General features: G+C 31.9%; 4 protein-coding genes across 9 annotated transcripts; 3 read left to right on the top strand and 1 right to left on the bottom strand.

Annotated features, from left to right (window-relative positions):
• Window positions 1-303: 303 nt before the first annotated feature.
• Window positions 304-7677, top strand: LOC134682966 (uncharacterized). The gene is made up of 5 exons (XM_063541928.1): window positions 304-610; window positions 1374-1459; window positions 2198-2289; window positions 4033-4142; window positions 4926-7677. The coding sequence occupies exons 1-5, from the start codon at window positions 446-448 to the stop codon at window positions 5238-5240; spliced, it is 768 nt and encodes a 255-aa protein (XP_063397998.1). The 5' UTR covers window positions 304-445; the 3' UTR covers window positions 5241-7677.
• A 69559-nt stretch (window positions 7678-77236) lies between these two features.
• LOC134684648 (uncharacterized) lies at window positions 77237-78118 on the top strand. The gene is made up of 2 exons (XM_063543952.1): window positions 77237-77390; window positions 77874-78118. Exons 1-2 carry the CDS (start codon window positions 77243-77245, stop codon window positions 78116-78118), a joined length of 393 nt encoding a protein of 130 aa, XP_063400022.1. The 5' UTR covers window positions 77237-77242.
• A 17605-nt stretch (window positions 78119-95723) lies between these two features.
• Window positions 95724-119314, top strand: LOC134682965 (peroxidase-like protein). The gene is made up of 13 exons (XM_063541927.1): window positions 95724-95842; window positions 96443-96603; window positions 96839-97058; window positions 97631-97848; window positions 100977-101192; window positions 102119-102173; window positions 105292-105392; window positions 106416-106514; window positions 109402-109491; window positions 115107-115830; window positions 116807-116979; window positions 118095-118197; window positions 119233-119314. Exons 2-13 carry the CDS (start codon window positions 96444-96446, stop codon window positions 119312-119314), a joined length of 2241 nt encoding a protein of 746 aa, XP_063397997.1. The 5' UTR covers window positions 95724-95842; window position 96443.
• Window positions 119315-122266: 2952 nt separating this feature from the next.
• Window positions 122267-143865, bottom strand: LOC134682964 (DNA damage-regulated autophagy modulator protein 2-like). Of its 6 annotated transcripts, none has more exons than XM_063541926.1 (9): window positions 143728-143865; window positions 131524-131649; window positions 128298-128351; window positions 127392-127459; window positions 126331-126488; window positions 125635-125815; window positions 123974-124035; window positions 123212-123373; window positions 122267-122729 (listed from the first exon to the last, which is right to left on the bottom strand). In XM_063541926.1, exons 2-9 carry the CDS (start codon window positions 131613-131615, stop codon window positions 122694-122696), a joined length of 813 nt encoding a protein of 270 aa, XP_063397996.1. In that variant the 5' UTR covers window positions 131616-131649; window positions 143728-143865; the 3' UTR covers window positions 122267-122693. The 6 variants fall into 6 exon arrangements, with proteins under 6 accessions (XP_063397996.1, XP_063397990.1, XP_063397992.1 ...); XM_063541920.1 differs by lacking the exon at window positions 143728-143865 and adding an exon at window positions 143531-143673; XM_063541922.1 differs by lacking the exon at window positions 143728-143865 and adding an exon at window positions 138964-139153.
• Window positions 143866-144179: the final 314 nt, after the last annotated feature.

The following is a 144179-nucleotide window of genomic DNA, read 5'->3' as shown; positions in this document are numbered from 1 at the left end:
AACAATTAGCTAGTCTACCATGTCTACAGTACATTGCATTATTGAGTATAAACTTAAAGACTTTAAAGTCTGGAAGTGTATGCAGATGCTGATATTAAAATATTAGCCACTTTAGCACTCTGTCAAATTGGCACTCAAAATTAATGCTCACAAACATGTTTTTTGATAATATTTTGCCAGTGCCTGCAACATTGTCACTGCGTCTGCATTTCAATTAATTACAATGTATTCTGTAAGAATATGTCCCAAGTTTAGAACATGCAGCTCAGTACAAATGTAGTTGTACATTTGTACTACCATACATTTTGCCATACATATACATTTTGTATATTAACAGTAAATCAAAGTTAAAAAGGTATTGATTTGACAGAATTTTAGACTACTATATACATGTAATGTATATTTACAATCTCTCAAAAAGATATATTTATTTATAATTTAGCTAATGAAGAGAATGATGGATGCTCAAACTGAGATTTTGATGAAGACATTGACAGATCAAGGGGAAAAAATTGAAGAATTACAACACTTGTTACAGAGGATAGATTTACATGCAGGAGCTCAGAAAAAAGGAAAAATAAGAGCTGTCCATGTTCCTGCTCATATTAAGGTACAGTGCAATGTATATATACAGCTATACATGTGTATCATGTGTATACACTTATATATTTATTAAAATAAATATCTTGTCTACATTTTCTGATTTCATAATTAGAAAATCTATCAAATGATATCACTGTGAATGATATACTTTACATGTAAGTCATGCAATTCACTTAGAGAGTGAGACATGCCATTGATAGAACATTGATTTAGGAACATACATGACATATATATATATATATATATATATAAAATGTATGTCTTTTTGTTTTATCAGCTTATAATATAATAATAATACTTGCTTATAAAAAAGAATATTACCAACGAGACAACTCTCCGAAAGAGACCAAATGACACAGAAATTAACTATAAGTAACTGTTTTTACATCTAGTAAAGCCCATACCCCATAGTCAGCCTGCTTTAATAAAATCTGCAAATATACCATGTATACCTTATACATATTATATGTAAGTTCAAGTGTCAGGGTAAATTTATACATGCAATCATAAAGTTTCAAATAGCCAAGCAGTGAACTGTGCAAAGTATATATTTCAAGTATTAGGAATCATGGACCCCCTGTCCAATCTTCCCTTTGCATAGACCCAATTTTACAAATATATGTGCAATGTTCCTGGTGTAGATCAGTTTGAAAACATATAAATTCCTCATACATGTATATGATCTCCTGTCAGTACACATTTATTCAATCAAAACAGTTGTGATAGTTAATAAATGATAGTTGATAAACCTTTTTTGTTTTATTTTGCAGCAAGCTGTTCGTGATGCTTACAGGCATAGCACTACAGAAAACAATTTAATCTGGACATGTAAAACAGCAGCTGGTTCTATTTTGAAGTAAGTAATAGTAATTACATGAATTTGACATGACTGGGCTGAGTCTTAGGATAATGATACTGGATGAAATATCTTTGTATTTTAATTTTATGGAAAATAATGTAATTATAAGTTGACCCCTGTCAAAATGTAATATTTAAGGAGATGCAGTGTGATTGGTAATGAGAAAACTAAAAAATAGAGTTCTCATGAAGTGAATTTTACTATCAATAGGTTACCATTCATCACATCTTAAACCTTGAGCAAAACCCATGCCATATAGTAAGCTACTTTTTATCAAAATGTGAAGCAGTGTACTGATTTATATGAGAAAGAAATTAACGAAAACAAAGGAGTAGGTCCGGTAAGGCTTGTTTCCCTTTAAAAACCATTTATTGGTTTAAACTTGTATTTCCTCACACTATTAGTTTTAGTTTAAACATATACATGATATATATTCATCATCAATACAAATATATCATCATACACAATACACAATAATAATAGGATTCAGAAACAAGCTACATGTGTATATAGCTGATATTAATCCCTTTCCTTGAAATACCAACTCCAGGTAACTAAATTACATAGATATAGCATGCAGTGTTACAATGATATGGAACAAGAATGAATAAGTAACTATTTAACTGAAAAAGAAAGAAGGAAAAAAAAACTTAATTTTAAAATATTCAAACCATTAGTGTTTTCTTAATATGCAATTACTTGGCCAATATATATTAACTTTTTAGCTTCTTCTAGGTATTCTGCAGAGGTAAATAAAGAGATGTCTGAGGCTATATGTCTTTATGTCAAAGGACAATTTTCAACAACAGAAGAAGGTGTTATTAAGAGTAAGTACATGTTTTTTTTTACAATAGTAATGCAAATTTACTATGATATCTACATGTATATGGTACATTTAAAATAATTTATGCCCTTGCTGCTTGTTGAGAAGCATAAAAGTATAACCCTGTCACTAAGCTACAATAGAATTTAGTTTTAATCAAATGGTATGAAGATTTACACAAAAATTGTTACTACAAAACAGTTCAGGTTCTAATTTAAATGGAATTCCTTTCTATTTTCTCCAGGTATTCCCTCTTTACATATATGCAAGTGGAAAGGGGAGCATCTTTGTCACATTCTTTTTGTCGAGCCTTTGACTTTAGTCGAAAAAGCAAGACTAAGCGATCCTACATTCTGACGGCGGCGTCCACAAATATTCACTCTGTCATGTCTGTGGTTAAAGTTTTTGAAATTTTAATCACTTTCTTAAACTATACTGGATTTCTACCAACATGACCAAACTTGGACAGAAGCTTGTTTATGATCATAAGATAGTATCCAGAACTAAATTTTGTAAAAATACCTTTTATCTGTATTTTACTTATAAATGGACTTTTTTTTCTGCTGGAAATATTAAATTCACTCTGTGGTTTAAAGTTCATGAAGTTTTTAAAATTTTAATAACTTTCTTATGCTATCAAGAATTTGTTCCAAACAGAAGCTTGTATCTAGAAGGAAATTTACCAACATTTTGTATCTAAAAACAGTGTTTATTTGTATTTTACTTATAAATGGACTTAATTTTATTTAAGTTAACATTACATACAGTCTGTAGTTGAAGTTTTTAAAACATTAATCACATTCATAAACTATCCTATATTTTTACCAAACTTGGACAGAACTTTTTACAATCAAAAGATAGTATCAAGAGGAATATTTAGGAGCCTGTGGTTTACAGCAAAAGTAGGCCAAACACTGGGTTTTGCGGAACCCTTACGATTTTTTTATTTGGAATTTGAATATGTTAATCATTCAAGCACTTTAATTTTTATATGAGATCCATTCTTTGACATCTGGTAATTTTAATGCACTTTAGTCAAACGATTGAAAACTTCATTGATGTTATAGAGACCAAAGATAATTGCAGGAAAAAACAACAGAAAAATAATTCAAAACAATTTTATATTTGAATGAACTAGACAATCAAACAATGAATGACCTATTTTCTGTTTGAAAATTTGCACATTGAATTTATATTGATTTGCTATTGATTAATAGATTAATTACTAAATAGATAGATAAAATTAGATTAAAAGGGCAGTAATTCAGTTTCAGTTAAACAGCTGATTGGGCTAATTACAAATACATCTTATAAGTCAAAAGAAAACAAAATGGGAGTACTTAATATTGTCATTAATATTGAAATTGAATAAGACAAAAAAAAAACTCAATAATAAGCCATGGAGGAAAATGGTGATGCTGCCTAATTTTTATACCCCTCCTATAGGAAAATTTTGAAAATATATGTCCCATCAAGTAAATGTCTTTTCTTCCAAGACACGCCACCTAGAGGAAAGGTTCTGTAGTAATACCTGTCACTGAAATGGCTGTCATTTAATGTAATTTACACCGGCATCAAACACCAAAATAAACTGAGTGTGACTAGTCCCACAATCTTTAATTTCACATTCAAATTTTAAAACCCCTCCCCCAACAGAATAAAAAAAAATGGTAGCCTTCCACCCTCAGGTGGGAAATTTAAATGGAATAGTCCTATTACTGACTTGTACATTATATTCACTTTCCAGCTGGTATTGAGACATATTTCAATACCATAAAACAAAGGAGACAAATGGAGGAGGATGGAAAAAAGGCCTCACACAACAGAAAAATGGTTTTGTATGGGAGAAAGAACAGGGTAAGTACAAAACATAGTAACAATTGAGGAAAAAAAACTGTAGAATGATAAACAAGCTTATCTATCCTGTCCTATCAGTCTATTGTGTTGACTTCACAATGCATTTTATTCAAACCATCTTATTTTAAAAAATTGCACTTTCTTTATTAGATTTGACAGATGTTTAAGTCAACATGTTGAAGTTACCATTGAAATGAAATGCTTTTTTTCATAATGATATATAATGGAATATTTATGCTCAGCATGCTTTGACACTTTTGTTTCAAGTGTTTCCATTCATGAAGCTCCAAAGCTTATGTGATTTGTAAAATAAGTAGAAACAAGAGTTTTTATTGTTTTTTTCCCGTGAAAAGATCTTTTTATTTTGCGTTTTTATCCTTTCATCTGTTTCACTTCAGGTAAAAGTTTTGGTTCAAGTTGTTGGCCAAGATAGTTTTTAATAAAGTCCAATCAACTTTAAAATTAATACACATGTGGTCTATGTTATTATATTATATTAAATTTAATGCCAAATTTCATGGTCCACTGAAAAAAGAAAATCATTATGGGAGCAGAGTATAAATGTACTATGAACGTGCAGCTTAATTTCATGTTTAGTCACAAATCCTTTTTTTTTTAAAAATATTAATTATTCCACAGGATATTTATTGGTCATTCTATAGAATATCTTGTTTTCAACTTATGATTATGACTTAAGTGCGAATTACTGCATGTAGAAAAGATCCCTTTTGTCTAATAGATATAACTAGTCAATTTAAATCAAATTAAACATTTTCATTACAGAAGCTTCAAAATAGAGTTAAGGCCCTTCAAGCAAAGAAACTACCAGTGCCGGAAGAGGAAAAACTAATGAAGGCCATAAAAATTGATTTCATGTCGAGTGAGGACAGTGATTCTGAAGATGAAACGCGCCTTATTACAAGACCTCTGCCATGGCTGTCGAAAGATTTTAAATCTTACATGGATAAACTTGACAGTAAATACCAGAGACAGCTCAATGCACAAGGCAAAAAGTTGAGATCTAAGAGAGTTGTTGACAGGCCATCAGAGAGGCCTTGTCCCAATAAATCCCAAGACCTGTCATGGGTTTTTGCTTAAGGGCATAACCTACATATTTTTTTGATTATTTTTCTTTTGTTTTTTCTGTTTAATTAAATGCTGAATGATAATTTGAGTGTCTCTGGTATTTGCTGTCTTAGATTTTCCATCTAAGATTTCACCACATTATTTATATATTTTGGTCAATGGGAGATAACTTTGTATATTTAACAGTTTACCAATTGTTATCTCTTTTTAACATGTTTGAAAATTAATGAACAATTAATCTTAAAAGAAACATTATTTTCACTCAATTGTCCAAGTACATTTAATATTTGATAGTCATGTGCATGAAATTTCATAATTTAGTTGATAAAAAATATTTGTGTGCTCTTTAATTCAATTATATCATAAAATGTCTTTTTTTACTTTTATCATATGTATTCATTTGGGGTGAGATCCTATAAAATCTAAATTAATGTCTGAGCAGCACATTGGTTTGAAATTAGCAGCTATGTTATGTTTGCTGTTTTATTTTTTGCTATTTGATGTGTTTGGTTTATTTTAAGATTGAAAATATTGCAAGCAAGGGAGGTTATTCATTAATATTCTTATGATACCAAACTTTGAAAATGCTTATGTTTGCTGTTTGTTATAACCCTTTTGCAATGATTTTTAAACAAGTAATCATGTTAATTTGCCACATACCATTATTTTGTTGACTAGTTTGAATTTGATGTATATCTTTACTTATTTCAAAAAAGTGTTTTTTGTATTTGTTTACATAGTAAAATTATAGTTATTGATATTACGAAAATTTTGACAGTTGGATGTTTTTTCTTGGATATTAATGACATTTGCCTTGTTACAAAACCTCTGACTAGGCTGTCGAAAGATTCTAAATCTTGCATGGATAAACTTGGCAGTAAATACCAGGGACAGCTAAATGCACAGTGCAAAAAGTTGAGGTCTAAGAAAGCCTTGTCTAAATAAATCTCCAGAACTTGCATTTAATTGAGTTTGCTTAAGGGCATATGACAAAAAAAGAATCCTTCAATTTTGAATAGGGCCAAATAAAAAGTACACTTTTGGAATTAGCAAAGAAGAAAATGACTTCATGATTTACTTTTGAATTATAGTTTATAAAGATTACCAGTAGATCAGCCTAAGGAAAACCTTTGAAAATAAGTCGGACAGAATATTTTGATTTCTTGAACTTAACTTGAAGATTTTTTTAACTATACAAGATAAATAATTGCTTTCTGATTTCAACATTTGATTTTTACTATAAAAATCATTTACAGGTGCAACATATATTTGTCATTAGATAATGTTATTGTGTTTGTTTGACCTACATATTTTTTATGCCTTATTTATGGTCATTATGTTTTTCTTGTCTTGGCATCAGTCTGTCCCTTTGTTTTTATCTGTTTGTCCTGTTTCAGGTAAAAGTTTTTGGTCAAGGTAGTTTTCAATGAAGTTGGAAGTTCAATGAGCTTGAAACTTAGTACACATGTTCCCTGTGATCTATGATATAATCTTTCTAATTTTAATGCTACATGAGAGAATTTCACCAATTTTCAGTCCACTGAACATAGAAAATGATAGTATGAAGAAGGCATCCATGTACTGGGGACACATTCTTGTTTTAATTTAAAAAAAAATGCCTTTTTTAATTGATTAAAAGCTGAATAATAATTTGGGTGCGATTCATTTAAGTGTCTGGTATTTGCTGTCTTAGATTTTCCATCTAAGATTTCACCACATTATTTATATATATTTGGTCAATGGGAGATAACTTTGCGTATTTAACAGTTTACAAAAATGTTACGTCTATTTTGAATGTTTAAGTATTAATAAACAATTAATCTTAAAACATATTATTTTTGTTCAATTTTCCTATGTCCTAGTACATTTAATATTTGATAATTTTGTGCTTGAAATTTTTTATTTTTTTAATAAAAGTTTATTTGTGTGCTATTTTAATCAATTGTATATATTTGAAATTTACTTTTCCTTCAATTATTTTTTACCTGTATCTTGTGTATATAGCATTCAGGGTGAGGTTTGATAAAATTTGAATTAATGTCTGAGCAGCACATTGGTTGTTCATTTAGCAACTATGTTATGTTTGTTGTTTTATTTTTTGTTTTTGATGTATTTGGTTGTTCCTTTGATTGACTAATAATGCTAGCAAGGGAGATTATTCATTAATATTTTTATGATACCAAACTTGAAAAAAAGCTGGGTATGTTTGCTAATTGTGATAACTCCAATGTTATGATATTTAAACAAGCAAACTCAAATAGTAAGCATGTTTCTTTGTCACATACCATTATGTTATTGACTAGTTTGAATTTGATGTAGAACTGAACTTTTATTTGTTTACACAGTAAAATTGTAGTTCCTTGATGTAACCAACATTTTGACAGTATATTTTATTGATAATCAAAATAACTTTGATTTGTCAGTATCTGAATAAAATTAATTTGATAAAGACTTTGTTTCTTTTATTAAAGTATATACAAAGGGAGACAATTCAATTTAAAAAAAATATTATTCAATCTGTATAAATATGCCCAAGACAGGATGGCAATAAGATAAAACAGGAAATTGTTGTTTATATGATTATGCTTTGTCCAAGGGTTTTTGTTATCTCCTGTATTATATATTGTTGCAATTATCACACAAAGAGATAGATAGCCTTGCCCTGAAGTCTATATCTTAATTTTGTGTTATGTGCAAATCTTAAAATTTAAACATTTTAAGTTCTCATATAAAATCAGAGGCATTGGCATTATTTACTTACAGATAAAGGCATACTTACAAACTGGTATTAACCTTTGCAAATAAATGACTTATAAACTTTGGATTATAGTTGTAGTTTCATCTTTACAGACTTTAATGATACTGACAAACCATACATTTGCAATTGGAACCCAAAATCTTATTCTACTGTTATTAAACTGAGGAGCAATCCCTGCCTTCAAGTCTCAAACTTTGTATATATTGATAAGAAAAGTTGAAGGATCCATCATTTGTTTCAATAGCTTCAATATTTTAATCATTGAATTTTCCTATTTTTTTATTTCATTTTCTTCTTTAATTAGATATTTCCAAACAAGATATTTGAGTTGAAGTTGAAAAAAAAATCACCCACATCCTTCCTCCAGTTTAAAAATCAGAAAACTTTTCTCAATTTTTATTTCCATGATTGTAATTCCTCAGCAAATTTAACTAGAAATTAAATTCTATATTTATTCAAATATAATTTATATTAAAAATTCTTTAAATTTGAAATTTATTAAAATTTAATTTAAATTAAGATTTCTTGAAATTTGAAATTAATTATAGTTTAATTTAAATAAAGATTTCTTTAAATTTGAAATTTTTTTAAATTTAATATATTTTAAAAATTCTTTAAATTTGAAATTTAATTTAAATTTCGATATCTATAAATTTGAAAATTATTTAAATTTAATTTAAATTAAGATTTCTATAAATTTGAAATTTATTGAAATTTAATTCAAATTAAGATTTCTTTAAATTTGAAATTTATTGCAATTTAATTTATATTAAAGTCTTTAAATTTAAAATTTATTCAAATTTAATTTATACTAAAAATTCTTTAAATTTGAAATTTTTTCAAGTTTAATTTATATTTAAATTGTTTAAACTTGAAATTTATTCAGATATAAAAATATCTTTAAACTAGGTTGAAATTTGGGAATTTATTTGCTTTATTAAATTAAGTTTAAACTTATGTTAAATTAGAAATTTTCCAATAAAGTAAATGCATATATTTTTTTATAATTTAAAATTTAATATGCATAAAATATGCATTTAATTTTATATTAAATGCATCATTTCGTGCAGTGATACACGTTGTCAATTGTTAGCTAACGACAAACTTTCAATTATCTGTGGCTTTGACTTATCTTTAACATTTAAGAAAAGTTCTTGAATCTTTTTAAAAATGTTTTTATTTCTCTAATAAAGGGAAGAGAATTTCTGAATGGACATATTTCAGGCATAAAAATCGGGCTATCGGGATTTTGAGCAATATTGTCACTGATCAGGCACATAGTTTCAGGGGAAGCTTAATGTGGGTTCCAAAGAAACCGACAGAATAAATGGGATAACCACAAAGTATATAATTTTAAACAAGTCAACAGACAATGTTAAATTCATCAAATTCTTAAATATTTTCTAATCAAATTCTGATGCGAAAAAAAGTCTACTGATTACGTAATTACGCATAGGTATTGTAACATTAATTTATGGTAATAATGATTTTTGTAATGCAACATATTAAGGATGTATTCTTCTGATGTTTCAGTGTCATTGAAATCTCGCTCTGTAATTATTTCCAAAACATGGGTAACAAGTGGAAAAAAAGCAATGAATTTAATAAATAGTATAATCAAACTTAACTCTGTAAAAAATGGGTATTTCCAATGAGTATCTTTTGAGTAATCAACATTTTAAAATGTATTACCTGTCCAATCAAGTAAATTTTTTTATCCAAAATCTTGAGAAAATGAGCGAGGGATATAAAAAATGATTTTACCAGAAACATGTACATCCAACATCCCTTTTTTACTAAAAATTCAAATTGTTTAGATATGTATTTTTTTTCAATTATTTATAACAAAGAAGTTGGAAAAATATGCAATTTGTAATTAAAACTGAGAAAAAACAAAAAATTACAAAATTAACTACAAGGTAAATTTGACACAAAAAAGCATCAAAATACGGAAGCCGATAAGGGCCATTCAAAAAAAATATTTTATGTCGTAATTACGACATAGCATGTCGTAATTTCGACATAACATGTCGTTATTACGACATCGCTATGTCGTAATTTCGACATAACATGTCGTTATAACGACATCGCTATGTCGTCATTTCGACATATCATGTCGTAATAACGACATAACTATGTCGTTTTAACGACATAGCTATGTCGTAATAACGACATATCTATACTAAAAGAATATGTATTATGATTTGCAAGAGACTAAATGACACAGAAATTAACAACTATAGGTCATCATAATACCCCCAATAATTAGATTAGCCCCCGAATTGTCAGCTATAAAAGAGGGAGGAAAGATACTAGAGGGATAAATAATTTACATGAAGCTTATGAAGTATATATATGTTAATTGCATATCTTTTGCTATTTGAATTTATTGGTTAAAGATTTCTATTTATATTGTAAAGTTTGATATTTGCATTGTCGCAAAATCCTAGGCTACCTTCTTTGGATACGTAAAGTAAGAAATTTATATATAGATCTCATCTCTGAGTGACAGATACCAATGGTCAAAAAGCTGTAAAATAAACCACGTTTCATTTGTCCTACCAAGGCAAGCAATTCTTTCTATCTCCTTATAAATAGCGCATACTATATGAATGTATGTAACAATGGTAACTTGTAGTATTGTTTGCTCTATTTCAACTTTCAAACGTTGGGCACGATGTTCCTACAACCCCTAGGATTTAAAACAGAATATTCGCAATTTCGTCCGCAAAACAAGACTTAATACCAGTTCACGGAATGTTTTACTTCTCGATTTGTCCTGCTATTCATGTTATAACTGTCGTGATAAAAATTAATTCCTGTACTAGCGAAGCCGGAACTTTTCGTCGATATAAACTTGTGCATGAAATGGAGGTAATTGAAAGACGAATCCCAAACAGCGACGAAAACCGTTTCATCGAAGTAATTAAAACCCGGGATTATATTTGCCTTTTTCGCGGACGATCCAGGAGTAGATTACTATATTTTAAAATGTATATATTTGAAGATGACTTGGGGAAATAATTCTCAAACTTAGGTTCAAGTAATTGAAGGGGTGTATTTCGAAAACATATGTGCCAGAGAAAATACAATTCTATTCAAATTTAACCAAGGGTAAACATGTTCGATTTCCTTGTAGAGTGTCAGATATATTTGTATTGGGGTTGAATTAAGATATAGAAAGTTTACAATGACGTATGATATCACAGTGGATGATATGCACCTTGAGAGTTAAACATCCTATCCTATGATAATTTTTTTTTATAGAAAATCGTATACATGTACTTCCGTCCTGTCTTTCCTTCCTACATTACTTGCGACTGTACTGCATTTTTAATTGAAATAACTTAAAGGGTAAACATTATTAAATCGATTTCCACAACTCGATGTAATTTTTGATAAAATGACATCACAAAACGAACAGAACCAGAATCAGCCAACACTATAAAAAAAACGAATAAACTTGCAAAAATGAATCGAAGTCCAAATCCCTCTTTGACACTGCATTTTAGGTGTAACGGAAAATCGTGCCCAACGTTTGAAAGTAGAAATAGAGCTATCAATACTTCAATTCACCCTTAATACAAGATGCCATGTAGTTTGCGCTTATGTAAAGGGAGATGGGATGCTTGGCTTGCAAAATCAGTCCCCATATCAATCCAATAAATAATCTTCCAACTAATAAAAATCTGATACACCCTTGTCTGGCTGTATAGCCCTTTGATAAACGATATTTAAGTCCAGTACATTATTTATTTGTTTGATCTTTATTCAATTCTTCATCATTTATATACAACAGATATATTACATATTACACAAATTTAACACAAAGCATTATTCTAATTCTTATTTATAATTATTGGAAATGGAATCTCAAAAATATATAAGTTTCTCACTGAAGGTATTCAAAGAAGGTAACCTAGGATTTTGCGACGATGCAAATATTTAACTTTACAATATAAATAGAAATCTTTAACCAATGAATTCAAATAGCAAAAGCTATGCAATTAACAAATATATACTTTATAAGCTTCTTGTAAATTATTTAACAATAAAATACATTAAATATGAAATTTTGAGTTTTACCAAGGGAGCTAATAATTAAATAATAACACTGTCTGCCACACAGCATTTCGGGGACTCTCCGTATGGTATCTTTTTTCCCTCTGTTATATATATGGGGCCTTTTCTAATTATAGGGGGCATTATGATGACCTATAGTTGTTAATTTCTGTGTCATTTGTTAGTATCTTGTCAATCATAATACATATTCTTTAAGTATAGATATGTCGTTATTACGACATAGCGATGTCGTAATAACGACATGTTATGTCGAAATTACGACATAACGATGTCGTTATAACGACATGTTATGTCGAAATTACGACATAGCGATGTCGTAATAACGACATGTTATGTCGAAATTATTGATCTAATCCGACGTTAAATTTGAATGTTGTCTTAAATAAAACTATTTGATTATTATTGGTCTATTTCAGCACATGAAAAGGGCTACAGACAGGATCTGTATGTCTTGTATAAAGTATGGAAGGTATAAAAATACTAAACTCCGTGGAAAATTCAAAACGGAAAGTTCCTAATCCAATGGCTTTAATGTTATAGACCGAGTGGCCATGTTTTCTATAAGCTAAGCTTCCCTCAAATATGTTAAGTAAATAAATGTTTACGCTTTTTACTTTAAAATCTTTGAATTATATACAAATATCTAATATGTGATTTCCATACACTCACAACGAAATTTATTTGTGATTGACATACAGTTTTTCAATATTTTTAAAACTAGTGACACTGTTTGTGTGGTTCTCGCTAATCTTTTACATTTAGCCGGGAAGCGTTCCAGAATCATTTTCACACGTCTTTATTTCTTTGATGACAAGAAGAGAATTTTCTCGTGGAAATATTGTGAACATAACTGTCAGGCTATTTGTACTCGGGTCTTCTTTGAACAATATTTTTCTGGTCACCAAAGGAGCTGACGGAACCAATGTTATAACCCCAAGTATATCATTTTGAACAACAGCAGGCACACTGAAGTTCACCAAACTGTAAACATTTCCCTTATACTATGTTAATCATTAAAGAATTGAATATGTAAATAACTTGATGTGTAAAAGCGTTGACGAGGAATATTATGTATTTAAAAAAAAACAAAAAACACGTGCGCGAGGTCAACGACGTCCCAATAATGACGATGTACATTATGTATGAAGCACTTCATTCTAAAATTGTGTGCACATTCAACGCTTTTACAACCGAATAGACATACTAGAAAAAGCATTCAATACTTATATATTTATATCTGTTGCTAGGATCATGAACAGATGATTTTTATCAAGTTTTTTCTGTTAATTACCTGTGCACTTTATTGTGGGAGCTAGTGTCTTCATGACTAACATTTCATTTTGAAATGAATTTTAAATTGAGAATGACATGATATTGTTGTGAGCTAATCAAAATTTTGTTTTATTATGCAACCTAAATATATCAAAATATTCTGATCCCAAATTTGATGAAAAAAATGATGGTAAACTTGAGCTTCAGTATACCGTTGATTAACGCTTGCTAATTGGAACACATTTTTAACAGATGAAATACTAAGAGTATATGACTTACATTTTTTTCCAGGCTTAATGGTATTGAACTAAGAGAAGCTCTAATGTAGGGTGAATAATGTTTCATATGAAGTCAGAAATACGAAAAATGATGTGGAATGACTGCATACTGCGGTTTTAAAAGCTCTTCAGAGCTTATGGTTGTAATTGATTGCTTATATATATCGACTTGAAATAATGTCTTTGTTGTATGACTACAAGTGAGACAACTTTACATGCATATGAGACTAAAGAACAAGGAACATGCAATCACATTATAGGTATCCGTACTGCATTTTACATTGAGCAAACCTTTACTTTATAATTAGATATAAAAGATTTCGAGATGACAAAATGTTAAGGTTCATACAATTCAAAAGGGGAAAACGACAGCCTGGTTGGTGATGAACACAATAAACGATAACTATTTGATATAACACATATTATAAAGAAGACGATAATAAGACAACCCTCCATCGAAGTCACAATGTGTGAAAAGTAAACAATTATAGGTCAAAGTATTACTTCACATAATAACCAATTATAATTGATTGCAACAATTAAGTTCAACAGCTCAATTGTATATATTAAAAAAATCCAATCTGGATAAAACACACCTTCGTTGAAATATATAATATGATAAACTTTTATATATTTGCTGAGGTAAATAATTCCTAATTATACAGTTTGTATTTACGTACACCTTTTAAAAAGAAACGATGTTTACTTCGTCTTCCGAATTAATGGAATAAGGTACTTTATTCGATCAGTACAGTCCGTGTTGACATTTCATTGTTTTGAAACAGCATGTCATTAAACAAAATCATCGACTACTCTATGTGTTTTATTTATTCACTGGCACTTTTAATATTTTTATAACATTATTAAATACTAGGTTGCCTCGATTTTTTTTACCAAAACCTTACTCGAAGGTGAGAAAAAGGACATAGATTCGTGACTTCTATGACGTATAAGAAACAGCTCTGAGCAAAGGACACAAATTTGATACTAGACATATATTTCAGGCTTACATATATTTCTTTTTATTACATGTATATTTGTTTGACAGAAGATGATAACATACCAATGGCTTATGCTAACAATGATTGTTTCTCTGGGGAAAGCATCTAATGGTAAGTTAACAAATGATTAGTTTTCATTTCATATTAGAAATACTTACAAAGGAAATCAACTATACCTTTGCATACTGTCGTGTAAACCATATATTTGTCAAAAGTCTTTTCGCATGCATTCGAATCATGTTGTAAGCTTTAACATGTTTAATATCAAGCAAAAAGTCGTTTCAAAATAGAAAACATACTGAATTTATAGAAAACTTATAAAGGTTGAAAATCGTTTCTCTTCATTCATCTAACGATATTGAAAAGGGGAACTTTTTATTTTCAATGTATTTTGAAATATAAATGTATGGTACTGATTTCATAGCTACAGATTTATTTTTGAGATGCATCGATGGCTTGTAAGGGTAAGAAGTCGAACTACTGTATTAAAAGCCTGTCAACGCTGATATTGTGAGTTCGAATACCGCCTGCACTCGACTAGGTTTGTCAGTTTTCCTACTAAAGACCGATGGTTCTGTCTGGCCACTCCGACTTCCTTCACCAATAGAAATAGATATGGAAATGGTGTTTAACACCAATCATTCAATCAATCAATCTATCAATTATTTTCTGGAATCGAAAGTCCGAGGATATGTTTTGAACATAGGTGTATATTAATAGTAGTCAAGATGCAATATTATCTATTTTTGAGAAAATCTATGATATTAAGACTCGTTAAAGAGTTCGAAATTGGAGGAGAATTAATCTTTTAAATTTTGAAATCATCGAACCTTAATTATTTGCAAGTCTTAAGGCAGGAGAAATGACTCCTTCTACAGTGCAAGTAGAGTACAGCTCTTTTATTACCACCAATTAAGTAAGAGTTATGCAATAGCAATCTCAATACGAGATAGCATAAAACAAGACACTTTATGAGTATTTGTTATGTCAAACCTAACTCAGCATTACATCACTTTTTACTATATCGTGACGACTAAATTGTATTGAAAATAATAATTTTATCAAAAATAATTCAACGATATTTATTTCATATTGACCCTCTAATAGAATTAATGTCCAGAAGAACACATATGGGCGGGTTGAAAATGATCTCAAAATTATCGAAATTATTAAAAATGTAAATGGTTTTAAAAAAGAATCTTTAAGAAAGGAATTCTATTGGCAAGTGTGTAAGAGTAGAATTCAACTGATAATTAAAAAAAATTAATGACACACTTACTGCCTTAGTATATATACTAAAACTATTTTGATTTATTTTTTCTTTCATTTTATTCCTGTTGAAAATGCTCTTAATTTTAAAAATAGAACTACATTTAGAGAAAAGTAAAATATTTATCTCACTATAAAGTACAGTTGAAACAGTACAAATTGCAAATAATACCATACTACAAGCTATTTGTTTGTACTAGACCAAGATAAAGGATCTTGAGCAGACAGTGACATTCTTTTTGTTGTCGAGTGGTACTTTTATAGATTTGTTTTACAGACACATAAATAAACACAGACTGTTAATTATTTTAAACACGGTATTTTCTATCAAGCAAAATGCCTTTTGAATTTCATTAAAAAAATGGTGGGTATGAAAAAGAAAAAGAAAAAACATTATTATACAATCATTTTACAAAATGCTTTACAGTGACAACTTTATAATAAAAATCATTAATGTATATTCAACGTATATCTATAATGATCATTTCATGTTACGAAACTTTTTTTTTTATCCTTTACGTTAATATATATGGTTCAATCTCTAGCAACACCCCTCATAGTTGAAATGGTGGCTTTGATCCCGAAGGACGCCATATTTTGCAAATTATATCTTTGTGTTTTGAAGTTTACAAATGAAATGAATTGATAGTTAACATTTCCCAACTATATGAAGATTTCTTATATTTTTCAACTGGCTACTATTATTACAGATAGATAATTTTTATATATTATAGTGTCACATATTGATTGACATAATAAAGTACACAAAATACATATCATCACATAAAACATTCAACCAATCCCCAGCCATAAAATTGACTTATAAGACACTTTTAAAACTATAAATCTAAAATCTATAATTACACTAAATTTTATAAAAATCTGTATTACCACTAATTTACAAATACGTAATCTGTTAAGTTACAAACAATAGTTTTTCTAAACCAAATATCTTCATTGTTCTTTATTTGTTTTTATTTGTTTGCCAAGCTTGACTCGGTGCATTACGTTTGCGCGCATTACCATTACATTTGCGCGCAAAAATCATTACGTTTGCGCGCAGCTTTCCATTACATTTGCGCGCATTTTTTTGGCAAGTAAACTCAGGTAAACTCAGGAAAAATACAGGTAATAATGCTTATTTATCTATTGATTTGTTCAATTATTTATAAGTATCAGTATCCCTTCTGTTAGTCTTAGTATGTTGCCTCTTTGACACATTCCCCATTTCCATTCTTAATGTTATCATAACTTGGGCACATATTTTGAAAGTATTCAATCTGTATTGTTTTAGGGAAAAACAGGTAATAATGCTTATTAATCTATTAATTTGTTCAATTATTTACAAGTATCAGTACCCCTTCCTTTAGTATAAGTCTCATAAGGCAGGGAAAAAAGAGATAAAACCGCAGATTTTTTTCGAAACCAGACACAATTCAATAAGTCAAAGGTGTTTGCAAAATTTTAAGGAAATCCGTGACATAGCCCATTCCTATATTGTAACTTGACCTTAAGCTATAACGGAGTTTTTACTTGCTTTTAGAATTCAATATGAACAGTATATAATTTGAATATTTTTAAAATTAATAATTGATTAATATGAAAATACAAAAAAAAAAATAAGTTGTTTATAACTTAATATAATTTTTATTTATGTTTTTACCTGAGATTACCTGTAAAATAAATGCGCGCATATGTAATCAAAAGCTGCGCGCAAACGTAAAATATTTTAATCCCCAAATGCGCGCAAACGTAGTGCGCCCGCTTGCTTGTATGAAGTTAGTACCATCACTACAGTGACGTTACGCACGATATTGCGTCCCAATTGGTAACGTCAAAATTTGACGTTTTACGTCAGTAATCGAGTATACTTTGTTCGTTTTGATTGCAATCATTTTTGATCGATATGGATACTTCAAAGTCTTGAATATGTACGAAATATTTGCTACTGGTATATACGCAAGCAAATGAATTTTTCGGACTTCTGATTCGGCTTGTGTTGTATTTTTCTTTATATTTATTGTAACTTTTATTAGTTTGCTCTTTTCTTTTTAGTTTCTTTATCTCTTTACAATATTTAATTCTCCCTGTCTCGGATATGAAATTCTTTTGTTCTGTAATTAATATTTTACCTATTTATTGACAAATTACCATATGTTGTTTTTTTCATTTTAGATAATTATTCATTTTCTATTTGATTATAACTACTTTTATATATTGCAGTTCTTATCGTGGTTTCTATGATTCTATCTATTTTCGAAATTTGTAATTTGGTTATTTTGTTTTGTCCTCTGATCTTAAAACATAATATCGAACCGTACTTGTTATTTAAAAACAATGAAATATCGTTCACATATAATATCATATGATAATACGAACTGCTTTCAAATTCGATGGCCTAGGAGGATGATTGGCCTAATGAGTTCATATAAAGTGATAAAAAGCATGGTAATTTTAAGATACGCTCGTGGCGAGATTTGTTCGACTCCGATGCTAATCCCAGTTATTGCAACTATTTTAACTTAAGGTCGCCTGATGTCCGGCTTCTCCTACCTTTGATGACAGGTCAATAAATACAACAAATGTCGCTTTAACACCAAAACAAAGAACAAACTTTTAGAAATAATTTGAAAATGCATATATGTATAGCGTCCCGAATCGAAAACGTTCAAAACGTAAGAAAATTGCTCAGTGGACAAACTTGCAAGACATTTGATTTGTTAAAAAACGAAGTCATTTCGACTTAACAGCTTATCAAAAAGTATGTTATCTTATTGTGGGGTGAAAGCACAATTACGAAAAAGCACTGTTTTATATGCTACAAATTGAATATTTAATAAAATGACGTTGAAACTGACATTTTTTTTATAAAAAGCGGCAAAATTCGACATTGGACAATCTTGCAAGACATTTTCCCGAGGCCAATGCGTTTTTATTTGTGGTGCGAGTGCTGTAAAATTCCGGATTTGAAATGGTCTATCTAAGCACATTTGTAGGAATAATTTATAAAAACAAAATTTTATATCATCTGATATTTTAAAAAGCGACAAATTTTGATAACTTACCATTTTCAGAAACCTGACCATGGCGAGTATTATTCATTTTTGAAAAAATAAATTTTTACCGTTCGATCAACACAAAAAACAGCAATGGCGTCATAAATAATATTAGACTTTTATAATTCATGCGAATTTTCGGGGATTTTAAACTTTTTATTAGACCACAAAAATTCCCGCAAAAGTTATTTTGCGAATAATTTGTTACGTCTGACACGCATATTTTTGACGTTTTGGTAATATTTGTATCATTATTTGAAATTATTTTGAAAAATTAAAGAATATTTTTAATATTTTTGGAAACAGTAATACCTGCCTAATCTATGGATATATATTTCATAAAGCTGAACTATTTACTTTTCATAGAAGAGCTATTTATCAAATTGCTCTGTCGCATTTCACGGCATTGACGCAATAACGTGCTTAACGTCTAATCACTCATATTTATTAAAGATCTGACGACCTTATAATCAACATGATAATTAATATTCATTATAATCATCGGTCATGCCTGATATATTTTATAAAAACGGCGCGTACCGATGAAAATTTCAATAACTTCTAAAATGTTAAATTGATTTTATCAAAACAAACATTATCAGATGAAGAATTGAATTATCTATCGGATGCATACATTCACAACTTACTGAAGTATAAAGTTCATGTCCTGATTGCACCCAGGAGGTCCTGAGCTGTTTTATACGTACTGATTAGCTATAATTTAATACCATTTTTGGATGAACTGCTATGCAAGCATTAGTTTTAAAGTAGCTTTTAGTTGGAATGATTAAACTGGAAGTTGCTGAGCTCATACATAGCTCAGTCCCGTGTTATAAAAAGATAGACTTTAAATTATTGATCATCTTAAAAATGGCATTCCCAGATTGGCTAAGTTTATACATTACTCTATATAAGCACTGCTTTCTTTGTGTTGATTGACACCGCGTTTGTGCCAACAAAAAAAAATACAATTTTTAAAAATAAACAGCTACTTTAATTGGACTTCTGCCAAGTTCACCATTAGACATGAAGTTAGGCGTAGTTGTTCTTAACTTAAGTATGTTTCTACAAAATTATAAGTGATTTTTTTACCATCTGACTGTTTTGGGACTCCCAAACCTCACAAAGAATGAAGTGTGGGTAAACTGTGTTTGTACAGTATATACATGACTGAACATTTACTTTGTGGAAACTACCTACATGTAATTGTAACATTTCAAAAGATTATCAGAAAGAAGATGTGGTATGATCGCCAATGAGACAACTCTCCACAAGAGACCAAAATGACACAAACATTAACAACTATAGGTGACCGTACGGCCATCAACAATAAGCAAAGCCCATACCGCATAGTCAGCTATAAAAGGCTCTGATATGACAATGTAAAACAATTCAAACAAGAAAATTAACGGCCTTATTCATATAAAAAAACCGAACCAAAAACAAATATGTAACACATAAACAAACGACAACCACTGAATTACGGGCTCCTGACCTAGGACAGACACAAAAATAAATAATGTGGCGGGGTAAATCATGTTAGCGGGATCCAAACCATCCCCCTAACCTTGGACAGTGGTATAACAGTGCAACATAAGAACGAACTATAAAAATCAGTTGAAAAAGGCTTAACTCATCAGATGGACAAAAATACAATTGGACGTGGCCAGGTTTAGCATTTCTGCACGACGATTTCAATTGTTAGTACAATACTGTCAAACTATTAGTATACTTTGACCCTTTCTCCTTTATCAGATGATAACGAAACCTTGAAGCAGAGCTTTAAAAGACCACATGATTCTGGAATCATAATGAAGAAAAAAGAAGCATTAGGTTTCCTACATCACAGGGTAAAGAGAGGACTGGGTGAGGAGTGTCGTGAGGGATGTTCTTGGGAGGAAATAGTGGAGATCTATGAACCAAACACAGCCAGATCCGTACGTATAATGAATCTATAATGGATAAGTCTTTTATTTTGTATTCTTTTAAAGATTTTTTTTTTTTTTTAACAACATAAATAAATATTTATTTCAAATATTGGCTTGTTACAATATCATTCAGAAGTCCAAGCTCCTACTGATGTTCCCTGTTACAATCCACTAATCACTCAGGGTAGTGATTAGTTGCAAAATACATATTACATTTTTTACATCATATATAGATATATTAGATAATATCACTTAATCACGTAATATGTTTTCTAATAGTTTCTAAAACATTACTTTTAATTTTCAAACATACTCTTCTATTGAACTCATTGCGAAAAATTGAGTAAACATTGACATTTTTTGTCTTTTGATCAGATATGTAGTAGGCTTTATAAATTGAAAAGCCCACAATTGTTAAAAAATAGTTTAGGTCAAAATATTCTTCTTCAGAAGTTTTATACCCAAATACTAAGTGTCTTAGTTTTACCTTAAAAGTTATTTTACTGTTATTTAAAACTTCATTTATTTTATTCCAAAAAAGTTTTAAATACGGACACAGTATAAAGAAGTGATCATAATCTTCTTCTTGTGTACAAAAATTACAAGAACTATTGTTTACAATTTTCCACCTGCATAAAAGTTTCTTTGTAGGTAGAATATTTTGTAGTAATTTCCATCTAAAAATTCTAAGTTTATTTTCTTTTAAATATTTGAATAAAAATTTATATAGATAGTTTTGATATAACACATCATCTATATCAAATATACGCAGCCATTTTTTGGGTCCAATAGCTGGTTCAATTTTTTTTATTTATCAGAGACTTATATAAAAGTTTATTTGTTAATGCTTCTAATTTTATAGGTAAACCATCCAATATAAATTGGTTTCTTTTTATATTAACAATACTTTTTATAGAATTTTCCGATTTTAAAATTGCTGCCCATTCTTTTGGTATAGATTTCTTAACTAAATTGATTTCAGCCATCCAGTTTGATTTATTATTTCGTTTATTTAAAATTATGTCTTGAGAAATACAACCTTTTTCATCTATGATATCATTTACATAAATAAGATCGCTTTTAATCCAATATTTTAAAAATATAGCTTTATTTTCAAATTTAATAAATTTATTATTCCATAATATTTGTTTTCTTATATCTGTTAATGTTTCTGGTTTTTTTGTTAGACCTCCACCAGTTAATTTCCAACATTTAATAATATCTTTATAAAATTCTGGGATGTTTTCAATACTTTTGTCTGTCTTACCCCCACTGTTTGTTTGAAACACTAGCCAGTTTGACCCAAAATTATAAAAATAGTGTTGAGGTATAATTGTCCAACTTCCTTCATAATCATTTACTAATCTTTTTACCCACATAGCTTTTAGAGCGGTGAAATAACTTCTGATATCTATCATATTCAAACCCCCCTTTTCATATGGACCAATAATTGAATTTCTTTTTACTTTATCTGGTTTATTATCCCAAATAAATTTTAAACAACTTTTTTCTATTTCTTTTAAAAATTTCTCTGGAACTCTGCAAGCAGATCCCACAAAAGTAAAAATGGGCACAATTAATGTTTTAATTATCAAAATTTTTCCAAAAATAGTAAGATTTCTTTTTTGCCAAGAATAAAATAATTTATTCATCTTTTCAATCTTATTTTCCCAATTTAGTTTATCACATTCCTCCGTACAATGCCCAAAGTAAATGCCAAGAGTTTTAACTGGTCCATTGCTCCAGTTGATTCCCTCAATTTTGTCTTTACAAGATTTAAGTTTTCCTACCCATAACCCCTCTGTTTTGCTTCTGTTTAATTTCAGCCCTGAATAAGAACCAAAAATTTCAATTTCATTCATAGCTACTTGAACATCATATTTAGAACAACAAAATAAAGTAGTATCATCTGCCAGTTGCGAAATCTTTATAGTATGATTTTTGCAATCTAATTTGACTCTGATACCTTTAAAATCAGTATTGCTTCTTAATCTTGAAGCCATAATTTTCACAGATAAAACAAATAATAATGCGGATAAAGGACACCCTTGACGTATACCTCTTGTGTTTTTATAGACCTCAGATATCCAACCATTATTCATTACACATGTTTGAATATCACTATATAAAGTCTTAAACCATCTTATAAAAGATTCATTAAATCCAAAATGTTTTAAAACTGAAAACATAAAATTCCATTCTAGAGAGTCAAACGCTTTAGAAAAATCAACAAAGACTATAGCCCCCTCAATTTTGTATAAATCAGTAAAATCTATAATATCTTGTATCTGTCTAAGATTAAAACCAATAAATCTATTTTTAACATATCCAGTCTGATCTTCTTTAATCAGTTTTGGTAAGACTTTTTTCAATCGTTGTGCTAGAGCGTACGATAGAAGTTTCATGTCAATATTTAAAAGAGAAATAGGACGGTAATTATCTAGTGACAATGGATCACCTTTTTTTTTTTTTAAATAAAAGCGTTAATACACTTGTACGCTGTGAATATGTAAGTGTTTGATCTTTGTATCCAATATTAAGAATGTTTACTACTATGAACTTTAAGTTATCCCAAAATTTTCTATAAAATTCAACGGTTAAACCGTCTAATCCAGGGGATTTATTAAGTTTCAAGATTCAATATTTGTCATGTTTTCTTTTCTTATTTTTTTTGGGGCTAATTTTCGTCTAGTCTTCATATTTTAGAACCCCTTTATTCCCTATTCTAACATGACGTCCTCAAAACGCTCTGAGTACACAGCCGTGGTAAAATATGAATATTGCCTGGGCAGTCCCGATCTTACTCCCACGTCATATACTTTTTTATGGAATGAGGAGCCCGACGTCATAGAATGATAACGTAAGAATTTAAGCATTTTATGAGAAAATACACGCATGTGATACCAAAACTCATCACAAGTAAACGTGAATAAACGATGCCAAAATGTGGTATAAGCCATTTGTCTTATACATAGAAAACATATTATCATTCGAATTCATTCAAAACTATCTCAATACGTTTATGTATTCAACTTGAATGAAAAAAGGAAATTTAGAATTTTTAAAACTGTCGAAGTATAAAATACAAGACCTCAAAATTCAAAGCAGCCATCAATTACATCAAACCTGACATCATCTGCGAAACAAAATCCTGGCTCAAAGTAAACAAAACGGGGAATACGAGCAATTAAGACGCAGTCAAAACCAGCGAAGTATTCCAAGATGACTAAAACGTCTACAGCAACGACAGAGGAACACTTAGAGGGGGAGTCTTTATCCTGGTCCATATCGACACCATTTCAGATGAACAGTCCAGTCTAATCATTAATTGTGAGATCGAACGGGTAAAAATACACCTTAAAGACAAAAAAGAACTATTTTAGGGGTCATTTTACATGCACAATAGAAACATGAAATGGTAAGGTGAACTAGAAACAATCCTTACAAATATTATCAAATACGAACAAACACCAACATCATGCAAATGACAATTTTCACTACCCTGATATCAACTAGGATTCAATTTCAGTATACAATAAATCAAGTGACAAGGAGATACACAATAAACTCGTGGACATAACTGCATCCTTCAAAATCACTCAAATATATGAACAGCCTATAAAAGAAAATAGCCTCCTTGACATAACAATAGCCACAAACCCATCACTTGTCAAAAATTCAAAAACACACCTGGCATATCAGACCAGAAAATGATAGTTACAGACTGTGACACCAAACCTTATTACCAGCATAGCAAACCCAGGAAGTGCTATATTTACTCTAAAGCAAACTTCAAAGAGGTGACTTCACTAACATCAACAATAATCTGACAGATGCAGGAACGTTAAATAAACGCACAAGAAATGAGAGACACTTTCAAGAAAGAACTCTTATAAAGTGTAGCAAAACACATCCCATCTAAAGAAATCCGCTCTAAAAACAATAAACTCATCATAGATACCAGACAATCTTATATTTGCGCTAGACGCGCGTTTCGTCTAGAAAAGAATCACCAGTGATGCTCGAATTAAAAAATGTTTAAAAGGCCAAATAAAGTACGAAGTTGAAGAGTATTGAAGGCCAAACAATTCTAAAGGTTTTGCCAAACACAGCTTAGGTAATGTGAAGGACCAACGTATTACAAAAATACTTACCCTGACTAAACTACAAAATAAGGAAACTGTTCAAAAGAAAAAAAACCCCAGCTGTACTAACAAGCTAAACGAATTAAAAAGTGGACCTACTCCAGACAGTTCCAAAAGGAAGTAAAGCGGCAAGACAGAAAATTAGAATACTCCTACCAGGGTTTCCCCTGGGTCAATATATTTTTCGCCACTTTATTATTTTTTCGCCAAATATATTTTTCTAATAAAATTTTATCCCCCCCCCTTTTCCGCTAAACAAGAAGTGATTTTTACTACAAAACGAAGAATCTTATCACTTGGAATTGATCCCTCGTGTAAGATGTAGTCATTACATTGAAGGGTTATTCTCATGACAACCACTTGAATATATTTCTTCATAATTACAGTTTTCTTTTCTAGACCATCGTAAATAAGTAAAACTATATGCTTGAAACACGTGTGTTACTGAAACGACTTTGAAGTACCCACTCAATGATCTATATGAAAGTTAAATGATAAAGTTTAAAATCAGCGACCTTTCTAGCTTTTGAACATTTTTCGTCATAACAACAATTTTCTTTTCAAAAGAAGGAGAGGAAGCGTAAACTTTGCTTCAAACACGTGCGTCGCAAAGCGGTAAATAAATCCCTTTTATGACATGCGAAAGAAGTCATTTAACCATATCATTTTGTCATATCATACAATCAACACCTTTATTAATTAGTCCTTTGATGTCAATAGCTATAAATGCAATCAGCTGATTATTGATTTTCTGTCAAAGTCTTAACGAGTTCAAGGTGAATTCCGAGTATTGTCTGATCGGTAAACATGGTAAATTCAGAGAAACCCGAAAAAAGTAAATAAATTAGATGGCTGAAAATAAATCGTCATGTATATTTCTTTCGCCAAATTCTTTCGCCAATGACGAATTTTAATCGCCACAATTATTATTTTTTCGCAAATTGCGAAAATGGCGACCGACAGCGGAAACCCTGAGTCTCCTACATCAATAATACTAGCATCAAAGGCCTAGAAGCAAACAATACAAAGCTATTCTTGAAGTACATCAAATCCAGGAAAACAGATTACATTGCAGTATCACCTTTAAAACCAAAGGGTACCTGGTCAGTGACATAGGGAAGGCTGATATTTTAATTGAACAATTTAGATTCGTATACAAATGAACAAATCAACATCGATGCCTTAAACAATAACATACACCAAAGAAACAATACCAGAACTACTCATAACTACAAAAGGTCTCGACAAACTGTTCAAAGATTTAACCCATCAAAAGCATCTGGACACGATAGTATCCTTAAAAGAATACTAATAAACTCATCATAGATACCAGGATAACAAAAAAACAGTTACGCCAGACGCCCGTTTCTTCTACAAAAGACTCATCAGTGACGCTCGAATAAAAAAATGTTTAAAAAGGCCAAATAGAGTACGAAGTTGAAGAGCATAATGGACCACAAATTCCTTAAAAGTTTTGCCAAATATATGCAGCTAAGGTAATCTAAAAAAAGGTGCAACAGAAACATCACCAGCACTAACTGCCATTTTCAAAACCTCAATATACACTGGAATACTACCCGAAGACTAGCTCAACGCAACAAATTCTTGGGTTTTCAAAAAGGGAGACATACACGCTAAAGAAAACCATAGACCAGTCTTATAAACAACAGTACCTTGCAATCTACGATAACACTTTATGTTTAAGCATATACTGAAAACATCTTGAAAAGCACAGAGTCTCAACATCACTCAACCACGGATTTAGATCTGGTTATTCATGTAATATGTTACTCCTACACATCGACGCTGGGCTACAAATTGACATCGAAATTCTGGATTTTTCCAATGTTTTCGGCACTGTGCCGCATAATATGTTATTATCATGAAATGGGAGAATACAGAGACTCACAGATCTAGAGGGAGATGAAAACAGTAGTAGATGGAGAGCAGTCGAACGAAGTAAAAGTGGACTCAGTAGTGCCACAGGGGACAGTACTTAGACCGTTGCTCTTCTTATGACACATACATGACCTTCTGGACACTCTCAAATGTGTTCGCCGATGACTGATTACTAAATAAAACCATCAAAATAGAAGAAGACCACAAACTGCTGCAAGAAGACCAAGCAAACCTAGGCACTTATACCACATCTTCGTAAATCCAATTACTAACGATAGACCCAAAAGCAAAAGTAATAAATTACAAAGAAAAAACCCAGTAGTTCCTGTTTATATTTGATTGATCTATAAATAGTCAAATGACAATTATAGCTAAACCAACAATGATATACAAAGTATGTGGACTATTTTATATGATTCCTTAGATGAACGTTTTATTGTATTTACAGAAATCGTATTTATTGAACTGGAAGTGTGGTCCTTTAAGTTGTCCTGCTGGGTGTCATTCGACAAATGACGACTACTCCCACAGCAATAATCTGGCTGTTGAATGTGATCGTAAGTACCAAATAGTACAATACATCTCGACTTCTGTATAATGATACTCTGACTATGGTGCCATACAATCGTAAGTTTTAAATTGTAGAATGCAACAAGCACTAGCCATAAAAGAAAGATTTCGGATATCACAATCGAATATGATAGAAAAGACACAAACTAGTCCTGATATCTGATTCAACTTTTAAATAGATGAACCTTTATTCTCGTTAATACAGCCTTAGAATACAGTTAATTTAGTTTAATAGTTTCTGGATCAATTGCTTAAAACATACGTATAATAGTGAATCGGTTTAGAACTGTAGGTCAGTAGTTCCATTTTGACCAGATGCTTACATTTTATTGGCTTTGGGTGTTACGCCTGTGATCGATGTGTTTTGTAAATTTTAATCAGACCAGAAGTAAACCTGTGTTTTTCCAAAAGTAAAACAATTAATAAAAAAAAATCATGACAAACCTACTGAAAGTAGTTAATGTTTTGAAGCAGACATAATTTCTGTTGGCAATTAAAATCAAAGAACCGAAGACTAAACATCGGTTGACCGCAATCTATGTTGGATAATGAATATAAATGACAGGCGGTTATTTCATACCTGCCAGACAGATATGTACACCTTACATTTTTTTTTTGGTGAGAACTAATGTATTACAAAGCATGATATATGATTTATTCTTATTATAAGTTGCCGCAGAAATTTCTGCACATGTCACTAATAAGCTGGCGCTTTTGACTGATAACCGAACGTATTTCGAATAAATACGCGGATATTTTCGAGTGCAAAATAACATTCCCGATCGCGTTATGAATATTATTTCTGTAATTAATACTCATACAAATATTTTTAATGAACATATGAAAAAGTAATATGAAAATGTTTTGTTGTGAGAAACATGTCCTCTCAAGGTCACAACCGATGTAAAAAAAAACAAATATTTAGAAACTTATAGGATGCTGTATGACGTTTTACGAAAAATATTGAAAAACCTGTATGTCATTAGCATAGCTTTTTTTGGTATGTGAAGTTCTGACAAAAGAAATTGGGAAAAGAGTTTGATTACTCATCGACACCTCAATAACAAAAGTTTTTTTTCTTATGTAATCAGAACATTGCACGTCGTCTATGAAATCATTTAAAAAAACAAGGAAGCACTTTGTAAACTTGTGCAATTGACAGTTTTTACAAGGTCGGCAATAAATAGATATATACAAGTTATATGGTATGATTGCCAATAAAAAAAACTGTGTCCTTTAATGACTAAAGAAAACGACCTTACGCGACGATATATCACTGTGGGCATTTAGCTGTGACTTGTATATTGGATTAGCAATTATTGCAATTATGATCTTTTAATTGAAAAATGTTTGATAACTCATCTATGTTCTATTCTGATCAATAACCGAACCATCGCCGCCATACGTTAAAGTCATATGAAACAAGTGAGTGGTGAAAAAAATGCATATATAATTCATAAATTTAGTCCTCTGTACACGATTTTCTCATTTTTACGCAAATATATCGCATTATCGTCATTTTTTTTTCTCTCTGTCTGTGTTTATATATATATATATATATATATATATCTATATTATGTTTAGCTCACTGTGATTTAAAGGGAGACCCTGACGCATGTGATAAATTATACAATGATGATGCCCAGATCATACGAAATCTCGACAAAGTACCAACTTCAAAAACCAAAGTTGTACGACAAAGTACCGGTGAATGTAAAACTATTGACGTGTGTAGCAACTGTACCGATGGCTTCTATGGTGGAGGCAAATACTGTTATAGTAAGTACAAAAGAAATATAAAGTTATTATGACATTGCTGGTCGTCTATGAACACATTAAGAAACAAGGAAACATCGTGCAAACTTGTGCAATTGACAAAGACAAGGATGCGCATACGATAGCATATAGAAATGATACAAATATCCACTAGAGTCCAAATGAAAAACCTATAAGCGATGATAGGGCACTGTAGTCCTGCAACTACGTTTGTAGTGGCTGTACCGATGACTTCTATGGTGGAGGCAAAACTGTTAAAGTAAATACAAAAGACATGATAAGAACAAATCAAAAAACAATACCACTCTCAGTATTTGACTTATTGACAATTATTCTCATATTATTGATAAATAATAAAAACACAAAAACACATTAAGCTCACATATTCAGAATAGAATCATTTCCTAAATCCTTTTCTATGACGGTGTCACTAAAATGTGTACCTAAGGATATTGTCAATTAGACAAATAGAATATTGTAAATATATACATAGCCCTGTTCTATTGTTTCGCTGAAAAACAATTAAAAAAAAAAACCAAACTGATAATTATAATTTTTTTTTTTTTTATATTTTCTACCTTTATCTTCTATATATTACTTGTATACATAGTTAAATATGCGACTATTGGTGTAGGTAGCGACGATTTCGCATTCAATGTCAGGGACGGAGCAATCACGAAATATCAGTATGTCTTTGGAATGATATTCGGAATGAAATACGGAAACGTTATGGAAAAGGAAGGGCATAAAAACTCTCAAATCTTGAATAAAATCGATATTATCACTTTTCTTTAAAAGTTGAATAGATTATGAATCGATCAACTCCTTGACGATTTGTAAAGACTAAATACGATCGAAAGGATCGTGACCCTTGAAAACAAGAACAGACAACTGAATGAATTGATCAACTCTTAAACGATTGAAACAATTGCAAACGCTAATTACGATGGTGACCCTTGAAAACCAGATAGTTGATTTAATTTTACATCTTAAACGATCTTTATTTCAATCGACTATGAGAATAAATTTAATGAAATAGTTACATATACTAGTAAAAATCCTAAAATGATTGATTTATCTTACCAATAGGTAGTAATATATATATATATCTAAATGAAGGCAACATCAGTATTCCGGTGTTTATAAAAGTCATAAATCGAATCAAAACAAAGGGAATCACATCAGCTATAAGAGGAAAACAAAGGAACAACAGGAACACCGAAGTTCAACAAAAGTTAACGCCAACGCTCATAGAAACAAACTTTGTGATAACAACTGTCATATTTCTGACTTTAATGTCTGCAAAACTACTGCTTTAAGACAATGTAACCCAATATCATTAAACCACTACGAAATATAGCACGAACACACACACACAAGACCATCTATTAAATCGATTGTTGAATATTGTACCTACGTTCCATGCTTACTACTTTTAGTATGTGGAAAGATTGATAACTGTAATCATAGAGATTGTGGTGATAACAACGCAGATCTAATTTGTGTTTGGTGTGATGGAGAGATAGCTGAAACGCCATACTGGAAAGCATATAATGGAGCGTTAGATGGCAGAAAATCTTGTAAAAGTAAGAAATGAAATATATCTTAAATTTATATGACATGTATACCATTTATATACATGGCATTATTTTAAACTTTGGAATTTTTCAAAATACATAAGATTTCTATACCCTGGAAATTATTAACTTTTGTTATGCTCTCCTGCTTCGTTCTATATTCGGAATTTTGAACTTTTGTTATTCGAGTATTACTGGAGTGTCTTTAATTTTGAAGATTGTCTGACAAAATTGTAAGCCTGGTATCAACATCAATGATGAACAAAAAAACTAAAAAAAGAGAACGTTTAAAATGGTCTGCATCTGTTGACAATAGAACGGAGATGTGCTTGAGGAACTGCATATTCTACGATACATTTATTTGACAGAGTCCTGTTCTTGGAGAGAAGATAGTACCAGGTGTTTCCCAGGGTCATGTGCTGATGGATTATCTGCTAATTGTCAGTGTGCAGCCAATTTCTCCGGTACACATTGTGAAAAAAGTAAGTGAATATATATTACTCAAAATAGATTTTTAAAGAAGTTCTTTATGATTTTGCTCCAAGGCACAGTTTCATGAAATCTTTTAACAGACTGAAAATTCAGGTATTCTGCCATAATTTTTTTTTAACACAGGAAGCAAAATATTCAAATATAATGTAGTTGCATGTACATGAAGTTCTGGTTTCTTGGTAATGAAATAAAGTACACAAAATGTCTGACACAAAATGTTGAAAGATTTTACTTTTCATTCAGAAGTTATTGGTTATTGTTAAATTGAGAATATTTATTGCAATTTGAGGAGAAACGGCATACAGATAAATGTGTTTATGTTTCAGATATCAAAAGGCGATTTCTTGGTATTGCGATACTTACACTGTCGAATGTTTGCAATAATAAAAACCTCGCAATGATTTCTGAATTCACAGAATTTTAAACAGCAATGACAAAATTCATAAAATGGGGAATGTAGCTAACAATATCATGAATTTGCTTTATTTTGTTAAATTTAAAGATCTTAAAGCGTCTATTATTTAACATTGAAAGTATAACCCCTTTTCAAAACATATCAAGCTGATATGAATAATTTGAATTAGGGTTTTCGCTAAATCTTTACATAGAAGAGGGGCGAAAGATACCAGAGGGACAGTCAAACTCATAGCTCGAAAACAAACTGACAACGATATGGCTAAAAATTAAAAACACACTCAGACAAATAAAGTACACATGACACAGATAATGAGCCTAATTCAATCACCATGTTTAGTCAGCCCTTAACCTGGAAATTAAATGTACCAATCAATAACATAAGTTTGTTCTTGTAAATTCAAATGAGTATTGTTATCTGGTCACAAACAGCATATTTTGCAGTCCTCAATATTCAGAGGAATCATAAATTTATGTTGCAATAACATAGCGGCTACATTCGTACAAACGACCTATCTAACTGTCGTTCCAACTTTTACAGTTGATGAAGCACCCTATATATTGTTTAATCATGGTCAATTTTACGAGAGCCATCTACATTTGATAAAGATGGAAAATGACCCAAACTATATAACAGATGGACATCCGATTATCTGGACCAACGAAATCAGGTTTCGTGTGGTTGAAACTGTAATGTCAGCTAAATATTTTGGACCAAATATAACACTTGATAGTAACCATTATGTCAGGGATTTTGAAGTTGGTTTAGTAGAAATGAAGACAAAACTTATATTATATACAGGTATAGTACCTTATTTTTACTGCATTTCTCCCTCACTACAGTGTTAGAAATGTACAGTTGTTTTTTTTGCAATTAACATATTGATTTATGTTAAAAACATAAATAAACTTTTATAAATACCCCAAACTTGTTTTAAACCCTTTCATATTTTAATTAAACTACATATACTGAATGGTTTACAATTCTGCATTTAAATATTTCTTGAATTAAGAGAGTATATTGAATATTCTGATTCGTATCGATATAATGAATTATATCTTTTTGTTTTAAATGTTTTGATATTACATTATGTACGATAATAACTGGTTTAAAATCAAACGTATTAGAGTCATGCTTAGGACAAGTAAGAACTCATATTAAAATTTCCATTTTAGCTTCTGATAAAACATGCCGGAAAATGAAATACCAACCAACTTGGTCATTTAGATCTATGATATAAAAGACGTGTTTGTCTTTTTAGGTGGTTCAACTTACACGGAAGAAAAGTTATGTGAACCTATGAATGCACCCGAAGACGGCCAATTAGAATCAATTGATAAACTAGTGTGTAATCAGTCCTTTGTCATAAGTTCCTGGCCATCTTTTAAACATGATGATAAGTAAGTTATCAAAATATTAAATTAATCTATTGCTATAACTACTATGGACACATTCTTGTTTGAAGTAAATGAATAAACTCATCATATAAAGTAACACCAGGATTAAATTTTATATTAACGCCATAAAGCTTGCAAATGACAAGTTACATTCATTAACAAATTTCCAAAAGGGACAATTTGGGTAAACATGAACTTTACCATGGGGAGAATTGAGTACTGAATATGTCTCTCATTTAATGGTTTGCACAATTAAAGTAAGCAATCATAACGGTGCTAGTCTATCGCTTTTTATAAATAGTGTCGTCATTTAAAGACATTTTTAGGACTAGTATAATATAACATAGCCTTTTTTGACTCACGGGATTTAAATGTTTTTTTAAACACATACTTTAAGATGCCCTTTCAGCGCTGTAACTTTTGATTTTTTTTAATTCCAGAGTTATATACACTGTATCTGCAACAAATGGAGGGTTTGTTGAGGTACAAGATCGTGATATATTTTTCGACACAGAGGAATATAAAACAAACAAATACTATTATCAAGGAAAGACAACCACTAGAGAATTTGAGTACCATTGGGATTTAGAACTACCATACCACTGCTCTGTGACTTCGGGAGCATCATGTGCTCCCTTTGTTTCTGTACAATCAGATATAACAAATAACGTAAGTATATGATGGTTATTACCAACACTATAGGTTACTATTTATACTATCATCAATCAAAACTCTTTCAGTATGAAATTTGAAAATTTCAAAATTCCAGTACAGTATTAAAACAAGGACATGGCTAAGATGCAATTGAACATAAGACACATTGTTGCATGACATTTTCTTATTATTATACGGGGCATGAATTATACACTGTGTTTTGCTTTAACCAGACATGTGATAATAATTGAGCCGCATTAAGAATCAAACACATTTTAGATCTTTGAAATTAAGGATTTATTTTACTTAAAATTAGGACTATTGGTAGAATTTGGTCACAAAATGGATGATTTAATACTACGGCTTAACAATTTCAGCCAGTTATAACATTTTCCTGGGGCGGATGGTCTGATATTTTGTCAGGATTATCACATTTCCAATATCAGCTGTTTGACTTGGGTACAGGTCAAGGAGGATTGATGGATAATGTTAATAGTAAAGGAAGTGGTAATCTTCCAAAGGATGCAACGTCTGTAAGTATTAACTTTTGCAGTAAATGTTTCAACCCCGATCAGGAGGAGGTGAATAATCAGATATATATACATATGTCGTGTACAAGTTGCGATTTTGAACATGCTATAAATTGTACGCTGCAAACATACAAGTTATAACAGATACAAAAGTTCCAATATATAACATGTTCAACATATTGCATAAACTGTGTGCAGTTGCACTAATTATTGCAATAGCTTTTATTAATCTCAATAGGGCTTTCATTATTTATTTTTTTTCATGTTTAAAGTGTGTTTTGTCCTTTTTGATACAGTAAATAACCAGGGCCCTCTTTATCGGAACTGTCCTAAGATCGTTCCAAAGAATGTTTAAGGTCAGAAATTATAATCAAGTTAGGACCAACTTACGACATGTCTCAACATGCATATCGAAGCTATCTTATGATTATCCAGGATGTCTTCTGATGGAGTATTGGCGTATAAGAAAATAACAAGTACATTTAACATAACCTCTATGAAACATAACACAAGACAAAAAATAGTATTACGTTTTATAAACGAAGTGAATAAAATAATTGTATATATATAGTAAAAAATGAATATGTTCCGGACCACATGAGTATTTGGACCATACGCGTATGGTCATGACCATATGCGTATACTCATATGGTCCGACCATACGCGTATGGTCCGACCGTACGCGTATGGTCGGACCATATGAGTATGATAATCGTTTGGTTACTAACGGGCCGGACCATACGAGTATTTGGACCATATAGGTATTTATTTTAAAATTACATTATACACGTTTCAATAGTACAAAAACTTAATCTAAAAAAACAATTATGGTTACAAGAATTTTTTTTATAAATCAAATACTACGTAAAAAATAGATATTGATGCAATAGTTAGTTTTCATCGCATATTACATTCTTGCATGTAGGCTTGGGGTGACATTTACTTCCACACGGTATCATAGTTTTTTTGCATTTGCAAGTCTTGGTTGTGCACGATCCTTTTAATTTACACATTTTGTTTGCGAGTGAAAAGCTAACCTTTTTGTGGCTGTGTACAGTGATACCGAGGTCTTTGGCCATTCCGATATGTCTACGGTGTTTTTAAGACGGTCTATATCTCAAATATCGTACCATGACTGCAATACACAATACTCACAAAATAACTTAATAAACTATGTTACTTTCCAGTGACTTCTTGTGTAACAGTTCATTTAGAAAGTTTAGGAATTTATTTTTTAAGTCGACATATTGCCATTTTCTCGTAATAACAAATCGGAATTGACTATCGGTAATGACCATCGGTATAAAATGTGTTTATTATAGTTTTGACAAGTAGTTAAACTTAACTGTGTGAAACTTCAAATTTTTATTTGGCTAATTGTTTTATTTTAATATAATTATAAAATAACCCATATGATAGCGTCTTTTTAATGAACGATCATACCATATGACGGGTTTAGAAGTATTGAAAGTTAGCTGTGACAGAGTGTTAATTACCCCGACCATACGCGTACGGTCGGACCATACGCGTATGGTCGGACCATATGAGTATATACCCATATGGTCATGACCATACGCGTATGGTCCAAATACTCATATGGTCCGGAACAAATATATAATCGGTAAAAGCATTATCTGCTTTGAGTGAGATGAATTCGAAATGTCACGGTTTTATACTTACAAATTCAAAGGCAAATCTATTGCATCTTTCATATAACTGATGAGTACTTTAATAGTAGTTATAAACCGTAAGATAGGTGACTTTTGATAAAAAAAAAACGTCGGCCGTAGGGGTTTCTTATCAAGACACGCCGTATTCCGAGTTGTATAACTAACATACATCCTAAGATATACCCTATATTTGTTAACATTGATTATTAAATGAAAAGAACGAATAGCATATATTTACAATATTAGACCATGAGTTATAAGATTTTAAATTTTTTGTTTGCACGAAACACCACTTGTAAGCTGACTTTGTTTATCTTAGTTTAAATTTTGACAAGTGAGTATATTTTACAATTGTAAAACTGTTGAAGCCATATTGAGTCAAGCGCTTGATTTGGTAGAAGAAACAAAGGATAAAGGCTATATTAATATCCAAATAACTTATAACTGTTTAATTAAGGTTATCATAAATGTATTTTACATATGTTACGGTTTAATTAGAAATAAGTCATTCTATTTTCTTAAGAATAAACAAATTTCGTATTCGGACAAACTGAGAGAAAGGTTTGTCTGGATCAGAAACCGACGACCCGACATGCCCGTACAAGTAACGAATTAATATTTCGCACGAAAGCCTTCATTGAGGAAATCGTGTTTTGCTAGGACGTAAATGCGCTAAATAAATCTGTGGAATTTTACACAAATTCTAATTTTATACATTTTCAAAGCTTTAACGCATTATTCATATTTTGCTATAAATGATTTCAAATAAAAACAACTCTTATGTTTTAGTTTTCCAATGATCTCAGTTTGGTGAAAAGCCCGGGATTTCTGAATGATGTGTTTTGCGCATAAGTAGATCACAGTGAACGCTTCGACAGTAGTTTCGGATACAGAGTTTGTCGAAGTGTAAACCAACGGATTTTTTTTCTCTAATTATGTTTTTGTTACTTGTATTACATATGAGTGCCTAAGGGAAGATTAGTAATTGTAATTAAATGTGTTCATCCTCTTTAAATACAGAGTTTATTATTATTATTAATCCGTTTCAAGTAGCAATAGATACAAATGTATGCAAATTATATAAATATTATAATGTTTTGACTTAATCATTCGTTTAAAGGTGTTTAATAAACAATTAATCTATGAAAAATTAATTAAAAACAACTTTATAAATATTTTTTTTCCAATAGAGTCATACATTTCTCAATTCCACAGCAAGGGCTACATAGTTATCAAAGGTACCAGGATTATAATTTAGTACGCCAGACGCGCGTTAAGTCTACATAAGACTCATATCAGTGACGCTGATATCAAAATACTTATTAAGCCAAACAATTTCAAAGTTGAAGAACACTGAGTGTTCAAAATTTCCAACAAGTTGTGCCAAATACGTTAAGATAATCCATGCCTGGAATAAGAAAATCCTTTGTTGTTCGAAAAATTTTAAATTTTGTAAACAGGAAATTTGTAAAAATGACCACAGTATTGATATTCATGACAACACCGCAATATTGATTACTGGGCTGGTGATACCATCGAGGACGAAACGTCCACTAGCAGTGGCATGGACCCAGTGGTGTAAATAGTTATCAAAGGTACCTGCTGGATTATAATTTAGTACGCCAGACGCGCGATTCGTCTACATAAGACTCATCGGTGACGTTTATATCAAAATATTTATAAAGCCAAACAAGTACAAAGTTGAAGAGCATTGAGTGTCCAAATTTACATAAAAGTTGTTCCAAAATACGGCTATAGTTATCCATGCCTGGAATAAAATGATCCTTAGTTTTTCGAAAAATTCTAAATTTTGTTTACAGGAAAGTTTTAAAAATGACCACATTGTTGATATTCATGTCAACACCCTTAATCGTTGCTATAAATATAATTTTATTATTTTGCAGTCTACAGTCACACTTACAGAGCCAGGAATGTATACTATTCATTTCTCAGCTTTTGATAATGCAAATAACTCGAAAACTGGACGAGGGATTTTTTTATTTGATAATGAATCAGTGGTAACATTACATGGAGTTGATATGAAATGTCCAACAGCTTCAAAAGATACAGCATACCTGTGGGTAATTCAGGACACACCTTCGGTAAAAATGATTTGGCCTGGAAGATTTCAGAATATACGACATAATGCCCTAATGTGGCTGGAGCCTGTTCTACCATTAGCTGCAGGAACTGATCCAATTTATGAAGATCTCTATGGAAACAGAACTAGTTCAGCAATTCAACATGTGGACGGTAAATGTCACATAATGAAATAAATTATTAACTACAATGATCGAGGCAAACGTTAACGTACATTTGTTTTCCATTTATCTAAACTTTATAAATAAAAGGATATAAAAATTACAATTATCAGAACATAGCATTGTTTTGCAAGCCGATAATTTGGCTACATTTGAATCTTTATGAGGATTTTAGCTGGAGATATGTGGCACATGTACATCATGTACATATCATGTTCAATATTTAGCAAGAAAAAAATTTCAAATTGAAAGGGAAAAAAGTGAGCCACCAGAAAGATCCATTAATACGTTGTGATTTTGTCCCCAAAAATTCATTCTTATACAGATAAAATGATAGTTTACATAAATTTGTTTTTCGCCTACGAGACAATACGCAGTGGCGTATATCTTTTGTATAAATCTTTATATGGCAAAGGAGTAAAAACTTGTAGACTTCAACCTTGTATGCAGATTTATTTTGTTACACATGTCCATTGTCCTTGACCTAATTTTCATGTTTCAGTGACAAATTGTCTTTTGTCCTCAGGATTTCGAAGCTACCATCAGTGAAAGGAAAACCTTTCTTGGTATATTGATTCTTTGAAAAGTTTCACGCCCGTAAGATTGAGTTCACCTGAAGTCGACCGCATGTTATTTTTCAGTTATCAAGGTTAAAGGTTTATGCCTAGGTCCGTTTTCCTAACTGTAATCATTAGGTCATAATTTTTTTTTTGGATGATTGGAAGGTGAACATGCCAGTTTGATGTGTTTCATCTTACTTGGACCTCATTTTCACTGTTTATTGGACAATTTAAAGGTACTGTGTTCGGTTTAATCCTTACAGTTTGTCTCCTTGGTTAATTCTATCTCGTCTTTTCATACATTCCATACTTTGTTATAAATCTAAGCACTGTTTATTATTTCCGACCGAATTTTTATAATTTAAATACTTTTTTAGTATGTTATAAATAAAAGTGAAAAACTAACAAGGTGGTCATGCGTTTAAGGATTAATGCGTCTGTTAAATTTATGCATTTTTTGTAAAAGTAAATAACACCTAATATAAAGTTTTAAAAACTGTTTTTTATACCAACTTTAAAAAGAGGGACAAAAGAAACCAGAGGGACGTTCAAACTCATAAATTGAAAATAAACAGACAACGCCATGGCTAAAAAAGAAAAAGTAAAACAAACAAACAATAGTTAAAAAAACACAGCATAGAAAACTAAACACTTGAAAGGACGAACCAAAACCCAACCCAACCAAAAACTGGAGAGGATCGCAGGAGTTATGGGAGGGTAAGAAGGTACTGCTTCACATGTGGCGCCCGTCGTGATAATGTTAGTTCAAACCCGGTCACAAGTCTTATTGATGTCATTTCATAACATAGGCCAGGGTTTTTAGATATATCTTCTGGCTAAATTGATTACAGGTAAGATTTCTGAAAATGTTTGATTCACTGCTTTAATCAGGGTCCACTTTTATTTGAGACAAATATAGCGATTTAGCAGTTAGTTGTTACATCAATCAAGTTTTGCAGAAGTTAAGTGTAAAGCACTTATAAATTATATAAAATGTATAAATTTATATTCAGCCTTTTATTTCAGGTATTGTTGACTTCCAAGTAGCTTATGAAGTTCACGATCCTACATTAAAGGATTTCCAGTTATTTACATCCCTCCCTGCTAATCGGTTGGATCACCAGTCAGTCAGTCTATCAGTAGACTGGGGGGATGGGGATAGATTAAATGTAACAGTTCAAGCTTTTGATATCCTTAGAGAATCTAATATGGAATCTGTGGTGGTGTATAGAGATGTCAGTCCTCCAATCATAGAAAATTTATGGTTGACCAGAGGTGAAAGAGTCAATATAAGTGTTCATAGTGTTGAGGACTTTACTAAAATGACGTAAGTGTAACAATTGATAAACTGAGATGATTATAAAAGTATCCATAAAGAACAACTGTATTGCTTCTAAATAATGCATGAGAAGTTCAGGTAGATTAATTCTGTACCATATTTGAGATATTAAAATAGTGGTTATCAGTTGGTCTAGTTCCTTGCTTAAATTTGCATATTGGTCTGGTTCCTTGCTTAAATCTTTTTAAAGTTTTAGACAAATTGTCAGGTGAAGTATCAAAATGTATCAACGCGTGTCTGGCGTATATACTAAATTTAGTCCTGGTATCTTTGATGAGTTTATTTATATCAAAATTTGTAAAAAAAACAAAACAAAGTTCAATGCGATACTTTTGTTTATGTATTTGCTATATTTTGTGATTAAGTATAAAGATTAGCTGGCTCACTTCAGTAAGTCTTCAATAATTCTGGCTAGGCTGGTCATGACAGACAATACTATTTCATCTTTGGCCGCATATGGTCTTATTGCGGTATGTCCGGTTCTAACAATTCAGGACTGATTTTAACAAATGTATGATGTTTATATTTTGTCTTGTAATTTTTTTTTAATACTCTTCATTTCTTTGGGTATCTTTACTCTATCAATCAATATTTTCTGTCTAGTCTGAAACAGCTTATTTGTATTAGTTGATAATAAAGATTATTTTTACAGGATAGAGTGGGAAGCATATGATGATCATAGTGGGTTAGATACTGTTTACTGGAAACTGTATGATAGCTATGGAACTTTTTTAGAGCACGGCCATGAAGATCTCCCAGCACAAGGCAAAACTGATGTAATATGATAAACACACAATTTCATAACCTCTCCGAAATATTTGTACACGTTCTATATTGTTTATATACAAAGAATTTTATAAGAATCTCAGACATGTGTGAAAGGATACGGTCACCCTTGATGCCGCTCAAATGCCTAGAGAACGAGATATGTGTGAAGATGTTATCTTGTGGTCTGTTTTTATATTATCATATTGTAGTATATGAAGATCGTCTTCTGTTATCAAACCATTGGATGATTCTTTTTCACTAACCATCCAAAAGTGGACGTATTTTTCAAAATGATATATATTCATTATAAAGTTGATATTTTGCCTCGAAACCTTTAATGAGTTCAATTATCAGACAAATCCAAAGCGGGTATTAATGTTTTGGAATTTATCTTTATTGATGTGCGAGAGCTGAATTATAAAGTTTCTTTAATTAGAACGTTATGCCAATATTTGGAGTTAATAGAGTCTTATTATCTAACTTTTAGAACCTAACAGAATGTCAAACCAAATATTTAGCCGAGCCAAGAGGATCTTATTGTTACTGTACACCATTTATGGGATGTTTTCATCGTCACTTCCAAGTGAAACCAGAAATCAAATTACATGGTGGATTGTCAGCTGGTCTTGACAGAGGAAATCATGACTCTGATTACTACATTGAGATTGCAGTGAAAAATAAAGCTCTTGTGCAAACAGTCGTAACAAAAAAGGTGGGTTTGGACACATGCATTTTAATATTTGCTAAGTTATTTGTCTAAATTCAGTTGAAGTACTTTGTCACCTGTAGGTGTGTATTTTTGCTAGACTGTTGTAGCAACCAGTGGCTAGCTAACTTCATATCATTCTATGTTCGTGCAAGTTACCTTGCTAATTCCTGGTCCGAGACCACAATTATCGTGACGAATATAGTCCCTAGTGTTGACAATGGGTTACTTTCCATTAATTTTTATACCCCTTTCAAGTTATTTCCCCATGTTTAATGCCTCAAATTGCAAGTAAGGGGGGGGGGGTGAAATTACACTGTAAAAAAAATTGGGTCCATAATTTTAAAGGAAAGTAGTGATTTGGTCCAGCTGAAAAAGGTTAAAAACTAGCCCTTCGAAAGCTGTTTTAAGATTTCAAGACACCCTAAACCCTAAACATAAAATTGTTCATATTTTGAGCCGATGAAGTTTTTCTATAATTTTGATATAATTTGTCCTAAAAGTAGTACAACACACTGTAAACATTTCTTTGAGAAAGCGCAGGTGGAATTTTTTTTATTTTCATTTATGTTCTGATAGAAATGCACTACGAAATAATTGTGGTCTCGGACCAGATACTGTTAGTAAAAGGAAAGATACACATTCTGTTATACATGTGTTCTATAAATTTTCAATCAATAAGAAAGTTAGTATATCATTCAGGTTTACTTAATGAAAAATGCTCAATGATTCCCACTTGATATTGATGTTCACATACTTACTGATATAACATAATGTAGGACTCTTTATGAAGTCAATAATAACACAGTCGTACTATCCCACGATATAGTTAAAATAAAACCAGTCAAATCTAAATAAGAAATTTACTGTTAACAGGCATAATACTACAAACGTATGTGAAAATGTGCATTAAACACGAATTATCTGTCATTGTCGAGTTGATACAATGACTTAAAATTCCAGAGTTCAGCTGAATAGGAATATGTTTAGACTTGCTACATGTCCCTTCCTAATTATGTTGTTTTTCAATTTTGCCGCTTTAACAATTTTACTGCTATAACTAGATGAAAAACATTATACTGGCATCTGCAATAGGAGGGCTTTCATCAAGGGCAATCAGTAGATTGGCAGTTATCAGTAAACATACAATAAGTGAGAAAAAAACACAAAGGGAATTGTAGCAAGTTTAGAATCTGTTATGAAATTCTCAGATTCAATGACTTATTTTTATTAATATTATCATTTGTTAAAATGATGACTCAGTGAAATGTGTATTCTTCATTTCAGATAACTGTTGACACAAGTCCACCACATCAAGGTGTTGTTCACGATGGTTTACCTGGAAACCCAGAAATAGACTACCAACAAGGAATGGACCTTAATGCATTTTGGGACCAGTTCTTTGACAGAGAGAGTGGGGTGTTTTTCTACCAGTTTTTAGTTAATACAAGCTGTGCTGATAAAAGTGCATTTAGTCTTGATATAAATAATACAAACGTAGGTTGACTTTTGTAATAAGGGATTTTTTTTCTCTCAGCCATTAATATTGGATGTAAAGACATAAAAAACGGTTAAATTACCTGAAACTCTTTTTTTATATGATATGTATACAAACACGGAAAGCAAATAAAGAAGATCAGGAGATTGTTATTGGACAATTTCGAATGTAATTATAAGCAGTAAATTCGTTTTGCGATGGGTGCTAATGTGCGATTTAAGTTATGAATAACCGAGCGCATAAACACTTAATCAAAGAAGCTTATAAATTGCATATAATTTAAACTAGATTAAATGTTATTAATGTTTCAGATTGTTGAGACATACAACACCTTTGGTAGCCGAACAGTCAGTGTTGATGGCACTTACTATTTTACTGTTGTGGCATATAACAGGGCTCTGGACCCTTCAGAACCAGTGTGTTCTGACGGTGTTACTATAGACAGTTCTGTACCAGGAGTAAAAGAGGTGATTGTCAACGATGCAGTCATCACTGGTGGGCTAGTCACAAATGTTAATCAGACGAGTTACTATATCCTTGGGTTAGATCGTGTACGGAGGTTGATTCAAAATCCCACTCCTGACTGTGTGTAAGTATAAACAATGTTTGTCACATTTGACCCTTACAATCAGAAATATAAATATGAAAATAGAGGTTTCAAAACACCTGATGTGTATCAATAATTCTTACTGCTCTGCCATCTGTTTTTGGTTTCAATCAAATAACCATAGTTTGCCATGAAGTAATCATTTGAATTTGAATGTGTTGTTACGAACCACTTAACACATGTAAAGCTTGAACATTGCATCTTTTATTTCACATACTTAGATAGATAAAATATAGAATTTGTAAGTATGAACAAACTAATGTTTGATCTGTTTAGTCAATATCAGACTTAGTCTATTTGACGATTTTTTTTGTATTTTTACAATTAAGCTGACACATTATATTTTATAGTCAACAGAATATTTGCTGCAGATTTTCATATGTAACCTATAGAGAATTATACTGGTATTGGTGATTATATCTTATACTTTTATTGAAAAACTACACATAACGAACCTTTAAAATCTTACCATTTTAATTAAATAATATCCCCCGAATTTGATCTTTCAATCTTAATGTCAATACATACAACTTCCATTGAAATGTTTCAAAACAGTATAGAACAGTTCAACTTTAATTTATGAACATGCACATGCTTTCTTTCTTTTATGTAGTTGTTCGGGAGCTTTATTTCTTTATTATTATTTCTTATCATTATAAAACATGCATACTATTGTTTAATATGTTAAACAGAAAAATATTATTGACAGGAGTAAGGCTACAACCTTGAGTGATGTTGACCTTTACCCTCTACAGAGATTTGACAAAAATTACAGCTTGATAGAAGTGGATGGCAATATATTTTGCAGTAATTCATCAAGTGCACCTAACAGTATTGGTTTAAGTTTGTCTAAAGCTTCTTTGGTATGTAGACAAGTGAGCCAAAGTACAACTAGTATTGGTTTAAATTCAACTAAAGCTTCTTTGGTTTGTAGCCATGTGCACCGACCAGTATTTGTTTAATTTTGTCTAAAGCTTTGGTATGTAAACAAGTGAGCCAACTAGTATTGGTTTAAAGTTAACTAAAGCTTCTTTGGTTTGTAGTCAAGTGCACCAACCAGTATTGGTTTAAGTTTATCTTAGGCTTCTCTGGTATGTAGAAAAGTGAACTAACTAGTATTGGTTTAAGTTAAACCTAAGTTTCCCTGATTTGTAGTCAAGTGTACCCACAAGTGTTGGTTACCGTGTGTCTTGGGATTCTCCGGTATGTAGTCAAGTGTAACCACCAGAATTTTTATGCCCCACCTACGATAGAAGAGGGGCATTATGTTTTCTGGTCTGTGCCTCCGTTCGTCCGTCCGTCCGTCTGTGCGTCCGTTCGTCTGTTTTAAAATTTTTTTTTTAAAAGAAGTTGTAGTCCAATCAACTTGAAACTTAGTACACATGTTCCCCATGATATGATCTTTCTCATTTTAATGCCAAATTATAGTTTTGACCCCAATTTTCACGGTCCACTGAACATAGAAAATCATTGTGCCAGTTAGGCATCCGTGTACTATGGACACATTCTTGTTTTTTTGTGAAAAGCTTTTCTGGTATGTGAGCAAGTGTTCCTACAACTGTTGGTATATGTAATCAAGTGCACCTACAACTATTGTTCTACGTTTGTCTAAATCTTCTCTAGTATGTTGTCAAGTGTATCCATCAGTATTGTTTGAATTTTGTATAAAGCTTCACTGGTATGTTATCAAGTGTTCCGACATCTATTTGTCTAAATTTGTATAATGCTTCTCTGATATATAATCAGTGTTCTCTATGCTCTTCAACTTTGTACTTGTTTGGCTTTTTAACTATTTTTATAAGGGCTTCACTGATTAGTCTTATGTAGACGAAACGCTCGTCTCGAGAATTATATCATAATCCTGGTACCTTTGATGACTATTTTACACAACTGGGTCGATGCCATTACTGGTAGACGTTTCGGCCTTGAGGTTATCATCAGCCCAGTAGTCAGCACTTGAATATCAATTATATGGTCATTTTAATAAATTTTCTGTTTACAAAACTTTGAAATTTTTAAAAACTAAGGATTTTCTTATCCCAGTAGTAGATGACTTTAACCGTATGTGGCACAACTGTTTGGAAATTCGGTTCCTTAATTCTCTTCAACTTTGTATTTGTTTGGCTTTTTTACTGTGTTGATATGAGCGTAACTGACGAGTCTTATGTAGACGAAACGCGCGTCTAGCGTAAATTATAATTCTGGTAACTTTGATAACATTTTCCGACAACTATTGGTTAAAATTTGTGTTACTCTTCTCTGATTTGAAATCAAGTGTTTGTACAACTATTGGTCTACGTTTGTCTAAAGCCTCTCTTATTTGTAATCAAGTGTTTCTACAACTATTTTCCTAAGTTTGTCTAAAGCTTCTCTGGTGTTTAGTCAAGTGTTCCTACAACTATAGGTCTAAGTTTGTCTCAAACATCTCTTGTATGTTATAAAGTGTTCATACACTTATTTGTATACGTTTGTCTAAAGCTATAATGGTATTTTAACAAGTGTATACAGCAGTTATGACAACCATTTGCATGAGAGTTTTGTATAGTGTTGTTATATTGAAAATTTGACGAACAATCCAAACAGACAATCACTTAGTTATGATATGTTAATTATTTCATCAATAAATAATAAAATAGTATATTCCTTTTTGTTTTGATGAGGACCATCAAATGCCCTTTACCTTTATAAGTAGTATGTGATGGAACTTTTTCTGGTTCTTTTTTATAACAACAACCAAAAATCTTTGGATTCTATACTTCTTTCCTTTTCCGACTATATTGTGTATGTGATGTTATTATTATATATATTGCACTTCTGTATTATAGCTAGAGATGTCATGGAAGCCTTTAGATATACCAGCCAAAATATTTGATTATGAAGTTGGTTTCTCCTCGACAGCAGGCAGCTCAGCCCCTGATATCATGGCGTTCCAGTCGACTAGACAGCATGCTCATGTTAGAATAACTCATGCAAACATTCCTGATGCCACGGAAATTTACATCATTATAAAAACTACCAGTAAATCTAATGTAGAAGGACTGACAGTGAGTTTTTGTTATATTTCATAATAATATTATAGAAGATGTAATACATATTTGTTGATCTCTTAACGAAAAACATTTGATGGACTACGCCAGTCATTTTGTTCATCCAAAAGACTGGTATGACATTATTTTATTCTTTAAAAAGGAAAGATTTGATATCAAGTGGCCAGCTTGATAATGCTAAGTTGATGGGTTTAAGTAATTTTTATATCTGCCCTGCAGTCACATCCTGTAGATAGTTTGACATGTCAAATAAAGGCACCAGTCGTATACAGCTGTTCAAAATTCATAAATCGATAGAGAAAAAACACATCCGGGTTACAAACTAAAACTGAGGGAAACGTATCAAATATAAGAGAACTACGATACAACAGAGACACAACACCGATCAAGTCTTCACGGTAACACAGGTCCAGATCAGGCATTGAGCATTTTAATTGAAAAAGCTCGTATATTAAACCAATCAGTTTTACATAGTAACGCAGGTCAAATACGGGATTGGTCTTGGTGAATTGACAGAAGTTGTATATTGATCTTAACGTCAATGACTAAAAAGACAATTGACAGTTATATGTTGTAATTTAATGAAAATAAATACAGACATTAAATTGTTATTTGGATGGAGAGTTGTCTCATAGGCACTCACACCACATCTTCCTATATCTATTATCACTATAAAAATATTTACTATATACCAGACTTGAAAGTAAAATATACACAACTTATACAAACAACACAACACAAAACATGTACACGCAATTTAAAGTTCAAACTGATATAAACTGGTTTTCAAACTCAATTCCAAATTTTTCTAATATTTTTTTTTAGTTTTGTTTTTTACTGTGTCATGTATATGTTTTCACAGTTTATTTAACTTCATGTATTTTATTTAAATGTATGTTTATGTATAAATATTTCCCATTTGATGCTGGGCAAACAACAATCAATATTTGTTTGTGTTTTAATGTTCTTTACAGACATTGGGACCATGTTTTATGGATACAACTCCACCAGATTTTACTGGTTCTATAACTGTATCCCTATCTGGAGAATATCTGGTAGCCTCCTGGGCATTACATGCCTTCTCAGACAGTGAAGAATTATTTGATATGGATTACCAGTTTTCTATAGGTAAAAAGTGAATTAACAAATCATATTTATTTTTTTATTCTTGAATTATATGCACATTGACGGTAAATTGTTATCAAAGGTGCCACGATTATGATTTAATACGCCAGACGCGCGTTTCGTCTACATACGAATCATCAGTGACACACATATCAAAACAGTTATAAAGCCAAACATGTACAAGATTGAAGAGCATTAAGGACCAAACATTCCAAAAAGTGTGCCAAATACGGCTAAGGTAATCTATGCTTGGGATAAGAAAATCCTTAGTTTTTCGAAAAATTCAAAGTTTTGTAATTTCTTCTCTAGGTCAGACACCATATGGAACAGAGATTCAAAACTTTAAACCTGTAGAGGGAAGTACAACCTGTGTATTGACCTCATCCCCAACTTGTACAGCTGTCAATATAACAGACCTTGAATGGAATATTCATGGACAACATACATACTATATATCCATTAAAGTGACCAATTCAGGTGGACTGGTCAACATTCAGACATCCACTTCATACATTCATGACGTCCAGTTACCTGCAGAGGGTGTTGTCCTAGATATTGACACTGAGGTATATAACTATCTATATTTTAAAGCACAAATATTGCGTATGAACAATAAAATTGAAAATGGAAATGGGGAATATGTCAAAGAGACAAACACCTGAACAAACAGCGGAAGGTCATCAATGGGTCTTCAACGCAGCAAGAAAATCTCGCACCCGAGATCGTACTCATCTGGCCCCTTGATAAACATGCGTAATAGTTTACCCAAAATCTTATCAAAGCTGTTTATTGCTACTGATGAGGAAATAGTGGTAATGTTTTAAATTGGTGATTTGCAATTTAACATTCAGAAGTTATAGTCATAGAAAATTGACACTTTTAATATGCTGTAACTGACTACAAAATGGTAGTCATATTAAATATTGACGAACTACTTTGACGATTTTCTATTTGCTGTTCAGAAGTAGTTTTCCTTAGAAGATTAGAATTGGTATACCATGTGCCAGGCCAATCATTACAATGCACTGAAATGTGCCATTCAAAATACAGAAATTTCAATTCGACACCAATCCCTTGTTAAATCATTTTAGTTTAAATAACAAGAATCATGTAAATGGGATGACGTGTGAACATATCAATAATACTAAAATTACGAGGTCCAATTTGTCAGCCGTCATCACGTAAAAACGATGAATCAAAGAATTCAACTTTACATATTACTAATATAGTACAATGCTGTTGATTAAAAATTACACCACTCCAGACCCTTTTGTTTTCCACATAATTAATATTGCCAATAATTAAGAAGTTCCGTGTCGAATCCGATACCGATACCAATAGTATATTCACCTGTTACCTATTAACTTATCTGTATGTTCCGCATCTGACAGGCGCACCACCAAACGCTGTATTCAGGATTTTGCTATATACACGGGTCGTAATCACAGGGTTGACACTACTACTGTTCCTCCTTGTTTTGATTAAGAATGTCTTTTTATGTGAAAAAGTCAGCCGTATTTATTGTTATTCTTATATAATGTGGTTCATGCACTTATTAATTTCTAGTTTTATTTTTGTATTTTGCAGTCTTTCTCAACAGACATTCCTTTGAAGGTATGTATACAAGCTAATCTTTACGTTATATATTGGAATTATCTACAATAATTTTATTGGTATTTTTCCATAATAAAATAAGGAAATGAAACAGTCTCTTGTTGAAAAAATGTTCCATATTTTATTAGAGGAAAGCTTCTTTTAAACCCTTTTTAGACAGATTATCAAAATATCACTATTACAAAACACCTTATCTGTTTAGGACATAGAAGATACAGACTTCCAGAAAGTTACGAGCAGTATGGCTGCCCGTTGGGCAGGATTTGCTCATCCACATTTAGATGTAACCTACAGTATAAGTATTGGTACTACAATGGGAGGGTTTGATGTTGTATCTCTGAAGGATGTTGGTACCAGTCTAGCTCACCAGGAAACAGGACTGTCTCTGACACCCTATCAGGTAATACTTTTTTAATCAGTATAGCTGATTATATGACAACAGAAGCAAATGATTTTATAGTTATGACAGATATGAAAACCAGTCTAGCTGATGAGGACGACAGTATCTGACACATTATTAGGTAATATTCTCTTGAATTGGTAAACACAGTTTTGTCACAAGAGATGCCAACGATATCATTACAATTAAAGATATGGATACAACAAGCAGAACATAACTCTGAACTTAAGGTACCAGTCTAGCAGATAGAACACAGTTTCTCTGACACCGTGCCATGTAATATTATTTAGTCGGAATAAATGTTTGAATTATTGTATAAATGACAAATACGTATACCGGTATAGCTGATGAGGAATATGTGAATTCTTTGATAGCTGTTCAGCGTAATCAGTACGATATTTTATGTTTGAAGTTAGATTCAAAACAAACCGGACATAGCTTTATAAAATAGTTAATTGCTACCTTAGTTTGATATTAATAAGTATTAAAATATGCACTGTTTTTAAATGCAATATCAGTATTTAGTTCTAATATAATCTTACATAAATCCTAATTCTATCTTATTCATTCTAATGTATCATTTTTCAGTTTTTGATGATCTGTTTTACAAATTCAAATGACGTAATTTTTCGTCATGTTTTACAGTTTCAAATATGACGTCATTTGACGTTGAGGTTTAAACTTATTCGGATGTGCCGACTAGTGATGCAAATGTCTGGTTAAGTAATGCATTTCAGTTGTTTCCTGTAACTTGTTAATAAACAGTTTTATCACGTACATCTTTGTGTAGTCACTTTATGAAATTAACTGTTTGCAAAAGTATAAGTTATTCTAAATAGTAGGGATGTTCTGGTAACTAACAGGAAACACTTGCCGTTTTTGGCACATCTTTTGTGAACTTTTGGTCCTCGATGCTGTTCAACTTTGTTCTTGTTTCGGCTTTCAAACTTTTGTATCTGGGTGTCACTAGTAGGTCTGGTGTGGACAAAATGCACTTCTGGCGTATCAAAATGTTAACTTGTTGCCGTTTGTTGGCTGTTGTTCGTGTGATTCTTTGTCAATTGTGTTCTCCAATTTATTTGTATTGTAGTCCTGTGGTGTTGGGTTGTCAGTTTGATGTTATATTTTACATGGCCATAAAAGTGCGAGGTTTGGCATGCCACAAAACCAGGTTCCACCCACCATTTTTTTTCTTTACAAATGACCTGTACCAAGTCAGAAATATGGCCATTGTTATATTATTGTTCGTTTCTGTGTGTGTGTGTTATATTTTAACGTTGCGTCGTTTGTTTTCTCTTATTTTTGAGTGTAAATTCAAATTGCGATAAGACGTGTCACGGTACTTGTCTATCCCAAATTCATGTATTTGGTTTTCATGTTATATTTGTTATTCTCGTGGGATTTTGTCTGATGCTTGGTCCGTTTCTGTGTGTGTTACATTTTGGTGTTATGTCGTTGTTCTCCTCTTATATTAAATGCGTTTCTCTTTTTGTTTTGTCCATGGATTTATGAGTTTTGAACAGCGGTATACTACTGTTGCCTTTATAGCTTGTTATGTCATAATCACGAATTGATTAAAGAATTCATAATTACAATAATATTTTTTAAAGAACTGATGTTTAATCTGTGAGCTGTAGTCTGCTAAACAAGGCGGCGAAATGACAAATGCAAAACTATGCATAACTAGAAAAAAAAACCAAGCACTGAATTACAGAAGTATTATTTCAAAGTGATAATAATATATATATTTGATTTTTTTAACATACAGTGTCAACACACAGTGTCAAAGTTAAACATATTCAGGAAAAGAACAAATGAAGAACGTGATAATGTGATACGAAAAAAAAAACCCTGTTGTGTACTATGCCAAAACTATGAGATAGATATTTTACAAGGTAACAGACAACAGCGGTTGTTCATCTTATTTGAGGTATATTCTTATCATGTTTGTTTTTGTATTTTTGTAGACATATTACTTCACTGTAACAGCTATAAGTTCTGCAGGTAACACAAATGTATCTTCTGATGGTGTAACTATGGTAACAGAAGGTGATGTCCTGTCAGGAGTTATTATCAGTGATGGAGTTCCCTGTAATATGACTGGTGAGTATTTTTCTTGATTAGTGACTTAAAGATAAACAAGACTCTTTGACTTTGACGAATGCACACGAAAAGAGTTTACATAACTGTAATGACTATAGACCAATCTCGAGTTGTATTTATGAATGAGTTACACCGGTTGACCCTATGATATGCAATCGGCATAAATGATATCATTGAAAAAATAGACCTTACAGTGACTTATTAGCATGCACATTGTGACATGTGACGTGAGCAAGAAAGTGCACGAATTAAAAGTTGTTTTAGGTTCAAGGTTTAGGTATACGTACACATGAGTATGCTTTCTTTGAGTAATAAAACAAAACGTCAGTGATACAGCGTTCAATGCTGTTTTCAACAACGTCTAAGTTCTTTACTCCTGCATTTTCCATTTGCAAATGTATTTTGTACAGGCATTGTCGAATTTCCGGTCAGATACATCATACTTCAGAAGTGTTCGTTCTTAAAATTTATTCAGTTGAATATAAAGTAAGTCAAGTGGTCAAAAACTTGGATTATTTTGTTGTGGTTTTACATGGTATATAGGGTAAACATTATTTGGTTGAAAAAATATCATAGGAAAAAAATATTCAAAGAACAATATATGATGATAATTCAACTTTTATTTAATTTTGTAATTTTTTTTTAATCTTCACTAGTTAGCATGAATGTTGTCTTTTGTAGATCTAATTGTCGACCATCATGAAGAGGTATGTCATTTAGTTAACATTAACGATCAATTTGTTTTAGCTATCATTCCTATATAAGTAAATTTATTAAAAGACACAAATTTAATTGTTCAATTGCATTCTTTTGTGCTAAGACATATATATAATGTATGTCTGTTTTCCTACCCCCCTCAACTTAGATAATAATTCTCAATGCAAAAAACTAGTATGCTGAAAAATTACTACACCATAATTAAAACTTATAGTTTAGAAGTTCTTTATTTATGGTATTATGCGTTTAACAGGACAACAGAATAAACTGTGAAAATGAACCAGATGTCCAGTTATCACTGAATTCACTAAAGGCGTACTGGTCAGTACCAGACAATATAAAACCTTACACAACAGATGCCTTTATTGCTGTTGAACAAAGATCACCAGTTGGAAGTAGGTTCATTTATAGTTGATAACCGTATATTTGATTTACAAAAGTTATCTCTCATCAGTACTAGTTTTGGAATCTTAATTGGAATAATTTCAACTTAGTTTGCCGGTAATTTCTGTTGTTAGTCAGAACTAACGTGTTCATTATATGATAGTTGCAAATAAATACTATGCTATTGAAGATCCATGAACTAAATGGACTTTTTATGCCCCACCTACTATAGTAGAGGGGCATTATGTTTTCTGGTCTGTGCGTCCGTTCGTCTGTTCGTTCGTCCGCTCGTTCGTCCGTCCTTCTGTTCTTTCGTCCGTTTGTCCCGCATCAGGTTAAAGTTTTTGGTCAAGGTAGTTTTTGATGAAGTTGAAATCCAATCAACTCGAAACTTAGTACACATGTTCCTTATGATATGATCTTTTTAATTTTAAAGCAAAATTAAACTTTTTGACTCCATTTCACGGGCAACTGAATATAGAAATTGAAAGTGCATGTTTCAGGTTAAAGTTTTTGGTCAAGGTAGTTTTTGATGAAGTTGAAGTCCAATCAACTTTAAACGTAGTACACCTGTTTCTTATGATAATATCTTTCTAATTTTAAAGCCAAATTAAACTTTTTACCCCAATTTCACAGTCCACTGAACATAGAAAATGAAAGTGCATGTTTCAGGTTAAAGTTTTTGGTCAAGGTAGTTTTTGATGAAGTTAAAGTTCAATCAACTTGAAACTCAGTACACATGTTCCCTATGATATTATCTTTCTAATTTTAATGCCTAATTATATTTTTTATCCAATTTCTTGGTCCATTGATTATGGAAATGATAGTGTGAGTGGGGCTTCCGTGTACTTTGGACATATTCTTGTTCAGTTTCTAATTAATAAGAAGTTAATCATGTGCTCTGTAAAGTAAGAGAAATAGTTGATATTTACCATGAATCATAGATCAAATTTATTCTGTCAGAGTATGCTCATTTGTGTTTATATGTCTTTTGGTGGCGTTAAGACATTTCAATTGATATTTTTCATACATGTAATAGTGTGTCTTTCTATTTTGGGATTTTACACAATTGTTTTATGAAAGGATGAATGTTGGTATATATTAAAACGTTTAAACCCACTGCATTTGTTTGCACCTGTCCGAAGACAGTAACCTGATGTTCAATAGATGTCGGTTTTCGATGTGGTCGATAAGTGTTTGTTGTTTGTTGTTTTTATGCTCCACCTACGATAGTAGAAGGACATCATATTTTCTGGTATGTGCGTCCGTCCGTCTGTTCGATCGTCCGCTCGTCTCGCTTCAGGTTAAAGTTTTTGGTCAAGGTAGTTTTTGATGAAGTTGAAGTCCAATCAACTGGAAACTTAGTACACATATTCCCCATGATACTATCTTTCCAATTTTTATGCCAAATTAGATGTTTGAACCCAATGATTTATTAAACACAGAAAATGATGGTGCAAGTTTCAGGTTAAAGTTTTTAGTCAAGGTAGTTTTGGATGAATTTGAAGTCCAATCAAGTTGAAACTATTATAAGATCTTTCTAATTTTACTGCCAAATTAGAGTTTTGACCCTAATTTCAGGGTCTATTAAACATAGAAATGATAGTGCAAGTTTTGCATCCGTGTACTATGGACACATTCTTATTATATACATTAGACCGTTGGTTTTTCCGTATGAATGGTTTTACACTAGTCATTTTTTTCGGGGCCCTTAATAGCTAGATGTTCGGGGTGAAATAATACCCCGTGTTAAAGACTTTGTACTTTATACTATAATGGTTGATATTTAATAAAAAGAATTGTGTCTTAGATGGAGAGTTGTCTCAAAATACATCTTTTCATATATATGTGAAAAATAAGGCAACACCATATCACTTTCTTGTTATATGGAAAAAAACCTTTTGGAAAAAAAAATGTATACCATTATTTCAATATTTACCAAGGCTCATCTATTTCAGACATATGGACAACTTTTCGTGATTATATACATGTATCAACAGTTTTTGACATCAGCATAGACGATTTGGTACTTAGTCCAGGTATAAAGTATCGTTTATCACTGAAACTATGTGCCAGGACATTCTGTTTCTCTCCTGTTAGTACAGATGGTGTCATGGTAATGGCTAATCCTCCAGTCACAGGGGACATATCTGTTGAACATCAAAACACCACAGTAACTGGTGGGGCGGAGAAGGTTGGTATACAGAAAAAAACTCTTTTCTATAATTTGAAACTGAAGAAAGTAAATCAAGTGCTTTATTTGGCTGTAGATTTTCATTTACTAAAATTTAATGCAGATTAAATATATACCCTTCCTGAGCTGAATATATTTCTTAATCCTATATGATTGTATGAGAGAATCACTTTCTGACCCAGCATTATATTTTCTGACTTTGGTCTAGTTCATGTAGCTATTACTTCTGCTTTTTATAACAAAAAGGTACATTGTTTTACTATGATAAAAAACGCATGCATTAAGGAATTTCAAAAACTAATTTCGGACATTTAAAGCTAAACGTTGAAAATCTTTGCAGTTGTTGGTAAGCAAAAAGGTAACAAATTCAGATTGGCATGTATTTTTAAGTAGTTTGTTCTTACATTGTAAGCAACATAACGATTAAAAACACTTCTATTTTTCTGTGTTCATATTATATTCATTATTGGCATAATGTTTTCCGGTTATTTACACTTTTAAGAGTTGATAAACATATATTAAGTCTTGAAATATATGTCTTGAAGAAACAGGCTATAAAATTGAAGATGAAGCTTATTTTGGTAAAAACTATCTCTTAACTTATTTTTATTTTTATTTTTTTTGTTTTTGTTTAAAAAAGTTTGATATTTTCCCTGAAGAAAATAACATTATTTTTACTTCAGTTGATAGTATCGTTTGATAAGTTTTATGATCCTGATATTGAGGACACAACGGAGAAATATAGCGCCATCTGGAAATATGAGTATGCAATAACAGACAACTCTGTAAAAGGGAAGACATATACCACATGGACTGACTTAAACACATTTACAACAAATGGAAATAGGGTGAGACAATATAACAGCATTGTCATAATTGTTAGGTCCTTACACTATAACTACATGACTTTGTATGGAAAAGTCCATATTACAAATAGTTTATCAAAAGTAATGCCAGAAATAAACACTTCAGAGTAAAAAGGTATTTTACATAACAAGTATTTGGTTTTTTTTTATAATTTTTACCGTAGTAAGTTACCCTGCAGAAAATTCCTCCGAGATACCAGGCTTATAATGTGTTGCACCAGACTTTCAGCATAGCATAAATAAAAAAAGAATATAAAATAATTCGGCTTACGGGCACGGTATTCTTCCGGATAGAAAAAGCAACTTTTCAAATAACTTAATACAAGTAATATTTTAAAACAGTAAATTTACTGAAAATGAACATAGTACCTCTTCAAATTTAAATATTAAATGTATTTAATGTCAACAAACTGATGGCTCTGGGCTGTTGCTACCCTTTAGTACGAAATGTCCGTTTTCGGGCGTCAAACCCAGTCTCAGTATACAAATTATGTTAGTTCCATCTTTATATTTATTTCAGGTTTAGAATTAATAGGAAAAATCAAAATGTAGTTATAGATGTTTGCTTATTGTAATATGTTCTACATTAATAAAAATGACTTGAAACCAACTTTTGAATTTCAGATTAATTTTGAAATGGTATTAACAGGCGAGATGGACTTTTCTCGTTGTAAGAGGTTTTCTATCAGAGGATACGATCAAGTCAGACTGACCTCCACTGTATCCACAGAAATCAAAGATTGTAAAGCATTTAATCCAGTCCTTATTAACCCAAATATTGTGATAGATGCTGTAGGAGCTGCTAGTGCAACAGGTTAGTTTATTGTAAAGCATTTAATCAAATCCTTATTAACCCAAATATTGTGATAGATGCTGTAGGGGCTGCTAGTGCAACAGGTCAGTTTATTGTAAAGCATTTAATCCAGTCCTTATCAACCCAAATATTGTGATAGATGCTGTAGAAGCTCCTAGTGCAACAGGTCAGTTTATTGTAAAGCATTTAATCCAGTCATTATCAAGCCTAATATTGTGATAGATGCTGTAGAAGCTGCTAGTGCAACAGGTCAGTTTATTGTAAAGCATTTAATCCAGTCATTATCAAGCCTAATATTGTGATAGATGCCGTAGGAGCTGCTAGTGCAACAGGTCAGTTTATCTTTATTACTTTAAGTGTAAAACAATATCTGGACGTATTTGAAATCAGTGCAAATGTTATGTTTTCTAATAGAAATCTTTGAATACTGTTTACTTTCAGAAAAACATTTCTTGCATTGTCTTGAAAATAAACTTTTACTATAAAAAAAAATATCGTTGTATAGTTTATGGTCCACCTTATTTTTAGAGATCCTGTAGTTGGAAGATAACAGTTTTCTTTTTCTTTTATCAAAAAGATCTTGTACGGTGATATTGTCAGGTAATGATAATCAAGTAATGATATTTTGATTGAAAGAAGGATCATTTCAAATACAAATTATAAACACTTTTGTTAATACAAAAAAGGATAAATATACCAGAAGGGTATTTAAACCAATAAGTCGAAAACAAACTGCAGTGCCCATTCGAAAAACTACAAATAAACGTGTTAACATACAAACAAAAATTAGCAAAACACAACACAAAAAAAATAAAGGCTGATCAACATGAATGTTTTGGTTCAGCGCTCTCTTGGCACAAAGAACTAAGAAATAATTTAGTATGAGCTAATTCATTGTTAACATATATATACCATCTGTCTTATTTACTTTTTAGAGGGAATAGGCATGCCAATTTATCTGGAAGAGAATGATAGATGGAAGCCAGCAGACGAGGATTATACACCATACAAGAATCTTATTTCAGCCGTGTGGCCCACGCTACGTCACGGAAAGAACATCAATTACAAATACGCCATCATAGATGCCAGAAATGTTGATGTAACAACGTACTACAAACAAGTTGGTCAGCTGAACTTGGTAGATCCATGTATACCGGATGCTATCAGATGTGGGGAAACTCGTAAGTGTTGTCTCTTTTTGTACCATGCTTTAACTTTCGGTCTATGGGTAAGCGTCTCTGATATATGTTTTTCATTTTTATCAATTCGAACCGGTTAGAAAATCAATGAATGAAGTAGATTCATGAATATTATTAATTTAACTGCACAATTTGTAAATTTCACCACTTTCAATATAGATAGAGAATTTATGAATGAGGAGTTCATACACAATGAACTGGTTCATGGTACAAGATACACAGTGTGTATATACGCTCCTCCGACTGCTATTGTGAATGAAGATTGGATACTACAATTACCAGCTGTCAGTGCATGCAGTGATGGAATCAGCGTAGATCTAACTCCTCCTACTGCTGGAAGGTTGTGGATTGGTCATAATATAAATACAATATATCAGGTATTATTCATCCTCCTAAGCCTTTTATTTCTACTTGTTCCAAACAGCTGCACTACTGGACAATCATTTTAGATTTCTCATCACAAACTGTGTTTTGAAATGGCTTTGATAATAAATCACTCCTAAATTGCAGTTGTAACCAAGAAAAACGCAATTTTTCAATTTACAGCAATACTAAAAAATCTTTTTAATTTCATCAGCGTAACATTTGTTTATTTACGTATGATAGACTGAATTAACTTTGCTTAAATCAATATATGCATAAAAAGTAAATTCACAAAAATATTGAACTCCGAGGGAAATTCAAAACGGAAAGTTCTCAATCAAATAGCAAAATCGAATGATAAAACACATCAAACGAATGGACAACAACTGTCATATTCCTAACTTGGTACAGGCATTTTAAAATGTAGAAAATGGTGGATTGAACCTGGTTTTATAGCGCTAAACCTCTCACATGTATGATAGTCGCATCAGATTCCATTATATTAACAACGATGCGTGAACAAAACAGACGTAATAGGTTAAATAGTCACAATATGGGTACAGCAGTCATCACTGTGTCACTATCTCAAAACAAACAAATATTTAACAAAAAAGCATTAAAAACATCTATTAAATTTAAACACCACATGCATTGCTTCGCGAGTTTGACGTCATTAAATGTAAACGTCACATATGAAGAAATATAGAATAATTTTGTCGTTCAATGTTTTTACAAAAAAAAATTACCAGTAAGATTCGAGAAACAATTTAATAAAAAATGAATGATCATTCTATGTGTGATATATATATTTTATCTGTCAGAATTGGTTCGCTATATTACAATTTCTAAAGCAAGGCCTGTTGTTTGGGACATTTCTCCATATTTATCTGTTATGAGCGGAAATAAATGTCTATAAAAGGCAAAAGCCATGTTAAAGATCCGGCAACGTCAATACATGAACTACACTTTATCATAATGGTAACCACTCATTCTTTGACCGCTGCATCTGTTCACAAGCTTGATACAGGTTTAATTTTGTCTGTTTTGATCTGAAAATACCACATGGAAAACTACCCCTACTTGACCTTTGAATACATTTTTTTTTTTCAAGTAAACTGATAAATGGATAGTTTTGAAACTTTTTAAAGCTGATACTAAGTGTCTAAGAATAAAATTGACCATGATAACTAACAAAAACAAAGCCGTCATACATTAGACATGATCAACAATTATTCACCACACACTTTTCTCACCACCGTATCAAATAGTCAATTGTGGTTTATGTTTTGCAAATCTGAGTAAATATAAAAAAGAAAATGTGGTATGATTGCCAATGCAAGACTATTTTTATTTTAGACATCTGATTCAGACATGTATGTAAACTGGTACAATTTCCAAGATGTGGAAGAATTTAACAATGGACCACACCCATCTGGAATTAAAGAATATATACTAGGAATTGGTGAGAAAAGCACATTACCTGAATAATCTGATTTTGTTTGCAATGCAGTAAATGTAATACATTTCAGAGGGTATAAAAGTATTCAGTGAATGATCTTTTTTATTTAAACCATTAAGTATAGGTACAAATACATACGGAGTGAATTATGAATCTGTCAACAGCGAATCTAAAAAACATTTTTTGTTTTTTTTTATTCTTTACATTGTGAATTAGTGCACGTTTGAAAAATAACCATCCTATTTTTCCACCAATCATTACTAAAATTTGTGGAATTATATTTTCATCAGAATATCTAGTTTTCCTTATTTTGTGATCCTATTATGTATACTGTAAACACACTTATTTTCGCGAGCGATTTATTTTCGCGACTTTCGCGAGTAGAAAAATAACGCGAATTTAAATCATCGCGAATATGTATTACTTGGATCGTTTCTAATTTAACCACCTCAAGTAAATTAGAAAATCGTGAAATTAAATAGCCGCGAAGTGGCCTAGATAGGACCAAACGCGAAATTAAGTATCCGCGATAGTAAGTTGGTTTACAGTATACCAAGTATTTCAAGCAGGTTTATAATGTGTTGCCTGATTTACTGTTACGTTACACATCTAGTTTGGTATAATGTGTATGTGTTTTACCAGGTTCATCTAGTGGTGGTAATGATGTTGTTGCTTTCGAGAATGTTGGAGTGCTACAACATAAAGCCTTACATCAACTGAATTTACAGAATGGTTACAAGTATTATGCTACTCTAAAAGGTTACTAGAGGTTATCAACTCTTAAAGTTTATACTGAAATATTACTAACTTAAGCTGAACCATTTTGTGCTAAACAAAGATATAATATCATGAAATTATATTTCTGGTGCTAAAATATATTTAATGAAAAAACTTTAACACTGTCTAATCAACTAAACCGTTATTTTGACTTGTAAATGCATTTCCCTTGTTGTGTTCTTTGTTTTCTATTTTATTATTGTAATATTCGATAGCCAAAATATAAACATCGATTCTGCTTTGAATATGCTTAAATTTTGGATGTATTGATGCTAACCATTATGATAATTGCTTAAAAGTTTAATCCAACGACATTGCTTTGACTATTCTCTTCTTTAGTTTAACTTTGCGAAAGTTTATATTCATGTGTATTAAATGCAAGCAGATTTTATCCGCAGTTTTTATCATTGATAAAATATTATGATCTTTCTGATATTTTAGCTGTTGATTTTGCTAACAGAGAAACAGAAGTTGTTTCAGAACCAGTCCTCATAGATACAACTCCACCAGTAACTAGTAATAATCCGATACTTATAACCAACAGGCATATAACATCAACAACAGAAATAGATCCATGGTAAATTTAGTTAATTAAAGTCAAATATTTAATTATAACAAGCAGACATGTAACATATATCAGTGGTTAATTAGGATAGGATAAAAGGTTAATTATAAAGAGCCGCTATATTAAAAAGACACGTGGTAAATATATTTAGGGTCAAAGCTGACTAAACTAGTTTAATCTTCAAATTCGACATAAAGAAATGACTGAATCACACCAGACAATTAAAGTTGTTTACGGAATTTGATGCGACTGTCATATTATATATCCAAGGCATAGATTACCTAAGCCGTATATGGCTCAACGTTTTGGAATTTTAGATCCTCAATGTTCTTCAACTTTGTACTTGTTTGGCTTTATTAATGTTTTGAAATAAGCGTCACTGATGAGTCTTATGTAGACGAAACGCCCGTCTGATGTTCTAAATTATAATCCTGGTACATTTGATAACTATATACCTGAAAAGTTTAGCGCTAAAAAACAAATTCAATTCAATTGAAAATACCTGTATCAAGTTAGGAATATGTCCATTCATTTGAGATGTTTTGTTATTTGATCTTGCCATTTGGTAAGGGACTTTAAGTTTGAATTTTTCTCGAGTTCAGTATTTTTGTAAGTTTACTTTTTTTCCATTCGTTGGATGTGTGTTTGCGATTTGATAAAAGACTTTCCTTTTAAAAACTTTATTAGAGTTTTGTGATTATATTTTTCATAAAAAGCAGGCATTTTAGATAGATCTGTTAACAGTTTAGCTTTAGTCAAAGTTTAATTATAACAATCAGGCATATGACATAGATCCTTAGTTATTTCGAGTAAATTAATATTTGCCTTATTAAATTCACAACATGAATAGATCTGTTCTTAGTCCTGGTGGTGTCATAGAATTATTATTATCAACAGGTATGTGACGCGAAAAACAGAACTAAATATGGTGAATTTAGTAAACATGGTAAAGGTATCAATGTTTTGTTAAAATTTTGATATAAAAAAATGTATCTATCAAAAATACTTTTACAAATCTCCTATTAAGTCACACCATCATAATTAATGTTTCTATACTTTGTAATTGTAAGCAAATAGTTCTTTTCTATGTATGTTGACGTTGGTTTTGTAGCAGTACAGTGTTTTCTCATACCAATGCAAAAATAAAAATCATTTATCATGTCTTACAATGGCAGTTGTTATTAAATATTTCGTTTCTATGTTTGTTTTTGTAGCAGTTCAGTGTTGCTGCTGTTCTGTTGCTTTCCTCTTAGAGTTGATGTATTTCCCTTGGTTTTGGGTTGTGACCCAGATTTCTGTTTGCTTAATCAATTGATGACTATTGAACAGCGATATACTACTGTATCATTAATTTTCATTTTAGTTGGAAAGATGTGTTCCTTGACTTGGAGTCTGGTATAGATTATTACCTGTGGTCAGTTGGATCAGAGCCAGGATATACAGATATGATGTCTTACTTGAAAGTTGTTGATGAGGAATGTGGAATGACAGATAAAAATAATCCATTAGATCTCAAGGATGGACATTTTTACTATATCAATGTCAGAGTAAGTCAGATAGAGAGACAAAAACAATCGTTTCGATAACAAGGATAGACACTTTTACTATATCAAAGTAAAATTCAGGTTGGATATGGGGAATGGGTCAAAGAGACAACAACCCGACTATGTATGGAACAGACAACAGCAAAAGTTCACAAAGTAACTTTACTTATAGTCTACACAGAAATTTTATTTCCAGAAAAAATGTGTAAACTATAACCATTCCAAAGTTGTTAAATAAATGAAAATGGATCTGGTTTGAAATGAGTGAATGAACAATTTTTAGTATTTCTAAATTAAATTTCATTTATGATTCAGTAAAGGTTTGAATAAAATATTTTTCAAAAGAAATAATGAGATTTAATAAGTTCACTCCTTAGTTCCTATACTTGTCCTATACTTGTCATTAAATATAATTTGTATATTTAAGAAATTCTGTATAGCTACTTTATACTATTTTGTATATTTATTTAGGCTTTCAACAAGGCAGGATTATCATCATTAGCTACATCCTGGGCTTTTCAAGTGGATACAACGCCACCTACACCTGGTCATGTGTATGATGGAGATAAAAGTCAGCTGACAGGAAGTGTCAAGGACCTTGACTACCAGACTGACACCAAAGTTCTACATGCATACTGGGAAGGTTTCCATGAGTCTCACTCCACCATTAAAGATTTCTATGTTTCTATTGGTACCTGTAAACAGTGTGAAGACATTTTACAGGAACAGGCTTTAGGAATTACTTATGGTATATTGAGGCCTTCATTGATATCTCAATAGGTCAATATGAATTGTTTTGGTTCCATAAGAACATATGTTCTATGTGAAGTCCATCTACTGCAATTGAAGTTTTTAACTATTTAGTGCTAAAACTTTATTAATGGCAATAACAAAAATATTAAAAGTTAAATAGGATTCAATATTTATATCACAAATAGATTAACAGCATTTACAAAATGTATCACATTTAGACATCAAAGCATTCGCTTATATAAAAGAAGATACAGTTATACGTACAAATGGAAGATAACTCAATCCCAAAAAAATTCTTGAAGTACACATTATTTATTGATATATGTAATACCATTAGAAAACAGCCACTTTTGTACAGGTAGTACTGATTCAGTACACGATACTTATCATATGTACCATGTCACATGTTTAACAAAAATACCTTATATTTATAAGATTTACTTCAGAATTTACGTTGGAGAATATCCACCTTGGTACAGGGGTGAGATATTATACCACAGTGACGGCATGTAATACGGCAGACATGTGTACCACTGTGACATCAGATGGTGTGGTTATAGACAACAGTGCCCCTGTAGCTGGAAAAGTTCAGGATGGAACTGGATTCATTGACACAGAATACCAGTCTATGACGTAAGATTGATGTTAATCAGAACTTTTTTTTTATGAAACGAGTAGTGTCAGAAACTTCTTATCGTGTGTATAGGGGTTTGATGATGCACATTATTGTTCGGGTTGTTCTTTGTGTTTAAAATAAAACCGCTATTAATACATGTAAACAATTTATATGACCTATTTCTCTGCTAGGTGGTTTGGGTTTGATGATACACAGTCTTGTTTGGGATGTTCCTTAAAAACTGACATGTATCAATGAAATAGCTTTAGATAGCTTTAGATAGATGTAAATATGTAATAGGTCTTTATATCTCTTTTTAGTGGTTTGGGTTTGATATTTCCAAATCTGGTTTGAGTTTACTTTTGATACCCCACATAATTAATTAAATAAACTCATCATAGAAACCAGAATTACATTTTGTTTTAACTCCGGACGCGCATTTCTTCTTCAAAGGACTCATCAGTGACGCTCGAATCAAAAATGCATAGAAGGCCAAATAAAGTACGATGTTGAAGGGCATTGATGACCAAATTTCCAAAACGTTTTGCCAAAAACAGCTAAGGTTATCTTTTCCTCAGATAAAAAAAGTTTTGTGAACAGTTAATTTATAGATAAAAACATAATAATAATAACAATTAAACGACTGTTAACATATGCATATATTTTACACTGCTTAGAAAGTCTGATTTTATCGTTCAATAGTCGTGTTTGAGTATCCTATGATATCCGACCTGATTCGATGAACCGACTTTGTTAGGTAGCTTATATCTGTGTTATCGGTTTGATAATCATGAGTCTTTTCTAAGTTGTTTTTTGTAATACATGCCTTAAAACAGCAGTAAAATGACTTCAAATATTCAACAGGACCTGTAACTAGTTGTTTGATGGTACAAATGTTGGTATGCGTTTTCCCTTGATACCTGACACGTCTAAAAAAAGTAAACAGCTGTAAATATGTGTAAAGTTTGTTATTGAACGTATATCTATACAAAATATATTAGGTTTGATGATCTTCAATCTTGTTGTTGTTCTTTCTATTGATACAGGACCTGTTGAAATAAAACAACTGTAGTAAACTATTCATATTAGGTTACGGGTTTAATTGACTTTGATTGCTTTTCTTTGGATAACTGACTTTCTTTAATTAAAACGCCGTAATTAAAAATATAAAAAAGAAGATGTGGTATGATTGCCAATGAGACAACTATCCACAAAAGACCAAAATGACTCAAACATTAACAACTATAGGTTGTGTACGGCCTTCAACAATGAGCAAAGCCCATACTGCATAGTCAGCTATAAAAGGCCCCGATAAGACAATGTAACACAAAATGCATATTTTACAGGACCTATATCTCAGCTAAGTGGTACGGGTTTGATGATCCTCAGTCTGGTTTGGAGAAGTATGTATGGATGGCAGGAACCACCAAAGGAGGCACTGATATTATTCCTGCGACCTTACTGCATCTGACAGAAACTGCTGCGTTCTATAAAATATCTCTTGGATTACCATTAAACCAGAGAATCTTTGTTACTGTTAGAGCCTACAATAAAGTTGGTAAGAAACAGTTTTATTATGTATCAATTTGATCTACTAGTCTGTGAAATTAAATGAAATACTAACAACAACTTGCGTGTCGTGGTTTTTATTTGTTATAAATCGCAAAACTGCAATAGTATTAAAATCCTGAATAGATTTTATCGTAGTCAGTTCGTTTATTTTATAAGTTCCAATTGTTTTTAAATTGAGGAATACAGATGTTTTCTTCATGATCTTATTTTCTGATCAGGCCGACTCGACTATAGACAAATATAATATTTTTTTTTAAATTCTTCAAATACACCTTAAAATGCTATAACTAATAATAAATCTACAGTAAGTCACATGGTTGATATCTGGAAAAAAGATTGAATAAATATTTTCCAACTCATGTCTGCTTTCTTGTCATGATATGTTAAGAGAAAATAAATGGATTTGGTCTACCATAAGTTTATCAACAAATAAAAGGATAGCACACAATCATGTATCAGTGGCCCAAGATAAACTACAATCTTATTTATTATGCACATTTAAATCAGCGAAGAATGTGGGTTGGAATCAATATCCAGCTACATTATATGTATCTTCATATGATACATTATTTACAATATATCAATCAAATGAAAATATATTTACAGGTTTATGGTCAGAATCTACATCCAATGGTTTTCTAGTCGATACATCACCACCTATCATCACAACAACACCTACATTCTCAGCTGACTTTGGAATTAATGGATTGACACAGGTTTATAGAACATCAATGAAGGTGGAATGGGCTGTTGATGATGACGAGTCATTTATAAAACGACAGTTTCTGTCAGTCAAATCTCATATTGGAGGAGAGTTCATGCTGTCTTCTCAATCAGTAAGTTATCGGCATAATCTTATCCCAGGGGAGACAGTTCATGTTGTCAGAACAGCCAGTATCTGTTTGTCAAATACTGTCTGCCCAATCACATATTAGTGGAGAATTTATTCTGTCTTCTCAGTCCGTAAGTTGACATCACAATCTCACAGACGATTCCAGTTATCATAACAGTCTGATTATTTGATCATTAAAATGTATAGTAAGTGTGACTGCTTACAACAAATCGCAGTGACGTGACCTTACACTTTCCTAAACATGTCAACATATATGTACTTTAGTGAGATCAATCTTTTACAATTTTAATTTTGCCACATGCGCCTTAGTACAATGTAACAGTTCAATATGTATTTTGCTGTACCAAAATCACAACAAAGGAGAAAAGTATTATCGTCCTCACAGCCAGTTTATATTATCGTATCAACATGGCTTCATAAAATTGAGAATGGAAATGGGGAATGTGTCAAAGAGACAACAACCCGACCAAATAAAAAAACAACAGCAGAAGGTCACCAACAGGTCTTCAATGTAGCGAGAAATAACACAATGATTTAATTTTATTGTTTAGTGACTTATATTTATAATTGACTATTTTCGATCTATATGAAATATGTTATTATTATAGTTCTCAATTTCATGATACAGCTTTATATTTTGTTTTATTATGCCATGTCTAGGTCAATGGTATCGCAAGATCCTATGTATTTTCTGGACTTGATTTACATGATGGAGTGACCTATTATGTGACCTTAATTTCATGTAACAGTGCTGAGATATGTATAACAACTACTTCTCCTGGAATGTTTGTAGACAGTACTCCACCTTCTAGAGGTATGTTTGTCTTTACATTAAGGATTATGAGATGGAACTGTGCCATTTTAAAATATCCTTCAAGTTTTTAAAAACAAAGTAGATAACACATATACGTAACTCCAAGGGAAATTCAAATCGGAAAGTGCCTTATCAAATATTTCAAACACATCAAATGAACGGAAAACACTGGTCATACTCCTAACTTAGCACAAGCATATCCAGATGTACAAAAAATATTGCATATGTTTCTTCAATATTGTCTTATTCTTGAATAGGTATGTTTGCTATTACGACTGACCATGCGGCTGATCCTGAACGCCTAAGACATGCCACAGGATGGATGCTTTGGTCACAGAGAGCTGTAAACCTGGCTTGGTTAGGCTTCAGTGACCTACATTCTGATATAGACCATTATAGAGTAGCTGTTGGATCGACTTATATGGGCCAGGATTTGAGTGAGGTATGTACAACGGATGAAGGATATAAGTGTGTAATATGGACCCATTATTAAATGAAAGTACAATCATTATATGTTAAGCAATAGACGACTTAAATATAGATACTTGATTCCTGTTATGAAGTAGAAAATTTACGATGTAGTTCATAAATATAAAATATTAGGTCAATGTCCGAAAAGTATAGACTTTTTTGTTGGAGGCTAAAAACGAGGTTCAACCGAGCCCTTCTACAGATTTGCACCGAGAACAAAAAAAGTTTTTATATGCATGACATTGCCCTAATATTGTTTAAATACTACAACTTAAATTAATACATTGACAGCTTTTTAAATCGTAATACTAATATCAAACGTATTTTCGTCCCTGAATGGAACTCTGAAAGTGTTCCATGATGAAACTGACATTATACAAAATATAGCTATGTAACTATATTTAGGAAATGACACAACTAGTTGCAATATAATTATATTTATCGGCCGTTCCACTGTCATACGACTCTACTCAGCTCTTACTAACAATGTATATCACGGCTTTGTGACGTCAAATAAAATGACTCGGCATTAAGAACTTTGGGACATATCACCAACGTAATATTATATGAACCGACGTTGATAAGTTTGACCCAACCTTATCGTGTCAATTTCTGGTTAGCTGTTGTAACAAATGAAACACTTGTTTCTATCATGCCATATACGCAAATATAACACGATAAATCGAATTTTTGGTTTTATGCATATTCATATTTCTTTCAGAATTGTCTTTCATACATCGTGTCAGGCACATTTTTTTTTTTATCTAGAATACTGATGACAAATATTTTCATACAAATACTAACACAGATCATGGGGATGAAGGGAAAGTTCAACTGTTTAAAGTGGAAACCAAAACTTTGACCAACTTTGAGACACTGTACATATCTGTGTGGGCTGTAAATGGGGTAAATATGTTCTTATGAATGGGCCAAGAATAGCTCTCAACGTCTGATATGATATCAAATGAATTTATTGGTAGTCTAGATTGAGATGGACATAATACACTAATATTATTTACAACAATATGTTTGTGCAAAAACATGTCATACAATTTTTAAACATGTTGTTCAAAGTAACATAAGTTGGTATGACTTGTTTTAAAGAGAGACGACGAGAAATGTCAAACTCAACGTACGCAACACGACCTCCATCAAGCTTGGGATGATCATATGTGCTCCGAAAGTGTAAACAGATCATGTTGCATGTAGCTTTCGGCATGTTGCTCATGTTAGCACACATCCGGTAATAAGTCTTATTCGGTAGATCGGATTATTAGCAAAATCAAAATAATTCATTGTAAACCAGTTGTATTATCTAATGCACTATGTAAAGCTCTATGATCAAAATTGTTTCCAGTACTTTATCTACCCTCCAATAAATCAGCTGTTCCTTACAGTTCATTTTTAAACAAAATATAAATAGTTACAAACGAAAGTGAACCAACGCCTGGTGAGTCTGTAGTACGATAGAGTCCATAAAGTGGATACCCGAGGGTATGCAGGGTCGTTATGATAAAAAACATAAAATGTAGAGAGTCTTATAACAACAACACTTTACGGACTGCTGCAGAAATTTATTGATCGACATGTTTCGGTGCCTAGGGCACCGTCATCAGGATAAAAACAATACATAAAATCATGTTGAAGTACAAAATCGGGTTGTTAAAATTTAAACGTCACAATGTTACAATGGTAAGTAACGTTATTAATAGGAACGTACTGAAAGTGAAAGTGAAAGTTCATTGTAAGTATGTAAATAAACTGTAAAAAGAAATTAAAAAAATAAAATGTTTTTGTTGTGAAAATGTTTGTTAAAATTATTCTGCCAACATGTGTTTGTCCTCTTGCATCGTGGAAGGAATAATACAATAAGTTGTCAGGCTGTGTATAGACTGTATAGGTTGTGTGGTCTGAATGTTCTGTTAACTTTCTTCCCCAAAATAGACGACATTTTATCAGCAATTCCGTACCATTTCGACTGGCTTCCCTTGGCCAGAGGTACTGTTTTTATCCTGATGACGGTGCCCTAGGCACCGAAACATGTCGATCAATAAATTTCTGCAGCAGTCCGTAAAGTGTTGTTGTTATAAGACTCTCTACATTTTATGTTTTTTATCATAACGACCCTGCATACCTTCGGGTATCCACTTTATGGACTCTATCGTACTACAGACTCACCAGGCGTTGGTTCACTTTCGTTTGTAATTATTTAATTGTTTTATCGTGAACCCCTGCATTCCTCTTAAGGAACCGCCGTTGCAACCAGCGCTAATCATACTAGCCATTCGCACAGAGTAAACAAAGTTATATTTTATTGAGGCACCCACAGGAACCTTCCGAGAATGCTGCCATCAACCACTAGAAAAGAAATAGATAATAATGGACCATCTTAACCTAAAACGAGCCTTAAGGAGGAAAAGAACAGTGATAGGAAATTGTTTTTCTCTAATATTCATTTGAAATTAAATGCACCCGATTTCGTATTCTTCAAATTCAACATGATGCTCCCGAAAATATGTTAATCAAACATACGACCCTCGAGATACAACCATTTTTACAGATAACTGGCCATTCCCAATAGTTTGATGAACGAACACATAGTCAAAATTCAACATAGACTAATGATATTTATACTTTGTCCTTTACTCTCGGCGACCGAAACATTTTACAGCATTCCTGACGCGATTGGAAGCAGTACCTCTGGCCAAGGGAAGCCAGTCGAAATGGTACGGAATTGCTGATAAAATGTCGTCTATTTTGGGGAAGAAAGTTAACAGAACATTCAGACCACACAACCTATACAGTCTATACACAGCCTGACAACTTATTGTATTATTCCTTCCACGATGCAAGAGGACAAACACATGTTGGCAGAATAATTTTAACAAACATTTTCACAACAAAAACATTTTATTTTTTTAATTTCTTTTTATAGTTTATTTACATACTTACAATGAACTTTCACTTTCACTTTCAGTACGTTGCTATTAATAACGTTACTTACCATTGTAACATTGTGACGTTTAAATTTTAACAACCCGATTTTGTACTTCAACATGATTTTATGTATTGTTTTTATCCTGATGACGGTGCCCTAGGCACCGAAACATGTCGATCAATAAATTTCTGCAGCAGTCCGTAAAGTGTTGTTGTTATAAGACTCTCTACAAAATATAAATAGGTACGGTAATAACCAATACTGATGAACGCTTTGGAAAACATGCTGGTTAATTTAAAATAGTTTTTAAATAACTGAAAAAATATATAAAAGTGCTTCAATTTACAGTCATGAACAACAACAATTGATTGTTTGCATACCTAGAATGTGATAAACAATTATCAAATATATCTGTACATTCATTTTAATAGAACCACCATACATTGTCTAGAAATATAACATATATGTGTAAATGTTAGCAAGAGGTAAAATGCAGAGTTGTCCTGAAAATTTATATTTCGAGAATGTATGGTTATATTTCTTTCAACGTCTACTGTTCAAAACAAACTCATTAATTATTGCTGAATTTATGCGGTATGGGCTTTGCTCATTGTTGAAGGCCGTACGGTGACCTATAATTGTTAATGTTTGTGTCATTTTCGTCTTTTGTGGATAGTTGTCTCATTGGCAATCAAACCACATCTTCTTTTTTATATCATTAATTATACCAGGCTTATAACTTTGTATGCCAGATCGGTGATGAGTCTACAAAAGACAAATCAGTAACGTTCAAATAAAAAAAAAATGGAAATTAAATTTTGATTTTTTTGTAGCGGAGAATGAGAAATTCTGCAACCCGGTATTCTTTATTGACATTATAAATCAAACTCAACGGAAACAAATTGTTAATTTCAGAAACAATGCAAAATACGGTCAGTGTCTATATTCAGATCATTTTAATTTGACTGCTCTAATGAAGTTGCCGTATTTATAAGGTACTATACTTGGAACAACAGGAAATATTTGAAACTGTTGTAAAATTTGCATAACAAATCTGATTTTGTATAAAATTGAGAATGGAAATGGGAAATGTGTCAAAGCGACAACAACCCCGCCATTTGTATGTTTGTTTTTCAGGTTGGAATAAGAAGTAAACTTGTCCACTCAGCTTTTACAAAAGTACCTGGGGGACCTCTAGATCTTATAAGAAGATGTGATGCTATGTCATGTGACGGCCATTGTGTATGCGCTCCACAGGACCAAAAATGTCCTTTAAATCCAAACCTTGTTAGTTGTTATGATGTATCAGACAGTAAGTATATCAAGGTCATGTGAAGGTCATTGTGAATGTGTCCCATGTTACCAACCATGTCCTTAACTTTAAACCTCGGTAGTAGTTATAATGCTTTCGACAGAAGGTATTTCAAGGTCATCTGATAGATATTTTGGTATAAAGACGGCCTTAAAATCCAAACCTCGATTAGTATGAAAGATTTTGAGGACAGTTAAAACACCAAATATACAGCACTATTCTTATGGTCATACAAGTCAAAATTCTATAAACCATTACAACAGCATGAACATGTCTTTCACAAAGGACCAAAATATTAACATGAATATGTTGGTTTGGTACAAGCAACTGACACAAGTTAAGTACAGGTTAACCAAGAGTCAGAGAATAAGAGATTCCATTTGTGTAAATATGATTTATCTGATCTATAACTTCTGATGTATGCAAAACAAAAAGTAAATTCGCAAGGCTGGATGAAACTTATCAAGTTGGTTTGCATTCTATGTAAAAATATCAGAGTATATGTATTAAAAATTCATAATCATCGAAATACAATGGAATGATAGATAATCAACAATAAAAAATTCACAGCCTAATGAAATCAAGTGTGTCAATGAATGAAAAAATGCATATGAATAAGCACTGAATACCATCCAAGAAGAAAGAAACTTAATCTAGTGATAAAAGAATAAATAGTCTTTATTGTTTATATTATCAAAGATATTTGTTTATTTTTCAATTAGATAATAACAACAATCTTCTACTGGTAAGAGATAGTAATGGCTATTCCAGAAGTGATCAAGCTGTAACGGCCTCAGATAATATATTACGTGGAATATGGCTTCTGTCCCAAGTACAAGGCATGAAACCTTTATGGTAAGTCATGGTAGATAACTCAATGGCTAAGCTGTAACGGCCTCAGATAATATATTATGTGGGATATGGCTCGTGTCCCAAGTACAAGGCATGAAACCTTTATGGTAAGTCAAGGTAGATAACTCAATGGCTAAGCTGTAACGGCCTCAGATAATATATTACGTGGGATATGGCTCGTGTCTCAAGTACAAGGCATGAAACCTTTATGGTAAGTCAAGGGAGAACACCCCATGATTAAGCTATTTCAGCATCAGATAATATATTGCATGAAATGCAGTTTGTGTACAAAGTACAAGTTATGAGAAATTCATGATAAACCAAGGGAGCAGTATATATAAATTAGCTAATAAATTAAATGGAATGTGAATTACCACTGAAGTAATAGGCATAATATCTTTGTAATAAGTTTAATGTTTTGATATACATCACCAAGCTCTACTGGATTCATGCTTTGTCCTTGTGAATATTATTATCACAATAATATCATGATAATTGTTTTCCTCAAGTACAAAGCTAGAAATCTTCATAAAATTAATGAGAGAGAAAAATCCTGATTGACAGATGTAAGATATTGTTCGTTAAAAAAATTGTGAACTTGTTAGCAACAAAGGTTTCAACTCTTTCAGGCAAAGTGGCCCTTTGACAAATTTGTCTATTTTCATGTCCTTTGTTGGTTATGTAATTCTTTGTTTACGTTCTTCTAATTCTTGACTTTCTAATATTCGGTTTGGAGCATTCAAACTGAGGGAAATTCCCGAAAAAACGCGTCGGAGTGGGTACAATCAACGATTAAGCCTTTTGTTTTTAAAAAAAGTAACAGCTAAAGTGGGTCACTACTTTTAATAACTGAATATCAACATATTTATTCTAGAACTGCGATGAGGGTTACTTCAGATGACTACACTCAGATTGACTCCTACAGCATAAATGACTCCCTTTTGCCAGTTTATTTTGGTACATTCAGTTTGACTCTGCTATAGGTATTCATGATGTACGATCTGAACGCAGTTTTACTCGATTTCAGACTTTATTACAATCCTTACTCAAACATATTTTTTTTGCAAGTTCAAATATGACGTTGGGTTTTATGAGTTTTGTCTTTTGTTTGTTACAGGTATGAATGGAGTGTTGGTTACACAGAGTTTGATTTTCCATCTGGTATTTATAATCCTGTGGAAGAAAAAGTTTGGCAGGATGGTGGTCAACTTAAGGATTGTATTTTTTCTACTAAACCTGGTAAGTTGTAGATGTTTTACTTTTATACCGTATCCATCATTTGATAGCTGTTTATACTTTTTTTTTTACTGATATTGAAAATGTTCTCAACTCTTTATAATCTATTTATTTTTAAACTAGAACCACCAATTTTTGGATGATGATAAAATAATGGTAAAAAAAACATATTCGAAAAAGGAATAATTTAGGATTTTTTAATATTGTTAAGAAACTTCTTATAAAAAGTAAAGTCATAATAAAACTGAACTCCATGAAAATTTCAAAACGGAAAGTCGCCAATCAAATGGCAAAATCAAAAGCTCATACACATCAAACGATTGGATAAAAAAAGCTACATTCCCGACTTGGTACAAACTTTTTCAATGTAAAAAATGTCGATTAAACCTGGTTTTATAGCTGGTAAAATTTCTCACTGGTTAACAGTCGCATTAAAAGTCCTTTTTTTGACAACGCTGTTTGACCAAAACAAACAGACATTAGAGGTATACATGTCGGCATAGGGGTACAACAGTCATTATTGTATTATCATCTTAAGAAAGAAACTCAAAAAGGCATATTGATAAATTATAGCACATAAACAAAAATGAGATACAAGAATATTTTCCATATTGATAAACATACTAAAAACCTACATATTTTTTGAAAAAAAATCCCAGATTTAAATTCTTCTTTTCTTTTACACCTGTCTTATGATATCTAACGTGTTCAGTAGATGAACATATAAAATATTTTCTTTTAGGTGAAAAATTGGGGAATACATTGACTTACTCTGTGTTTGTGAGAATATGGTATTCAGCAAACCAGTATGCTGTGTTTAAATCCAATGGAATCGTTGTAATGGGACAAGCACCTGCGTTAGCTTCTGTCAGAGGAAAATCTGTAAGTTTGATAAATACACATAGTATACATGTAAAAAAGACTTAATTGTTGTAATGAGACAAGCACCTGTGTCAGCTTCTGTCAGAGGAAAAACTGTGAGTTTGATAATTACACATATTATACATGTAAAAAAGACGTAATTGTTGTAATGAAACAGGCACCTGTGTTAGCTTCTGTCAGTGGAAAAACTGTGAGTTTGATAAATACACATACTAAAATGTAAAAAAGACTTAACTGTTGTAATGGGACAAGCACCTGTGTTAGCTTCTGTCAGGGGAAAAACTGTGAGTTTGATAAATACACAGAGAATACATGTAGACATTTGAAAAGGTGTTTTGAACAGTAATATTGTTAGATATGGCGATAAAGTTAAATGCGGTTAAAGGTTCTTTGAATAGTAGCTCCGCTAGATCAGATGATACAGTTATAATATGATAACAAACAGTGCTAATTACTGGTTATACTTTATATAGGATATTTGTACCATGTATGCATAGCTAAATAAATAACATTATATCAGTATCAAGCAAGAACTTGCATCAACTCAAATATATACAGTTAATTATGAACAAAGGCTGTTGTGGCATATTCACATCTTCTTTTTATGAAGAGAAAAAAAGGAATAAGCATGTCAGTGATAGAATCATGTTGATCTTGTTTCTCAAAGGTTATAGAAAAAATAAGAGGAACTACAGTAAAAGACATAGACTTCATGCAGATAGGCAGACCTATCACCTTTGACTGGAGCAGTAAATTCCTGGAGTATGAAACAACTATTGAGAAATACAGCATTTATCTCAGTACCTTCCCAGGAGGTGAGTTTAATCTTGAGCAGTAAATTCCTGGAGTATGATACAACTATTGAGAAATACAGTATTTATATCAGTACTTTCCCAGGGAGTGAGTTTGAATTGGCAAATTGTATTCCCAAAGTACGATTAATCCGCTGAGAAACACAATATCTATCTTAGTACTGTCCAAGGAAGTAATTTATATATAGAGCAGTTTATTCCAAGATTATGAAGAATCTAGTTGTACTGCAACTGTAATTTTTGCGAAGTCAAATTCATTGACCGTATATTTATGTGTGAAACGCAGTCGCTAATATTGAATTGCTTTATTAATGGCGTTGACTTTGCGTTTAAATAGTCAATAAGGAGTAACAAATGGTTAAATCTTACAATTAAAAGTAGAAAATAATGGGTTTACCTAAAACATCTCATTTGAAATATGTGTAAGAGTTTTAGTTTAAGAAAACCCATACATTTTCTCTCTATATTATTTATTTGTACTCTGCTCGAGAAAGGATAAAATCTGCCGCAAAACGCTGCATTCTACCTATTTGCAATCCTTGTTTATATGATTTTCTCATATATGACTAGCTTTGACATTTAAATCAACCAGAAAATGAAACGTTTTCTTGAGTGTATCAGTTCAATTACCAACCTGAAAGGTAATTCATATTTAATCTAGAATCCAATATAATTCATTTCAATATCATTTATAAATATATTAGTTAGTCAGACTAGTCTAACAGCTTCCCAGTTTGTTTTTAAGGTGTACACAATTTTATTCCTGGTATCAATGATGAGCTCATTTACAACCACTGGGTCGATGCTACTGATGGGGAGTTTTAATACCCGGAAGGTATCACCAGCCCAGAAGTCTACACTGCTGTTTTGACATGAACTCTCATTAATGATATGGTCATGATTATAAATAAACTGTTGACAAAACGTTGATTTTTTTGAAATACTAAGGCCTGTTCTTTATCTTAGGTATTGATTACCTTAGCTGTGTTTGGCAAAACTTTTAGGAATTTTTCGGTTCTCAACGCTCTGCAACTTCATACTTTATTTAGCATTGTTAACTTGTTTTGATTCGAGAGTTAATGATAAGTGTTTTGTAGACGAAACGCGCGTCGCGCGCAGATACACAATTGTAATCCTGATATCTCTGATGAGTTTATTTACATTTAGGGCACGATATCCTTAGAGTGGCACATGATATTCCTGGAACAGACCAACAGTTTAACATGACGGGTCTACAACTTACCCCAGGTGTAGTTCATTACTCAAATGTTATAGCCTACAATTATGCTGGAGCCCATACAACAGCCACATCTGATGGTTTTGTTGTTGACTCTACACTACCTAAGTCAGGAATTGTGTATGATGGATTAGGTAAGTTGTAGAACCCTTCATACTAGCTTTGTCTTATATATTGTAATTCATTTAATCCAGACCATAATAATAATATGGTGATAAAGGTGGATTCAGTTTTTGTCGTGGTTACCAATTATCGTGGATATTTATTTCGTGGTTTAGCTGAAGCCTACATACAAGCCTATAGGAAATTTGTAATTCCCTGAACATTTGATTTAGTGGTTAATTTGTATTCACGAAATCCACGAAAATTGGTATATAACGGATATTAATGAATCCACAGCATAAATGACGTATATGGTTTGTTGTTGCATAAACATTATTTGTAAGAAATAGGTTCTTTTATTGCATAGGATGATTTTTTTATAATGAAATTAGAGCGAAGTGCTTGCCTGTTCAAAGGGATTCTATTCAATCTTATAAGTTTACCGTATGTCTTGGGTCCATTTTATCTAAATCAGTATAAGCAACTGTTGGTGCATTTTTACGCATTTTTTCTAGGAAGTACAGACTTAGAGTATATGAACTCCTCTGAATCTGTTTCTGCACACTGGCATGGCTTTACAGATACAGAATCTGGTATAGCGACGTACTATTGGTGTTTTGGGACAAGAACATATGTAGACAACAGGAAGCGAGACAAGACAGAATGTAGTGTCCTTGGATGGACAAATGCTGGTTTACATGTTTCTGCTTCCAGTAATATATCTACTGAGATACCCCAAGGTAACAGATTATACGAATAAGTACAATATTTCTGAATTACCAAAAGGTAACAACAGTTAATAAATTCAAGTAATATATCTTCTAAATTACCCCTATGTAGCAGTTGCTATCTATTTTGTGAAATAACCCATCGTAGAAGTTGATACTTTATAGTAATTTATCTACTGAAATACTCCAACGTAGCAGGTTATTCCTTCTAGAGATTTAATAGACTTATATACACCAAGGTGACAGTTTAACCAGTCTATACCACGAAGTTGTATAACAAACCTAGAAAAATCAGTATATATTAAGGAACTGCTGGGTAATGTACGCAGGTTTTTACATAATGGGGTACCCTGACAACGTCGACAAGATATCTGTTACGTAGTCTGGAGGAATATCGAACGTCTTGAAGAATGTCAGAGGCTCAATAAGGGAAATTAATGAAATACAGCCAGCTGTCATTAATACATTTAAAATAAAAATAAATCACTCAATTAACACTTCAAATAATACCTCAACTTTATGTTTTAACGTGCTATTGTAATTTGACGTAAACTTGCTGTGTTCCGTGTTGAAGACCGTACTTTGACAAATGTTTGAATTATTATAGTTTAATTTTTCAAAAATATGACTTAGATTGAGAGTTGTCTCATTGTCCCTCATACCAAATCTTCTTACATCTTGTTAAACAATAGAGTAATCCGTATGGCATGCAATACCCTAGTGTCGGCTATGACAGGTCGTAAATGAAAATAAGCAACAATTTAATTAAAAAAACTATCGATCTAAATATTTATAACAAAACATTTCACAAAAAAAAAATGACAGCTATATTCCGATGATAACTACTTATCTAAAAGCGCATAAAGAATATGGTGCGGTTATATAATTTCGAAGGGTCAACTCTCTCCTGACCTGGGATAGTGGTGTTACGGCACACCTTATGCACAAACTATTTAAATTAGAAGAAAATAGCTAAACTTGTCTGAATGATATGAAACAGAATAACCGGACGAGACCAAAACTTCATACGTTCATAACAAAATAACAAAAAAGAAACAAAGAACAGGCATGAGAGTACTGACAACTTGTTCAATATCAAAACAATTAAAATAGACATCATTCATTTCAAACTAAAATATCTATCTGTGCACATCTAACATTAATTGAATAACGTGTGAAGATGTCATCAACAATTAGAACAATACAGGACATTGTGCAATGCGAAAATAAAGGTATCAAAAGATTGAAGAACCGTTTAGGTGCATATGGGTAAAACAATATTATTTATTTTGTTTTTTTCTTACTGATACATGTAACAACATCAATATTTGTACCAATGAAATAATATTCAAAGATATTTGAATGCAGTGTTGATTTTGTAACGTTTTAGAATAAGTTTATCTAAGGGATAGATAGGTTTAACCGCATGTTATCTAAATTTGCTGACTCTGTAAACAGCATCACCGTTAATATAAAAATGACCTAATATGATCTAAATACAACAACCTTCAAACCATATCTTTGTCTCATGGAAGAATCTATTTAAAGGAATAAAGCAGTTTTGCAAAGAAACGCTCATTTCAATCCAAATGTAACTTAAGGCAGGGTCCAAGTGAACGACACAATTGGGAGATATCCGTTGTCTAAAATAGGAAAATGAACAATAGGGAATGATTGGTTTGTATGCCGTTATATTTGTACTGAATATGTCTGAAACCAAAAAGATTTCATAAGTTTAACAGTGTTTTTTGTTTGTTTTACAGGAACAAGATTATATGCCAAAGTCTATTCTGTTGATAACGCTGGCCTGAAATCGGACATTATTGTTTCAGATGGTGCTATTATTGACAAAACTCCTCCAGTTCCTGAAAAATTCATTCATGTTATTGAAAAACTTGGCAATAACACATCATTTGAAAACACTAGTGGAGACGTTATTATGTTTGGAAACATTAGTTCGATTGATATTTGTATGATTTCTGCTAGTTACCACCCATTGTTATGGATACCGTCACCCTTTACTTGTATGGCTGTGGTATCTTCTGATGTTAATTTAGCCAGAGAAGGACGATCGTTTTTGTTCATTAGAGGAAGCGTGCTCCAAGAATTACCACAAGTTATTTCTGGACACCTGTACAGAGTTTCCTTTTTCAGTAGCCATCTGTCAATAACAGACTCTGTCGCTGCCAATAAAGAAGGTTTTATACAATTTGGAAATGGAGAAAGACTGGTGTTCTTAATCTTTACTAAAAGTTATCGTAAAGATGGACATGGAACCAGTCCAGACCGTGAACAAGTTTCTTGGCATACTCACCAATTCTATTTTAGACCGACAGAGAATGCAGTGAATATCACAATTGGAAGTATGGACATGACTACAGGGATATTTTTAGATGATATTTCTGTACAGGAAGTGAACCTAACAACAGGTGCTACTAGTGGCCATGTTCTTGGCCATGTTGTTTATTTACATGAATGGAGTTCCATCCATGGATCCTGGAGTTTCTCTGATCCAGATTCTCCTATCATCGATTACACATGGGCTATTGGTAAGTACTTATGAGGTGTTGAATTGATAAACGTTGTTTTTGTTTTAAGTTTTGCAAAGATCCAACCAATCAAAGTGTTGAACTAGTTAATTGTGTTTATGTTGTTTGTTATACAGAGGGAAGAATACATATTGAACCATTCAGACGTCTTAAACTGATTACATTTGTTTATATTGTATGTTAAATAGAGGGAGGTATATTGATCCAACCATTAAGAAAGTTGAACTGATTTCTTTGCTTATTTATTGAATTTTATGCAGGGGGAGGTTCATATATCCAACCATTTAAAAAAGTGGAACTAATTTACTGTGTTTATGTTATACATAGGGATACACACAGATCCAAGCATTCATGCGAGTTGGACTGATTAACTTTGTTTATCTTGTAGGTTATGCAGAGGGAGGTACACATATCCAACCATTTAGAAGCGTGGGATTGATGAACTTTGCCTTTAACAACAATGTAACACTGGTCCACAACACCTACATTTATGTGACAGCTATAGCTACTAATGCTGCAGGATTGAGGGGCGTGTCCTATTCCGATCCCATACTGGTAGACTTGACACCACCTGATATTAAATACATTAATGATGGTAGAGGTATGTTATTTAATTAAAGGCAGCAGTAGTATATACCGCTGTTTTAAAAGTCATAAATCCATTGAGAGAAAACAAACCTGGTTTACAAACTGAAACCGAGGGAAACACATCAACAATAAGAAAAAAATAACAGAAACACTGAATTGCAACAAAAACACAGAAACCAAATATAAGATAACAAATGCCATTTTCCTGGCTTGGTACAGAACATTTTAAGAATTTTAAGAAAAAAAGATGGGTTGAACCAGGTTGTGTGGCTAGCCAAACTTAGCACTTTTATGGCAATGTTAAATATAACAATAAAAGGACAATTTTACATGACAGGACTACAGTACATTTTATAAAGAGAAATACACAAGTCAACAAATAATACAGTCAGACAAGATAATAGTAATAAAAGATACCAAAATCAGTCATAACTTGCTTGTAAAATGGTATCACCAAAAGCTATCTTCATTTATTTATGCTTTGTAACATAAAGTCTTACCTGTTTTCGTGTGACAGGTGCAGACGAGGATTCCTGGACATTTAATGAAGTTGTTGCAAACTGGGAGGTAGAGGACTTGGAATCTGGAATCAAGTTCTGTAAATGGGCAATCGGTAAGATTTAATTATCTCAAGTATGTAAAATCTAGCATCAAGTCACATTAAAAAAAGACGGCTTGAAGAAACTAATTAAGCTTAGTTGAGCAGACGTAAATTTTCACTAAATTTGTATATTTCAATTACACATTATTATGATATATTATGACAAAAGAGAAAACATACTGCTAGTTGAGGATTACAATGCATTTATGATCTCATGATACAGTAGACAACTTTGGAGTTCGTAAATTGGAAAAAACTTGGTTTTTAGGGAACAGCATTCGTGCGTTTAGGGGCATCGTCACTTTCGTTCCTATGTTGAGCGATTAGATGGAAAACTATGATGCTTTATTGCACGAACTATTCGAAAAATTGAATTCTAAAAATTGACAATCAGTCTTGCCATCATTACGAAATTGAGAATAAGTTCATACAGAACAAACAATATTTCTAGTTTATCCTGCACAATAACGATCACTAAGACGCTTGATGTACGTAAATAATGCAGGGATACAGGCGACCTCCCGCTATCTGGTAAATACCGTCATAAAAGAGCGCGTTAAGGACAAACTCAAAAATAGTCTTTTACTTTGATTTTGGTAAAGTTTAATTTGAAACAGTTAAAATGTAGTATTCAGGTTTCCAAACATCTTGTAATGTTTTGTTTGTTTACAGTTTTAAGAAAATAAAGGTACTCGTCACTTTACACAGCAGTTTAAACCTCACCAGGCTGTTTGTACTAGGTACTGTACACTGGTATAAACTTCATCAGGCTAATGCTGCGTTTGCCTATTTACAGGATACACACCGGGAAAGATATGTTCTAGCTACTTCTGAGTTCACACTACACTGCTTTTACATACTTACAGGTTACATGCCAGGTAAAACAGACTTGCTTGTTTACACGGACATATCATCTTCACCAGCCATGATGGAATTTGATTACAGTGTTTTAAAAGGGTATACCATTTACACCACTCTCAGCTGTGAGAACAATGCTGGTCTGACGTACTCCTTGTCTACTGATGGAGTTAAAATCTCCAACACACCACCATCGATATCCTCAGTACAGATGGAAGTTCTATCCCTATCCTCTACAGAGTACAACCCTCGAGACTGGTACCTAGGTCTGACAGATACAATGAGAATAAAATGGTCAGGATTTACAGATAGTATTGGGGTGGAAACATACAAGGTAACGTCTTATGATCATAAGAGTTTGCATACATGAACACAAAGTCTAAACCTTATAGAATAGTTGAAAGTTTAAATGTACGTATTGTTGAAAGTTTAAATGTACGTATTGTTGAAAGTTTAAATGTACGTATTGTTGAAAGTTTAGATGTACGTATTGTTGAAAGTTTAAATGTACGTATTGTTGAAAGTTTAAATGTACGTATTGTTGAAAGTTTAAATGTACGTATTGTTGAAAGTTTAAATGTACGTATTGTTGAAAGTCCTACTTCAAGTTTTCGTACTTTATTTGGTCTTTTAAACATGTTTGGCTTCGAGTGTCACTGATGAAGTTTTTGAAGACGAAACGCGCGTCTGTCGATAACATAACATTTCAATCCTGGTTCTCTATGATGAGTTTATTTGCAATGTATTTATGATATTTTCAAGGTAAAAACTGTTAATGTTTTCAATGTAAATATTAATATAACATGATCTGATATGCTAAACTATTCTACCCAACTCCCTCCACCACTTATTTGAAAATGCCTGTACCAAGTCAGGAATATGACAGTTCTTGTCCATGCGTTTTTGATGCGTTTTGTTATTTGATTTTGCCATGTGATTATGGACTTTCCGTATTGATTTTCCTCTGAGTTCAGTATTTTTGTGATTTTACTTTTTACAGCTATATATATAATATTATAGAAATATATGTCGATAATTCCTTAGCCATCTCTATTTCACTGAAAAAATCATTAAGGGTTAGTACATCATTTATATCATAAAAAACTGGTTGTAGACATATATAAAAAAAAAACGAAACAAAATTGAATAGATGTTGGGAGAGATGCTTGATCAAGTACAAAGTAACAGTATAATAAACACTGTCTACCGATGTTGCATGTACACATTTTTTTAAAGTAATTCTTGTCAGCATATTTTAGTTTTTATGTCAAGCCTTTTATTCAAGTTTTGATGCTAGCGTTGTGATTATTTCTAATTGAAAACCAACTTATCGTTTGTCGGAACTTCTTTCACATAAGCCCTTAAACTTTATGTCAGTTTTTTTGCAAGATGTTTCCTCTTGTTAATAGTTAACTAAAGGTACATTTCATTCTATCTCACGTTAGAATAGTACTATCATACAACATTACTATATTTCAGGTGAAATATCCAGAACAGCAGTCAGAGTCCATGTTTTTCCCAGCAAACCAGGAAGTTTTATACACACACTTCACAAAGATGTCACTAACGAATGATAACCATGATGTGTCTACACAAGCTATGAATAAACTTTTCCTTAGATCCCTGTTCGTAACTACAAATGTTACTGTTCATACTGCAGCTCCCCTAGTGGATAGTAAGTATATATATATTTTTGTATAGGAAATTTTTTTAATTTTTATTTGAAAGAATAATCGAAATAATAATTAAAGTTAATTGTCATTCTTAAATGATTCATTTGCAGAACATCCATACATTTTCAAAGAATTATCATGGCTCTGGGATATACTGGAAATAAGAAGGTTTTATGAAATTTGCTTTATTTTAATCCCAATATACGCCAACATTTTGGTTTAGTAAGCACTTGAAATTGTTATAAAAGAGGGACGACAGATACCAAAGGGACAGTCAAACTCGTAAATCTAAAACAAACTGACAACGCCATGGCTAAAAATGAAAAAGACAAACAGAAAAACAATAGTACACATGACACAACATAGAAAACTAAAGAATAAACAACACGAACCCCACCAAAAACTAGGGGTGATCTCAGGTGCTCCTGAAGGGTAAGCAGATCCTGCTCCATATGCGGTACCCGTCGTGTTGCTTATGTGATTACAAATCCGGTAAATAGTCTAATTCGGTAGGTCAAATTCATGAAAGGGAAGGGCATTGTAGTTACGACGTAAGGAACATATCCGATATCATTTGTGAAACGGTTATTCCATAACGGTTAACCAACTCGTGATGGCGTCCGTAAAATTTACGAAGGGATGATTTCAACTTCACCATTTGGAACTCTTGGTTTAATAGCTTCCTTGTGAGCAGTAACCCTCTATCAAGAAAATCATGATAGGAAATGCAAGCACGGGAATATCGTATCAATTGGGAGATATATACCCCGTATGCAGGTGCTGCTGGAATGTTGCTACTTAGAAATGGAAAGTTCACAATTGGAAAGCTGAAATCATCTCTTTTGTCGTAAAGTTTTGTCTTCAACCGACCCTCATTGTCAATTTCTAGATGTAAGTCAAGAGATGAAGCCGACTTAACTGTATCTTTAGTATCCTTTATCTCCAATTCGATGGGATAAATGCGATCCACATAGTCACCAAATTTTGAATTGTTTAGTGAAAGAACGTCATCTATATAGCGGAAAGTAGAGTTAAAGGATATTGCTAACTTCTTATCTTTCTTCTAAAGAAGTTCCTGCATGAAGTCAGCCTCATAATAATAAAGAAACAAGTCAGCAAGTAGAGGGGCACAGTTTGTTCCCATTGGGATGCCGACAGTCAGTAGAAAAACACGTCCTCCGAACGTAACAAATATGTTGTCAATCAAGAAATCAAGCATCTTGATAATATCGGTTTCAGAGAATTTTTTGTTTGAATCAGAATGATTCTTTACAAAGTATGATTTATCCCTCCCTAAGACAAGATACTTGTATCTACGTTGGCCATTCTTTTTTATGAAGCAAAGTAATACCAACTCTTTTAATTTGTCTTTTAGTTTGGAATGTGGAATACTTGTGTAAAGAGTAGAAAAGTCAAATGTTTTAATACTATTACAAGATGAAAGAGAGTTAGTTTGTATGTACTCTAAAAGATCTTTGGAATTTTAAAGTATCCCCACTGATTCACGCCACCTCTAGAATAGGCAGTTTCACAATAAATTTGAAGCCCGTCTTTGATTGCTGATAAAATGGATGTTAATAATTTAGAAAGGGGTTTCGTGGAGCACTTGGAAGACCCAGCAATATACCGTTGTTTGTAAAGACACTTATGTAGTTTAGGTATCCAATACAGTGATGGAAGATCCAGTTTTAATGCCTTTTATTTGTATTTCTTAATATTTCTTAATATTTCTTATAATATGCTGAGAGATAGGAGGCAATTATATGTTTCGGCTGTGTCTGTCCATACATAACCGTCCTGGTTTTTTTTATTAAGATTGCATGGTTCTGATCTTATTTTTCAACTGACACGTTGTCCTTTGCAAATTATGTTATCTCTTAAACTTCATTGTTTTGCAGATTCCAAGAGCCTTGGTTTATCCTATCTTAACAACGAAGTAGTTGTGTCGTGGGGAGACGTTTTTACCTCAGTCTATTCACTTTATTATGAAATATCGGCTGGATCGTTCCACAGTGGTGTTAATATTATACAGTGGCAGTTTACTAACCAGACCAGTATCACATTTGGTATACCAGCATCAGTTAAGACAGAGACTGGTACAGCTATATATGTTAATGTTAGGGCCATTTCTGTAGGAGGACATTATGCACAGAAAACAGGAAATTTTAAACTGCCATAAATTTGTCAGGCTTTGAAATAAAAAATTAAATTATGACCTTTTAACATACTGAATATTTGGAAAAAGTTTAGAATAATTTAAGACTATTTTATATTCTTAACTGTGGATTCATTATTATCAGTGGGGTAACATTTCAGGGCATTTCAAGGTTAAGGGTGACCCATGAATTAAAGTGTAACACAATTTAAATTATCCTATGGTATGTGTTTTTAATCCGCAAAGTTTTTCTCAATCAAACAAAATAAAAACTTACGAAAATCAAGGATCAAGCAAACTGTACATGAAGTTACATGTCTTAGTGTGAATCGGCTTTGGTTTTTAATGCCGTTTATTTGTATTTCTTAAATGTTGAAGTGTTCAGAAGTAATTATCATCAAAGGATACATAATATGTGTTTTGTTGTTTCTAGGTATTTTTTATGGTCCCGCAACAAAGTTTTCGGTGCCATATAGTTTTCCCTTGTCCGAAATTCCGTCGTTCCGTCATTCCGCAACATACCATTATATACGGATTTTTTTCTAAACGCCTTCAGATATTAGGCTAATTTTTGGTATGTGACTTAATCATGATGAGTCACAGAGCAAGTTTAAGTTTCGTTCTGCTCCGCTAATTTTTTGCCGAAATCACGGGCTTTGGACTTTGATAAATTGTTGAAAATCACAATGTACGGACTTTTTATCTAAACTCTTTCAGATATTGGGCTGAATGTTGGTATGTGCGTTACTCATGATGAGTTACAAATCAAGTTAAAGTTTCGTTCCGCTCCGCTAATTTTTGCCAAAATTAAGTGTTTACAACTTTGAAAATTGTTGAAAATCGCAGTTATACAGACTTTTTTTTCTATACGCCACAAGATTTTCAGCTGATATATGATATGTGAGACTACCATCATGTTTGTGTCCACATGAATTATAGAAACTGCAGATTTTCAAACGTTTTGAGACGGGGAAATTCGTGTCGCTTTGTTACATCTAGTTTTATTATTCATATATTGTTTGGCATTACAGTGTTGATGATAATGTTAACTTCTCAAAAGGTTTTTTTTCCCATTTCGCATTACAATTCACTTATTTTACATTACTAACTCCTACGGAGGAAAGAGGGATACATTATAGATTGCCCACCAGTAGAACATAGGAGCTATGATTATATGTGATAGTCCTTATATTTTTATATGTTTATGTATCCTTAAGATATTAGTTAAAACCGTGTAATTTAATTTTGGATGTAACGTATCTTCTGATTGGCTGACGTTATTTTGTTATAACCATAAAGACATAATTTAGTCATGTGACCTTGACGTCATCAAAGTTTTTTCCTGGTTTTCTACGGTTTAAAATGGAATTTAGAATTCAATTATAAGAATTGACTGTAATATTTTTTCTGTCTATTTTAAATAACATAAACAAATTTGGTGCACACTGTTAAATAACCCGCTACGCGCGTTATTCAGTGTGCACAAAATTTTGTATGTTATTTCTTCATAGACAGAAAAAATATTACAGTCATTCCTTAAATATTTTTTTTGCTATGTTTACCTTAATTATTATTTCATTGGTGTTCAAGCATCTTTAATTTGATAAATATAATTCGACATTCACTAAAACTCTGAGATAGTTGATATCCTATATAAATTGGTCTTGTAATCACTTGAGAACAGTCCCTATGAGTGTCAACACTATTGTGATTATAAATCCATTTGTTAGGTATTTTAGTGGTCGGCAGTTTAATAAATTTGATTCATTGTCATTTTGAGGAAATATAAAAGGTCAACCGATATCGGTTTTTGTTGAAATTTAATGATCTATTTGACCATTTTCTACTAATTTTTTTAAAATGGATTCAATGACTAAAAATTTCAGACGGATAAAGATATTTAAAGATTGCTGTATATAAGGTTCTTGTGATGTTATGTTAAAAATACTATGTCTGTGATATTTTCAATTACCTACATTTTTTCACAATTTTATAATGATTTTAACGTGTTTTGTTTGAAATAATTGAATTTCCAAATTTTTATTTACCCTATGTAGTGATTTGAATGTGTTTTGTTAGAACATTTGTAATATTTTGTATTTCCCAATTTCAATTCTGCCTATGAAATAAATTTAAAGTGTTTTGCTGGTAATATTGTGAATTTTCCAATTTCAATTTCCCCTTCAAAACGATTCTGAATTGCTTTGTTAATATTTATTTAATATTTTTATTATCCCTATGATATTATTTTATAAATGTCTGTGATAATTCAAAGTGCTATGTTCAGTATTGTTTGTAAATAGCTTTTTATTATGTCTTATTTTATTTATTTATTTTTTAGATGGTCACCTGTTTCTGTAGTCTGATTTATAAATAACTGTAAAATGTTCTGATATTATTTTTAAAACTATATGGGATATATATCTCATAATTCAGTCATTTTTTTATGTCTGAAGTGACTTCGGGTGTTGAAGCCTTTTTTTCAATGACTGCAACCCCAAAGGTCTCTTATCAGACTTTTTTGCACCACATATTTAATAGTAATGTGACATAAAAACCAACGTGTACCCTCTTATATATCGTTTATAAAATTCCTTACAGTCTCATTTCACTATTATCAACTAACATTTTCAGACTTTGTTTTTTGGTAATTGATAATTTGTAGGTCTTTTCACAAGTATTGTTTGCTACAGAATAATATGGTGTGTATTTGTAAAAGAATTCTGTTTTCATATTTTTTATACTCACATTTAATCTGAGAGAATACAGTTACACGAGGATAGGTGAATCATATGCATAAGTTGATGATGTTGTTGTGTTTATATACAATATAAACTACTCATGTCAATATGTTTGCTGAAATCTTTTTATTTGTTTTTTTGTGTTTCTGTTAATATTCACAACCTACTCAATGATAAACTTGTTGAAAGTTTGAAATAAATTATTCTTATTCTTGTTCTATAATTTATTGCATTTCATATACATGTACAATTTTGTGAACCAAAATAAAAATGTTTTTAGTAACAACTCACTGCTGCACAAACATATGTCTTTGTTAAGACAAGTATATAAAGTGAATTCAATCAGTTATGTTTGTGATATGATTTCTGTTTTAATACTGGTTAATTGTTGTGTTGATTATTACATGGAGTATAATGTAAAAGTAAAATCACAAAAAAAGAACACTCAAACGAAAATTCAAAGTGGAAAGTCATCAATCAAATGGCAAAATTAATGCTGAAACACACCAAACGAATTAATATCTACAGTCATATTACTGACTGGGTAAAAACTGGTACATCTGGTTTTATACATGTACATTTGTAGCAATCTAAACCTCTCCAGTGTATGACGCAAAAAAACTAACCTGTACTTTACAACACCAAAGCAAACGTATAGAGCCGTATTTCTGTTCTCTACATGTACCTTCTATATACATGTATTTTACACAAAAAAACCACAGTATTTCGTTCATCTAATCGTTATAAAGAAAAATGTTGTTCATCAATGAGATTAACATGTTTATGAATAAGTTATTGCCAATAAACTATTAATTGTGTTTAGCTACATAAAATACTATGAAATTGTACCTGGTCAAGCAAACGAGTTAAGTACATGTTATTTATAAATACAAGGATCTTGTTATTCCAACTGAAGTTATCAGTAAGTAAATGTATACTAGTATCATGTCAGACAGATGAAAAACAAAAAAAAAGAATAAAACAGAAAGGAACTTGTATCATCCGCTCCTGTGATTAGGGATTTATATCAGAGTTATATGAACATTATTATGATGATTTACAATCTTATTTGAGGTGTAAGTTTAATCTAGAGTATGTTGTATCACAAAGGAATATACTATTAGGTATCCATTTCCTCTTGAAGAAGAACAGTCAGCAGTATAGTATTGAGCACGTCTGGTGATACTTTGAATCATAAGTGACGATTAAAATTCAGATCTTTCACGCATGCCTAGCTTACTATTATAAGCATTAGGAAATATCAGATGTAAGTTTTATTTAAAAATTGTATTATATTCATAAAAATACAGTGAAACATTTAGCAGCAGATGTGTTTGCCGTTAATATTCAATAAAAATAAAACATGAAAGAATAACTTTATGATGAAAATGAAACAGGCACGCAATTGTGTTCAATAATTCTACTTTGTAAAGAAAATTTGTGCTTGGATGAGGCTATTTGATATTTCTAGGGATCTGCATGATTAGTTGTAACATTATTCAACATTAAGTCATAATTGTGCTAATTTTCATACAGTTACACTAGTAAATACTTTACTATGTAAATTAATGGAAATGATGGCTAAGCTATAGATAATTTTAAGAATACGTAAAGGTCCGTTTAGAAGTTGGCGGTTTTCGTTGGTTTTATCTTTTTGATTATTTTTTTTTTGGGGGGGGGGGGGGGGGTATATCCATTCAGCAAGTCCGCGTGTCTTATTCCTGATACATGTCCTTTGTTTGCTTAGCCCAAGGAAGCCGATGTGACATTTTGTCAAATAAAGTCTGTCATCAGTTGTCTGTTCACTTCTACACAGATATTCTCTAAATCTATTAAGCAAAATTGAACAATATTTGTCATAATTATCCTGGATGGTATCCGATTATACGATTATCTCGCCGACCAACCTACATACATGTAGAACTTGTTTAACATTAAAGAAACGACGAATAAAAACTATTCCTACTGATTCCTTTTAAAACACTGTTTTTTTTTGTTTTATTCATATCATTTTTTTTTAATTTCGGCAAAAACTTTAGTATAAATAAAAAAAGAACATGTAGTATGATTGCCAATGCGACAACTCTCCACAAGAGACCAGCATGACAATGAAACTAGCAACTATAGTTCACCGTACGGCCTTCAATAATGAGCAAAGCCCAAACCGCGTAGTCAGATATAAAGGCCCCGACATGAGAATGTAAATCAATTCAAACGAGAAAACTAACGGCCTTATTAATGTACAAAAAAATAAACGAAAAACAAATATGTAAAATATAACCAAACGACAACCATGCACTGAATTACAGGCTTCATACTTGGGACAGGCATACAAATAGATAATGTGGTGGCGTTAAACACGTAAGTGAGATCCCATCCCTTCCCATAACATGGGACAGTAGTGTAAAAGAACAACATACGAACCAACTATAACAATCAGTTGAAAAGGGCCTAACTAATTAGATGGATGAAAATTCAAATACTACAAATACAAGTGGACGTGGCCGGGTACTTGCACATCCTAACAACAAAAAGACGTTAAGTACAGATCTAAGAGTACTCGCTAGTTCAAATTCACTTATAACTAATACAAAAAAAAAATCATGCATCTCATACTAAATTATCAATCAGTTCAAATCCAACATTCAATAGATTTAGTGTAAAGACATCATAAACACTCACCATGACCTTGAGCAATGCCAATATACAGGTATCGAGAGATTCATGAATGTGTATATGTATATTTAAATATACAACAAATTCAATATCAATACCAATAAAAACAATATTCAATGATCTAATTACGTATATACAGTGTTGAAACGGTAACCTTTTAGGATAAAATTTAAAGGATCGATAAGTTTAACAGGATCGTTTCTAAATTTCCTGGCACGGTAAACAATATATCCGTAAAAATGAGGATGTGTTTTCCCGTTAGGAATAAAATTTTGTTTGGTACAACCAAACATCAAAACCAATGCAAATCTTTATATTTATGAAAGGATTTAGTAACGGTTTTAAGTAATTTGATGTAACGAAATCCCTAGCTGAATAGTTACCAGTAATACAGAGATTACGTTCGTTAAAATCAAAAACGTCACAACAGACACGAGCATAACAAACATGTTGTGAATTATAAACACCCCGTAAGATGGTACAAAAGGAACATCACCATCCAAAAAGGGGAAATTAACAATAGGAAAAGAAAAATCGTCCCTTTTATCGTAACTGTTAGGGTGGAGTTTCACGTTTAAAACCGTAAAAATCTAGTAAAGGACAGTTATTACCATTTAAATTTGATGTATTTAAAGTAAGTTCCTTTGGGTAAATTTCCGCAGTATAAGTTCTGCAAATAATCAAAATATATCAAATTGATCAAAGAATTCTGATATGCATTTTCGCGCTTTAAAGCTATTAACTGTTTTTGGTTGCAAAAGAAGGAGAATCAGTGTGTGTTTGCAAAATTAATAAAAAATCTGCATATACATTTTATTTTCCAATAATAGTGTTTTGTTCATACATAATTATGTGTTGAATTTACAAACATTAATATAATTGTAAACCAGCTGTTAAATATGCATTCTAACTGAATACAATGTCGTAATTCGTCTTGGACAAGCCACGACCATTGTATCTTAATAAACTATTTCATCGGAAATCTACTCGGGGCGTTCAGTACAATAAAGTCCCGCCACCATTTAACCTGTCTAGATATGTAATCGCATTCGTAAAGCTGCTGAACAAATATAATCAAACAGTGAAAAATCCAATTAACTTTTGTACACTATAACAAATTCCATGTAGTTTACTGATGAGGGCATTATTACTAATCCTTTGGTAGATTTTACATACATTATAAAAAGTCCAATAGTACAAATTCTACAGATTTTTTTAAGCTCCATACACACTCTTTTATATTCTTTCCTGTATTTAAATGTTATTAGTTAGCACAAACCTTTGCGAAATAACATACACATTTTTTATTTTTATTGTCGATTTAGTGTTGTATATATTATAATAGAAAACTTATATTGAATTTACATTAAACATTTATTATATAACATACATGTAACTAGAGACTCTAAAGAGTCTGTGAAACTCACCTTGGTCTACGTGCATATTAAACAGAGAACACAAATGAATTCATGAACAAACTTTGATTTGGTGATTGTGATTTGTTTGTAAATTTTTCTGTACTGAATATTCTTGCTGCTTACAATTATCTCCATCTAAAATGAACTTGGCCCAGTAGTTTTAGAGGAAAATATGTTCCAAAAATTTACCAAATTTACGAAAATTGTTTTATATTTATTATAAGGGGTAACTACTCCTCAAGAGTCAATTTACCATTTTGGTCATGTTTATCTCCATCTATAATAATATTGAATATAATAACCAAAAACTGCTAAATTTCCTTAAATTACTAATTCAGGGGCACCACCAAACAATTGGTTGCCTGATTTGTCTATAAATTCAAGGCAGATAGATCTTGACCTAATAAACATTTGACATTCCCCGTGTCAGATTTGCTTTAAATGTTTTGGTTTCAGAGATAAGAGCCAAAAAGTGCAAAGAACACCTAGATACTATTTTTAGGCATGTCGGCCATCGTGGTTATCGGGTTGAGTCATCGGACACATTTTTCAAACAAGATACCATAATAATGAGTGTGGTCAAGTTTGGTTAAATTTGCTCATTTGTTTCAGAGGAGAAGATTTTTGGAAAGCATTGCCGACAGCCCGTCGAACGTGATAGACGCCGTATTTAATTTATATCCCAAATAACTTCCAGCAGTTCATATTTTACAAACATTAAACATTATTTATATAATATTTTAAATATCAATGTATCAACGGTGTATTTGCTTAAATTTTTGAATTTGTTGTCTTCATAGATAGTCAAGTCCGTACAGGAAAAACCAACAATCATTAATTTTATGTAAATATGAATGGAAACGTGTATCCGATGCCAATGCTCGAGCCTATCTCAGGATAAAAGTGTCAGACAACTACTATAATAATTAGCAAATTGGGATATAAATAGAAAATCAGAAAACAACAACTTTAATTGTATTCAGCAACTATAAAAAGGAGCTTACTATTTTGAGCGACGGCTAGAAAATGAAGCGCTTGAAAAACACCAATTATATATCGTAATACATAATTCGACTTCCTGATTGGTAAATTTTGTAACCAGGATTTTTTTTTTTCAATCGAATTATGAGTTTCGAACAGTGTTATACTATTGTTGTCTTTCTTTGTCATGCCTTTTGAATATTTAAGAAATTTAACGACAATTTAATATTTTCCGCTTTACTATATGAACCGCGGGAAAAAACAAATATTTGTGTCACTATTATACAAAAATTAAGAATGACTTTTGTAGCAAAAAAATGTATAAATATTCCAGCATTTCATATGGAAATATGTTGAGCGTACCAAAATTAATTACATATAGCTTCCTACATTTACAACAGCTGCTTTCCTTGTCACTTAGATAAGAAATGCAATAGCGCATTTTTTTGCGTTTTGTTGGAGAGGTTTGCATCATAAATTTATGAGTTGTTTGACGTTGTTCGCGGTGAAGTATACGTAATTGGGCATTACTTCTGTAATACTGTATGGTTTTAGAACTCGGGACAAACTAGAAAAAAGCAGGACCTATGATATCACGGCCAATAATCTTGTTGCTGCCGGCTTATTAGAATATGCTTAATTTCTTTATATAAATAAGGCCGTTAGTTTTCTCGTTTGAATTATTTCACATTGTATAATCGGGGCCTTTTATAGCTGACTAGGCGGCATGGGCTTTGCTCATTGTTGAAGGCCGTACGGTGAGGTAAAGTTGTTAATGTCTGTGTCATTTTGGACACTTGTGGACAGTTGTCTCATTGGCAATCATACCACAACTTCTTTTTTATATTAACCAGAACGTGAAAAATCGAGAAAAAAAATGTTTTATATGAATAAAACAGAAACTAATTCACAACAACATCTTACAAAATCTATTTATACACTGATTTTGGTCTGGTCAATTTAACCATTGCAAACATTCTACTGGTTAAAATATTTTAGCCTATAAAAGCCCTAGAAATGAACCTCACTCAACCCAAACCTCGGATGTTGACATAATATCACTAACCGCATTTGGATAAATCAGATGTAATGAAGGTTAATATTTATTTATAAGTAAATTAAGAAGTATTTATTTCTATAAAATGCAAATAAAAGCAAATTTTAAATTCCGTCATAAAGCCTCATGCAACAGTTGTTGATTTAAGATGCAGGGGGACACACAGTCTGAAATTTATAAATGTACATTAGTATCAATGTACATTATTAATGGTCGTTTATTTCATGTCGTTTTTGTTTATAATCGTTGGATTAAATATTAGTTAACTTGTTTTAAACTTCTTTACTTTCTTGGTCAGTTTTTGCTAGATAATTGGACGTGAGTTTATTCTGATTTAACCCTTTGTGTGCCTTTGGGCTAAAGTAGGTCCTGCTAAAAATGACGGAAGTATTATAAAAGATGATGCGAGTTTAATATCAAACTGTTTGATCAACTGATTCACAAATACACAAATATCAAGTAAGTTTTTTTTCTATTTTTTTCTTTTTTTTTATATTAATATACTGAGACAAATGTATCATAAAAACGTGAATTTGAGAAAGTTAAGTCAAGATAACATAAGAAAGAGTCAATCTAGCGAAATAGAATTAAAAATTTAAGATTTGTGTGTTTTTTTTAAACTCAACTGTAGTGCTAATTTTTTTTAGTGTTCCCCATTGTTTGAATATTTTTGAATTGAGATAATAACTCATATTCTCTATTAACTATTGATATGTATAATCTTCTTTTGTGTGTATATTTTTTACAGCAATAATTTGTCGTTTTCAACTTTTATCACTTCTTGTCTTATAAATTTGTAAAAAAACTGTGTATTTTGTTTTATTCAACTTCCGAGCTCAATTTGGTCTACCGTTACCATTTGTTAATCTATTTCTCTTTTAGATATTGCCCATGCTCATGATATTACCCATGATATTTTTTAACTGTTGCTGTGTACAATCTTCATTTGTCTTTATTTTTTGTAGGTTTTTTTTACAGTGATACTTTTGTGGTGTTTTAACTTTTTATCTCTTAGACTATTTCATGACATTTGTTTAATAGTTTTTCGTATTATTTTAGGATGAGACAGATTACTTTCTTAACTGTTTTCTTTCTTCACGTGACCATACCAGTAATAGAAGGACAAATAAACATCACGTTGAATGCCATATTGAGACAGGCTTTAGATGACGCAATTAATACTGTACAACCACAAACATTTGCAAGTTTACGAATTCGGCGTAAGTAAATAAAGTACCTGTCAAAACATGAATATCATTAAAAGATTTGAGTAAAAGCTTTATCAACATTTCTTTTTTATGATTCGCATTATATTGTCAAGAAATACGAGTAAGTCTTACGTTTTTGATGTTTACTTGACGTAAACATCGACCATTTATAACCTGTGTGAATTATTGCAAGACTAAATTGTTATATATGTTCACATGGTGCTTACAAATGACATATGTCTTACAGCTGGCCAAGCTGGTCAAGCTGGTCAAGCTGGAGCTGGTCAAGCTGGTCAGAGGGGTCCAACAGGAGCTGCTGCTGCTGCACCTCCACCGACAGCACCAGTTGGAAGAAGTCCTCAAGATTTACTAGACCTGTTTGGTGGACAAACAGAAGATCCACAAGCATCATCTGCAAATAGTATTTCAGGACAATTGTTTAGAACATTTAGACAAAATGTTGCACAGTAAGTGAACTTATCTATTATGTATTTTATTAGGTACCTTGTACAAATATAGATGTCAGTAATTGCTAGTATTCCTATGTTAATTATTGTTGAGTATCGCCATTTTGTTCAGTTTCTTATGTTACCTAGTCTAACATCGGACTCTTTTTTTTTAAACTGACTTTCATGTGCGTATATCTCTGTGTTAGTTTATATCACAAAACATGTGTGACTCCTCCGCATTTTTTACCCTGCCCTTCGTCAGGAACCAATGACCTTTTCGTTTCGGGTGACGTCTATTTTCTCTCTGAACAATAAATTCGGCGGCCAGCTGAAGTCTGTCTCCGAGTGCGGCATTTACTCGCTGTGTGGAAGACCTATTGGTTTATACTCTTTGGTCGGGGTGTTATCTGCTTAACGCATCCTTATTCCCAATTCTCAATTTTATATTTATATTATGAAGATTAATCGAGTAAAAGCCGTGTTTATCATTTGATTATAAGCAACCAGGATTGAATTACGTCTCATACATAACTCTGTAGAGATGAATTGCTAGCATGTCACCCTTCAAACTATCAAATCAATGATTGTAGGGCGGGTCAATCATTCCGCAGTCGAGCAGTCCAAGCAGAGTTACCTTCCTTGGCTGATGTTATCAAGCGAAACTGTATGTTGCCGCTCAGACCTGTTTGTGTTGATGGGTATCCATACAGATATCCCGACGGATCATGCAATAATCCAAATACAAATATACTAAGAGGAGCGGCACAGACTGCTCAGCCACGATTTGTGGATGCTGAATACGAGGAGGGTAAGTTATACAATATATTTTATCAATACCCATTATATCAAATTTAAAAACATGGGTGATACCGGAAAGACCTTCAAACTCATAAGTCGAAATTAAATTGACAACACCATTGTTAAAAATGAGAAAAAAAACAATATTTCCGAATATGACTGCTATAGCGATTGGGAATTTGCATTTTTTACAACGTGTATTGGTATTTTGTACACCCACCATCTGTTATGGTTTCGATAATGTGTTATGTCATATCGTTTGGAGTCCAAATAATTTTAAGAATGTCTTTCAATACCATCGGTGTCATGAAAATTGTTCGGACGGGTAATGTGAAAAATATATAAAGTTAGAGATTACATGTTATTTATGTAAGTGTGTCTGTTTTAGATATAATGTGGTGTCTGCAGTTGATAGACAATGTTTTTTTTGTTGTTCTGGGGTTTGCATGTTGTGTCGACTATTATATTTTATTTTATTGTCAGTTTTTTCTGTGATGAATGTTCTCACGTGTGGGTGTGATGTATTGCTGTCACGTGGTGTTGTCATTTTAACGATATTGTTTCACATTGTCGTAAAATGGAAGATTTGGCTAGCCATTAAACCCGGTTGAATCCACCTTTTTTTTTAAATGTCTTGAACCAAGTCAAGATAATAGTACTTTTTATCAAATAATTCGTTTCTATGTATGTTAGCTTTTTTATGCACGTCGGTGTTCCTGTTGTTCTAGGCTGTGTTTTCCTCTCACAGTTGATTTGATTCCCTCAGTTTTAGTTTGTAACCCGGATTTTTTTTTCGAAATCGATTTAAGACTTTTGAACACCAGTATACTACTGTTATCTTAATATACAAACAATAGCTCACAACACAACATAAAAAACTAAGACTGAGCAACACGAAACCCTCCAAAAATTTGGGGTGATCTTAATTACTCTGGAAGGATAAGCAGATCCTGCTCCACCGTGGCAACCTTCGTGTCGATCATGTAAATACCACCCGGCAATATGTCTAATTCGAACGGACGAGATTTAAGAGTTTTTGTGAATCATTTATATCTTGCTTATTTCCTCAACTATTATGAAACAATGTAAAACGCAAATATAAAAAGCTTCTAGTATATGGAAACATAACTCAGGTTAAAGCTTATTTCTGTACTTTAATTTCGGTGTACAGTTATATTGAAATACCTTGACCTATGTGATAGCCTGGATTTATATTACAGTATCAAAAATATAACAGTTAGCGAAACATGAAACAATGGCCGAGGGTACCTGTGTTTGTCTGGTTTATGTTTTTTATATATATATGAAGTAAATATGAAGTAGAAAACAAAATGTCTATATGAACTAAGCAATGAAATAATGCAACACTTATTATATTTGTACATTTTCTTTTTACTTTTAAAATATTACAAATATTAAGAAATATAGGTTGACATGGGTATCTTCATGTTGACTTACAATGTGCAAAAGCATGTTGATATGCTTGTTCACATGCATGCTCGGACTAGCACAAAACAATCGCAATATACTGCCGAAATTTACATAAATTAACTTATAAGTACCCAGCCACTCCACTTGTTTTTTGTCCATCTGATGAGTTAATGTAAGCCTTTTTCAACTGATTTTTATAGTTCGTTCTTATGTTATACTGTTATATCACTGTCCCAGGTTAGGGGAAGGGTTGTGATCCCGCTATCATGTTAAACCCCGCCACATTATTTATGTATGTGCCTGTCCCAAGTCAGGAGCCTGTAATTCAGTGGTTGTCGTTTGTTTATGTGTTACATATTTGTTTTTCGTTCATTTTTTTTACATAAATAAGGCCGTAAGTTTTCTCGTTTGAATTAATTTACATTGTCTTATCGGGGCCTTTTATAGCTGACTATGCGGTATTGGCTTTGCTCATTGTTGAAGGCCGTGCGGTTACCTATAGTTGTTAATTTTTGAGTCATTTTGGTCTTTTGTGGATAGTTGTCTCGTTGGCAATCATACCGCATCTTCTTTTTTATATTTATTTGAATAATTCCTGCAACTGCCTTTTTTGTAATAAAACAATTCTGTGTAATAAGAAAATATGAACATCACTTATAGCGACAAAAGTATGATCTTTCGATTACTTACTTAAATGTCGTATGTTTTTATGCTTTGTATCGTTAACTTGCAAAATCTAGTTCACCAATCTGATTGAAATCTCAGATTTAATTTATAAAAAATAAAAACGTATGTTCAATTTACAAAAAATCCAAAGGATACAATTTACAGAGCATGGATCTTGTTTTTATAAATCAGTATTTCATGTGTATTACAAACTAGGTTTCATACAATTAACCATCGGGGTTACCTTCGAAAAATGCCCATTGTCAAAAGACTCGATATAATTTAAACAATACCATAATCAAAACCATATATACACATGTTCACAGACAGTTAAATGCAATCGTTCAACGGCGATTTGTTTTAGTTGTTTTGTAAAACAATCAACAAAACGGAAATTCGATATTATGCTTGGCTCCATAGTTTCACTTTCCCATTTTAAACGCTTTTCTTTTCAAGAACTGAACATGCTTTATAACGAGTAAACCATCTCTTCAGCTGAGGTTTAAATCGAAACCCGTATGCTAAAAAGTTGAGATATTGACTTGCAGGCATTACCTATGATTTGAGGTTATTTTAACAAAATTGAAAAAAACTGATTTTTTTGGTGTAAAATTTTGTAATAATAACAAATGGTTTTTATTTTTTAGAGAAAATACAATGTAGTAGCTGCTGCCTCTTTAAAGTCCTTTTCAACTGATTTAATAATTTGGTTCTGGTTGCATAACTCCCAGGTTATATGAGGATTTTACTACGGTGACCTATAACTGCTAAACTTCCACTTCAATGTGTCTCTGGTGGAGAGTAGTCTCATGAGAAATCATACCACATATTCTTATTTTAAAAATTATAAGAACAGAATAGTCGAGGAAAAGGTATCTACAACTAAAACAGATGCATTACTTTTAATTGACATTTTGGATATCGAATCTTGTCTTTTACATACACCACCGAACCCGGTAGTTCACACATGATTTAACACGCCGTTAATGTTTAATACTATAAACTATTATAAGATAATAATTACTAGGTTTACAATTTCAGACGGCATTTCCGACGACCTTCCAAGAACACACAGTAAAAATGGCGACAAGCTGAAAAGTGCGAGGTTGATTTCAAATACCGTCCTAAGTACAACACAAAGCGAAAGGTCTCCTAAAAGCACGAGACATACTTTGACATTGGTGCATTTTGCACAGTTTGTTGACCATGATGTAGTCAAAACTCCTTCCACAAAGATAAGAGTCGAGGACTCGAACGGTAAGGACAAGCTTTAAGCATACACGTAAAATATCCCATAATTTTATATTATCTAACCAGCATGTAATGGTTTTTCCTAGTATTTGACAGAAAAAAAGGAAACAGAATATTAGGTTAAATTGTACAAAACATCATCGTTTGTTTTCCTCTACATTTATTAAAATCAAACTTTGAATATGTTTACAATTGAAGCTTCAAAATCCTTGGTTAAGCTTGACATACCCTATTTAAGTATTCTACTTACAATTAAAAAGATCAAATCATACAGCAGTGTAGTACTTTTTCATGCATGACCTATTATTTCTTTACCCAATTTGTTTAGGTAACTGTTGATTCACCTGTGCGGATCACTTTTCAGTTTTTGAAATTGTTTGACGAAATTAAAAAAATAAGTTACAATTTACAACGATATTGAAAAAATATTCATAGACCCTTTTCGTTACATATACTTAAAACAGTTTAAGCCTGGTATTGTTGATATCACACAAAGTGCACACATACATTCCTATTAAATTACCTAACACAATTTGTTCTTAAGAAAGAAAAAAAAATCAAACAGTGCAACAATTTAAGAGTAAGAATAAACTCACATTGAAACACATTTCATGTTGGTCTAAAATGTTAAGATTAAATAGTGTTTTAGACGGAACCATTTTGTAGAGTTTGATTTTTAACGAGTCATGTACAATTATCTACATTGTACAATGATTCATTTTCATTTTTTCGATTTATAAATGAACTAATATGTCTTAATGCAAACAATTTGCTTCAAAGGGTAACGTTTTTCATTTTTCAAACATTAACGTAAACATCAATGACATATATCATTTATTTTACACAAACACAGATATATGATTAGCATACAATTATTGTTTACGTGGAACTGAATTGTTTACTACCGCTTGGTGTGTTCTATGTCTTTTCAGATCCGTACGCCGAAATAAAAGTCGAAGATTGTAACGAACATTGTGTAACTCCAAAGTAAGAAATGTTAACATTGAATTATAAAATGTGTTTGTATTTTAACTTTAACAATTTACAAACAAATGTGTAGATGTAGTGCACGTTTGTTCATGTACCTCATTGTTTTACTTTTAGTATTGAACAGGACATATCAGATTGCTGAAGGCTCATTTATTAATATCGTAACGTCATAAAACAGTGAAATCTTTAGTATCCTTTTCAGTTGTTGTACATTGGGGAAAATCAATTTATTTGGTCAACCTACCATTTTTCTATAACAAGTCATGAATATGGCAATTGTTTTCAAGTAGTCCGTTTCTATGTATTTTGCCGTTTGTTTTTGGTAGCAGTTCAATTAATCTTTTCAGTTAGTAGGTTTAAGGTGGAGCAACCACAAAAGGTATCCAATATTATACAATTAATAAATTCAAACACTATAATCATGAGTAGCAAATATTATTATAGTTTCGAATCTTTTGACATGAATATCAATAATGTGGTCATTTTTATAAATTTCCTGGCTAGAAAAATTCGAATTTTTCGAAAAACTAAGGATTTTCTTCTCCCAGGCATAGATTACCTTAGCCGTGTTGGCACCACTTTTTGGGATTTTTGATCCTCAATGCTCTTCAACGTTGTACTTGTTTGGCTTTATAAATATTTTGATATGAGCGTCACTGATGAGTCGTATGTAGACGAAACGCGCGTCTGGCGTACTAAATCATAATCCTGGTACCTTTGATAACTATTTCAGTATATTCAAGTTTTAAAAAAATTGTCTACCCCATCCTGGTTCCTAGCTAGATGTTAATTTAGTCTGACTTTTCTGAATTTGTATCCTAAATGCTCTTCAACTTCATAATTTATTTGTCATTCGTAATATTCACGCGTCAGTGACAAGTCTTTTGTAGACGAAACAGGTATCTGAAGTGTAAAAGTTTATTCTTTGATGAGTTTTGTTGATTTAAAATCTTTTATCCTGCAATTGGGTGTCTTACTATACCGATACAGCCGCCCTACAGATATCGCAATGCTGTATCTATATGCTAAACAGATATAGCTCTTAATCTCTGACCACTACAGGACAAGTGTTGAATAAACCTACGTGACCTCAGAAAATGTATTGCAGTCGCATTCCAATGCGAACTAACAATTACTTTGCTGCATTAAGTTTGTTTTCAAACATTTTTTAGAACAATTTTCTTATAACAGACTAACTTGGGCCTGAACAGCATTTTCTGACGACACTCATCGATTTCAAAACTTTTTGAGTGGTTAATAAATAAAGGCAACAGTAGTATACCGCTGTTCAAAACTCATAAATCCATGGACAAAAAACAAAATCGGGGTAACAAACCAAAACCGAGCGAAACGCATTACATATAAATATATGTAACAAAATCAATCATGCCGAATTCAGCATGCATGTTGATTGACATGTCTAATTCAGATAAAAATTCTGAATCGTAGGACAAATCGTACACTTCTGTTTCAAATTGGACAATGTTTTCATATTTGTTTTTACTGTTGAAATAACAAGTTATGTTAAAATAGATAATTATCCACCTTGGGCGATGTAATATTGTTGACCATTCGAGATTCATTTTTTGAGAACCCGTCTTTAGCTGAATGTGAGATTTTGATATTAATACGCGGGCTTCAAGGGATTTAAAATCGAAATAAATGCCAAAAATGTGAGTTTTTGTGTCTTTTGAAGCACAAACAATATACATAATTAATTGCAGGATAAAGACAATAAGACAATATCAGCTGTATTTGTACTCGGATCGAAACAGGAGTAGTAGCTCGCCAAAGTTCGCATTACACCATTTTTGAGACTCGTACAGCTAAACAGAACTGGTATTAGATATCAGAAGATGTGGTGTGAGTGCCAATGGGACAACTCTATCCAAATCACAATTTATAAAGTAAACCATTACAGGTCAATGTACGGCCTTCAACACGGAGCCTTGGATCATGTTGTTTATCATCTTAACAACATGTTTTATTGTTCTTTCATTTGTCTTTGTTTTATTATTAATATTACTTTTACTGTTGAATGGTTTTATGTAATATCCGTTTGACGTGGCTCGGTACTTATACTTCTCGTCAATGTGTTAGTATTGACCCATATTTTGACTTTTTTTTTTATTAATTGTGACTGTTTATTCAACGCATCATGTAAATATAACGGCATTTAGTGAGACTGTTATTAAAGTGAGAGGGTTAATGCTATAGAACCAGGTTTAATCCACCATTTTCTACATTTGAAAATGCCTGTACCAAGTCAGGAATATGACAGTTCTTGTCCATTCGTTTTTTGTGCGTTTTGTTATTTGATTTTGCCATGTGATTATGGACTTTCCGAATTGATTTTCCCCTGAGTTCAGTATTTTTGTGATTTTACTTTTTACCGAACAAAAAGCTATAAAGGTCTCTAAAATTACAAGTCTAAAATCATTCAAACGGGAAAACCAACGGTCTAATCTATATACAAAACGAGAAACGAGAAACACGAATAAATTGCTATTGACAAAGTCGATATTATCGCCAAAGTAAATTATATTCTGAGATCTAATTACAATATTGGTACGATAACCCTTACTTATACATTTTGTGAGTTTGTTTAAAGGTTCGATGAGTTAACACGGATCACATAGTGATTTCCTCGCTTTAAGGTGGTACCCAACACTTTCACTAAAATAATTTTGGCTCGTTTAATTTTAATAAAATTTTGTCAAAGTATTTACTTTGGCACTTAAACAAAAATATAAAACTTTTAAAAAATTTGACCCAACCGTTTTGTCAGAAAAATTACACTGGTTTTATAGCAATTTGACAAACACTAATTTCGATCATTGAGAAGTTTAATATTCCTTTTACAACACAACGTAATTTAAAAAAACGTTAAGCTGACTTTACAGAGTTATCTCCCTGTAGTGTTAGGTACCACCTTAAGTACAATATTGCCGTAAAAATTTAGGATGTGAAATACCATTTTTACTAATCAAATCTTTGTATCTATGTATATTGTCTATATCATTTTACTGCAAATAAAATAAATAGTAATTAACTTATACCTGATTAAGCAATATATTTGCATGAACTCACCTTTTACGATTTATTTTGTGTTTAGAGAACACTGTTTTCCAATTGAAGTTCCTGATAATAACTTTGTGAGCGATTGTATGCATTTCGTGAGGAATAAACCAGCACCAGGAGAGGATTGTATGCCAAGTTCGTATTATTTACCGAATAACGTATATTAAGTAAATGTTTTGACAAACGACACTGTTGAGCATTTTATTAACTCACTGCGGACTTTATTCGTTATTATTTAATGACATTGACAAGAGTTAATATACAATGAAATAACACTTAAGGAGGTTCGCTGCTCAGTTCCAAAATAAATAGCTTTTCATAAAACTAGTTTATATGGATAGGGAATTAATTAAGGAATAAAAAAAATATATATATATAGAGGTCAACGTGTTTGTTATAGAGTTATTAGCGGTTGAAATTTTGGCGGGAAAATAATCTCTCTTGACTTTTCATAGCTTTATCATTGACAAATGAAAGTTCTTAAAAAAAAATAAGAATGTTATAAGACTTTAACAAATGGCTTATAATTATACATGCACACGATTTGTAAAAAGATTGATGGGGGTCAGTGGGCAAATTATTTTTTAAACATACAAATGGATAAAACAAAAGGATTCCGTAAATATGACACAAATTCCAAAACATGACAAGCGAACATCCTTAATAAAATTCGTGCATTAGAAGCATTTTCTGAGAAACACAAGAACAACCGAATTCAACTTACTTAAAGAAAACTTCGCAACCCTCTTGAGGCTAATAAAAAACGACCGACTTTACAAAATAATAAACAATTCAAACTAGAAAACTAACTGGCTGATTCATGTTCAAGGTGAACAAATGAATTACAAATAGAAACTAACAACCACTGAATTACAGGTTCTTCACTTAGGACAGGCACAAACAAATATTTGTAAAATAACTTTTTATTCTCACTGGCCGTAGGTTTCTTCTTACTGTTACCGCTTATGAACCATCACGAAGTAAACTTGAAAGAAAAACTGTATCAATCTACAATACGACCTTGAACTATACCTAACATATACTGTTCAATAAATTTTAATAATTGTCCGACTTACAATCATTTATAATGACTTTTTAAGACGAACTTCAAAACCCAGACGAAAAATGTTAAATTTGATTATATTTCCACCATTTCAGAAACCAGGGAGCAATTAAATGAACGGACGTCCTTCTTGGATTTATCTTCGACTTATGGAAGCAGTGAAAGACGTTTAAATGACCTCAGAGAATTTAAAAGCAAGTAATTAGATTCATCCAGAGATTTCATTGTTAAAACCCAGTGTAATGATTAAACATGAATGTGTAACATTTAAAACTTACCTGGCATAAATCACATGTAGTGATTTGTTTCCCGTTATCGAAGTCCTACTTTTTTTTAATTTTATTTTTCTTCCACATTTTTTTGTCCACTCGAGATCTCAGAATTGAAAGGACTCAAGTTGATGGGACTATCCAATAATGTTAACCACTATGTGAAAATTTGCGATTGGGGGTTGGCACTTCCAAGATGGCTGCCGTTTCCTTGGAAAGAGCAAAAAATTGAAAATCTTCAAAGTGTTCCAAACTGGATGAAACTTCACAGAATTAGTAACTGGCATGAGCAGAGTTGCATTTTGAAGTTGGAATTTTCAAAATGGCCGCCGTAACCACGGAAACATCAAAATTGTCCACAATTTCAAAATGATTCAAACTTAATGAAACTTTACAAAAATGATAATTTGCATGTATAGATGCACTCTTTGACTTTGGAATTTTCTGAAAGGCTGCCGCTCGACTGGAAATGGGAGAAGGGTGCCATCCGCTATTGCTTGCAATGACAAATCTAGTTACTTTTATTGTTACTGGTATGGAGCATGTGGTTTAACATAATTGGTCAGCCGTGGTGTAGTGGTTAGTGCATCGGACTACTAACACAAAGGTTCCTGGTTCGATTACCGTTTGGGATGAAAATTTCAGGAACTCAATTTTCGGCTCTCTCTTGACACCATTTGCGAGTATGGTCTTGAGGAAACGATGATAGTCCGTCGGACGGGGACGATAAATGGCTGACCCGTGTTAAGAGAGAGCCATCTCTCTTGCACGTTAAAGACATCCTTGTAGATTTCGAAAAAGAGTAGGCTAATGCCGCTACAAGGCAGCACTCGCACCCGCAAAGTGGAGAAGGATTAATATAAGTTGCAAAACTTGTTTCCCAATCCACTATAAATAAATATGTTTAAACTAAACTAGTCTACAAACATTTATGTCATTAAAACAACAGGCATTTATTGACTTATATTGTGGCGACAAAAATAAATAGAGATGTAATACCACCATCGATTTCCCCGTATAAGTCTTTGGTAAATTTACACTATCTGCATGAGTAATGTGTTAATTTATCCTCTCCAGTACTACATGTATAATAGGAAAATGTCACATAGAATGTATTGCATATATGAAAATAATCATCACTGGAAGTTAAGCGATCAAATATACACCTCTGTTTTACCTGCGTTCTAGCTTTAATATCTTTATTGCAAAATTACACCCATGAGGGTCAAGCAATACAATGAAACAATGATTTTATACTATACAATGCAATACAATGAAATACAATGTAATACAATGAAATACAAAATAATACAATACAATATATGGAATAATAGAACATTAGAGTTCAATTATAAATGTATGTTAAAAACACCATCATAACCTTGCCTGACACGGGTTTAATAAACATATAACATCAAGTTTTTAAAATGTTCCATAAAAAAAGAAAATAAACAAAATAATGGACCCAAGATATAATATTTATGATTATGAACCAGATAAGTTACTGCAATGAAATGGAGAATTCCGATAACCGTCAAATTCAAGGGATTATGTTTTTCAGAACATATTTCGATGAAACCGGATATGACGCATTATGATTTGTTGGTATAACACTTAGAGAAAATATGGCATGATAAAAGGTTCAGAATGTCTAGCATCTTAACTTTTATTTTCATCAAAATTATCAAGCGGCTCCTAAAGAAACTGTATAAAGCAAACAAAATAAACTATACACTCATACCATACATTCCTTTTTTTTATATAAAATCTTTAAAAACGTTTAATTGACAGAAACAATCGAATGACTCATAAAACACATAAATTAGCATGAAAGCACACAAATCACATTGTGAAAATAATCTAAATTGTCATATGCTTATCAAAAATAAAAGATCATAGTAATATAGCCTTGTTAAAACATAAACATTTGACTAGATTGAAAATGAATGACGACATAATTCTAGTTTAATATTTGCCAAATACGATCGACTGATCATTATAACCACCCGACAGAAGAAGTAATAAACAAATGGTAATTACGATGTGATTGGAGTTCAGCGAAAAGAAAGAGAACATTAATAGAAAACAATACATACCAAAATAAAGACTGAGTTACATAACCCAACCAAACCTGAGTTGATATCGCGTACTCTGGTTGGGTAGGCTGATACCGTTCTACATGTTACTTCTTCATGCTGCAAATTTGATGGTAAGTGTCATTGGTGTTGTCACAATCGAGGAAAAGAAGAAATGAATGAATTTATCACAATTTGGCCATATTCGTGATCAACTGTGAAAATACTTTTCCATAGCGGTCATTCGCGTCCGTAAATCTTCGATAAGTTTAACTTTATTACTTTGAATCCTAAGTTCTTTGGATTCCTTGTAAGCAACCACCATTGGTCAAATAAATTTTTAAAGTTCCAGAAGATATTGAATATGACATAAATTGGAAGATACATTTTATATATAGTTAAAGGAACTCTAGCTACGAGATATATAAATAATCTTTGATATAATTTTATTTGCTTAATCATTAATGAAATGCAAATTGTGAAATAATAGTTCGTTTTTAGCAGCCAATATGTTTCAATTTTGTCGAAATAAGCTTAAAAACCACATTGATGATGAATTATTCACTTGCAATGCAAATCTTTTTATTTTCATATTCATATGGAGTCTTGTTTCATATTATTATATAAAAATGGAAGTTAAAATTTTGAAAGCTGAAACCATTTTTATTGTCGTAGAATATTTATTTTAATTATTTGCATTGTGGTATATATTTAATTCATATCTTTCTATTCAAAAGATGGACGACTGAATGCAAGTTCAGATGACCTTCTGCCTGATGGGCCACCTAATGATGACTGTTTAGATACTCAAATTTGTTTCATTTCTGGTAAGGATGATGCGCCAAAGTTTTAGTTTATTCCTGAAAATTATCTATAATCAGATGTTCATTTTCTTTGCTTAATAACATCTGATACACACATTTGATAATACTTTTATATATTTGGATGATATTTTGTCTCTCAATAATGACGACTTCAGTATGTATACTAAAGAAACTTATCCTGCTGAACTTACTTTAGCGAATTCTACAATGACCACTGTCCTTTCCTCGATCTTGATATCTATATCATTAACGGAAAGCTTAAAACTAAACTTTATGATTTAAGATTTCTCATTTCTTATCGTTAATTATCCATTTTTAGATGATAACGTTCCCTTGTCACCGTCTTACGGTTACACTGTTTTAGATTTTAACGAGAGAAATATATGTATTACTGAAAAATTATTACACCAGGGTTTTCGATATCACAAACAATTAAAAAATCAAATTAAATTTTATCATCGGTTTAAGGACATCATTTGTAAATATAGCTCAACATGCAGACTTCTTATACGTTCAGGTATTTCACATCCAATATTTTATGGAAATATTCTTCATAAAGCACACAAATGTCAGTATTCACCGCAGAAGCTAACAAAACCTTTAAATAGACTTATTAAGAAGGGATATAGTTACGATACTGGTTTCAGGTCATTAAAGATTGCATATTTTGGCGTTAATTTTGATTCACTTATAGGGTCTTTGCATCGGGACTAATCACATTTATTTTAAAAAAATAACACGGGTAATGTTCCTCACATATATGTTATAAAGGTATGATACTAAAGCCCTAGCGGGAAGTATTGTGCCTGATATTCATATGACGAAGACACAATCTTTCAATCAGTTAAATTTAAGTCTTGAGCTGGCTAGTAGTTTGTTGTTATTTATGTATTATTGTCATTTTGTTTAATTTCTTTGGTTACATATTCTGACATCAGACTCGGACTTCTCTTGAACTGAATTTTAATGCGCGTATTATTATACGTTTACTTGTCTGCATTGGCTGGAGGGTTAGGGGGATGGTTGAGATCTCATAAATTCAAAAGTTTAGTATATCAGCATTTAGATAAGCATAATCATAATCTGAAATATATAAAATTCCAACCGCTCGAAACCGTTCAAAAACAACCAGGAGAATCACACAAGCAATTTGAAAAATCACGCGAAGTTCGCGAATTGTTTTGGATAAAAAGACTTCAAACAGCTTATCCTCTCGGTCTAAATGATAAAATATTAGGGCAGGGGAACATATCTAAAACTCATATCGATGTCATTAATATTGTTGATAAACGACTTAGAAATAATAGGTCTCATGGTAAACGCAAGAACCGCAATCAACGTATTAAACATCGTATAAATTATACACTTGCTGATCTGTTATCTATAATAAAGAATAATGGCAGACATCAAGTATTATGCAAACTGGGTCAGATACCTATAAGTAAATTATATGCTATTTTTCTTGAGTGTGATAAAATTTCTTTTTTTAGCCCATTTTATGAATACACCCGTATTATTACAGCCTTTTGTCATCACAGGCTTTTTCCTATTATTGATAAACCTGAAAATCGTAAACGACATTTTCTCAAATTAAAATATATAAATAGAGGTATTGATTTTATTAATTTGTCTAGCATATTCAATGACTCTTCTGTCTATAGCTTAATACCTCCATATTTTGATAATATAGAACAACCCATTATTTCGTATTCTTATAAAAAACCGAGCAGAAATTTGATTTTCAATTATACGTCAATTACAACAGACGTCAATATAGAAAATAATGTTCCTTCCACTTGAGATTGCGAAACATCTAGTTTTAAATATGTTCCCTATGGTCATGTTATCACAGGAGACCTCAACATAGTCGATGACCGTGAAGTCATAACTTTTCTAAAGAAAGGACCGAAATACCGTCCTCCATCTACAATAGATTGGAAACAGTGTCGTCATGTCATTAAAGACGCTCTGTCTGCCTATTGTAAAAATTGGTGCAAACGTGAAAAATCCGATAAAAAATCTTTAGACAGTTATTTGAATAAAATTATGAATACTGTTGATATTCGAATATCTCATTTAGAAAACAATTCTGAAATTAATAATAGGAACCATGATATACCCATTTCTAGAATAAAAAACAAACTCAAGGTACTCGCAGAGCGGTTTGTGTTCGTACCGGCAGACAAGGCAGCAAATAATGTAGTGGTGGTGTGACGCATATACTACACGAAAGTTCTTCAAAACGAAATAATAAATTCCTCTACATTCAGGTCAGTGCGCACCACAGAGAGTCAAATCGTTAACAAGCATACCACTGCCACTGCCCAGATTAAAGCATCTTCCGAACATTTGAAAGTCCCTACCATGTACTGGTTACCGAAATTACACAAAAAAACATTTAAATTCCGTTTCATCTCCGCTTCGAGTAAGTGTTCTACTACTAATCTATCAGTGCTTCTAACCACCTCCCTAACTACTATCAAAGAACTGGTTATTAACTTTTGTAATAAAGCTTATGAAAATAATGGTATTAATTATTTTTGGAGTGTTAAAAACTCTTTAGAGGTTTTAGATAAAATACATGCTTTCAATGGTCCTTACAATTCTGTTGACAGTTATGATTTTTCTACTCTGTACACTACACTTCCACACAATCTTATAAAGAAAAAGTTTTTGTATTTGATAAAATGGTCTTTCGAAAAATCTCATTGTAATTTTATTTGCTGTAACTCGTTTAAGGCCTTTTTCTGTAACGAAAAAGGAAAGTATGCTAGATACACTTACTGGAAATGTGAGGATATGATTGAAGCTTTAAACTTTCTGCTTGATAACATTTATGTACGTTTCGGCGATAAAGTGTATCGTCAGGTAGTAGGTATTCCTATGGGCACCAACTGTGCCCCTTTAATAGCAGATTTATTTCTATATTGCTATGAATCTCAGTTTATGACCAAACTCAGTAAAGACCCATCATTGTTACATTTGGTTGATACATTCAAAAATACCTACCGTTATCTCGATGATATTTTTTCGTTGAATAATCCAGAGTTCTTTAAATATACTTCAGAAATTTACCCAAACGAACTTACTTTAACTAAATCTAACATAAACAGCAGCAGTTGTCCTTTTCTAGATTTAGACATTTCAATTTCAAACGGGAAACTTCACACTAAAATTTACGACAAAAGAGACGATTTTTCATTTCCTATTGTTAATTTTCCTTTTTTAGACGGCGATGTGCCTTTGGCTCCATCATACGGTGTTTATATATCGCAACTCGTTCGGTTTGCCCGTGTGTGTTCTGATGTCATAGAACGTAATCAATGCATCACTGGTAAATTGTTGTGTCAGGGATTTCGATACCATAAATTACTTAAAACTTTTACTAAATTCTTTCATAGATACAAAGATTTGATTAGTAAATTTGGCTATACCTGTAGAAAGCTTATTAAAAATGGTATTTCTCATCCTAAATTTTATGGTAATATTGTACTTAAAGCGAGGAAATCACTATGTGATCCTTGTAAACTCATCGAACCTTTAAACAAACTTATAAGTAAGGGTTATCGTACCAATATTGTAATTAGATCTCTGAATATAGTTCACATTGGCACTAATATTGATTTTGTCATTAGCAAATTAAAACATAACTAAATTTCATTATCTTTTGAGGCGAGATGTATAGGGGACACAGCCACGTTAACTTTTATTTCTATAGAAGTCGCTCTTCACTATACTACTACCTGTCGATACATTTATTTTTGGCATTGCACAAGTCATGTCTTCTTTGACTATTAATGACGTTAAAATACTAAATCCCTGTGATGTGTTTTAGTCGATTTTAGTCTCTGATGCATGATTTTTTACTATTAATTGGTTTGGCTTTTAACTAGCTGTCAGTAACTGCGAGTACTCTCAAATCGTATTTTCTTGTTAATTCGACCTGTTGATACTGTTTATAATGCTTTTTTGTCATTTTTTATTTATATGGATCTTGGCTGTATACCAGCTTTGATTATTTGTAATATCTTCAATTTTTCACTTATTCTTACAACATTTGTATAAACTTCAAGATTATAAAAAACCGGTTTTTTTCTAAAGTGAACATTGATTGGTTAAATATTTCTCAGTGTGTTTGAATTTGTTTGATAGCCTTTTGGTCATGACTGTTTGTCTCTAATATTTAATTAACTGTGCATTTGTATTCAGATATCGCAGATCAAATTTATTCGTTCTTTGTGTAATCATACGTTTTTTGATTGAGTTAAGTCTGCTAATTGATATTTTATCGTATGTTTTTATATGTTGTGATGTTATGCTATTGTTTTAGAAAAAGGGAGAAGGTTTGGGCCCATTAAAACGTTTAATCCCGCTGCAAATGTTTGCACCTGTCCTAAGTCAGGAATCTGATGTACAGTAGTTGTCGTTTGTTTATGTAATATATACGTGTTTCTCGTTTCTCGTTTTGTTTATATAGATTAGACCGTTGGTTTTCCCGTTTGAATGGTTTTACACTAGTAATTTTGGGGCCCTTTATAGCTTGTTGTTCGGTGTGAGCCAAGGCTCCGTGTTGAAGGCCGTACTTTAACCTATAATGGTTTAATTTTTAAATTGTTATTTGGATGGAGAGTTGTCTCATTGGCACTCACACCACATCTTCCTATATCTATTAACCCCGTCGCATGTTTACACCTATCCCAAGTCAGGAGCATCTGGCCTTTGTTAGTCATGAATTATATTTAATCTTAGTTTCTTGTGTAGAATTTGGAGTTTAGTATGGCGTTCATTATCACTAAACTATTAGATATATATATATATATATATATGTGTTAAGGGGCCAGCTGAAGGACGCTTCCGGGTGCGACAATTTCTCGCTGCTTTGAAGACCTGTTGGTGACCTTCTGCTGTTGTCTGCTCTATGGTCGCTTTGAGACATTCCCCATTTCCATTCTCAATTTTATTGTTTAAATATTATCACTCATGTTTTCTGTTTTATTTAAGTATTTAATTGATATGTAAAATCCTTTCGAAAAAAAAACACATTCTCTAATAGATATACAGGTAAAAAAACACTTAAGGAAAGCCGTTAGTTTTCTCGTTTTAATTGTTTTCCATTGTTATAATGGGATCTTTTATAGCTGAATATGCGGTATTGGCTTTGCTCATTGTTGAAGACCGTTAATTTCTATGTCATTTGGTTTCATGTTGAAAATTGTCGCATTGGTAATCATACTACATCGTCTTTTTTATGATTAGAGCATGTTGACATGTAAAAAATTTGGTATCAGTTTATGGTACTAAAACACCAACCCTATCCCCCTTTTGTCCCTTTTTCGCCACTATTGTTTCATATTTGCGTGATTATTTTGAAAGTTCAGTAACCACGCTATCACTCCTTAACACAAAACACCTTAACACAAAACACCTTAACACCAAAACATAACACAAATTGAACAGTAAAAACATCACTTTAAATGAAAATTTAAGCTCAATTCAACTAAACAAAGTCGAGACACATATGTTTACAAAGTGCATAATATTTTGGATGTTTTGTTTCTGTTACATGTAGTAAATACATTTAAACTGAAATTTTATTTGCATATGTGTGCACTTTTCAGGCGATGATCGGTTCCAAGAAGTTCCAATGCTAACAGTTTTACACATCAACTTCCTAAGGGAGCATAATCGTATAGCAGAAAAACTCCATAAAATTAACCCTCATTGGGAAGATGAGAAATTATTTCAGGAAGCAAGGAAAATCTTGACTGGAATATATCAACATATTGTTTATAATGAGTTCATTCCACTCTTAGTGGGACAGTCTACAGCACTAGGCTCTAACTTATTAAGTTCGAGCACAGGTCATCGTAACAGTTACAATCGTTTCATCGACCCAGGAACTCACAACGGATTTGGAGCGGCCGCCTATAGGTTTGGTCATTCTTTAGTAGGACGTTTTACTCGTGCACTGAATTCAAATTTTGAAGAGAAAATTAAAAATGAATTACGATTGGACTTTTTCAATAATGTAAAAATTCGAGATCCTACGATTGGCCCAACACGTATTGGTCGCTGGATGGCAGACATGGTAATGAGGAAAAGGGATAAGTTTATCTCCGATCAAGTGAGAAATCATTTATTTGAAACCAAGTTTACTTTCCCTAGTAATGGTTTTGATCTAGCTGCCTTTAACATCCAGAGAGGACGAGATCATGGCATACCTGGTTACAATAAGTTTAGAGAGTTCTGTGGTTTATATCCCGCAACTATGTTTAATGATGGACCAATGGGATTTAGAGATCATGACTATGAAACTACTCAAAAACTGCAAAGCATGTATGGGTACGTACGTGAAAATGTAAAATATCCTTGTTTATGACAGCTTGTTTAGGTCTTTTATACTAGCATTGCACTAAAAATGCAATTATATCGTACGATTGCACTTTCTGCGTATTTTAATGTGTATTGGATATCTAATTAATTATCTTTGTATTATTTCTGTTTTGTTCACGCATCATTATAAATATAACAAAATTTGATGCGTCTGTCATACAAGTGACAGTCTTAGCGCAATAAAACCAGGTTCAATCCACCATTTTCTACATTTGAAAATGCCTGTACAAAGTCAGGAATATAACAGTTGTTGTCCATTCGTATGATGTATTATTCCGTTTTAAATATTTGTCGGAGTTCAGTTTATTGTGATTTTACTTTCGGATCAAATTGTTTGTCCATTATGCTGGACATATTTTTGATGCCCTACGATTTTTTGTATACTTCAGCCATGGAAACATTACTAGACTTCAAACATAAAAAAAAAAACAATAACAAAAACACTATATCATGGACAGTTATATTTTCAACTCGAGTAGACAAATATCGTATAACACGTGATTAAGTGGGGAATCTGTTTCTCTAATGATTTGCAGCCAAACTAATTCCTTCTTTTCAAATGATCTGCAAAAGATGTGATCTTTCTATATGACATCATCAGACATGGTCGCCTTTTTTTCATTCCGTCACAATATGAAATTCAGAAAAAGCAAGAAAAATGACGACGTAATCGAATTTTGACCATTGAAATTTGAGATCAAACGAACCACACGTTGATTAAATAAAATTTATCGACACGTTAGGGAAAGAATAAACTGTGTAAGAATTATGGAAATGTGCATTATCATGGTCAAGAGAAAATGCTTCGGAAGTGGAAAAAAATTCGTTGCAACTATTGGCAATATCGTAAACATTAATGGAATCTGGTCGTTTTGCAGAAAATACTTAGTTGTTTTAAGATGTAACCTATTTTCTTACTTTACAGTCATCCAGATGACGTGGATCTGTTTGTTGGTGGTATATCAGAAAAACCAAACCAGAACGGAGATATATTAGGACCAACATTTAAATGTTTGATAGCACAACAGTTCCAGAGGTACAAAGAAGGAGATAGATTCTTCTACGAAAATCCATTCGAAGACACTGGTTTTACTGTCGGTATGTTACTCTGACATTTTATCTTAGTTTTGAGATCAAATCGGTGAGAGGCTGAGGTCGTGTATTATATTGCTATCAATGACCTATTGTACAGTCCTTGGTAAGCACTAGTCTCGAAGGTCATGAGAATACACTTTGTAATAAGGCTACTTGGGATATCATTAATTGTGAAATTGTTCTGATCTGACATAGGTGCAAGGTCAAATATATGAGTGATGTATATTATGGTTTAAAGATCTCACTCTTGAAAAACACTTAATTGATCATGTATCTTAAATAATGGTCATTCATTTTTTTCGTGGGTGTTGATTTTCGTTGCATTAAGAACACTTATATTTTCGTGGATACTTGATTTCGTGGTTTTGCAACAAACTGTCTATAGAAAATTTGTAATTAGTAAAAGATTTAAATTCGCAGGAAATGTAATGGTAAAAAAATCAGAAAAGGTAGTACACTTATTGTTACTTACAATAACTGTTTTAATATATAAAGAGATGTGATATGATTGCAAATGAGACAACTTTCTCCAAACTTGAAGATGAAGTTACTATTGGGGTATTTAGTTTAAAACATGGGTCAGACTTGATCAACATTACCGACATAAATGAAAAAAGACTATAGGGAAGAAAAGGTTTATCTATTATCTTGAACCGGCATGGATTAGAGAAAATATTAAGAACGTTGAAATTACCTTCTATCTATTTTCATCAAAACTGTCAGACTACTATTTTTATTGTCTAAATTGACAAATTCTACCATTTTATTATTTTTAATTTTTGTCCACTGTTTTGAGAACTATGATAGATGGGAGAGAAGTTTTAAAGTGCAACAAGATCAACAAGACAAGATGTTAAAATACATTTGTAAACCAGATAGCCGAAATCATCAGTCGACTCCTTTGTAAAGTCATTACCATATAAAGACCATTTGAAAAGTAAAATAATCAACAAGACAAGAAATAAAAAAAGTCAATGACTCGAATTGTAATTCCACTCTTAATTTGCGATTGATTGCGGTTTTGCCTTATATCTTCAACCCTATGATATATATATACAAAGTCCAAATCAGATAATTTCATTTAAATTTCATTCATGTATGTCAAATCCTTATTACAGAACAACTGAATGACATCAAGAAACAGACATTTGCAGGAATATTTTGCCGCAGTTTACATCTAAAGGTCATACAAGGGAAAGTTTTTGAAAAAGAAAGTTACATGTACGTATTTGTTTTTGTTATGTTTATTCAATTTATTTATAACCTATTTATATCATTGTGGACAAAATACGTGTACAGTATACTGCATGTTTGCTATGTCTTTTTCTATGAGAGCACCAGGAAATAACATTATTATCGTACCATATTCAAGCAATGTTGTGATGAGAAAGATATCATTACATCTAACATCGACCGAATCCTCTAATGATGTCGCACCAACAACAACAAGGAATAATACGTTTAAATGTATTTTCTCAATGATATAAGTATACGGAGTTGCGAATAATACTTGCTGTCATGGCAACATTAACAAGTGCAACCTTCGTACCCTTACATTCTAGTACGTGCTTCGTCAATTTAATGTCATCGATCATATGTTTAAATACAAAAGGTTCTAAGTGTTTGCTTTCTGCAATTTTAACCCAGTCATCCTTTTAAAGGGATATGTCATAAGAAATTTAAATAGAAAAAACTGTCGAATTATATTACTAGAATTGGTATTAGAGAACATATGAAGAGATACATAGCACGTATAGTTAAAATTAATTTTATTCAGAGTTACCTTCTTGTGGAAATTAAAAACAAGATCATGCTAATGGTAATGTGTATCTGACCTTGTTAAAAGATACCAAAGTTAGATTATTTTAAAGATCGCACATTTTGTAAAAGGATGTTTCAATGAAATTTTTATCGGGTCTAAATAGTTGCAAATGAATCAGGAACGTTGTTTGCTTATGCTATGTATTTTTTTATATTTGAATATTAATATCTAAATATAGCATAATTAATCAATACGTTTATGAGATTCTTTTCAAATCATTATCTATAAAGTTGATAAATATGATCTTGGTTGCGGTCTACCTCAGAAGGGCACTTCTTAAAAACGAAGGTATAACAGATCTTCAAACAGCCGAACGTGTGATACAATATGTATAATTTATTAATCATTTAATATTTTGAATTTATTAGATGCAAACCTATAATGGTAAAAAGATCATAAAAAGGCTGTCGTAACATATTTTTATTTATTTTCAGAAATCCACGTGTAAAATGTGAAAATGTTCCACAGCCAAATTTATATTTATGGAAGGAAAAGAAAGGTTATTTGAAACATTAAAATCTTAAAATTGTCCAGGGTTTTTCACTTGTATTTATTAAATATAAACGTCATCGTGTCATCAATATAAACAAAGTAAATCAGTTAGCCATACTTTACCAAATTACCAGTCTAATATAAAAAAAACAATGTTATTCATGAAATGTGTCCATCTCAGATACTTTTTTCTATGGACATGGTCGATACATGGTTTTGATCTATGAAAATAATTTTCAAAATAAAAGTAGGACCATTTGGTATTATTGCCAATGAAATATCTATCAACTAACAAAGGTCATCGACATGGATTTATTTACTATATATCTCTATACTTCTTTTCCAAAGTCATTTCTATACCTTGTAATGGTATAATACATTTTCTAAAATTTGTAATTATTTTAATGAGATTATATAACAATCATGATTTAAGGGCATAACAAACTGCATTTTGCGTTTGGTATCATGATGTCCTCAATCTATGTTTACTGCTTTGAAAGAAGCTTTTTGAAGAAGGGTTCCAACTTGGATGTTCTACGGTCGATTGGGCTAGTTAGTTGACCATTATCAAATATCTGTGTCACATATGATGACGTTCATGGTCAAATTGGTGTAATCGCAATCCCTTGACATTACTGAATAAGACTTATTAATGGAATTATACATGTACGTGCAACATGCCGGATGCCACATGTGGATCAGGAAATTATTACCATTCTGGAGCACCTCAGTTGACCCCAGTTTTGATAGTGTTTGTGTTTACAATTTGTAGCTTATCGCCATTGCGTTGCAACTTTAATAACATTAACGGTTCCAATTTCCCTGCATCAGATGCGCATTTCGACAATACATGTCTCTTCAGTGATGCTCGTAGCCAAAATATGTGAAATCCAAAGCTTATTTTAAAAAAGTTGCTTGGTTATTTTAGGAAATATTCATATTAAAAAAAGTCATTTACATAAAAAAAAAAAAAAAGGAGCACAGTGCTTACATTTGTATCTGATTCAGATGGTATATTAAATGAACTTTCAAATATATATTGTGATTCAAGATATAAATGATGATGATGATATATTTTTAACCATTGTTTGGATCATAGTAAATTCCAAGAAAGAAGACATATGTGCATGCACATGTTCTAATGTATTATACAGAACAATCACTTACAATAAGAAGATATTGTTAAAATAGAACTTTGGATTTTTATAATATCCACTCTTTAAAAAAAAATCGGTGTCGAGGTTAAACTTGACCTTGATCAATATCAACATATTTACCAGTGATGTCACTTTTGTTGCGTTGACCAAGTTGTTTTACCTGTTTGTTTTTATGCTGTGGTTGGCATGACGAGATGTACTATTGTATTGTTTATTTGTATACTTCTCTGTCCCGAATGTTCTTGCATTTACTTGTACTGTATTCCTGTCATGTGATAGTTGCATTTTAGTGATATATTTAACATTGCCATAAAAGTGCGAGGTTTGGGTAGACACAAAACTAGGTTAAACCAACCGTTTATTCTTAAAATGGGCTATTATCCAGTCAGGAATATGGCAGTTGTTATCTTATAGTTAGTTTCTGCGTGTGTTGCACTTTCCTTTGCGTTTTGTTCACTTCAGTGTTTCTGTTGTTTCGTTGTTTTCCTCTTATAGTTGGTGTTTTTCCCTTGGTTTTAATTTGTAAACCGGATTTGTTTTTATCTCAATCGATTTATGACTTTCGAACAGCGGTATTCTACTGTTGCGTTTATTAAACAGCAACTATGAGATCCTGTCATGTTTGTTAAAAAAAAACAAATTTATAATAATCGAGAAATAAGATTGAATTTGTCAGTGTATTTTTGACTTTTGAGATTGAAAGTCGCTTTGGTATCTTTTGCTTCTCTTTTAGACCTAGCGACATAACATTACTTATGTAAAAACTGTAAATGGCATTTGGGTTTTCATGTTGAGTGAGGAAATATCTAGTTATCTAAATAAGGTTAAAGTTTTGAAGTTATAAAGATCTTAGATATTTCTTATAATTCAAGTGTTAAGAATTTTCCTTGGAGTTCAGTATTTTTTTAAACTTTTTTCTTAAATTTATCGGTCAAATAGAGACTGTTTAACCTTCCTGATTTTCTGGGTGACTGCTGATTTGTTGATGTCATGTTGATTTTTTACTTAATGACAAAGTTTCTATATGGTGTTTTGTCAGAAAATGTTTGTCCTTTTATTATATCGCTTACCGACACTATGTACATTTGTATATGTATTTGAAATCATCATCAGCATGTTATCGCAGTCTTAGATCTTAACGCTCCCTAAAAGTCGTCTAAATAAATATGATATAATAAGGTTTAACGCCTTTTTTATAAGTCTTTTGGCCTATTGTGACATTTTTGACCAATTCTGAATTTGCAAGATAGGATAACACAAATACATGCATACCAAAAGACTCTTAAAAGTTTCCTTGTCAAACACCTAGTTTTGCCCCTTTTATAGCTCATTCAAACCCAGCTCTAAGATTTGGGCTGTTGCTATGATCCATGTTTTCTTCACCAGCTCGATATGTCAACTGCGTTTACTTCTGTCGCCTTTATTTACCTTGTCGGTGCACTTTTATAATTTGAGTTGATGTGTTTACCTCAGGTTTTTGTTTTTGTTTGTTTGTAGTAACCATCAATGCATTTTGATAAGAAATATTTCTTAAAAAAGTTGTGAACGTAGAAAAAAAAAGAAGAATATCATACTATGCAATAATCATAAAAGTTGATTTTGTTTTTGTTTTTATTATCTTTAATCTAAACATAACAAATGCAAGACTGGCAAAATGTTCTCTAACCAACAACATAAAAGAAGCATCATTTACAGATTTGTTATAAAGCCTAGAACACTATATAGCAATCGTTTTTCTTATATACTAACGTGTCTTTAGATAGGAAACTACTTGCTATACAGAGAAAACAAAAGACACATTTTGTTATTAAAACCGACAAATGACACAATGTATTGTATTAGCAAACAAATGACACAATGCGTTATCTCACGTGATTAATGACACAATGTGCTATCTAGGAAGTCAAATGAAACAATGCGTTATTTAAGCAGACAAATATGAGTATTCCATGTAAGTTGACAAAACGAAGTTAAAACAAATAAAACCAAAGTTTTTGGTATATCCATGTGTATATACTAATATGTGTATTTGATGATAAGACAGAATTTGATTATGCTGTTTTTGTTGATGTTGAATTATAAAACGGAGACTTTCTAACATCAATCACAATAAGCATATACGCTAGCCACTGTTGGTATAATATTGTCGTACTAGCCGATGTTTCAGATCCCGTTACCGATCCAGCGGCACGTGATAAACATGGCATATTACATCAGGATTTCATATGATCACTATACTGTTTCACCTATACTTGCTGGGTCGTCATTTCTGTTCCACCATTCTACAACAAAGAGATGAAAACACTTGAACGGAAAGTAATATAAAATCTGGTATTTGTATTTAGGTAATGCGTGTATACCTGATTAGAAATATCTGCGTAGATTTTCTATATGTTTTGGATATGATTGAAAAAAAACGGAAACTAAAACAAAAAATGATGAAAATTGATATTCAACATGTCACAAAAAAATGACATTCTACCTGAAGAAAGATACTAAACTCATTCACCTAGCAATAGTCACGGTCCAACTGAAGCGATATGCAACGCGAAAACATCAGTTAATTTGTATCAGTATGGCTAAATGTACGATTTACATATTTTTTTATATAGTTTTTTTTTCTAGGCATGTGGACTAATATAGACCTACTAGAAATTTGATGTCTTTTCTTACCCGCTGCTGATCAGTTATATTAAACTTTGTTAATTTAAGTTGTGTATTTGTTCTGTTTTGCGTCATTTTTTTTAATATTGTGTTCTCTTACCTGGTTTGTATCTGTTCTGTTTGGTAATTTAAGTAATATTTTTGGAGACTCCATCTCTACATATCGGAAGTCCCAAGTATATGTTAAAGCAAAGGTTAATATAGCAGAGGCTAGAAACCATTCTGATATAGTGGATAACAAGTATACGCCTCTAAACATAACCTGAAACAGACAATAAATCGTGAAAAGAATGGCATTTATACATTGTGAAAAGATTGCTACAACGCTTATAAAGACAAGCGATGGAAACAAAACTCATTTTAGACAGTATATATTGTACATTCATTCTCTGCAATATGCAAAATATCGTGAACAGTATACTTTAGATAAATCGCCTAAAATAGGCAAGTTTTCCTTAAAGCTCAAATGTATACCTTGATATATAGACTGAAAATGCAACCTTAATTTTTTAATTGATTATTTGGATGAAGAGTTGTCTCATTGGCACTCACACCACATCTTCCTATATCTAATATTAGTCTAGATAAAAACAAGTATTTTACTAAAAAGGACAAAACTATAAAAGTTAAAACTTCACACAACCAGCGTCACAGATCATAACTTGCTACAGAGGTTAAATTTAGATAGGTTAATTTAGGTTTCTGAGTATTTATCTTCCTTTTAATACAAATCGGTTGCATTGTTCTTGAATTAGTACATACAATAATATGTAGATTGGTTTCTGAGCACATTTTCTTTTAATCGAAACCAGTGAAATAAAACAAAAGAAGCCACATAAAAGAATTATAGTGTATAACTTACCCTTGACTCTGAGAATCCGTGTTCTTTTTCCTTCAGTTTGAACAAAATTTTAGATATACCAACTAATAAGCGATGTAAGGCAAATACAATTGTTGTAAAACATCCTTTTGCAAATGAATAGAATTGCAAGGAGAAATTAACCAAAGGTTTTCACAAAATATGTCCTTCAGTAAAGGATAGATAAACTATTTCTAACTTCAAATATACTGAGTGCCAATGAAAACGCAACACTTAGTTTTTCAAAAATAAAATTTATATTAGAAATGATAATCTTTCAAAATAAATTGTTTTTGAAAAGTAACAATCCTAACAATAGATCGATATTAAACAAAAATAATTCATTGTCATCTTTTAGACGCTATAGGTAAACGAAACATTCAATGTCGAATCATCAACTCGCAGTCCTAACAAAACATGTAACAACCCCGTTGTGCAGCGCAATCTCCACAGGGCCGTGGAATTAACCATCCCGGACGTTTAATGTGATCTCGATGAATGTTGTTCCACTTGTCCCGCATATCAAACTCAAGCTGACTTTATGATATTGGTGGTGGTTTTCATCGTCTAAACCATGTCCAACCTGATGCGAAATTTGCTCGATCGGACCAAAATCGGGCGAAACACATGACTTTTGGCCAAGATGGGTGCCAAAATGTCTATGTAACCGCCAACGATGGTTTTTGGTACACAATGAATGATTTTTGGTCTACAGAATTCGATATTTACGTCTTACGGCCGTTTAGATGTCACTAAGGAAAGACTTTGGTGCTCTTAAACAATTTCTCCGCAAATGGTGCTTTACTGAAATTGCTCCAAAGGATCTACTGTGGCCACCATTGAACTCTCGTGACCTTCGTACACCCATCAGAGTCAATATCGAATATGTTTAAGATCAAATGTATCGGTCTGGCTGAGCGTTTTTTGCTTTTTGTACCCGGGATGTCCCTTATCATTATATGATCCATTTTGGTTGAATTTGTGGATGATTTTGGTTATTTTAGAGTCTACAACTTCAGTCTTCTCGTAATTGTATGCAGTGAAAGGCTTCATTGGATCATGCCCAAAACTGTATGTCGTTGGTTGTCAGAAAGTCCTGGCATTTCCTCAGATGTTTATTGCAGTTTCCTTAAAATAAGGGCGGGAAAATTCATGACATTAGCCAAGCTTTAAATGACAAAATCGTGAAAATGGTGGGTATGTTGAAAAGCGGTGAACTCAGTTTATGTCCGTTCAAAATAATCCTTACTTCGCATTTGTTCCAAAAATCACTCAACCGTAAAGTTGTCGTAAATTGTCTTAAAAGTCATTTTAAACCAACTGTACAAAGTTCTTATATAAATAAAATAAAAATTATAAGATTTTTTTGAAAAACAAAAGTGTTGCGTTTTCATTGGCACTCAGTATATTATAAGGTGTATCTCAAGTCATTTTAACGTCTATAAACATGACAACAAAACGTCCCTAGGTAAAAGCTTGTATGAAAGGAAAGTTATAACAACGAACCCTCAATAAATTGAAGAAATAACTAGCATAAGTATTTAAAAAGAGAATAATTTCTGAAGTTATAATTATTGTATATTATATATAATTATATTTGTATGTAATACAGTTACTTATACTATCATGTTCTATTTTATTTGTGGACATTATATAAAGGATACAAGTGACAAGTAACACTGTTAAAGCTATACTGTTGATCAGTTGTGCAATGGCTATATATCTGTTGCCAATGTTATTACTTTTGAGTTTCCATGACAACCGCGTTTGTACAAAACAATAAACTGTTCCCAATCCAAATGCCAGTCCTGCTCCAACGTAATGCAATGCTTTCTGTGCGTCTGTCTGAAACAGGCATAGATCAGTTGCAATGAAACATTGCTGATATCTGGGTCATAAATGAATAATGAAATAGAGATGTTTCACCAAATATCATATAGTTTTCGAAAAATGATTGTAGAGTGAAATTGTTGTTGCATATGAGATTAGATGGTGTTCTTACTTTTTGATAAATTATAATGCAGATACTTAAAATTCTAAAATAACACGTTGAAACATAATATTATTTGTTGAGAAAAAACGAAATATACATATTCTATGGAAAACCGACACTTTTATTGAAATGAAGGTAGACAATTTGCTGTCAAAACAATTATTTAATATACTTATATCAGTTATTACCTGAAAATGTATACTTAAATTTATTATCTTATCATAGCTTCAAACTTTATTGCAGTAACATTTTGACAATGTTTGTAGAATTCAAATATATTGTTGACGTGAGTCTGCATTAAAATAAAATGTTAAACATTATATAGTTACAATTATAGCTATTCAAATTTATACAGTTTGACAGTTACCTGAAAGTTGGCAACCATACTGATACCAAGTGCTGATACAATGCCGATTAGAGCACCAGCAATGTTAAACTTCTGCCACCATACAACATCATCTGCAAACTTTTTCTGTCTAAAAACTTCCTTCAAATACCAGTATCTAACAATAACGTTCATGCCCACTTTATGAAATAGAAATAACGATATATCAAAATACTAGTACTGCTGGGTTTAATTTTTGAAGTCATAAAACTTTTATCAGTGCTCGGAGCACAAAAATCTTGCTCGAAACATGCAATACAACATTTTGATTTTGGAGTACGAGTACAAAAATATAACTCAAAAGTATGATGTACGGAGTAAAACAACAGGTAAATCAATGTTTTAGCGCATAGAAATTATTTTGATAGAGGTTTTATTATAACATAGTACTAGGAGACTGTTCAGAGTTCTAACTTTACAAGCACCAAAATAACTTGATTAGATGTTAGATTTGTCATAGATGACCAACAACATGTTCTATTTATAGAACAGTCCTGATCAATTGATATTGTTCTATTTACGGATAGTCTGATGATTTTGAGTACCTTTTGGTTTCCCACAAATCTATCAGGAGGCTTTAAGGATCATGTAAGAAGTGTTTTTTTTTTTAAATCGTTTGAGTAGTAATATTTAACAAAGAAACAAACTTTTGTTTCCAGAATAAGGTAGAATATTTTGAACTAGATTTGTTTAATCATGTACCGTTTTGGTTTTTTCTTGTTCAACTTAGTGTTTATATACTGCGATTTAACACTTTGTCTTTAAAATTTTACTTTTACAATAAATGGTGAAGATAGACAAAGTCATCGGTTTGTACATATGTATATTAATCAAATTTAAGCTATAAATAGTGTTTATATTTGGACGTCGTTTTACTCTGAGTATTTGGTTGTTGGTTGCTATTTGTCGTAGTTAATATCTCATTTAACTAAAAGTTGGGTTATCATTTTAATGTACTATTTAGCTGGTCGACCTTTTGGTAATATTTCGGCTTTGAGATACATGTATATGTCCATCGGCTGGATTGAGAACATAAAACTTACACATAACAGCACCAATGTTTATTAGTTGTCCAAATACACATCTTTCAGGAGAATCTCTGGCTGTGTGGCTACAAGTATTAACAAATAAATATCAAATATAGGTTCACACTTTTGAACTTTCAAGAGGTATTCGGCTCCATTCATAAAATAATTCCTGGTCTCTGAGGAGAGTGGATTCAACAACTGCATGTATTACTTGATTTAAAAAAAAAATTGGATGAATGATGTAATGTGTTATTTTTTTCATGTATGCCATCAGCTCTATTGAGATGTAATAGTGCATTATTTTCAATAAATTTTGTAGACATGTGTCCTACGTATTTACCATCTGAACATAAACATAAAACAGTAAGCTTAATATGATTTAACGTCTTATCGTTTTGGGTGTTTAAACATGCTATTTACACAATAAACTTAACACGTAAAAAAACTAACGTGTCAAGCACTGACATAATCTGTGGCATGATGAATATTTTATCGTGTTTTGGTTTGTATCAATCAAACTTTTAAATTTGAAGTGTTATCTATGTAAGACAATTTATGATGCATATACTATTAACACGTATAATGCGTAACGAAGAAAAGAATCATTCATGATGATTTTTGTAATTTACTACATAGAATTTTTATTTAACTGACTGCATAATTTCTGTTACCACATAAACAAGAATTATTCAAAACACAAAAAAATAGTATGATTATGAAAAAGGAAAAAAAGCTCGCAAGTGCATTAATTTGATAGACATGTTAATAAACCCAGCACAAATAGCAATCAGAAAAGAACAAAACATCTATGATAGAGATAACCCAATTCTTACACACTTATATTTACCCAATTCTTACACACTTATTTTACCCAATTCTTACACACTTATATTTACCCAATTCGTACACACTTATATTTACCTTATGTAGGGAAAATCAGGTTCTACATGACCATAACTTACTGCAATAGCGTACCTACAAAAATTATATAATACATCAGTGTAGGTGTTGATGCTAAACGCCACATCCAGCACTCCAAGCTATATAATAGCTTTCAGTGTGTTGTTTCGGAGTATCTGATGAGAAGCACCGACTTATTACAATAAAATAATAACAGAGTGTAACCAAGACCAACATTTGCACCCTCCAACATAACAGAATCTGAGAGTTTAAAATGAAATTGAAGTTTTGAAAACCTTCCCTTCAAAAATATCACGCAAATTGAAAACTAAAAGCTTTAAAATTGCTGCCTCCTGGTTCCTATGTCTTCTGTTGCGTCAGTGATGTCGAAGAAATGAAGATTGGACTTAGAATACAATGCATTAAAATATTCTGGGTAGTCCGTTATACAGTTTTGCCATAACAATCACCTGAATGGTGATGGGGTCAACAAAACTTTCGAAAAAGTTACTTTAGCTGTCAGGGATTCACAAATTGAATCACAAACATATATTGAGTGTGTTATATAGATATAGGAAGATGTGTTGTGAGTGCCAATAAGAAAACTCTCCATCCAAGTAACAATTGAAAAAGTAAACCATAATAGGTTAAAGTTAAAGTACGGCCTTCAACACGGAGCCTTGGCTCACACCGAACAACAAGCTATAAAGGGCCCCAAAATTACTAGTGTAAAACCATTCAAACGGGAAAACCAACGGTCTAATCTATATAAACAAAACGAAAAAACACGTATATATTACATAAACAAACGACAACTACTGTACATCAGATTCCTGACATAGGACAGGTGCAAACATTTGCAGCTTCTTTTAAAACTAGAGGCTCTAAAGAGCCTGTGTCGCTCACCTTGGTATATGTGAATTAAACAAAGGAAGCAGACAGTTCATGACAAAATTGTGTTTAGGTGATTGTGATGTGTTTCTACATCTTTCTTTACTGAACATTCTTTCTGCTTACAATTATCTCTATCTATAATGAACTTGTCCGTGTTGTTTCAGTGGAAAATGTTTAGTAAAAATTTACAAATTTTATGAAAATTGTTAAAAATTGATTATATAGGACAATAACTTCTCAGGGGGTCAATTGACGATTTTGGTTATTTTGACTTATTTTTCAGTCTTAAATTGCAGTACATTATTGCTGTTTACAGTTTATCTCTATCTATAATAATATTCAAGATAATAACCCAAAACAGCAAAATTTCCTTAAAATTACCAATTTAGGGGCAGCAACCTAACAACAAGTTGTCCGATTCAATTAAAAATTGCAGGGCAGATAGATCTTAACAACATCTGATTCAATGCTTTGGTTTTTGAGTTATAAGCCAAAAACTGCATTTAACCCCTATGTTCTATGTTTAGCCATGGCGGCCATCTTGGTTGGTTGGCCGGGTCAAAAAACACAATTTTTAAACTAGATACATTAATGATGATTGTGGCCAAGTTTGGATAAATTTGGCCCAGTAGTTTCAGAGGAGAAGATTTTTGTAAAAGATGGAGATTTACGAAAAATGGTAAAAAAATGACTATAAAGGGCAATAACTCCTAAAGGGGTCAACTGACCATTTTGGTCATGTTGACATATTTGTAAATCTTACTTTGCTGAACATTATTGCTATCTACAGTTTATCTCCATCTATAATAATATTCAAGATAATAACCAAAAACAGTAAAATTTCCTTAAAATTACCAATTTAGGGGCAGCAACCCAACAATGGGTTGTCTGATTCATCTGAAAATTTCAGGGCAGATAGATCTTGACCAAACAAATTTACCAGTGTCAGATTTTGCTCTAAATGCTTTGGTTTTTGAGTTATAAGCCAAAAACTGCATTTTACCCCTATGTTCTATTTTTAGCCATGGCGGCCATGTTTTATGATGAAATGGGAATTTAAACACAAACTTTATTCTAGATACCCTAGGAATCAATCAGATGACGTTTGGTTTGAATTGGTTCAGTAGTTTCAGAGGAGAAGATTTTTGTAAAAGTGAACGACGACGGACGCAGGACGACGATGACGACGACGGACGACGGACGCCAAGTGATGAGAAAAGCTCACTTGGCCTTTTGGCCAGGTGAGCTAATAATATTCAAGATAATTACCAAAAACAGTAAAATAGCCTTTAAATTACCAATTAAGGGGCAGCAACCCAACAATGGGTTGTCTGATTCATCTAAAAATTTCAGGGCAGATAGATCTTGACCTGATAAACAATTTTACCCCTTGTCAGATATGCTCTAAATGTTTTGGTTTTTGAGTTATATTAGCCAAAACTGCATTTTACCCCTATGTTCTATTTTTAGCCAATGCGGCCATCTTGGTTTGTTGGCCGGGTAAAAAAACACAAATTTTAAACTAGATACATCAATGATAAATGTGGCCAAGTTTGGTTTAATTTGGCCCAGCAGTTTCAGAGGAGAAGTTTTTCGTAAAAGTTAACGACGACCACGACTACGACGACGGGCAACGGACGCCGGACGCCAAGTGATGAGAAAAGCTCACTTGGCCTTTTAGGCCAGGTGAGCTAAAAAAATACGCATGTAGAGGAATCTAACAATATTATATCAAATCTTGCAATCTAACAGTACCGTCACCTCAAAAAAAATAAATGGAATAAAAAGCAACACATAATGGCGATTGTCCTATGCATATAACCATGATGCCCAACATTTAGGAAATAAAAAATGAGGTATGGACATTTTCCTGTTCTAATTTTAACAGCAGGGCCGCTTATAGAATCTTTAAATCTTTACTTCAATCAACATACAGTGTATCATAGACTAAAGTTCAATTAACATTAATTCATATTTCAGAATTATCTGGGAGAAAGTATTTATTTCAAAAAATGTGTGAATAGTCTTTACAAATCATAACAAAATTTATATTGAAATTAAAACTATGTTTATATTAATTGAATCGTTTTCGTTCAAATTGTCAATGCCAACTTTTAAAAAAGAATGTACCTAACAGTAGCAAGTTTATCAGGATTCGCTACGACCATAATAAACATGCATCGATAGAGCTGGAATGCGGATATTTCAAAAACTCGGTCTGTAAAATCTCGGTTTATGTTTTCGAAAATTAGTCAATAAAACATTATAGGAGCATGGCCATACCTCCATTGTACATGTAGAAAGCATCAAACTTGGCAAATTGGATAATTGTGAATATTAAGTTTGTACATACGTGATGAAAAACGAGACAATAATCCATATAGCTGTTATCAATGGTAACACGAACAGTCTTTTCCGCAGACAAACAAGACAGGCAAAACTCATAACTCCTGGTAGATCTTTCTCGGACTCTGGTCCTCTGTCAATATAAAATAAAGAAATATAGTTACAAAAACTATAAAGCTCCCTGGCATTTCCGTTTGACAAAAGACTAGTTGTATGACAATTTAAACAAAGAAGGATACAAAAAATGAATTTAGAGAGTAAATAGATATAGGAAGATGTGGTGTGAGTGCCAATGAGACAACTCTCCATCCAAAGAACAATTTAAAAATAAGTAAATCATTATAGGTCAATGTACGGCCTTCAACACGGAGCCTTGGCTCACACCGAACAACAAGCTATAAAGGGCCCCAAAATTTCTTGTGTAAAACCATTCAAACGGGAAAACCAACTGTCTAATTGTTTCATTCGAAAAAAAGATTGATTGTTTTTTTTTCGAGCCAAGAATTTCAATTCAATTATAAAGAATATATATGGAAAAGTTTTGTGTCGGAGCAGATCTTCCGTAAACAAGTCAACTGATAAGACATTGTTCCTTCTTTTATCAATCCACGTACACAAAAATCCGCACACAATGGACTTGTGAACAAAAATAACTACAAAGGTCCTAATGTCGAAAAGATTTTATTTTGTATATCAGTGTCTCTTTTAATTAATATACTGAAAATCAAACTAAAACGACATCAAGTTATTTTGGTAACATATGTATTTAAATATGTCTCCGTCTGGCTATAGAAATTTAACTTATCATCAGCACATTACATTTATCAAAGTATATATCATTTTTAATTATTTTTTTTATCCAATGCATTATTAATTGAAAAGGTTAATTCTTATAAATCATTGAAACATTTTAACATTTTAGAATAATCATATACAGATGTATAGTTTTGTCATGGTTCTCAATCTGTCATCAGAATAAAACGTCCATTATTAGGTATTGTTCACTGATATTAGAGATCGAATCTTTTTTTTTATTTGTAGCTCGAAATATCGATAAAGAGTCACAGTCCGCTATATTTAATATATGAACCCAGTGTCGTATCCGGTAATACATGTACTACATGATTGAGGAAAACGTATTTGTTCAAAAGACAGATGGAATACACATAAAAAGTGGGATTTTTTATCAAAGATTCTTGAATTCAATTCACCTTTCCATTTAATGGATTCTCCTTTCCATTTAATGAACATGGAACTGAGTGAGGAGATATTCAGAAGATGATGTGGTTAATAACTTTAAGCATGAAATTGACATAAATAGAACAAGTGAACAGTGTCTTCTATCGGACCGTCACACCAATAGCATAGGTTCTTCAATATTTACAATAATCATAACTTTAAGTTAGAATTACGTGTATTATTGTTAATACTTGAACATTTCAAATCCCTTCATGCAAAACAATACATATATGAGCATTTATGTAAACATGTTTTTTACCAGCCCCCTCTCTAACATAATTTATCGTTCTAAAGTGAAAGGTTTTTTTGCTATTGAAGAATACTAAATTTTAAATATTGCAATGTTAAAAAGCAATAAATGCTCCTGTACCTTTACTTTATCTATGTTTTTAATTTAAAAAGACCAAATAAGAAATACTTTATCGTTTTCTGATAAGCATCAAAACACATTGCCTATGGCAAGTGAGACGGACCGTCCGAACAGTTAAACGTCAATTACTATGTGTTGTTAATGACATATGTTTTACATAAAAAGGGACAAGAATTTCCTGCAGGCGATTATAGTTTCTCAGGTTCGAATTAAAATATTGAGAGGAAGAGTTTATATAAGTCAAACTCTGTAGCCATCGATACACGATAAGATTAAAAAATGATAGCAATACTGACTGCACTTCTTCTAATGAGAAGACATTGATAATTTCCAGATCTCTGTGTATGTAGAGAGACAATTATCAATTATACTTTGCACTCACTATTAGGATTATCTATCTAATAAATTTCAGGAAAAAAACATGAATCGATGCCATTTTGTATCTGACTGCTTAAACAAAATCTTGTAAAAAAAAGACTCGTAAGTCAATGGCATTTTAGAGTACAATACATTTTAAATGTAAGATTTATTTAGTTTTGTTATCATTGTAATTGGAAGGTCATCCATCCGCTTCAGGAGGGAAGGCGTCAGCGTCGATTCCCTCCAGTATAATCTTTAAAGGTCCGCTATAGAAGGAAAGACGTCGGCGTCTATGCGTGTAATGTATAGGGGAATTTCTAAGAAATCATGATACACTACACTAAATATTATTCATAAAAGTATAGATTTTGTTAACACTTGTTCTTTAAATACTTATAACTTATGAATGCTCAAATGTGACTAAAACACGAAAGATACTCACGAATCCTTTAATCTTGAAAACGACATTTCCATTATTTACAAATTTACTACACACGACATTTTTTTATATGAAATGATAATGTACATGAATCTATTGATTATAAATATAAATGTAACCGGATAGACAATACATACAAACTGTTCCTACTTAAACGATAAACCGCCATTCTACTTCCGATAAAAGTACTAATGTATTGTTATAGTCAACCAAAAATATGGTTTAAATTCATCTACAATAAGTTGTCAAAAATAACTGAGAATTGTATAACCTCCATGTCAAAGTTTTTACCTTCCAGGCACATTGCTTTTTCTTCCATATCGGAAAAAATACACATTTTAGCTTTTTGTTTCGTTTTTTATTTTACAGATTTAGATTTCTTTAACGTCTAAAGTTGCAATAATTCTTCTCAAACATATACTCATGATAAAGGTTTTATACTAGTAATGTTTTGAAGCCCTCGGATTAGCTTGCTGTTTGGTGTGAGCAAAGCCGCCGTGTTGAAGACCTTTAAGTTACCTTGACCAATAATGGTTTACTTTTATAAATTATGACTTGGATGGACTCATACTAAATATTCCTATATCTATAAACAAGTGAATAAATATCAAAAATATAAAATTGTTATTTTCAAAAATACAATAGCTTCCATTCAGATTTACATTATTGAAAATATCGTTGGAAATAAATGCAAACCTCTTTTCAATGTAAATTCCCTGCAAGAATAAAATGCAACCTAGATACCGTGCTTTTCCAACACAAACTGCACTTCCACTCGACTGTAAAATTTAACACCTTTTAGCAGCACGTAGACACAACAGACCCTCAGGTAACAACTTTATCAATAACAAATGATTGCGATAATTATGGATGTCAATTTTGTCACGACGGCGTCTCAGAAAACTACATATCTGTCAAAAACCTATCCAACTGTTGCTGACCAGGGGTGTCGGCTGGCATTTATTTTAGGACAATACACATTTCTTGGTTGTTGTTTCAATTGAAATATTTTGCATACGGGCAATTACAAATATTTATTACAGGTTTCTGCATATCATTAACATAAACGGTTCCAATTTGGTTACAACCAGATAATTATGAGATATTTAAAGTCTTGTCAGTGACGGAGAACGCAATAAAAGTGTGAAATTCAAAGCCTCATATTCATATATTTAAGTGCTGATGAAGCCAAAAATTGGTAAAAGTACTGGCTTCCTTGGGCAAAGCTTCATTTCTTTGCTAGAGAGTGATGCATTCCCTAATTCCTATATCTTATTAAATCGTACTTTTTACATAGATTTTATTGGCTATATTTCATAAAGTTTAAATATTCCATCAGCTCAAATCGACACTACTAATTTTAATCTTAAGTTACTCTTTTATGTATTCTTTGTCTAGCGGTAAAAGGACTAGGATGGGGTGGCTGGGTGTGTGTGGAAAGCCAATGGCGGATCCAAAACTTTTCATAAGGTGGCCCCTGACTGACCTAAAAAGGGGAGCCCGCTCCAGTCATGCTTCAGTGATTCCATGGATCCGCCTATGAAAGGTGGAGGGAGGGTGCAATGGACAAGTTGCTGGGCTATAAGAAAAACATGACTTGTTGACAGAAACACGATCCACACAATTTAAATTGTAGGTGTTAGAATTTGATTGATTCTTTACTGGACGAGTTTTATAAAAAGTAATCATTCATTAACTTATAAAAAAAGTGCAATCGTTCAGAAAAAAATGGCGTTTGTATTTTTATAAACGTTGTTTGATTGATGATAATTAGATTATGTATAGACTTGTCCTTACTATTTACATTCATGAATTAGCCATCAAAGTGTAGATATTGTTTTATACTGCTTTGCATATGATGTATAATAATAATTAGCCTTCGTGTTTGATGGTTTGTCGTGTTCTTTGGAGTATCAATCTGTCACCAAACCTTACAGACTATCACTGAAGAGGTTAAATAAATACAGGAAAACCATCAAAACCTCATCAAAAACCAACTTTTATCATTTCATTGTGTATTCAAAGAAAGGGAGAAAAAAAATTAAAAGATGGCACAAAAAAACCAATTAGTACCGATAGAAAGTGATATGAAGTCCAAATTATTATATAGAATTTTGAATAAGGGCAGTTGAGGGGTATATTAAGTTGAGAACTGTGACATAATTGCCAATGTGATAATTCTCGACAATAGACCGATGACACAAAAATCAAAACCACACGGCCTTCAAATATAAGTAAACACTATACCGTATATCAAGCTATAAAAGGTCCACTATTTTACATTAATTACGAATCTCTAACGTGTATCGACAAACAATATTTTATACTGCGATTGTGTATCGTACGCTAATTAACTTTCGGGTGTCAAAGTGTCGCCGCGGCTTAACGAATTTTTAGTATGATTTCCTTTTTGCTTAAAGTTGTGAAATACTTTGCTGTATCAAATTTGTGTTTTGTAAAAGAAGTATGTATTATAATTTCCCTTTCCAGTGTACTTACATCGTAACTACAATACCCTTCCCATTCATGAATGTGACATACCGAATTATACTATTTACCGGATTTGTTATCATATAAGCAACACGACGGGTGTCACACGTGGAGCAGGATTTGCTTACCCTTCCAGAGCACCTAAAATCACCACTAGTTTTTGGTGGGGTTCGTGTAGTTTATTTTTACTATGTTGTGTCATGTGTACAGTTTGACTGTCCCTTCAAATCTTCCGTCCCTCTCTTGTTATCATTCTTTCATCAAGATTCCGCCCCTCCCCCTTAAGCACTTGAAATTTGCAATGTGGTCAAGGTACCAAAAAAACGGGAAAATATCGGTTGAGTATAGACGGAAAGACAACAAATCAATAGCAGTACATTGATAAATATTTTAATAATACAAATGATATTTTTTTACAACTGATAAATTCGGGAATGGAAACGGGGAATGTGGCAAAGAGTCACCAGCCAGACCTCAGAGTAAAAAACATTCAAAGGCCACAAATAGGTTTTCAACACAGCGAGGAAATACTCTTCTGTATAAAGTTAAACTTAAAAATGCAATCATTCATCATACACGTTAGCTTTTTCGCACAAGAAATTTAATTTAATTATAAAAAGGGAAAAAAAGGAGAATCATATATTATTAAATATGGCAATCTATAAAAGTTTCAAAACAACAACCTTTCTGATGCGTAGAAATCTCTGAAAGCTTTGCCAATGAACAAGATTCGGAGAGGAAAAAAAAGATACTTAACCACATACATGTAAATGCGGCCATTATTTTTGAAAGCTTTTAAGTAAACAAAATTTAGAGCTTAGAAAGCTTCAGCGAACAAGAATAAAAAAAGACCATAAGCGTGTCTATGTATATTACTATCAATGCTAGCTTCCCCAAAAAAAGAAAACTGTTTATAGATTTTATTAAGAATAAATGTATCATTTTTGCAACAAGGACTGGACAAATCTACATGTAACACTTTTCAAAAATTTATATTCTAAGTGAAACTTTAAACAACAGAGTGCATCATATAACACATGATAGAAATCATGATATATAATTTATCTTATCTTTTAAAACTATTACATATATTGTATCGCTTAAAGTAATACAAATCTCCAGGTTGACTTCCACTTTTACGATTCAAAATCCATAAAATGTTTTATGTAGTAAAGATATAACCATCAAATAAAATAGAAAGTGATACTTAAAGAAGAATAAAAATAAATGTACAAATTGATGCCTCAATCGCAAAAAGCTGAATAACTTGGATATAAATTAGGTTAAAACTACAAAAACGAAAAAAAAAATGGTATTTCAATATTAATTTCTTTGATAGATTAAGTATTTAGGCTAGCATTCATAATCTTTAACTAGTTACTTTGAAAACCGGAAAATTAAAGTGAAAATTTCAAAATAACATTACCTGTTGTCAATGTCTGTTTTTAAGTATGTATTGTTGTTTGAAGTCTTCATATTTTATAATTTGTTTCAAATCCACAAAAATGTTGTATTTAGGTGACACAAAAAACTAATTCCGTGGTAGCCACCTATAATTTGTAAATCATTTTGTACAACTCGATGAAATAGTACATAGGTATGTCATGACTAGGTCATAATATTTATTGAATGAAATGAAAATATTACGCTACGACATGATCGATTATATTACTCAGTCAACAAAGAACAAGATCTGATAATATTATTTTAAAATTTAAATTCTTCTTTTTGAACAAACGTTGTTAAACTTCAATAAAAAGTTTTACACCTGAGTTTTAATCTATTTACCGCTAAAATCTCATATTTATATTACCTATTGATATAATCCATAAATAGAAGTCATAATATTCTAAGTAAAACCATGTTTGAATAATATAAGGAGAAAATTAAAGATGCGTGGTTTGATGGTACAAAGGGTATAGTGGCGTTAAGTACCACAATTAATATTTCCAAAATATATACGATCGGATCCCTAAAACTCCGACGGCATTTATTTTGGCGAAAAATGATGGTTAAGGGTTAAACTTTGTCGTATGCGGGGTCGAGGGGGGGAGGGGGGGAGAATCTTCGTTAGTTACAATAATTTGCTGACTGTGTGTGTTATGTACATTGCTATAGTAAATAAAATTCATCTATACATCATGAACATATTCATTTGATGCAACTTATTGGTTATTTCTGAAGCTTATTTCAAGTGTTCCAATAAGGAAGTAGTATAAGTATGTACGAGTGTTGATAAACGATAAAGTCATAGGTCAAATTCCTAAGTCAATGGGGACATATACAACTTTGATTAGTTTAGATATGCAAAGAAATTGCTTTACATTAAAACTGTATCATAATTCATTCTCTGTCATTGGCGTAGCACATTGTCGATCGGGTGTTGTACAATATACAAATACGCATACTTAATATAGAAATGGAAAAAACGACATACTTTTTGACATTACGAACTTTCATAATCTTTTCTTAAGATTACAGTTTTAAATGTTTATATTAATACTAATATGTATTGTATTTATATGTTGAACAGTGTTACAAGTATGTACCTGAGAGCGGTTTCTTCCTCCAAATAAATATCTGCCATGTTTCTATCCGTTGTTTATATCATTACCCGATTACAATTACAATCATATTTGGGAAATCACTTAGATAAAAATAGATACTTAAAATTTCATACAATCACGCACTTGTTATTCGATTACATTTAAATTACACGGTAACTCAATTAAAATAAACCTATCTTCCAGGAATCTTTTTAAGACAGATAGAGGGATATCTTGTTTATCTCATCACTGACATATTGTTTCATAATTCATTTTGCACCTGACTTCCATATTAAATTTAAATTTAGTACATGATTTTATCTATATTATTATATCTTAAGAACTTGTGTATCTATTGACATGAAATAAAGTTTAAATTTAAACTTGGCAAGTCATGCTTGATAAATTATAAAATATTTATAAACAAGTTCATTTGTATTTACTATAAATAATGATGATTTGAAAATAGTGAGGAAAATTTTCACGAGTTTCTTAAGGTACATATGGAAAACCAAACCCCAAACTCTTCCTGTTTGTCACTGATAATAACAGAAAATGATTGAGGTATACATATAATTACCCAGCATACACGTTTAGAGTGACTTCTAAGTAAATTTCAGATTTTACAAATAAAAATAATATTTATCCTTCTCTTTTTAATCTTAGATTGGTTTATATAAAGGTTGTATGTATGATACATATTTGAGGTCTATTGTTAGACTGTTAAAAAATACGTAATATTAAAAAAAAAACAAGATAAATATATAATTATAAAGTTGCTTTGATTTGGTTCTGTTGATTGATAGGGAATGATTTTGTCACTTTTTATGGCCTCCTCCTTATTGAATGTGCCTCGGAGTACGATAGTTTCGTTATACTTTTCTCAAATAGCTGTCAATGTTTCTACATACTTATACATCCTTGTTTCTACGTATTGATACATCCGTCATTTCTACGTATTGATACATACGTCATTTCTACGTATTGATACATCTGTCATTTCTCCGTATTGATACATCCTGCATTTCTACGTATTGAAACAATCTGCATTTCTACGTATTGAAACATTCTGCATTTCTACGAATTGATACATTCTGCATTTCTACGTATTGATACATTCTGCATTTCTACGTATTGATACATTCTGCATTTCTCCGTATTGATACATTCTGCATTTCTACGTATTGATACATTCTGCATTTCTACGTATTGATACATTCTGCATTTCTCCGTATTGATACATCCTGCATTTCTACGTATTTAAAACATTCTGCATTTCTACGTATTGATACATCGCTCGTTTCTACGTATTGATACATCCTTTTGTTTCTACGTATTGATACATCGCTCGTTTCTACGTATTGATACATTCTGTATTTCTACGTATTGATACATCTCTTGTTTCTACGTTGATACATCTCTCGTTTCTACGTATTGATACATCCCTCGTTTCTACGTATTGATACAACCGTATTTCTAATTATGTATACATCCCATTGTACGTATTATTACGTCTTTGGTTTCTACGTATTGGTACCTCGCTGATCAAGTTCTGCAAATTGATATCTGGCTGGTTTATATACGTATTTATACATCATAGTAAGAAATATATAAGAAACGTAAAAAAAAATGTGATGGTTCTTTGCTTAAAACGGGACCTGCCTCGTATGTTTTGAAAATTCCACAACATACGTAGCGAAATTTGAAACGAATTAGAAACCAAGTAAATAGGTATCAAATATACAAAAAGATTGCCAATGAAACAACTGCACACAAGAGACCAAAATGACACATAACTTAGCGGAACGTAACAAAACGTGCTTACTACGTACCAATGCGTGGTGGAAACGTGGGTCTACACGTACTTATAAGTATCAAAACGTGGTAAGAACGTAGCACAAACCTAGTAAACCTAACTTTCAAAATAACGGGACATTTTTTTAAATTCAAAACGAAGTTGAATGTAGCATTTTAAAAGCGTAGCAAAACTTGACAGTGTGAATTGGAATTAGCTATAATAGTTCGATCCTACGCATAGCTTTTTGTCAATAGGTAAAATATTTAGATATTTTTTGTATCAAATGCAAGCTTGGGGACTTGGATCACTTTTAAACCCTTGTTGAAAGTTTGCAGAATTTAAGACAGGGAGAAATGGGACAATACCGTAGTGGTTTTATACCTTAAATGTTGAAGAAATACATAAATATGCTGGAAAGTTAAAACATTGTCTTCCTTTTTTCTTTCTATTTCTTTCAATTATCAGCTGGCTGAAGTAATGATGATGGATTGATGCTAATCTCCAGTGGCAAGTATTACATTAATCTCAGGACGCGAATATATATGTTGATGGGAATTACGTTTTGTACAAGACAAACCCGCAAAAGCGGATGCGCCACTTAAAGTCCTATATTTCAAAAAAGGGACACATACATATATGTCACTGATTCAGACAATTGTATTCTGACTTCTTACCAACGATTCTACACGACACGTGGATAGCGTAATAGCGAAATAAACAGCAGATGATAATGTTCAATTTTATTGGGAAACAAACACACATGGAAATTCTCCTGCCACACCAAAAAAAATACAAAGACACAAAATACAAAGACACAAAAAAAAACCAAAAACAACAAAAAGCCAAAACACCAAAAACCAAGACGAAATGAACCTACTTGACAATTTACTCTCTTGGTGTATAAAAAAGAAAACTAATCAAAATTGTGATGACTTTACCAAAAAGACCTTATTTAAATTGGAGTCACAATTGAGTAAAATCATACACCTTAGACTTTATATTACTAAAATCCTATACAAATTACTTTACTTACTTTTTATACTTAAATACTTTGAATCAGAAACTAGTGTGTCGTGTCAATATCCAAGCGTGCAACTTGTGTATTCTTTTGAACATATTAATCTATATATATAACCAAAACTTGGGGGATGTACTTAATATAGATGCACGCGACAGACATGTCACTTTTATTTTTGCACTAAGTGTTTTTTTTTTTACATCTTATGAACATGACGATAAGATAATTTCCGAATTAAAAGTACACATTAAAAGGATATATGTACGTTATAATTTAAGGCTTTGAGTAAGTTACCAGTCCATATATAGCAAAGTAAACAGTTTGAAAATTCCCTATAAACAACATGTTACTGTATATGATAATTAAACTAAGGAAAAAATCATTAAAAAAGAAGATGACTTGTGGTATGATTGCCAATGAAGCAACTCCCCACAAGAGACCAAATGATACGGGAATTAACCATAGGACACCGAACGGCCTTCCAGAATGAGCAAAGCCCATACAATCATGCTTCAATATTTCATTTTAGAATACAAAAATATTCATACAGACGATTTAAAGCTATTAGATAAACTGCTCCACTTGACAAAGATTGATACGACCACAGAGATCGATCGCAATCCCCGAACCTATAAGGCAAATACGAACGCTACATTCAAGCTTGATACGGCTTAACTTGTGAAAAGTTATTAAATATTTAACACAACATAGGTTTCTTACACAGAACTGATAAAAATGAAATTGGACTTTAGCCGTTTATGCTCTAATGTCCAAATATTAAAACACGGTAGTTCAACAATTAATTTACACAGAATAACAATAAAACAAACCCACAAACTTCTTTAAAATAATCATCAAAAGTATACGAGAAAATAATTTCCAAAATATCTATCATCATAGATACCACTAGAAGATGTCCGCAAAATCGCGGTACAATTGGGTAAGTGTTGAAACGTGTTGAAACAAAGAGTTTTTAAATTTCATTGATCAATAGCTGTCTCCGAATTTGGGTTAATTTTTCAAAATTCATTATTATACTGCCTTCCCCTCAACCTTTACAAGTTTGTGTATATTCCTTTCACGTATATATTGGTTGAGGGGTACAAGAAATGATTTTAACCAGAAACATGTATATCCAATATCACTTATTTTTCAAATGTCTTACGTATATATATTTTTTTTTCAATTATCTATAACGAAGACATTGCAATAGCTTACATATGACATAAAAACAGAGACAATTCCAAGTTTACAAAATTGACAGCATGGTAAATTTGACCAAAAAAAGCAACAAATATGATAAAAATATTTCTTATATTAGGTAATACCTTCCTATATTTTTTTTTTATTAAAATACATTTATTCAGATTGGTGCACTTCATCTTTATTTAAAGTATGAAAAAAGTTTAATAGTGGAACTATTATCATCAAAATCCGGAAATTCATCAAAATTGGGTATTGTCAAAGGGCTGTAGCTAAAAACGAAGTGCACCACCAATTGATTTTTTACAATGATATCAACTTAATATCAGGTTAAGAAAATGAGTTAAACATGTTTGATTTTAGAACTATTTGGCCACATTTTTTGTGTACATCCTCGAGTACACCTTTATTATAGTCTTTCGTTTATCTGTACTGGTATAGAATGTACCAATATAAACATTATAATTAATATATACTTCTAAAATGTTTACTTTTATATCAAAAATAAATATCTAAGTAGGAAAAGTAAAGCAAATTTAAGATAAACTGACCTTTTGATGTAAAGAATTCTGAAGTGAAAATGAAGGTAATAGCCTGATAATCCTTCTTCAGCCTTGAAAACTAATGTTATAGACAACGAGTCTCGAAGATGTTGTATTTTTATATATATATATATCATTATATACAACCAATAGGGTTATCTGTATAATTCAGATACCAGCGTATATCAGTGCAGTTACATACTTACAATATTCGTTTTATTCTTAAGAACTGACACCAATTGATGTTATCCAGATGACAAAAAAAAAATCAAAATTAATCCTTCTGCTATATGTTAATGATATTAAAGAGATGTATACTCTTAAATAAAACTTTAAAAAGTGAAATATATTGAACAGGAAAACGTTATATTTCCGATGTCTCAAGAGATTTGTAAATGACTAATTTATTGTTGTTTAATTACATCACTTAATGCTTATAGTATTGTTTATGTTATATTGCACAATATTTAACATTTCACGGTTGTATTCAATGAAACAAAGACGCCATTGTTGGTTGGAGTGTGCCGTGTTTTTCTGCAAAACATTTAAATAGATATCAAGACAATGCTATTCTATTACTGATTAACTTATAACAGTGTATCATATTATAAAATAAACAGTTTAAGGGTAAAATCTATTTAAAGGAGGGACGAAGGAT

This window comes from Mytilus trossulus, chromosome 9 (genome assembly GCF_036588685.1).
Source record: "Mytilus trossulus isolate FHL-02 chromosome 9, PNRI_Mtr1.1.1.hap1, whole genome shotgun sequence".
NCBI lineage: Eukaryota > Metazoa > Mollusca > Bivalvia > Mytilida > Mytilidae > Mytilus > Mytilus trossulus.
The sequence above is the reverse complement of the archived record's forward strand: the minus strand, read 5'-3'. Positions and strand labels throughout refer to the sequence as shown.

Excerpts from the sequence above, each read along its gene's own strand:
- LOC134682966 (XM_063541928.1), top strand. The coding sequence starts at position 446 with ATGAAGAGAATGATGGATGCTCAAACTGAGATTTTGATGAAGACATTG. Across the intron at positions 1,460-2,197 it reads GCAGCTGGTTCTATTTTGAA|GTATTCTGCAGAGGTAAATA; the intron begins GTAAGTAATAGT and ends AGCTTCTTCTAG. Across the intron at positions 2,290-4,032 it reads AGAAGAAGGTGTTATTAAGA|CTGGTATTGAGACATATTTC; the intron begins GTAAGTACATGT and ends TTCACTTTCCAG.
- LOC134684648 (XM_063543952.1), top strand. The coding sequence starts at position 77,243 with ATGACGGGTCTACAACTTACCCCAGGTGTAGTTCATTACTCAAATGTT. Across the intron at positions 77,391-77,873 it reads AATTGTGTATGATGGATTAG|GAAGTACAGACTTAGAGTAT; the intron begins GTAAGTTGTAGA and ends CATTTTTTCTAG.
- LOC134682965 (XM_063541927.1), top strand. The coding sequence starts at position 96,444 with ATGAGACAGATTACTTTCTTAACTGTTTTCTTTCTTCACGTGACCATA. Across the intron at positions 97,849-100,976 it reads GGATGCTGAATACGAGGAGG|ACGGCATTTCCGACGACCTT; the intron begins GTAAGTTATACA and ends TTACAATTTCAG. Across the intron at positions 115,831-116,806 it reads AAACTGCAAAGCATGTATGG|TCATCCAGATGACGTGGATC; the intron begins GTACGTACGTGA and ends CTTACTTTACAG.
- LOC134682964 (XM_063541920.1), bottom strand. The coding sequence starts at position 143,658 with ATGATATATATATATATAAAAATACAACATCTTCGAGACTCGTTGTCT. Across the intron at positions 128,352-131,523 it reads ATTGTCTCGTTTTTCATCAC|GTACGCTATTGCAGTAAGTT; the intron begins GTATGTACAAAC and ends TAATTTTTGTAG. Across the intron at positions 125,816-126,330 it reads GTATGGTTGCCAACTTTCAG|ACAGACGCACAGAAAGCATT; the intron begins GTAACTGTCAAA and ends TGCCTGTTTCAG.